Here is a 144,179-nt window from a genome sequence, read left to right as displayed (position 1 = left end):
AGAAGATCAAAGACTTGCCTTTCTCTTCATTAGTCACTAAGCACTGCACATGTTAATTACGCTTATCACATTGTTACCAACTCTTTACTAGGCACTAGAATATTCAATTAAACTCAACCTGTGCCATCTAGACCCTTAGACTCCCCTCTTTCAATTCTGGGAAGAAGGTACACTGCTAGCAGTTGGCAACCCTGTCTCTTAGCAGCAGACTTCATCCTTATTGAACCTGCCACTCAAGAACTCTTGATGCTTAACATAACAGCCTAACATAACAATAAGTTATATTCTCTCAAGCATACCTAGCATTCTGAGTCCCACAAGCCTGTAAGCCTACCAAATACATTTCTAATAAGACCACCTCTCAAACTCAGACATGCCTTCTTTCCAGACTGAAGCCTAGACACAGAGTGAAACACTTTTCCTCCTAGCTGCTCTTTTAAGCCTCTTTAGCTCAGAGGTGTGGCTAATTGCATGCAGAGCCTATCCTAGCAGCTCTTTTTCCCTCACTTGAGCCACATTTTGCAAATTTTTCTAACAGACATCTTTCTCACAAAACCACCTCTTACTACATCATAACTTAATTAGTGCTGTACAGTGCATAATATGGATTCAAAAGCAGCTTATCAGTACAATCAATTGAATCACATGCATTTACCTCAATTGGATTCTTTATGAATTGTTAATATCAACAAAAAAACTATAATGTCGAGCTTTCTATATGCTAACAACAAAAACAAAGTGACATTGAATTAATCATACATGACCTTAATCTCCAGTAAATAAATAATTTGTAAGACACATTTGTAAACTTCTACAACTTCTCAGTTCTGATTGTCTATAGAAGTGATGTTCTCCATTTTTACAAAAAAGTCACCAGATTGCTGCTTCACCTCCTTAATCCTGTTTAAGAGGTGACTGATACAGGGATATCTCTGCCCAGGACATGGAAAAACTAATTACATCGATGTCTATAATATCGACCTTCATATACAGAAAGAAAGCGTTGATCATATTACATCATTTACAGGGCTTTCTAAAGCGGCACCACTTTGGTGAATTTGTTAGATCTGTAAATAAATTTAATGGAAAGATGACTCCCCAGAGCTACAAGCTTAATTCCTGCTATTTTTAACACTGTTAGACTATCTTCTCCAACTTTTTCTGGGATGTGCTGTTAAAATGTCTAACTTTTTGCAAAACAGGGCTAAGCACATCAAAGGCCCTAGATGTGTTCAGCAGGACAGAGATCAGAATATTGGATTTGGAATTTTTCAAATTGATTTAGTCAGGTTCACATGTGAAAGGACAGTTTCTTTTTCACTGAAACATGAATATCTCCAGCAGCCATATCACCCTGCAACTCACAACTGGCAACCCACTGAAACTCAGCAGGTGTGAGCCTGGTCAGTACCTGGATAGGAGACCTCCTGGGAAAAACTAAGGTTGCTGCTGGAAGAGGTGTTAGTGGGGTCAGCAGGGGGTGCTCACCCTGCAGTTTATGTCGGTCCTAATACCCCTGTATAGTGAAGGGGACACTATACTGTAAAAAGGTGCCATCCTTTGGATGAGATATAAAACTAAGGTCTTGACTCTCTGTAGTCATTAAAAATCCCAGGGCGTTTCTCAAAAAGAGTAGGGGTCAGTGTCCTGGCCAAATTTCCCATTGGCCCTTACCAATCATGGCCTCCTAATAATTTATTTAATTGGCTTCATCACTCTTTTCTCTTCCCCTCTGATAGCTGGTGTGTGGTGAATGTTGTGGTACACCATGGCTGCTGTTGCATCATCCAGGTGAATGCTGCACATTGGTGGTGGTGGAGGGGATCCCCATTACCTGTAAAACGCTTTGAGTGGAGTGTCCAGAAAAGCGCTATATAAGTGTAACCAATTAATTCATCTTTTATTTATGGTGCACTGCTATTTTTTTAATTCTTAAACATTAGCAAGTTATTCTTCCTGACAGCTTGCTTTTATATAATTTCACTTGACTTGGAAGAAAACTAAATTTAACCCAAAACCCGAAACGTATTTTTAAAGACAGAGCTTTATTAGCAAAGCAGAAACACCTTGCCAAGTGAGACTTCCAATTACTATGTATCAGTTTTGCATCTGAAAATTGTTTTCTTTGTGCAAGGACATTCTACTTCTGTTGTAAAACACATTAATATGACAAGAAAGAGATATTGTTGCCTATAAATTACACAGAAAGCATCCTGCTAGTCTTGTTTCAATAAAGCTCCCACATGCTGTCTTTCACACTATATAACCTTGGAAATTAAATGGAAAAAATAGGGCTTTCATTTCTTCGAAGTCAGTGTATGAAATTATAATCAGAATTGCTTACCTTCTTGTTTTTATTTTCCATCAAATGGATTTTCAGAAACTGAATAATTAGCTGTATATTGCTTTTTGAAATCATACTTAAAGCCATCTTTTCTAGTTTGGAAACTAAATGAGTTTTGTTTCTTTGAGTTTTGGAATACACCATGAAGAATATCAAAGGCTGCTGAAGTTACTCTATGCTATTACCTTAGTTAAGTATTAATTTAAAAAGAAGCTATAGGGAATGAGCAGCTATTAACATGTTAAAAACAAAAGGTTACTTGTTTATTACTTTGTTACTTGAAAATGAGGGCTGAATCCATTGGTTTACGTGGCTGAAGAGTCTGGAAACTGAAGTAGACTTTTGTTTTCCCAGTGACTTTTGAGATTTCCCACTGTGACATCCGATTAAAAACTTGAACCCACTAGGTTTTAACGTAGTAGCTTTTAAATTATATGTTAAAATTTAGAAAATAAATCACATGGATGTTAATTTGTTATTACTGCTTCTAATCTTTCTGCATTCTAATATATTTTTTTATTCTTGAAATCACATACCTGACTTTGACAAAACCTTCAATTCATGTTGCAGAATTTTTAAACCTTTCTTCTTACATTTTGAGTAAAAATTATTTGTCAGATCTCTAATTAATATGCAGTTTTGACACCTCCCATATATCACAGTCTGTTTGGGGGATTAATGTGTAGACATTCCACTTTTGCAGTTAAACATTTTCAGGAAGTTAAATGCATAAACTCATGATAGATAGATACTTTATTGATCCCGTGAGGGAAATTGCAGTGCAACAGCAGCTTTACACAGACAACACAGCCACAGTGTAACGAATGATACAATAATAATAATAGTACAATACATACAATACAATCAGTACAGCGAGGGGTGCACTAAAAGAGTTACTCACAGTCCGGACACACAAAGAACAAACTAGAACAGAACAGTACGCAGAAAAATCGTATCACACATATGAATATAAATATAGATGTAAAGATAGATATAGCTATAAATATCTATCTTTTGGCATATATTGCACAAAAAATGGTTGTAAACGGGAAAAGAAAAGAAAGAGAACAGATGTAGCAATAGATGTGTAGATGCGTTCAGTCCAAAAACAGGTCACTGTCAATGTTGCCTCTGCCCAGAAGCAAGGTGGATGCGTTGTACAGTCTTATGGCAGAAGGCAAGAATGACCTCCTGTAGCGCTCCCTGTCGCACGGTGGATGAATCAGTCTATTGCTGAACATGCTCTTCATTTCTACAAGCCTGTCATAGAGGGGATGGGAGATGTTGTCCATGATGGCCTCTAGTTTGGACACCATTCTCCTCTCAGCCACTACCTCCAAGGGGTCCAGGTCAGACCCAATGACAGAGCTTGCTCTCCTGATGAGCTTGTTCGGCCTTTTAGAATCCACTGCTCTAATCCCAAGGCCCCAGCATACCACTGTGTAGAAAATGGCGCTTGCTACCACCGACTGATAGAACATATGTAGCATCTTACTACATACATTGAAGGACCTGAGCCTCCTCAAGAAGTAAAGTCGGCTCTGTCCCTTCTTATAGATGGCCTCGATGTTCTTAGACCATTCCAGTCTATCGTCGATGTGCACTCCCAGGTACTTGTACGAGTCCACCATCTCCACGCCACTCCCATGGATGTAGACAGGAGTAGGTTTGACCTTTTTCCTCCTGAAATCTACCACCAGTTCCTTTGTTTTTGTTACATTCAGTTCCAAGTGGTTCACCCCACACCACTCCACAAAGCTGCTGACCAGTCCTCTGTACTCCTCCTCCTGCTCACCCTTGATACATCCCACAATTGCAGAGTCATCTGAGAACTTCTGCAGGTGGCATGACTTGTACTTAAAGTCCGAAGTATAGAGGGTGAAGAGGAATGGAGAAAGAACGGTCCCTTGAGGTGCCCCTGTGTTACTCACTACATGTTCAGACACACAGTTCTGAGGTCTCACAGACTGTGGTCTGCCTGTCAGGTAGTCAGTGATCCACGAGGTCATGGAGGCATCGACTTGCATCTCCTCCAGCTTCCTCCTTAGAAGTAAGGGCTGGATGGTATTGAAGGCACTCATGACCTCTGTACTCACTCATGCTGTGGTTCATTTCGATTAGAGGTTTCTGCAGTGCCTAAGCTTTCAATATTGCCAGAGAAAGATCCTGTCACAGGAGCCGGTCCTGACTCCTGTGTAATGCGTAGTAAAGACCCTATGCGGGATGATATAATCCAGAAGTAACTGGAGAAGGACATTAGGGAAAACATGACGAGGAATGGACAGGTTGATGGACAGGAACGGTGTAGACAGTGATCCGCTCGGGGGAAACAACAGCAAACTAGCCCAAGAGGAAGTCCAAAAGGGGGAAATCAGGCGCAGTCCAGGGTCAAGGTACTGGGAGATCTATCCAAACATGGGGAACAAGAATCCAGGAACATAGAAGGTTAAAACCCTAACAGAGAAAGGTACTCCGAGTCCCGGGTACAGAGGTCAGGACGCCGTGATGAAGTCTATGCCCTCGAGCCACTCCTGTGCCTGGTGGGCTTTCGGGCTTCCAAAGCTGAGCCCTGAGCTGCGGAAGCACCGGGTTTAAATAATAAATAAGGAATAAGACACAGGTGAAACTAAGGAAGTAAGTAGGAACACAACGAAAAAGGTAGGAGCGCCCTCTAGAGGAGGGAAGACAACAGTTGCCAAAAATTCACCATGTAGAATTTTTCTCAGATTCAAATATAATGCAAAGTGTATCATTTTCCAGTCATCTACTAAATACACCACAGAATTTCAGATTTCATTTTTTCAATGATCATTTTTATTTAACATGGTTAAAAATCTTTAAAAATATGACACTTTCATTAAAGCCTGACAGGCTTTTATTAATATCAGAAAGGTCCTTAATACTTAATTTTTCTGTTTCTTGAAAGTACTGATTGTTGTTTCTAACACTTAGTAACACTTAAGTGATTTAAACAGAAGTAAAGAAAGAGCAGAGGTAAAACATATTTTTGCCCCAACACTTCACAAGCAAAATACTGGGTTCTACTTATTTTTCAATATGGAAATAACCTCTACTTCTTCATAACCAAACATATTCTATAATGCACATGAAAGTTGCAATTTTAATTTAGAAATGTTTGTGTGTTGTTATGTCATATGTATAGTAAAGGGACAATAAATAGAAATTTATAGTGAATTAAAATTGATTATAGTTTGATTCAGTGTACTAACAGAACATCAAAAGGTTACATTTTTATTTAAGGTTATATTAGTGGAAAGGATATATATTCAATCTTCAAACCCTGTCCTAATTTAGGACAGTTATCTATGCTTCAGTTTTCTAATTGCTGCTTCCAAATGAGGATCACAGGGCAGCCGCAGACTATCACAGCAAGCAATGGATGTATGGCAGGCCACACCCTGGATGGAATGCCAGTCCATCACAAAGCAGACACAGACATGCACACATTCACACCTATAGACACATTTTCCCATAACCAAATGGTATGTTTTTGAAGAAAGAAGGATACCAGAGCACCTGGAGGAAACTCACGTATAGCATCTCCAGTTCTGGAATTGATCCCAGGGCCCCAGCGCCTTAAAGCAGCAATGCTAATATCTGTGCCACTATGCCACACTATGCCAGTTATTTCTAATTTAAGTTTATTTCAGTTGTTTGGCCAAATTCTAATAATGACAAAATAAGCTGGTAAATGAAACTTGCCTGCTGAGGAGTTGACAGTGCCGGATGGAGAACAGTGCTGTCACATCTTCCCAGAGGAATCCCCAAAATACCTATTTTTGCAGTGTATGGGAAACGCACATGGTACAGTGATGGAACACATGTTAGTGAACATATGGAAGCACTAGAAGCTAGCAGCAGTAGCAGGACCAACTACTGTAGCTAGAATTGAAACTCTGAGGTGGGCAGCGGAAGATACTGCAATAAAGAGCTGTTCTTGCATAAGCAGGGAAGAGCTATTGCTAGAGATTCTATTGCTTCTATTGCTGAAGATTTGTAGAAGAAATGGAGGATAATGTGTTTGAGCAAAACCCTCAAAAGTAGAGGTAATATGTGGTTTGAGGGGGAAGAGTTTAGGGCCAAAAAACACCAGTTGGACACCATACAAGGTGGGGGTGGGTAAAAAAGTGAGGGATATCACCACTGTAGCAGGTACTGTGGTGAGGATATATGAGTGTATTCACGAGTGCTAAGGATAGCGTAAGCTGAACAAGGAGGCTGGGATCTGGTGCTTACTAATGCCATGTGTTTGCATTCCTACAGGGACAGCTTAAAGAAGCATAGAAGGAGGGGAGAGACGAAACAACAGATAAAGGCTAGAGTCATAGGAGTGGTGGGTTGAAAGCTTGACCAAAAATGAAGGGAAAAGGAGGAAGGGAGGAGAAAGGGGAATGAGAGATTAGATAGAGAGACAGGGAACTTCTTTCTCTTCATTAGTCTTCTTTCTTGTATCATCGACCACCTAATATGCTTAATCTTCTTGTTCACAGCTACCTTGACTGCCCTCAGCAATCATCCACATCAGACACTTTCCCCTGCAACAGAACTTGCTGTATCACCTGTAAATATATACCCAATATGATGCACATTCAATGATGCACATTGCAGAAAATGCCCAGCTATTTACATTGATGAGACAGGAAGGAGACTGGGAGATGGTTTTAGGGAACATGTCAGGGCTGTGAGGATCAAAGATCTCTCCAAGCCCATAGTTTCCCATTTCACCTCTAGTGGCCATGATCATAAAGATCTCTCCAAAAGGGGTTTCGGAACTCCTATTGCAGAGAGACATTCAAAATGAAAATTATCCTGAAATTAGGATCACACCTTCCCCTTTCACTTAATTTCCTTCTAATACTGTCTATTCATTTGTAGGTTTTGACTGCACACCACCTAAGTGCCCACTATGCTCCTCTCCTGCTCCCGCCTCCTCTCCACTCCCAGCTTTTGTTCTCCTATGCTTTACCAACTGCCGATTTCCCTCTCTCTCACCCAAAGAAGGCTCCACAGTCAAAACGTTGTGTTTCTTTTCTTTGCCGCATGGAATAAACCTTTACTTGTTCCTTTGCAGCCTGTGCATGCTGATGTAGCTACCTATGTGAAACACATTATTTATTAGTTTCAAATATCAATTCACAATTTTTATTCAGCTTTAGATAGTGCAGAGGAAAATGTGCTTCTCCGATAACATAAACAAAATCATTTGTTCCCTCCATTGCAAATAACAAAACAATAATAATTTTCTAAGGTAGCAATTTTCCTAATGACCTATAGGATAAGTACAACTTCCTATAATTAAGGAAAATCAAATATCTTATATTGGCATGTGGTTGTTGTTATTTAATAGCATTCATTTTTGTTCTTTCTTTTCTGAAGAATAGCCTATTGAAGGTTGTGTCTTGTATTTAATTTAAAGAAATTTAATTTATTTATCTATTAGAAATCAAATGTAAAAACTCTTGTTACCATTGTAACAAGTATATTATGTGTATATTACCATTGTAATGTACACTGTATGTGTGTAGCTATGTACAGTATAGCTACACACACAGGGCACAGCTGCCCATATATTTGTTGGTCTGTTTGAAGTACTGTTTTGGTTCAAGCATGGATGACTTTAATGGAATTCTAAAAATAATAAAACATCAGCATCTCCACTGTTTTTGAGATTCTAATAGTGTTATCTAATTGAGTAATAGATTTGCACTCTTGGTGCTGCTGGCATTTTTTGCAAAGCAGCTGAGTGAGTCCATAAATTGAGGGCTGGCAAAATGTGGGTTTATTAAACCATACATAGGTAAAACATAAATAGCTTTTACAATGTACAATTATATTTTATCTGGATTAAACAATTAATTTAATCTGGATTAAATATTTTGCTCTTCATAATAATAATAATAATAGATAGATAATACTTTATTAATCCCGTAGGGAAATTGATTAAATAATAATTCATCATAATTATTATAATAATATTTGCTTAATGATTTGCGTAGTGCTTTGGAGCATGATGTGGACTCCCCTCCACCACCAATGTGCTGCACCCACCTGGATTATACAACATCCAAAATGCACCCATACATTCCCATACAGTTGGGAGAACAGAGTAATGAAACCAATACATAGATGGGAATTATTAGGAGGCCATGATTCATAAAAGCCAGTGGGAAAATTTGTCCAGACACCGGGTTAACACCCCTGCTCTTTTCAAGAAATGCCCTGGAATTTTTAATGATCACAGAGAGTCAAGGCCTCGGTTTTATGTCTCAGTCTAAGGACAGCACCTTTTTTATGGTACGGTGTCCTCATCCCTATACCCTATACCACAGGGTGAGTGCCCCCTACTGGTTCCACTAACACCTCTTCCAGCAGCAACATTATTTTTTTCCAGGTACTGGCCAGGATCACACCTGCTTAGCTTCAATGTGCTGCCAGTTCTGCAGGGTGATATAGAGTAGCTGCTATCTGAAACACACATATAGCTAGAGTCACAAATTGGTATTAAAAACCTTTTCACTAACTTAAGAAAGCAATAGAAATTCTTGCAAGTCTATTATACATATGCTGCACTGCAAAAATTGAAGTGTACAACCTTCCAGTGTTGTGTGAGACAGATAAAATGGTAGAATACACAAACACATTCATTAAGCATGTCAAACTATACAAAAGCACTAAACACTGTATTGTATAATTAATTATATATGCATAAACACAGTGATAGATGGCAAGAAAATTATGGTACTGTGAAATATGCCTTTTAGTTCTTAATTTTATGAGTGTGGAGGAGTTTCAAATTACACACTGTATGTGACCAAACAATGTTAATATTGATAAATTGAAGGGTGTCTAGAAATTCTAATAGTAATTACTGAATTATCAGTACACAGCTTTGTGTTAGTAAAAGCTCCACTACTGTACATAAGACTTATTACAATATAAATACAAGGGGTTTGCAAAGATGTTTTGTTTATTATTGCAGGTTTTATTGAAAAATCTCTATGAGGACATCATATTGTAATTGCCCAGGCTCCTCTCTTTCATTCCCCTGTGTGGATTCTTTGCTCTTACGAGAAGGTTGCTTTTCCATGTAAACATGACTTAAGTTACAGATCAATAGCCTACGTTCAGTGAAAAAAATCAATGGAGAATTCCATCAGTGGCTTTTGGATCTTGTTTCCTGCATAGGTTACAAAAAAAAAATCAACACCATTCCCACTGCACACAAAGATATTGTCTTCCAATCCTGAAAAGGAGTGTGCTTACTGTGGTGTTAAAATAAAACTGTTCAGTAGTATTAAAAAAATAGTCTTCTCCGTCATGTTGCAATTTTTTTTACATTTCACTCATTCTAGGTCTTTTAATATTAATTGTCTCTGTTTTGACCAATTCAAAAATTTTCATAGGTTATTCGAGTCTGCCCATGTGCTGCTATATCTTGTTAAATTGTTAATAAAGATTTCCAAAGTTTGGTGTCATACAGTAACAGTTATGTAAACACATTGATTATGTGCTGCGCTTTTATAGCTTTTTTCTTCGTATTTCTGTCTTTTGTAGGGTTGTAGGGTTGAGTTCTGATGTGGGATGTCTCATACAGTAGCTCTTTCATCCCAGATCTGTGCAGATTCTTCACAGTCCAGCACAACAAAGATTGATCTTACAATTTCTCTAATTGGTTTACTACTATTATTTTTGTTTTATTTTATCTTTGTTTTATACTATTAAGATCCTAACATCTACGAGTGCTTCAGTCATTGTCATCAAAAAGTATAAGACAAAATCTGAAAGAAAAAAAGCATATTATCAGTAACTAGAAACGTTTAAATGCATTTAAAATAGCTGCATAGTAATATAATTCCCATAAACTGGCAACACTTACTCAGTTTATTCAGTGTAAATTGGCACTGACTGATACATAATGCTTGCTACAGGACAACAAGACCGAATATTAAATACAATTTTAACTGTTACATACTGTACTTATTGGGTAGATTAAACAATGAAATAATGTTCCAGTCGGCAAAATTAACCAATTAAAAGAAAATGCCACAAATAAAAACAGTCAATATATTAACCTGTGGTGATTTTTTGCATGGATATAACTTTTTAAACAGATTTTCACTATTTAGTAATTAGCATTTTTAGTAATTTTGTAATTTTTACATAAAGCACTAGTTATACAAGATGTATATCTGAAGGTACTATAAAATGAAATATGTCCTTGGAAATTTGTATTATTTGAATCATTATGTCTTTTGTGGTGGAAAGAGTAAAATGATATCCAGAAACTAAAACTGGAAGCTCAGACACAAGCTCGTTGGTATGGTGGGTCAAGGAAAGCTCTTCTGAAGCTCCTGCATCAATACTGCAAATGCAGGTTGTTTGTTCATCCCCTCAAATTCTTTCTTTAAAATGTTTGCATGCTGCATGTCCACACATACTGCTGTCAGTTCCTTTTTTAGAGGCAAGCATGGCAGACGAATCCAAACCAGAATAAATGAGGATAGTTCATTTTTTAATTAGTTTCTTTCAGTTTTGGATGGTTACTTTCCAGTTTTGGAAAGTAACCTGACCTTATATACTAGTCACGAATAACTGTCCCATGTCTCATAATTAAGGATTAAATTCTTTTAATCATCAGAACAATTAAATTATTGGAGAAAAAGTGTATTATAAAAAGTCACTAAGCAGCCTAGTTTACAGTGAATAGTTTCAGAGGACATTGATCTCAAAGATATTGATGTGACAATAAACAGATGTTTTATAATTAAGATCATTTGATTTTAATTACATTTCTCTTTTATATAATAATTTCAATTAGCATAACTGTCTAACTAAATACAGCTATGTAACATTGTTTGTACACCCTGTACAAAGAGTAATGAAAATGAAATGCAAGTTTTAAACTGAAAATCAGAAGGGATGACAAGCAAGCAACTTTCACCCATGCTGTTCCAAATAATAGCCATTCTCAACAAAACGTCTATAAAACCGTATGCACATACAGTACATGTAAGCAAATCCATAACTTCAACATTTATTCTTACACATTTCTCCTTCACTCCATCTGTAGCAGTGCAGCTATCCCTTAGTTAAATCTTTTCTCTATGGGGGTCCCAACAGGACTGTCCTATGTCCTACGGTACAGTCAAATCTCAGTATCCTTAAATGCTTAACATTGTCAAAAACATCTAATTTTGTTGTTTTTTCCTCTGAGATTCTACTTGTTACTAATTTTTGGGGAATAACTGATGCACATTAATTGTTAATGGAGAAACCCTAATCAAAAATGTGCATAATAAGATGGTGTATTTTAAAGTTTTAATCTATCCTCTGTACACACACATGCATCTACATTATAGTATTTATATAGATTATGGGAAATGTATGTATTAAAATTATAAATGTTTTTGTATTATGTCTAAACCTTTGTCACATCCATAAATCAAATAGAAAACTGCAATTTAAAATTTTGATCATATGTTAATTTTCTTAACATAAAAAAGTCTAAATTGTCTATTAATATAATACTGTATGCTGGAAATGCAGCAGAGTTTATTGTAATCATACTCTGAGGACAAGCATTTATATTTTTTCTAATTCCCTATAGTTCCTATTTCCATATTTTTAATTTTGCGAGTCACCACTTGATTTTCAAGATGTGGCTGCAATCTGCCTGATTTGTACAAGAACCTTTTTAATTTGGTTACTACTGCCATGCTACTGAAATTCTAATACAGTCCTTGTTGAGTGAAGCACCTATAAGAAGGTGAGTGCTCTAAATAAAGACCACTTAAAGATCAGAGGTTTCATACTTACCTGTTATTATTTCTTGCTAAGACAACCTTTGAAAATCCAGGGCAAATCTGCTAACAAAGAAACTCTTTTAATGTTTGATTAATGTTATCTTGTTGAATGCAGTAAAGGAGTGGAAGCTGTGAAAACCTGACACAAGGGATTCAGTTTTTCACATCTCTTTTGTAACTACTGTATATGACTCTACTAATGCAATTTTGTTTAGAATTCTGCATGATACCAAAAGCATGTAATGTGTTTTATATGACAAAAGTATTGGGGAGTTTGAAGCATTAAAGGGGAACTTCAACACTATTTTTATATTTCAGGGTTAATGTTACGTCCGTGTTTTTTTTCGCTTCCTGTATTCAGGTATCCCCCCCATTGGCCCATCATTACTCTATTGCTGCAGTCGTGATGTAATCATCTATCAGCTTCTCGACCAATCAGAACTGAACTTCTTCGGTATTTAACTTGGAGGTTTTCAGAATGAAGGGGCCTTTTCCCTCGACTTCAGTTCTGCTCGGCTCAGCTTCGGCTTCGATTTCACTTCGCTTAGTGTATCTTTCATTTTGCTTCGGCTTCATCTCCATCTCTCTTCGTTGTCGTTCGTTTCGCATCGTGTGTGTTTCCGTATGTTTGTTGGCTTGTGTTTGTCTTCTCCTTGTTCTTTCATTTGTTTGTATTATCCTTTATTTTTCCATTTCCTTGCCCAAGCGTGTTATATAAACCTCTGTGCCCTTTTGCACCCTATTCCTTGTGTCTACTCTCGTTTTCCCTTATTTGTATTCGTAGCTCACTTGTGTATTTGTGATCTGCTGCACATCCTGTACTTATTCACTCATACTCCACATTAGTCATTACAGTGACTAGTGAGCAGGAAGGGCCGCGTCATGTCACAATTCGTGAGAACTCTCTCTCGGCTGTGGAGAGACCATCTTTTTGTGACAAAATGGCGACTTACAGCACTTCCACAAAGTTAATTTTGTGCTTAATTTGAAATTACTAAAATTTATTGTAAAAATGGAATTGATTAATTATTTTGTTACCAAGATTTAATAACCAGTCAGAGAAATTGGGACTGCAGTTCCCTTTAAGAATATAAACCTCTCTCAGACATGGTTTGTGTCCTCAAGCAAGCTGAGAGCTGAGAATCCACTCCAGAGATTGCCTCTAGATAGACCTGCAGTATTTAGGACCATGTTTTATTTTCTGAACACATAATAGTAGAATGCATGAGATTACTTTTATTCTGAGACTGCATTGAAAGTCTCTCAATGAATTTCATTTCTTTACTGCATACTCCATATCTAAATGGTCCTCCACAGAGAGCCAGAAACCCTCCTATCTGGAAGATGAATACTCAAAGAAAAGATTGGCAGTGTGACTCATGACCTATTCTTCTGTAATAACCAATGATTTCTAGCTCCTGGGAAGTGGGAATCTGCTCTCTGCTCTCTGCTTAAGACTTAAAAATTGCTGCATGCTGAGTGTGGAAAAGCAAATGTACATTCCATTTCATTTTGAGAATCTAGCAACCAGTAACGTAACATTTCATCCTGTGTATGTTTTTTTTGCAAATTGAGTTGCAAAGAATGTTTTGCAATCTGGAATCTGTATTGAAGAGTAATTTTAGTATTTAAACAAAAATCATATTCCTGGCATTTCACAGCTCACATCTAAACAAATAGTCAGTATATTGTACATTTTTTCCTGTTTCATCTTGAGTTGAGCAAACCAGTCAGTTATCTGTTGTATTCCATAAGAAAAAAGAAGACTTTGCTGACACTATTGTTCCTGTATTGACAGATTTTTATTCTTTCAGTGCCACTTTTATAACAACTGCATAGACAACGCCTACAAGCAATGTCCAGCTCAATAATAGTCATAGTATACACACACACTGTATATTTTCTTGTGCAGTGTATAGCAGTGCAGACTTACATTAGTGGTAATCTGCACAATTACATGTACTGTAGCTTTCATGGCTTCAAATAACTAGGTGGTTGGTATTTCAGATTTGTCTCTTTCTTTTATCCAATTTATGTTTCATTGAATCACCCTGCCTGTTTAATGTTTGTTTTGTCTTCAGGTTATTCTTACTTTTAATGGATTAAAAACTCTGGTTATAATCTAATAAGGAGCAACAAAATTCCAGAAAGTCTGAGTCTGAATTTTTTGATTGTCTCATTCTTTCTCTGTCATTGGTTCTTTGCAGCAAGGCATTTCAGGGCCATCCTTCTTGTTTCTATGTAAGCTTGACAAGAGGTCTACAGACCCCTGCCTTATCATAAAATTGAGAAGTCTTCCAACATAATGATGTATATCAGCCAGTCTGAGTTATTGAATCCCATCCTTGTTTGTCCTGATTACAACCGTCTTGATATTTCCTATTTCCCTTGTGTTCTGGCCCCAGTAAAATGACCATATGGAAAAACACACAGGACTCAAGAATGGAATGTTGTTATAAACTTTGTGTATTAATGCATTTAGACATGTTTATGAAAATGTAAAAATTTAATGTTTCTGTTTCTAATGGAGCTGCAAAGCATTATGTTCATTTATCAATGAATTTACTAAACCTTATGAGAACACCTTACTGCATAATTGACAATATGGTTAATATAGCCATATTGTTCCATTTTCAAACACAGATTTACAGTAGAATGTTCATATATTCAATGATGTCATCACGGCTACATTTTCAGCAGGATTGAAAAAAATCTTAAATAAACTTGGAGAAGTATATTTATTCAAAATTTCTTACAAATTGTTGTGAGCCACATATTCTGTCTAAACAGAAAAAATACAAGTAAATCCTCAGGTGTTTATACACATGTTTAATTTTGTCATTTTGTTGTACAGTAGTTATTGCAGTACAGTATTATTGGGATTGGTACCAGAACAATTTCTGTTCCAACTGCATTTAAATTAATTTTGCTCTAACGTGGTCAGCTACATGTCAGAGAAAATAGCAATGCTTGAGCCAATAAATGCAATTCTGTCTTATTTTTCATTAACTGACACTACATTTGTTAGTAGATATTGCTTGCAAAACTTTATAGATGTCTTTGGTTTTATTGTGATATTGCAGCTTTCCTACCACATCATAGCAGATAGAAATTGTGTTGCATTTGAAAACAAGAAATACACTGTGCAACACAAATAATTATTTTTACATTCTGGTTATTACATTATATTTCATGAGGAAAAGAAAGATACCAGGCATTAGAACCATCTCTAATTTTGTCTTCTTTAATTTATGCAACTTCACAAAGTCTAGCAATATTAAGCTGAATGAAGGATAACCCATATAGCTATTATACAACACAATTATTATATAGTTATTATGTGGTTGTGTATTGTGTTAAGAAGATTATCTGGGTTGAGAAGGAGTTTGATTATACTAATATTTTTTTAACATAATCTCGAATATATGCTTTAAATATCTGTAGTACAGACTTTTGCTATCCTTTAATTTTCTGTTTTTTACCCATTGTACAGTATAGTATACACCAGTGGTTATCAAACTTTTTGGACCAAGTACCACCCCTGATCAAACCAAAGCATTCAAGTACCACCTACAAATCATCTTCTCATAGGAACCCCAGAAATTCTCAATGACCAACATGAGCGCGCGTGTGCGCACACACATATAATAAATATTATAATAATAAACTTTATTTGATATAGCTCCTTTAAAGGTGGCTTCTCAAAGCGCTTTACAGAAAAAAAAAACAGGAACACCACCAAATAAAAATAAACAATAAAAAAGCACCATTTAAGTGAGAGGGTGAGCCTGTTTAGTTGAGGAAAGCAGATGTGAATTCGTTTTTCGAGCCTTGATACAATTCACAACAGAGTCTAACACATTTTAAATTGTCAGGCATTTTCTTGACGGCAAAGGTCTCACGGTGGATGTTGCAATGCGTCCATTCATTTCTGGAGCAACCTCTCTGATTCGTGCAACTACACCGCTGTGTCGGCTTGTCATTGCTCTAGCACCGTCTGTACAAACGCATTTTATGCAGTCAATATCATTCTCTTCGATTAATTAATTCAGAAGCTGAAATATATGCTCTCCTGTAGCTCCTGTTGGTAGCGGTTTACAGAACAGAAAGTCCTCATGGGGCGTACCCTCAAAATCGTATCTAACGTAAACGAGCGAATTGGCCAAATCGACTACAGACTGATCTAATTGCAGTAAAAAGCATCTGCTCATCTTAATGCGCTCTACCAGCACCATTTCAATAATTCATGAGTGACTATGTCTTTCAGAGGGGGCAGCAGGTCGAGCTGCTTAGCAGCTTTTTCTCCACACATAATACGTGTCAGCTCTTTTGCCAACAGTAAATAAGGTTCTTCAAAAATAGTGTAGGGCTTACCTGCTTTAGCAATCCGCAAGCTTGCATTTTTCCCCGTTTCTGTTTCAGGAGTCTGTCTCAGAAGTTAAAAGTTTTTATTTCATGCGCATGGGAGTGAAACACAGAGACGCTCGGTGTATTTTTCTCAAATTAACCTAGAACAAGTTCTTAAATATTTTTCTGTTATCTATCACGCTTTCCTGTGCTCACAAGATTACCAGCATTACTAGCTCGCATTTCTATGCATTCCTGTGTTTACAACATTGGCATTGTTCCAAAATCACGCACATTCTCCTACCTCTCTATTTGCTGGAGATGAGTTTTTTAAATACAGTTGGTCACTTAGTTTGTATCATGCATTCCTATAGAGTGGTATAGAATTACATTGTAGCTCTGTGCCCATTCAAGTATTACCGCGCGCTGTACCGTAGTACGTAGGCTGCGTATTCGACACTTCTTAAATAGAAAATATGAAAACCCGTCCCAATTTTTCAGTACACACAACAAAGTTCCAGAGTCATATGGCGTACCAGCTGGCAGCGCTCCGCGTACCACTCCTGGTACGCGTACCACAGTTTGAGAACCACTGGTATACACCATTGTATTGTTGTAGCAGCAAGGCTATGATTATTATACTTAGAATTAAATGGTCAGTCAAGTGTACCTTGAATGGAAAATCAACTCAGAACTGCTTTACTCTGTTGAGTCAGTGAAATAGGACATGTATACAGTATAGGGTAGGGTAGCTGTGTCAGCGTAGGCTGCAAAGGAACGAGTTGCCATGTTAAACAAATAGGTTTATTTCTATACTAAAAAGAGAAGAAAGAAAACACAACATTTCGGCCCTGGAGGCTTCTTCAGGTGTGAGCAGATGTATATACAGATGCAGCCATTCAAACTGCACAATACAGACCTGTACTGCACCCAACTACCCAACAAGCCACTGCGGCATACCGCGGTACGTGATTGGCTGGCCAAAATGACCAACAGGGGCACTCGTGGTGCATTGGTCATTAGTGAAAAGATTTAATTATGTAATCTCTTTACTGTGCACATTTTAATCCACCTAGTATTGAATATTTATATGGAATTTTACAACTAAAGGGAAATTGTAGTAGCTGAACATAAGAGAAGAAGAAGAGAAACATAACGCATCTGATGGTCATAAACTATATTAATTTAGGAACATAAACATATTATGTAAACTGTATATGGCTGGCATTGGTATTTTAAAGAATTTCATTTTTCTCTAAACATTTTAAGCATCAAAGTCTTACATATGGTTATTTTGGAAACGTTTTTACATGCTCCTTCTGACCATATTAAGTTTATATACTTTGTGAGAATTGATAGTGTTTAAACCTTTTCTGTGAATTCACTTGTTATCGGCATAAACAAAAGCATACTTTTAGAATTTGATTAACAGGGAATATAATATGGAATTGCGTATCTAAACAAATTAATAACAATATAATTATATTCATATACTGTAGCACAAACAGTAGTATAAGACTTTCTATTGATATGTGTATGGCTGTTTCGCTGCTTTCCACGTGACTGCGTCTTTGGCGTGATGGCTTAAGCGTGTCTGCCTTGTATGTCTTGAGTGTCACGACCACTAACCGGCCCAGACCAGCTCCTAAGAGGTCTAATCAGTTCCAGCAGCAGGGTGATAATTACAAACGCCACCGCACGTGTTAATTTCTCATCAGACGCCTTACCGCGCGGCAGGCTGCATTATTTAAGCCTCCCTTACCCGCATTTCGCTGCTCGGTATTGAGTTCACTTCGTGTTGCTCTACCTAGCGTTTCTTTCCCTTTTGCCTTACTGGATTTTCTGACTTCACCTTTTGCCTTCGGACTTCGGTTCTCGTCTCGCCCCTTGGATTGTTTGCTACCTGTGACTATTTTCGGAATTGACCCTGCCGCTCTTGTTTCGACCACGAACCTGTCTCTCGTTCTGGATTGTTCGCCACCAGTGCCTTTATCAGATCTTGACCTACCTCACGCCTTCGGACTACGACTCAGCTCCTGGATTTGCTCTGTTCGCTTACTCACCTCCCAAGGTCTCCTGCATCTGCATCGGATCCTTTTCACCACAACCTAGCTGCGTTACATTGAGGTCTTCAGTTCAAGCTCTGCAGTCACCATGAGTTTTCTTTTAACAAATAAACATTTCTTTGAAAAACTAAAATAGCAAATATTATGGACACTATATTGACATTTTTTGTATTTCTAAATATCACAATGTTTGAAGCTAAGTCATTTATTAATAACAACAAATAATATCAAACTGCTACTGCTATTATTACTGGTAATAAATATTATCGACACTATATTGAATTTGTTGATATTTCTAAATATCACAAAACTCATTTTAAAGACCTCGACTTGTGAAAGTTTTCACAGCCTCTACATAAAACTATTAGTGAGATAATTATCATTTTGTAAACCTCAGGTTTTTCATTGATGCATAATTACGTACTAACTGAAACACTGGGGGACCGCTGTGTACACACATTCACAACACGAGAAATACTGCTCAATATAGCTTCATGTGATAAGAACCATAGGAAGCAGAACAGCACAGTCTCCAATTACCCAGACTGTAAGCACAGGAATAAAGCTTTGTTTGATTTCTGAAACCCTTTCTTTATTTCTTGTTTTCATTCAGCAGGAAAATTCATATTCTTTACTCAACAGCTTTTTAAAAACAGCACCCAATGATGTTCAAAGCATTATGTCAGTTTTTTTTTACACAGAAGACTGACACAGCTATTTTTGGCTAGTGTGTATTGTCTGTTTAGGGTTCTGTAGCGTTCCAGTTTATGTTGTGTTTGTACTTGCAAGAATAGCGATTACAAACATTAAATAACATACTTGCTTTATACTGTCCAACTGAGCAATCTTGCTTTTATAAAATATACTGACTTTTTCATGTTTAAAGTGTAAGATGCTGTAATACACTTTAAAATGATTAAAAGTCTAAACAGTATCAACTTGAATTCTTATCTCTGTTAAAATAACTATCAAGTGGTTAAATAAATACAAATTTTTAGTATAGATTACACTTTTCTAAAATTTATTTAAAAAATAAAAATGATTACAATCTAATCTTTCCACGTTTGATCCCAAGAGGAAGTATAATACGCTTCTGCTTTGTTTAACGATGGTATGAAAAATAAATCTAAATGGTGAGAAAGCTATGCTTAAAGTTAATTAAGATACTAAGAAGACAAAAATAATGATTTATGTTGCATTTTCAGATTGTGAATCAATAAAGGCATTTAATTAAACGTGTTTGCAATTCAAATCAAAATGGGGGTAATGGGGACTCTCTTATTATTTCTCTTTTATGATTAAAACTTGTTCAATTGTGGTTCTTTTGGAAACATTTTGACATGTTCCTTGTAACTGCACTGCTGTCAATATTATAGCAATAGACAAAATGAAACGCTTGGAGTTTGTAATGTAGGGATTTTTATATTTAGGTGGGTAGCTGCGTCAGCATGCGTAGGCTGCAAAGGAACAAGTAATAGGTTTATTCCATGCTGAAAAAAAGAAGAAAGAGAACACAACGTTTCGGCCGTGGAGCCTTCTTAAGGCTCCACGGCCGAAACGTTGTGTTCTCTTTCTTCTTTTTTTCAGCATGGAATAAACCTATCACTTGTTCCTTTGCATTTTTATATTTATGTCATTATCTAATGGTTTCATTAGTGACAAAGGCTAAGCCATGATCAGGTGTTTCGCAGACGTAGGCATAGTACATAATTTAGGCTTTATTAACTCTAATAATTAATACCCCTAATTAATTGAATCCCAGGTGTGAGTTCGTAAAGCCTGAATTACGTACTATGCCTACATCTGCGAAACACCTGATAATCTACTCTAAAGATCTCAGTGCTTTGTGTATATTCTAATCGTAGTGGGGGCAGGGTGTGTGGGGACAGATTTAGGCTGAAATTGAATTGGGGATCTGTATTCTTCACACCTGAAACATTTTCTCTAAAAGCGTTTTCTTCCCTGTTTAGCTGATTTTTTGCTGCCTACACATGCTTACACAGCTCCCTAGGTAAATTATGAAAAGTATGAGATATAATGATGTGTTCCAGATAGTCTTCTTAACACATGATGTGTTCCTGCTTAACTTAGACATTGCATGACTTTAAAAGCTATAAAAGCAGGTTTCGATAGTTAATAACCACTTTTTGTCTACGAAAAACGGGTGATTTTTTTTTCCCTTGTCATCAGATCTTTCTTGGAAAAATGTCTTTTATGTGTTGCAAAAAACTGACTAGCTTTAACAAAATATATTTACAAATCCTTTCACCTGGCAATCTACCTGAATGCCCAACTATCTGAGAAACCCTCTGTGAAACCATGTTCGCTGACAGAATTGCTGTTTTTTAAGCATGCTAATTTTCTTATTCCTCACTCTCTGCCAAATCTATTTCATGTTTGCATGTTCTTTTGCAACACACACCTTTCTGTGATTTTTTTGTATATCTAAGCAAGTGTTCCTGCATCCCTCTTCTGCACTATGTCTAGTCATGGCTTTTTCTGTTTGTTTATTTCAAAGTAACACCTGCTTCATTTCTAAAACTTTTTGCTCATGTGCATTTTTGTATTTTTTACACCTCTAGCACTTTAAAATCCTTAATTTGTATTTGCCTTAATTTGTAGACTGAATTTTAGTTTTAGCCTTAAAAAGCTTAAGTTTTCACTATCTTTTGTTTCTTGTCCTACAACTGTTATTATTGATCACCGAATTATTGTACTTGACATGACTTCTTTCATTCACCCTTTCCTGAACAGTTAACAGTGTAAACGTGATATTTTGTGCTCTCGTTGAATGATGTGTCACATAGTTTAAATCATTTTCATTCTAAGAAATTATGAAACACTCCCTTAAAAGCAAGGTAGAGTTTGTCTGTTATAGTGGACATAAAAATGAGAGTTTGCTGCGGCGTTACTACAGTGTGATAAGATCGCCCGCATTCTTGTAAATAGTTCCCTGGTTTCGCACCCCTGTTATACTTGTATCCAATTGCCACCCTATCACTGTGTAGCTACCCGAATAGACCCCAATGTGTTGCTCTCTCTCTGGCGCTTGCTAGTTCTCTCTCACTTTCGGTCTGTCTTTTTCTCTGCTGGTGCGCATCATTGATAGGGTGGCAATTGGATACAAGTATAACAGGGGTGCAAAACCAGGGAACTCTGTCAGCATATACAGTATATGAATATAATTATCGTTAATTATCGTTATTAATTTCTTTAGATATTCCTTATTAATCAAATTCTAAAAATGTCAATATAGTGTCCATAATATTTGCTATTTTAGTTTTTCAAAGAAGCCTTTCAAAGGCTTGAGGCATCTGTTAAATTGCCCCACTGGATAAATTGTTTGGAAATAAACTGGTTTTACAGCTCTTAAGCATAATGTAGTTTTGACCGCAGGCACTTTTCTTCCCCCTCTTCATTTTCAAAGTAGAATAGGCGAACCTTCCAATGAAAGACAGTCCCCCTTCCCCCCATTGACAGACTGACAAATGTTTTATTAGAAAAAGAGATTCACAATGCAAAGCTGTGTCAGTCTTCTGTGTAATAAATCGGTTTGAACATCATGGGTGCTGTTTTTAATAAGCTGCTGAATAAAGAATAGGAATTTTCCTGCTGTCAGCAGTATTGTGTATATACAGTAGTTTACCTTTACCTGAATGAAAACAGGACATAAATAAAGGGTTTCAGAAATCAAACAAAGCTTTATTACCGGGGTAAAGTTAGCTTGAAGTTCAAAAATGATTTTGTAGTGTTTTCACAAAACCCCCTAGAGTTGTGAGAACACTTGCTTTGTGTATAAAGTACATTGTGAATGTTTTCACAGCCTTCTCTTTGTTGTTTTTATGCCATTTTGTTACCATGCACGAATATTCTTATGTCCACATCTTCGCAAGAGAAACACAGAAAGCCTTCAAACCAAATGCATTTTAAAGACCACAACTTGTGAAAATTTTCACAACCCCTATATAAACATATCAGTGAGCTAATTATTTTTTTCTGACACTCGGGGAAACTCGGGGTATTGATTGATGCGCAATTACGCAGCACCTGTTGCATTGTCAGATTGTGAATCAATAAAGGCATTTAATTAAACACGCGTTTGCGATTTTAATCAAAATGGGGGTAATGGGGTTAGACCATTAGACATGCAATACACTTCCTCGTGATCATCTTAGAACCTTTGTGTAAGATTTAATTTTTTTTAACTTTTTAATTATACATTTTAAACACTTTAATTTTGTAAACGCAACACACATTCTGTACAAATACAGTACAATCACATTCTCCTGTCTTCCCGTGGTGTAAAACGAATTAGCAGGTGATTGAAATAACAATGCATTGCCCATTGAGTGGAATGTTCTTTTTTACAAGTGTAAAAAGAGGTGATACGTGTCTCCTCTATAACTCTTCAGTTTACATTGAAATTCCACCAGACCCTCACAGAATTGTCCAATAATACTCTTCTTGTGTCTAATTTTTAGTTTAGCAGGATTTGCGTGATAAGCACATTGTTTAATGGGGATGACATTACCAAAGTCACTGTACAACACTTGAGTCGGAGTGTCTGTTAATAAAACAGAGCACCTTGCAATACATATACTGTAACTACTTTTGGTGTGTAGCCACATCAGCCTGCATAGTCTGCAAAGGAACAAGTAATAGGTTTATTCCATGCTGAAAAGAGGAAAGAGAAAACGCAATGTTTCGGCTGTGAACCTTTCTTCAGGTGCGAGGGTCTTCAGTGCCTCACTGCCTTTCATATGAAAAGGAGGGACCTGGCCCATCAGGGTTGAAGGCAGATCTCACTGTAGCTTGACTGGCTGCTTCCCTGTTGAGTTAAGCTGGAGGCACAGATTCAATTCCCCAGCTGGTAGGGCGTGAGCCCTAAAGCACTACATTATTAATTCTATCTTCCATGTTGCGTTAACTAACTTTTCAGTTTATTCTGCCAGACTGTATATGAATATAAATATATAGTTATTAATTTGTTTAGATACGCGATTCCATATTATATTCCCTATTAATCAAATTCTAAAAGTATGCTTTTGTTTACGCCGATAACGAGTGAATTCACAGAAAAAGTTTAAACACTATCACTTTTCACAAAGTATATAAACTTAATATGGTCAGAAAGAGCACGTAAAAACATTTCCAAAATAACCACATGTAAGACTTTGATGCTTAAAATGTTTAGGGAGAAAGTGGAATACTGGTGTGTATTTTTTCTTTAAAATACCAATGCCAGCCATATACAGTTTACATAATATGTTTATGTTCCTGAATTAATATAGTTTATGAGCATGTGAGAGGCATGGTGAATCGGAGATTCTCAAAACTTACTTTGTATGATTGGAAATGAATACGTGATCGGATCAACGAAAAGCTGTGGTGTTACTTTTTGTCAATGAAAAAATACTCTTTTCATTTACAAAGACAGTTACAAAGAAAGTGGACCAGGGTAATACTTTGAGCTTACAGCTTGTCCAAGGTCATTCATTATTAATACTTTTAGTAATATCTTTGGTAAAGACTTTGATGCATAAAATATTTCTGCATAATTAAAATATTTATGATAAAGGTGGTAGGTTGTGTACTTTTGTCCAACTGAGCAATCTTGCTTTTATAAAATATACCAACTTTTTAATGTTTAATGATTAACATGCTGTAATACACAGTTTAAAATTAAAAGTCTAAAGAGTTTACAACTTAAATTCTTAATTAAATAAAGATTGTCCCTCAGCAGTGATCGGGATTCGAAACTGGGTGTTTTCTGGTGACAGCTCAAATGCTGTACATGAGAGGTTAAGCTTTTATAGCTCCACCTTGCGGTTTTACATGGTGATTCCGGCTACTATTAACATAATCTAATTTGCATGCGGTATAATATGGTATGACGTGATATGACGTGTTCTGATGTGACACGCCCACCGTGTTGTACCGCAGCATACCTCGCTCGTTTTGAATGGCTGCATCTGTATCTCACTTATTGTGAAGTGTTACTGGCATCTGTTAATTTAGCCTTCAACAAAGGTTATGCTAAGATGCCATAAAGCTGACTTGCTTTAGCACCCCCAGTGACTTAATGTTACATATCAAAGAACAGGACAGGCACTCAGATTGTGAAACAAACGTCTTTCTGACTGTACATAAGAGCTGGAAAACCCTTGCAGTTTGTCTGTTCCGTGGGGCAGATCCAGCACGTGTTGTTGTCATTATTGAGCTCAATAAAACTGAACTGCACAAGATTGTGTCCTCCTCCTCTGATGAAGAATTTCCCACAACAATCAGTTTCCTGGGGAGATGGGAAACTGACAATTAGGATCTGCTAACTCATTCACACACTTGAGGATGATCACTACATCTGGTTAGTTCATGACCAATCACTTAAAAAGGTAGCAACTTAAAAAGGTCTGAAAAGCAATCAAGGATGTTCCCAAGCTCTCGCTTTAACCTCTTTGAAACCTTGTCAACTTAACAGCTAGCTAATCATGTGACTGCAACTGATTTTGCAATCTCTGTGTAGCTGCAATGCTTTTTAATAAGTCAGAATTAAGTGTTGCTGTGCTTTCCTAAATCTGGCCCTGTCTCTATATCTCATCTCTGTGGCTACACAGAAGCTATTCATGCAGTTCTGATTTAATGTGTTTTTTCTCAGATAAGGAGCAGCTCCCAAATGGGGATGCGCCCAGCCATGCTTGGCTATCATGATCAATGGCCATTCCTGGTGCCTATCTGTCTGTGAGATTCTTGGGAACATCTGGATTGCGGTCCTAGATGTCAGAGGTCATTTGTTACTCATCTCTCACCTTGACCAACCAATCAGGAACCTGCAGGGCCTGGTAACCCCACGTTGGTCTTAAATGCCTGCTAACTTTCGACCAACCATCACCTGTCTTGGTTCTGGTTTAAAAGACACTGCACAGCTCAAAAACTTTGCTTCTCTGGCCATTTTCACACCCTCAAAGACAATCACGTGACGGCCAGTGTTGTCTGTATAGGGACTGGAACCTTGTTGCAGTAAAAGTGTAAGCGCAGGAAATGCCTGTATGTAAATTGCTAGCCAACGCCAACGTACGCTAGCTTGATCACCTGAGTATATGTTTGGAATCTCGTCAACAACCTACAGTAAATAAGCTTTTATTCAGCAGCAGTGCTACACAGGAAGCAAACCAAGTTTTTTCCTCCTAAAGAGTGACTTGCTCGGAGCCACAGTCACCCACTGTGCATAGAAACTTTCTACTAGTCAGCCGGACTACTAGTAGGTCCCTGAGAGAGAGACTGTCGGGCGCATCGCCACAGCAGAAATCTCTCCTCTTAATTCATCCGACTCCTAGCTGCACCCCAACTGGTAGGCCGGGAGCCAGAGGACTCTGGGACGATGCCTATTGAACACTGCAAAGATTGGATGCAGCTGCTAGCTGGTCTTTGGTGTCCCTGCTGGGAAATATGAATCCATATCTGGATAAGTAAACCCAATGTTCTACGTTGCATCTTGAGAATTCAATTGTTACCTCAACAAATTGATATTAATTCAATTCATATGAGTAATGTATTTACTTCTGAGTAGCTAATGTAGACTGATCAATGATAATATAGCTGAACAGTATACTGAAGCATGTTCTTTGTATCTTTGTGTTTTGCATATAAAAGAAGCATGTTCTTTGTATCTTTGTGTTTTGCATTCTATAAAAAAAATTGTTTGCCCAGCCACTATTGTTGTTATTGTTTTTATCCTGTAAAGCGCTTTGAGGAGCACAGCTTTTTCACCACTAAGATTACTTTTTGACACCATCCTTACACAAAGCAGAAACTGATTGTATTTTCCGATGACATACTGTACAAGTGCAAAGATTACAGATTTTAATCGTCTTTTTTCTGAACCAGGGAAAATCTGATCATGTTTCTCTATAACAATAATAAAAAACTTTATTTTACTGTATCACCTTTAAAAGTGGCATCTCAAAACAATACAGTAGATGTAAACCACAGATTACAAGGTAAATACCCAGACAAACGCAAACGCGTTTTTAATAAAATGCTTTCATTCATTCAACAGAGAGAGAGCGTAAAACCTGGGTGTAACAGCTGTTCCTTTTTCTGATCACTCGCTCTCTGAGATACATGAGAATCCAGGCTTTTTTATCAACACTTTCTTTTCTGTATACCAGATATTATGGAACCACTTCAGAAGAGTATCAGCCAGTCAGATTCCAGGAATCGGTACTTTAAAGGAAAAATACACACCGGTATTCCATTTCTACCTAAACATTTTAAGCATCGAAGTATTTAACTGACATGTGAAATAACTTAGTTTTTAAAATTAGTCAAGCAATATGAAGCATCTCCTTTTACTTTTAAGTCCCTTAAATACATTGAGCACAGCTTTCTCACCACTTAAGATTACTTTTTGATACCATCCTTACACAAAGCAGAAACTTTCCGATGACATACAGTACAAGTGGAAAGATTACAGATTTTAATCGTCTTTAATTTTGTTACGTTATACGTTTTAGGAACGTTTCATCTAAACAAACACCACAAAACTATTCTTGATTGTATTTCTGAATGTTACACCTACAGCAGTTCACTGCTTATATACATCGAATTAGGAAAGTAAGGTGTAGCACTTTAGATCTTTTCTTCTGAACCAGGGAAAATCTGATCATGTTTCTCTATAACAATAATTAAAAACTTTATTTTACATATCACCTTTAAAAGTGGCATCTCGAAGCAATACAGTAGATCGAAAAACAGTTAAAAGGGACCAAAGTAAATACCAGACAAACACAAGTGCGTTTTTAATAAAATGCTTTTATTCATTCAGCATTCAGATTTTCCCTGGTTCAGAAAAAAGACGATTAAAATCTGTAATCTTTCCACTTGTATGTCATCGGACATTAACGAGTACAACCCCCCTCTCTGCGGGAGTGCTGGCTGTGACGAATTAAACCGGTTTCACAGGTATTTTCAAAGTAGGAAGTACAGTACTTACTAGTTAAAAAGCTAGGCTCCTCAATGAAATCGCTTTAACATGCTAATGCGTTGGTGTAACAGTCCGGGCGTGGCAAGCTTCCAATGTCAACTCGACTCGATTGGAAGACAATGAACGTATTTTAGCCCTAAATGAATTAATAGCAAACATGGTTTACATAAAAGACATTTTTCCAAGAAAGTTTATAATAATACGATCTATAGTTGAAATCTGAGCCTAAATATAAAGGAAAAGCATTTTCAGAGAGCAATCACGCTGTGTTTATGTAGAAAAAGTGATTAGGTTTATGAGCAATCTAATTACCTATTCGCTTAAAACACTATATAAAATAAAGTTTATTTAAAGATGAATGATAAGTGTCGCAGTTTAAATAATTTTCGTAGTAGGGCTTGGACAGATTCCAAGTGCATTTTTGCAATTTACGTTGCATTGTCCAATGTGCTGTTATAATACAGTTTAGAATACAGTAAGTCTAAACTTTATCAGCTTTATTTATGGGTTGCAATTTAGAAAAAGTCAAAAACCGCACTCAAAATGCAATTTAGAGCTTTCTGGCAAGAGGGGACACCCAAATTATAATGTAACATGCCACTGTTTGTGCATGAACAAAGTTATACTGCAATTTTCCTTAGATAAATACATTTTTTGAATCCCCGGCAGAACACATTCCATAAGAATCAGCGCTTTTATACAGTATATCGCCTTTAAACACATATATTTAAACACGCGTTTACGATTTAAATCAAAACGCGATTCAAATCAATATAAATGTTTATTTTGTAACGCATAGGTGACTATTCATTGTTATTAAAAAGACTTAAATTCGATCATGTTGTGATATTTAGAAATATAAATTTGTTTGGTGCGAGTGAGGTTTTATTTAATCTCTGACCAAGGGAAACGTTTCATTTTTTCAAAGAAATGTTTGTTAAAAAATAAAGTCATAGTTCCATGGGATTCAATCATAGACCGTGTGACATGGGAGTCAGGAAACTAACACACAGCGCCACCAGCGCGGTCACATGCTGAGGGCTGAAAAAGCACTACAGAAACATTATCGACAGACAATGTACAGATTTGATAAAGCTATAAAATAATGTATTTAGGCACAGAACAAGTTTACAGCACAGTACAATAATAAATGCTGACTATGACTTTAGAAGCATAAATTACCTTACACTCAATTTAAACACAAGCTGTCTTTAGCCCTCTAAGCTGGTTCATACAGAAATGTAGAGAACCAGGCTCAGAACACACAGCTTCATTAGCGAATACATATGCAGGACAACTAGAGAAGACGTTTTACAGAGGATGGATTTTTAGAAACATCCCATCAGTGACATCACTGAAGTCAACTCCTACTGTAGGTAACTGTCGTGTGGATAGTTTCACAAGAATCAGACAAAGGTTTAAGCATCGCTTGTTCTAGATAAAACTGCAAAAAAAAACAACAACCCATAATGTACTTCTTTGCGGCTCTGTTTGCCCAAATCATATATTCACAAACTGAAATTAGAAAATAATATTACATAACCAAAATCCGCAATATGGAAACAGAACCTGTGTAATTGTTGACAGATGATGTTCTTGTAACATTTTTACAAGACGAACTACAACATTTAAAAAATGACTTGTATGTACTTGATATCTCTAATCAATCCACGGCGATATAGTTAAAGAAGTCCCCGCACAAAACGAAACTAAAACGCCCTGGGCATACCGTTTCGCGCTTCTTATCAGTTGCTCAAAAGTAATTTGACCGTATGAAATGCATAATATAAACCTAGAAACATATACAGTACGTGAGCAGTATTTACGTAGTATCGGTGTCAAGACATACCTCTCAAATACTGTAAATCAAGTTAAAAATATCTCAAGACCGATTCTGGTCATAATGAAACCATGTTTCGTGTATGTTTTCTTTAAAGTACCGAGACCAGCCATATACTGTATGTTTATGTTCCAAAATTAATATAGTTTATGGCCTTCACACGCGTTGCAGTATGCTCCTATTCTTTTTATGCTCAGGCACTAAGATTTCCCTTCAGTGGTAAAATTCCATATAAATATTCAATACTTAAACGGGCACAGTTAAGACATTAAATATACATATACATACTGTATACAGTACAGTTTGCATACGGTAATATGTTTATGTTCCTAAATCAATCTCTTTTATGAGCATGTGTAAGGCATGGTGAATCGATTCTCAAAAATTACTGTACTTTGCATGATTGGAAAAAAATGTGTGATTGCGAAATGCTGTGGTGTTACTTTTACAAAGACAGTCAATGAAAAAAATAATATGGACCAGGGCAATACTTTGAGTTTACAGCTTGTCCAAGGTCATTTATTATTAATACTATTAGTAATATCTTCGTTAAAGACTTTGATGGCTACAGCTCAAACATGAGAGGTTGAGCTTTATTAGCTCCACCTTGCGGAAATTCTGGATACTATTATTTTGCTAGCGGTATTTACCGGTAACTCTCGGTATTTACCGGTAACTCGCGGTAGACTGCGTACAGCGTACCGGAAAATAATGCGGTATCGCCCGCGCATTTTGAATGGCTGCATCTGTACCTTGCCTTTGTTTTCTGAACCTTCTCCTGATTTTTCTTGATACGAACCACGGAACTTGCCTTTGACCACGTCTCTCGCCTAGCCCTCTCCTGTATTGGAAGCCTGCTTGTTACTCTTTACGATATGAACCATGGAACTTGCCTCCGACCACGTTTCTCGTCTAGCCCTCGTTTACTTTGGAAGCTACCTTCTTGACCACCTAAGGTACTGCACAAGGTCCATCCTCCTGTTTGCACAGCGGGTCATTCGTGACAGAATACCGGGCGCAGATCATGCACCCTGCGGACCTATCCCCTATATCCTCCCTACTTAACCAGCACATTCAAACTTTGTCCCAGTTCCATCACTCCCTCCAGCTCCTCACGGATCAGGCCTCTTGGCTCTCGGCTCCCAACCGAGAATCAACGCCTGTCCCAGCAGCTGCCCCGCTCCCCGTCCGATGTCCCTTTCGGCTTTTATTGATTCAGGTGCCGCTGAAAACCTCCTAGACACCTCACTCGCCCGGAAATGGAAAATCCCCACGGTGCCCCTCTCTCCTCCTGTCTCTGTGCACTCCCTGGACGGTTCCCCCCTATCGCCTGGATTGATTGAATGGCAAACAGTTTCACTTACCCTCACCATCAGCGCCACCCATGTGGAACAAATCCAATTCCCCATCCTCGATTCTCCATCACACCCGCTCCTTCTAGGCTACCCCTGGCTTGTTAAACATGACCCCAACTTTTCTTGGTCACGAAACGAGATCCTTGCCTTGAGTCCCTGCTGCCTGTTGTCATGCTGCCGTCGTCCTATCAGCCCAACCTCCACAGGACAACTCGTCTCTCATTCCATCTCAATACGCTGACCTGCACTCAGCCTTCAGTAAACAAAAGGCTCTATCACTCCCACCGCACCGTCCCTACGACTGCGCGATTGATCTTCTTCCCAGAACCCTACCCCCCAGAGGGAGTATCTATCCTCTTTCGAGGGTGGAGTCTGAAGCCTTAGAGGAATACATCCGGGAATCCCTGCAGTCTGGTTTTATTCTTCCCTCCATGTCACCTGTGTGCGCTGGTTTCTTTTTTGTTAAGAAGAAGGATGGCTCCTTACACCCTTGTATTGACTACGAGACCTTAATAAAATCACTGTTAAGAACCGCTACCCCCTGCCCCTTATACCAGCAGCCTTAGAATCTCTACGTGGAGCCTCTATCTTTACCAAATTGGATCTCTGGGAAGCTTACAATCTGATTCAGATTAGAAAGGGGTATGAATGGAAGACTGCTTTTATGACCACCCACGGGCACTACGAGTACCTTGTGATGCCCTTTGGGCTCGTCAATGCCCCATCTGTCTTCCAGGTATTTATGAATGACATCTTCAGGGATCTCATCCACAAATCTGTTTTGATCTACTTAGATGACATTCTAATTTTTTCCTCTAATATTCAGGATCATATAGCACACGTCAGCGAGGTTCTCTCTCATCTTGAAAATAATCTTTATGCTAAGCTGGAAAAATGCTCCTTACGTGTGCCCAAGATCCATTTCCTTGGCTACGTCATCTCTTCCAGGGGTGTGGAGATAGATCCATCTAAGGTCTCTGCTATTCAGGACTGGCCCGCTCCTCGCAATCTAAAGCAGATTCAATGCTTTCTCGGCTTTGCTAAATTTTACAGGCATTTTATCAGGAACTTCTGTTCCATCGCAGCCCCCATTAATGCCATTACTTGCATGGGTTCCAACATTGCCAGATGGACCCCCAGAGGCCAACCAGGCTTTTTATAGACTCAAACACCTCTTTACCACAGCTCCCTTGTTGCGCCACCCGGATCCCTCTCTCCTGTTTGTAATAGTTCTCTCTCAATGTCATGGTGAAAAAAATCTTCCTCATCCCTGTGCTTTCTTTTCTAGGAAACTATCCCCTTCCAAGGTCAACTACGATGTGGGTAATCGAGAGCTCCTAACCATTAAATTGGCCCTAGAGGAGTGGAGACACTGGCTTGAGGGAGCTCAACACCCCTTTGTGATTATTACCGACCATAAGAATCTAGCATATATCCAGTCTGCTAAGCGCCTCAATCCTAGACAGGCAAAGTGGTCCCTGTTCTTTTCCAGATTTGATTTCGTCATCACATACACACCTGGCTCGAAGAACCTGAAGGCAGACGCACTCTCCTGCCTGCACGACCCTACAGACCATGTCAAGATTCTCGAACCCATCGTCCCTCCCAACAAGATCCTCGCTGTTGCCTAGAGCTCCTTTGATCATCAGGTCAGACATGCCCTCGCCAACACAACCGTTCCCCCATAATGTCCATCGGATAGGCTCTTTGTCCCCAATTCGTTGCGTTCCTCCGTCCTACAATGGGGCCACGATTCCCGCTCACCAGGCCACCCTGGTTCCAAACGAACCCTGGACCTTATCAGCCAAGAGTTCTGGAAGCCCTCTATGAAGCAGGACATCCCTGATTATATCAGGGCATGCCCTGTGTGCACGAGGTCCAAGATCCCACGATGTAAGAGGACCGGTTTCCTCCACCCCCTCCCCATTCCAGATCGTTCGTGGTCCCATTTGTAGGTGGTTTTCATTACTGACCTTCCCAAGAGTTGTAGTAACACCACCATCATGATCATGACAGATCGGTTCTCCAAGGCAGCACATTTCATCCCCTTACCTTACGGCCAATGTAATGGCAGACCTCTTTGTCCAGCATATCTTCCGCCTCCATGGTATACCTAGTGACATTGTTTCCAACAGGGGTCCGCAATTTGTCTCCAGATTCTGAAAGGCCTTTTGCAAGGCTTTAGGCACCTCCGTTTCTCTCACCTCTGGCGACCACCAACGGTCAAGCTGAAAGGACTAACCAAAGCCTCCTCACCTACTTAAGGTCCTACACCTCATCTGCTCATCTGCTCAGGATGACTGGTCGGCACTCCTCCCCTAGTCGGAATACACCCACAACTCGCTGCTTACTTCAGCCACCACAATGTCTCCTTTTTTCTGCTCCCTGTGATATCAACCCTTCTAATCCCTGAAACCACTCTGGCCACAGACATTCCTTCCATCCACCGCTACTTTTTATAGCTACAGCACATCTGGATATCTGCCAAGACTGCTCTCCAAAGGACCTCCCTACATCACGCGGGCACCGCCAACCGTCACCAGCGTCCGGCTCCCCGACTTAGGAGGGGTCAGTTTGTATGGCTCTCCACTAGGAATCTACATCTGCGTCAGTCTTCGAAGAAACTTAGTCCTCAGTTCATTGGTCCCTTCCGCATCCTCTCTCAAATCACTCCTGTTTCCTACCGCCTGGCTCTCCCCTCCTCTCTCAAGGTTCACCCCACTTTTCATATCTCCCTCTTCTGGCCTTTCTATTGTTCTCCTCTTTCTAGACTCCAACCTCGATCTCCCCCCCATTGTTTGATCGATGATCTTCCTGCCTACGCAGTCCACAGGATTCTAGACTCCCTTTGGTACAAGTGTTCACGGCAATACCTGGTTGAGTGGGAGGGTTATGAGAGATCTTGGGTTCCCGAGAAGGACATTCTTGATACGAACCACGGAACTTGTCTTTGACCACGTCTCTCGCCTAGCCCTCTCCTGGATTGGAAGCCTGCTCATTACTCTTTACGATATGAACCGGAACTTGCCGGTTCACCATGTCTCTTGTCTAGCCCTCGTTTACTTCGGAAGCTACCTTCTTGCCTCTTGACCACCTGAGGTACCACACAGGGTCCATTCTCCCGTTTGCACAGCGGGTCAATCGTGACAGTTATATGTTTATATGCACATTTTATGTATTAATAAATGTATCTCATGTATTGAATCCATGTGTGTGTGTCGCTGATTGATTTACTTTCTAATAGCCATAACGAATTAACATTAATAAATTGTCCCAGTAAATTCACAAAACCCCCACACCTGAATAAATGATCAATCATTTGTATCACAGCAGGTTGAACCACATTTTTTAACTCCTGTATTGGTTTCCTTTGCAGTTTTTATTAATGTATTAATAAAACTGAATATTGTAATATTGGAATCCACATGTATAGTATGTGTTGCTGTTGTTCTGATTGATTGATTTCTAGTAGCCATCTAATCTAATAACTAAAGTTTATTAAAACTAAAACTAAAGTTTACTGATCTTATTGATCCAATTTATATTTGTTACAAACACTGTTACAGTCTGTGAATAAGCTTTATAGAAATCAGCCTGTTGCATAACCATTAGTTTTAGAAGAATAAACACAATGTACTGTACACATGCTGTCGCACACTATATACAGTAGGTTACAACATCTGTCTGGCTCTTAAACTAATCTACTGTACATGAATCGCTGGAGCTCAGCAGTTCAAACTTCACAAAAAATGCACAGATTTATTCTGTGAACTACTTTATTTGTCTTTGTGGTGATCTGTTTTTCTGCTCTCTTTTAACATCCTATTGGAAGACATACAGTAATTTAAGTTTCTGAGATGACAATACAGTACTTTGTTATTTTTACTTTGTGAAAAAGGAATATAATCACTATGAGACTTGAAGGACCTAGGAGGATCATCTCTTGAAATACATACAGTACACATAGTACTGTATATCAATACATCTTAATTTATAAATTAAATTATTTTTTCCGGTTAATAGGGAAGAGCTGAATACTTAGAGTAAAACAAATAAAAACACAGGAAAATACAACTGGGCATGTCATATTGGGTCCCTGAGCAAATATCACCAGAAATAGCAATAAGACACAAAAATGTTTGATGTTTTTCATCCCCCTATTTCTGTTTTTCATATTTTAGTATGGATAATTTTGTTGGTGTATTATTTCACTAAATGTAAAAAAATTTACTTATAAATAAATGCTTTCAATTCCTTTTACTTCTTAACATATATAAACATCATTTATATTATCATAGAAATAAAAAAAATGTAAATTCTTTGTGAGTCCCACAGAGCTTTCTAGCTTTCTTTCTCTAAGTGTTCATATCATTGGTTTGAGTTAATTATTTCCTTAATTGGATGCAGTTTGCATTTTCTCAGGTTTTGACTGCTCATTATGTAAAGACAGGAAACATTTGGAGATTATTCAGGAATACAGACTTGTTTAAGATCTGAGAAAAAATGTGACATTTCTCTAGTGAATTAAATAGCTCACTCAATTAAAAAAATCAGATTTAGGTTAAAAGAAAACTCATAAGACCCCATAAGACTCCTTAACTAAAAACAAATGTGAAGGAAAGAATAATGATATTGTATACAGTATATATTGCTTTTGAAATTTTAACATGATGTTATGTATCAGAATGTTACCTATATTCTATACTCTCATCAAGAACATGAAACCTGAATGAGTGGTTAAATTGGAATGCAAGAGATGTACATGACAAATGTACTGTACATATAGTCCAAATGTACTGTACCATGAGTGTCAGAGTTAAATCTTTTAAATCTTTTCTCTATGGTGGATTTACATCAAATACACTCACCTTGAGAAAAACCCTCAATTACAATAAAAGATCTCAATAATGTAATTATACATTTAGGAACTCCTGCAATGTAGTGTTTTTGAAAAAAGCAGTTCCTAGAAGACTAGATCATAATGAGAAGAAAATATATTTGGGAGCAGAAATCTGGCACAGCAAATATACTGTATTTCAATAAGGGTGAAGCTTAGAACAAACAAAAGAAGGGATGGGACCCTTATTTTTTACTTGAACGTCTCATGAAACATCTAAGTAATAGGTTTATCTATTTGTTCATCTCATAAAAAAATCAATTGCCATGAATTCTACAGGGATATTCAGAATACTGCCTTTCCACACCAAACGGAGGTAAAAAATATGTATTTCTTTGATAATGAAAGAGAAAATACACTGGGGAACAGACATAATAAATATCTCTCACAGACAGAAACCCTGTGGAAAAGTTACTCTAGTAAAGAGCTGCCTTGCACTCAATTGTAATCTAATTGAAACTGATTAGTAAACAAGACTTCATAAAACAACACTGACTTAGTCATAGACTGTTATAAAAAATCACACCACACTATCATTGAAATCTTATTTCAAACAATAATTCTCAGCCTGAGGGCAAAGCAAGGGGAGTTATGAGTCGATGATTTTTTCCTGAACTAGCCTGAAATATTATTACTCCAAAGAAATCAATGGGCACCACATGTGCGTAGCAGAACAACCCACCCACCAAAAAACTATAGGGGAAAATAAATAAATTATACTGTAGGTTATATTCCTGCTGTTTATTTCACACATTTGAGTATTTTAAACTCACTGAAGTTTGGAAACCTTTGATGATATTGCAGTGTACATCCTATAATCACCAGAATGAGAGAAACCATGATGGTTGAATCTGAGATTACTTGTTTAGTACCTGACAGTAGATTTCAGCAGCTGCTTTGAGTCTCAAAGGATTCAATCAAATGGTCCCCTGTACAAAATTAGCCTCATAATAAATATGTAACTCATAATATTAACCTACATTGTTGCTGTTATGTATAATGAGAATGTCATTGCTTATGTACCATTCTTTAGAGTATGGAGATAGAAAGGCAATATAATGATATTTATTACAGGATAGTTTCTTGATCCTGCAGAATAACTGTACAGTATGTTAAATTCTGGGTGTATGCTTCTGGTGTAAAATAGGGTGTATGCTTGATTATAAAGGATACAAAAGTTAAGGACAAATTACTACCATCTAAACTGGAAATATCTTCTGATTTTTATATACAGTAGAAAGGGTGAGGGCCTTGTTTGTCTAATAACAGCTCACAGGCTGAAATCCAGCTAATGATATCACAGGTTTTGCATCATCTGAGTGTTTGAAGTTGACCAAGTTTTCAAAATGGAAAACTACATTCCTTTAAAACCATTGCACTGCTAGTGTGTAACAATTTGGAAAGGATATTACCGCTGATTTGTATGATCTCATGTAGATTTGATATGTATTAACTGATAATAGTGCAACAACAACACTCTTTAACAGTGTGTGCCCTATTATAAATTTCCTTTATCTGTAATACTTTGCATGCTATCCTATTGTCTGTAGTGGTACACTCTTCTTTATCTACACCCACTCAGCTTCCTTCTGCATGACCCAGTTTTAGGTCTCTGAGGAGTTTCCTTTTGGGATCACGTTACTCTATGGTGAGAAATTCATTTATTAGACTCCACCTGCTCCTTATGTTTCTCCTGTTGAATGTGAAGTTTATCTCCTGTTTGTGTTCTATCCATGAAAACACTGTGCTTTAGTCTATAAAAAACAACAAAAGGTCAAATGAAAACTATTAATAAAATAAGAATAATTGAAGGAAAAAGAAAACTGAACACAAAATAATCTTATGCACAAAATTATTCACTGAGTAAAATACATAATTATAAAACACAAGCACACATAAGCAAATACGAAATCAAAGTCCAATTAATAACAGCAAAATAATAATGAGAATGTACTGTATATGTTTTCGGATATATTTGCTGTGACTTCATACTGTATGTGAGATTTCCTACAGAGTACAGTACATTGCATAAGTTATGAAAACAACACTACTTTCTAAATCCTCAATATGTGCCTGCTGTTAATCTATTCTAAGGATGTCTACAGTATGGCCTGTGCCCCAACACAGTCACAAGCCACTTTCCATGCTGTGATATACATGGCACTTTTGGATGGAAGTTTGCACCAAGCAGATGAGTATTGCATCTCTTAGTCCATGCAATCTCACAGGTGCCCAACAAGTTCCACGGTCACTGTTGTGTTGCATATTGGCCAACTTCTGCTTGTAAACTCCTGGTCACAGCTGGGTGATCACAGTCCAAACTCAAAACAGTGTTGTTTGGACTGTAGGGCTCAAGCAGTACTGCAAGTACATAAATTGTTTAAGTGCACTTACACCTCTAAACCTACACTCATTAGAGTCTTGGAAGAGTGAAGGTTTCCATTTACATTAATAATTCATATACTGTCGCATTGTAGGGATACTAAGAGTCACAGCACAGTCCATTGAAGGTTTGAGATCAGTTTAATTGAAATGATCACTTCCGGGAAACACTGAAAGGGACAAGATATACAGTATTTCCCACAATGCACCAAACTGCATTGTTAATTAAATTGCAATAATTAATTGTCATCTACAATTCAAATTTCACAATTTTGGTGATAGCTATATCTTCCATTACTGATGACCATCACATCATCTTTGAGTGGAACTGTCAAATCTTATTAACCATATATTTTCTACATTCTTAGAAATAACTTCAAGAGCAGTATTATCACTTACCCCATTAATTCTTGAACTTGAATCCGGACTTGCAATATTGACCCGGCCATTCCATTATTTTAAAGTCCAAATTTTCATTCTCTAAAAGAAATTTCAAATATAAAAAAACATTTTACTTAAGCGCTTTTCAGGTGCTATTCACTGTCAATATACTGTAAAAATGCCATAATCTAGCTATCCTAGAGTATGCAATTTGTTTGTGCATCGTGACCTTGTCACAACATTCCCATTTACACTTATATATTTTCAAATTATTTTACATACATACTTTAAAAAACATTTTTAAGACAAAAATAATACAGTCCTTAAATTTGACATACAATACTCTGTAAACTTTGTCTGTCCATAGATATGATTCGCATCTGGCTTCATTTGTGTTAAAAAGTCCAAGGTGTACACCTTGCACTGTCCATGGTAAACTAAACTCAGTTGTAGTTGCACTGTCACCAATTCATTGGTAAGTTCCTTTTTCTATTAAGTTTGGTGATTGTTGATGATCTGTGTAAAGTGTCCATTCATTTGAATTAGTTGAAACTTGAATACAGTTTTATAGATCCCAGTTCTCTTTTTGACTTGAGGCCTAATGATGACAAATTATTTTTCTTACGCGCTGTGAATTATGCCGTCAGTCTTATTTCAAATTCTTTTTTTTGCCATTTGTTTTTTTTTCTTGTGCACATAAAGTATATTAGCAAAATACAAATTTTTATTTTTTCTAAATGTGCTTTACAGTCACGCCCCATGTTTATCTGTAAAATGTAACCATACAGTATTAATTCTCTGGATTTCTCCTTGTACAGTATCTGTTTCTGTAAAAACAAGAACAGCATGATTAGTGATATTGGTACAAAGCAGATAGTTCTGTTACTGGCTGTAAACTTGATGTTAAATCTCACTTAGAAACATTTCTGCATACATTATCTACACATTTGGTCATGTCAATCAATCATTGCACATTAGTGAGTTACTATCCTAAAACAACTCAACAATGGTACTAGTACAAGGTCTATTACAGTACCAAAATACAATAATTTGAGTTGTATTGTAACGCTCCAGGGTCCACATTGGTATGCGCCCTCACCGCTGCCGCCTCAGGTCAGCCCCCCACCACCAGGGACTCAAACCCGGGCCTCCGGTATCACTCAACAGGGACCCAGTCACTTGAGCCAAAGGGAAATCTCCCGTCAGCCCGGCGGCTGCGGTCCCTGCTATTCACAGGGAAGGGCGGTGATGTCACCGCTCTGGTAAGCCGGCTCGAACAACCTGCAATGGTGGCTGTATGCGTTGCAGTATTATAGTTTAGACTTAACATAGATCCTGTACTTCATAACCAGTTCAACTTCAAGGAAAATCATTCTGCATGTGAATTCACTCTTAGTGGATTCTTAAGGGAAGCTCAATAAAGTTGCCCCCTCCCCCCTCCCCTACAGACAGCACAAACAATGAAACCCACCTCGTTTGTTAGTGCTACATTTGTGCCGTTGAAAGTAGCATTTGTGCTGCTTTCGTTTCCGAGATATAGCGCCTTGTTTTTTCAAGGTCGTGATGTCACTCACCCCCCCACAACGTCGTTGGGGAAAAGGACCGGTCTCATTCGTTAGTGCTGCGTTTGTGCCATTGAAAGTAAATTCCCAGCTGCTTTCGTTCCGTTTTTTTTTGCAGGGGGTGACATCACTCGCAACTCCTACAACTCCCCAACGTTGTAGGGGAACCGGACCAGTCTCAATCATTAGTGCTGCGTTTGTGCCACGGTCTGCATGTGTGAGATGGTAGACTCTTGTTTCTCGGATGTGTTATGAACTGTGTAAACTTTGTACATGGTGCCCCTTTAAAAAAAAAGTCCTGGTTCCTTTTCACGTTGGCGATGTGCTTTGCATAAAAAAGAGCAACAATGGTTCAGAAAGTTGCAAATTCAAGTCTTTTAAAGTCTTTAGTCCCTTGGATTAGTACCAGTCCCCTTAAGAAGGCGTAGACCTTGCCAAAACAGTTAACCAATCACCTTACCTGTTCAGCACCACACCTCCAGCTTTACGGTATTTTAGGAACTTGTGGAACAACGCTCACTGCTCAGTATTGGGTTTTCCTATTCAGAGCTACCTCCTGCCATTCTGGTTTGTGTTCTCTACTTCAATTTTTCTGGCTTTTGACTTTGCATCTTTGAGTACAGTTTGTGGATTTCGGCTCCTGGTCTCAGCATCTGTGCAACTCACCTATTTTCGTTACTTGAACTCCTTGGTCTTGCTTTTGACTATGGTTTGTGGATTGCAGCTTTCCACCTTCGCTTTGGTAAAATCTCTAAATTTATCCAGTAATCTCTTTTTGGAACTCTGCCTAGGATCCTCTTAACTATAAACAACACACTCCCACAACAGAACGTAACAGTCTCTGAGCTTCTTACTTTAGTTTAAACCCATCTCTGGGAGTCATTTTTTTACTATAACCCAGGATGTGGTTAAAGATCTTATATTTCCTAAATCTTTTCCTCCAAAACCCTTTGAAGGTCTATAACTGTATTTCACTTGGCACCATGCTTAAGTTAAAATGGGAGAGAAAGCAGTCATAACGCCTCACTAATTTGTTCTTTTTCCATTTTCCCATTTGTTAATAATCCTACATACCCCAATTCTCTAGTTCCATTTACTTTATCAGTTTTACTAATATTAAATATCTATATACTCTTCAGAGTCATCAACATACTCTTTATCTTTTCATCTTATTTTCATATACTATACATAATCTTCCATTTCTCATTTCTTCAACTAATGATTCTGCCTTTACCTGTTTCACTTCACATAGTAATGTCCTTTCCTCTTCTGTCTTTGTCATCTTCACTTGCTGAGCTCTGTCCCTTTTTACATGCCATAAATTCAACGTTCTTTCAGTGTTCCTCAGTTCTGCAGGAGAACTGAACTTATTTAATCTTTTTCTGTGCATGGCTTTGTGTCTTTATAAACATGTTGTTACTGTTACCAGTATTCCTGATGTTATTCTAAGCTATGTGAAGTTGGCCCCCCTACTACAGCACAAACGATAAAACCTACCTCATTCGTTAGTGCTACATTTGTGCCGGTTTGTGTTTCATTGAAAGCGCCTTCTTTTTTAGGGGTGTGACGTCACTCAGCCTCCCTACAATGTCATAGGGGAACCGGACCGGTCTCATTCGTTAGTGCTGGTTTGTGCCGTTGAAAGTAGTGTTTGTGTTGCTTTCGTTCCCGAGATATAGAGTCTTGTTTTTCCTGTGATCACGTGACTGTGCACGGTGGTTTTGACCTCCAGTGATCCTGCCTGCCGAATTCAAGTGCTCTGTTACAGATGCAGCCATTCAAAATGCGCGGGCGATACCGCATTATTTTCCGGTACGCTGTACGCAGTCTACCGCAAGTTACTGTTAAATACCGCAAGTTACCGGTAAATACCGCTAGCAAAATAATAGTATCCGGAATTTCCGCAAGGTGGAGCTAATAAAGCTCAACCTCTCATGTTTGAGCTGTAGCCATCAAGGTCTTTAACGAAGATATTACTAATAGTATTAATAATAAATGACCTTGGACAAGCTGTAAACTCAAAGTATTGCCCTGGTCCACATTCTTTTTTTCATTGACTGTCTTTGTAAAAGTAACACCACAGCATTTCGCAATCACGCATTTTTTTCCAATCATGCAAAGTACAGTAATTTTTGAGAATCGATTCACCATGCCTTACACATGCTCATAAAAGAGATTGATTTAGGAACATAAACATATTACCATATGCAAACTGTACTGTATACAGTATGTATATGTATATTTAATGTCTTAACTGTGCCCGTTTAAGTATTGAATATTTATATGGAATTTTACCACTGAAGGGAAATCTTAGCGCCTGAGCATAAAAAGAATAGGAGCATACTGCAACGCGTGTGAAGGCCATAAACGATATTAATTTTGGAACATAAACATACAGTATATGGCTGGTCTCGGTACTTTAAAGAAAACATACACGAAACATGGTTTCATTATGACCAGAATCGGTCTTGAGATATTTTTAACTTGATTTACAGTATTTGAGAGGTATGTCTTGACTCCGATACTACGTAAGTACTGCTCACGTACTGTATATGTTTCTAGGTTTATATTATGCATTTCATACGGTCAAATTACTTTTGAGCAACTGATAAGAAGCGCGAAACGGTATGCCCAGGGCGTTTTAGTTTCGTTTTGTGCGGCGACTGCTTTAACTATATCGCCGTGGATTGATTAGAGATATCAAGTACATACAAGTCATTTTTTAAATGTTGTAGTTTGTCTTGTAAAAATGTTACGAGAACATCATCTGTCAACAATTACACAGGTTCTGTTTCCATATTGCGGATTTTGGTTACGTAATATTATTTTCTAATTTCACGTTGTGAATATATGATTTGGACAAACAGAGCCGCAAAGAAGTACATTATGGGTTGTTGTTTTTTTTTTGCAGTTTTATCTAGAACAAGTGATGCTTAAACCTTTGTCTGATTCTTGTGAAACTATCCACACGACAGTTACCCACAGTAGGAGTTGACTTCAGTGATGTCACTGATGGGACGTTTCTAAAAATCCATCCTCTGTAAAACGTCTTCTCTAGTTGTCCTGCATATGTATTCGCTAATGAAGCTGTGTGTTCTGAGCCTGAATCTCTACATTTCTGTATGAACCAGCTTAGAGGGCTAAAGACAGCTTGTGTTTAAATTGAGTGTAAGGTAATTTATGCTTCTAAAGTCATGGTCAGCATTTATTATTGTACTGTGCTGTAAGCTTGTTCTGTGCCTAGTCACATTATTTTATAGCGTTTTTATAGCGTTATCAAATCTGGTGGCGCTGTGTGTTAGTTTCCTGACTCCCATGTCACATGGTCTGTGATTGAATCCCATGGAACTACTGTACAGTATCACTTTATTTTTTAACAAACATTTCTTTGAAAAAATGAAACGTTTCCCTTGGTCAGAGATTAAATAAAACCTCACTCGCACCAAACAAATTTATATTTCTAAATATCACAACATGATCGAATTTAAGTCTTTTTAATAACAATGAATAGTCACCTATGCGTTACAAAATAAACATTTATATTGATTTGAATCGCGTTTTGATTTAAATCGTAAACGCGTGTTTAAATATATGTGTTTAAAGGCGATATACTGTATAAAAGCGCTGATCCTTATGGAGTGTGTTCCGCCGGGGATTCAAAAAATTTATTTTTTTTTAATCGCGTATCTAAGGAAAATTGCAGTATAACTTTGTTAATGCACAAACAGTGGCATGTTACATTATAATTTGGGTGTCTCCCCTTGCCAGAAAGCTCTAAATTGCTTTTTGAGTGCGGTTTTTGACTTTTTCTAAATTGCAACCCATAAATAAAGCTGATAAAGCTTAGACTAACTGTATTCTAAACTGTATTACAACGTAAATTGCAAAAATGCACTTGGAATCTGTCCAAGCCCTCCTACGAAAATTATTTAAACTGCGACACTTATCATTCATCTCTAAATAAACTTTATTTTATATAGCGTTTTAGGCGAATAGGTAATTAGATTGCTCATAAACCTAATCGCTTTTTCTACATAAACACAGCATGATTGCTCTCTGAAAATGCTTTTCCTTTATATTTAGGCTCAGATTTCAACTATAGATCGCATTATTATAAACTTTCTTGGAAAAATGTATTTTATGTAAACCATGTTTGCTATTAATTCATTTAGGGCTAAAATACGTTCATTGTCTTCCAATCGAGTCGAGTTGACATTAGAAGCTTGCCACTCCCGGACTGTTACACCAATGTATTAGCATGTTAAAGCGACTTAATTGAGGTGCCCAGCTACCAGTTAACACTGTACTTCCTACTTTAAAAATACTTGTGAAACCGGTTTAATTCGTCTCAGCCAGCACTCCTGCAGAGAGGGGGTTGTACTCGTAAAGTAGAAGCAGGCGAGATTTCCAGCGAAAGACAACTCCCCCCCTCAAAAACCCAGTAAGCAGCGAGGCTTTATGTTGAAAATTGAGGTGGATTTTGTTTATGATAAAGAGGAGAAACTGGGATGGGAGGAGGGTTTGGTTTTGCATAAGGGGCGGGATTATGATAATTGCAGGAATTTGCGAGAGTATAATGGTTTGATATATTTGATTTTGTATTGTGGTCGTTATCTATGTTTTTGGTTGGTATTATGTTTATATGGTTGTTTTTGTTGGTTGGTTGTTATTATGGTTATTAATAATACGATCTATAGTTGAAATCTGAGCCTAAATAAAAAGAAAAAGCAAGTGATTAGGTTTATGAGCAATCTAATTACTTATTCGTTTAAAACGCTATATAAAATAAAGTTTATTATTAATTTGCTGGACAGAGCGGTGAACATTATTATGCATAAGACAAAGATAACGATCCTGATCAGTTTAGAAATCTGTGTACGCTGTAAGGTTTTTACTTCTTAAACTTTTAAAATACACGTTTCGAATAGAAAGAAATCCTCTTCCTGGTACAGTCGCATGAAGAGAGGCGAAACAGCCCTACACAGCCCTGTCGCAGTACACGAATATAATCATATTGTAACGCAACGGGGGCTCCGGCGGGCGCCCTTGCCGCATCTGGTCGGCCCCATCCCGACTGAGGCTCGAACCCGGGACTTCCGCGTCTCTCTGCAGCGACCCAGCACCGTGAGCTAAAGAGAGATCTCTATCCAGCCCAGTAGCTGTAGTCCTGCTATCATAGGGAAGGGTGGTGACGTCACCTGCTCTGGTACGCCGGCTCTTACACAGTACCTGACGGCCGTAAGCGTTACACTCTCCCCCGCTTAAATCGCCGTCCCCGGCGAAGGGCTATCCCATCCCGCTTCTGACACCAATGTAACGCAACGGGGGCTCCGGCGGGCGCCCTTGCCGCATCTGGTCGGCCCCATCCCGACTGAGGCTCGAACCCGGGACTTCCGCGTCTCTCTGCAGCGACCCAGCACCGTGAGCTAAAGAGAGATCTCTATCCAGCCCAGTAGCTGTAGTCCTGCTATCATAGGGAAGGGTGGTGACGTCACCTGCTCTGGTACGCCGGCTCTTACACAGTACCTGACGGCCGTAAGCGTTACAATATCGTTATTAAATTCTTTAGATACGCGATTCCATATTATATTAGCAGAAAAGCTTAAACTACCACTTTTTCACACGCTATTTCACGTTAGTTAAATTTTATTTATTTATATATTATATATTTATATCTCTGACCAAGGGAAACGTCTCATTTTTTCAAAGAAATGTTTGTTCACAACGGCGACTGTCAGAAGATAGGACACAGCGGCTCAGGCACCCGCTGAATGGAAAAGGGGCACTTTAATGTTCTGTATGGCTAATACTAAAGCCAATACTAATATTCAATACTTTAATATCCTTTTCTGTATGTTTAACAATAGTGGGTACTGGCCTAATTCGTCCCTGCTCCCGTTGTTAGGTGTTAATGTGTTGTTAAGTGTGAATTTGTAGCTGTTTCCCTGTGGTCTGGCTTTTTTTCTGGAAAACCATAACTGGTCTTGTCCAGATTGACTGTCGGCGCCCAGGTCTGACAGTGCTGCTCCAGCAGTGCCAGGTTCTGGCGCAGCCTCTGTTCTGTGGGCGACAGCGGGACCAGGTCGTCTGCACAGAGCAGGAACTCGATTTCCATAATTAATGCAGATCAGTAAATCAAGGGACAAAACAATTATTGCGCCCGAGTCCTCAATGGGCTTTGACGTGCTAATGAGTTGGTTTAACAGTCCGGGTGTGGCAAGCCTCTAATGTCTCCCGACTTTGAAAACCAAGTAATAACTTAACTATATGTGCAAACGTTTCATATGTTGCTGTTGTGGATGCCTGTGGAGTGTATCTTATTTGCCGCGCGCTCTCCCCCCCTCTTTCCCTCAATTCAATTCAATTCAAGGTGTTTTATTAGCATGGCAGATGGGTTCAATCAGTGTTGGGTATTTACTTTGCTTTGAGATTCCACTTTTAAAGGTGATATATAAATTTTTGACTAAAATAAATTGATATCTTTGTCTTCTAAGCTCTCTGTGTACAGTGGAGCCTCCTGTCCAGCCAGCACATGTCCACAGACATTCACAACAGCGACATATCATAAAACGTTTGCACATATAGTGTGCAAAAATGCACTTTATTTACTAAAAATAAGACATAGATACTGTATCAATTTATGTTGCATTAGCCTGATTATGATTAAAAAAACACATATAATTAAACACGCGTTTGCGATTTAAATCAAAACACGATTTAAATCAATATAAATGTTTATATTGTATCGCATACTGTCCAGCCTCCATTTCTCTATAAAAAATTACTCTATTACACACACACACAATAGAAGCAGGAAGCAGAAGCAGGGACCGTTGTCAGAAGGGAAGAAGGTGACTATTCATTGTTATCAAAAATGACTTAGAATCGATCATGTTGCGATATTTTGAAATATAAAAGTCAATTGATTGTCCATAATATCGCTATTCTATTTTTTCGAAGAAATGTTTGTTAAAAGAAAAGTCCAGCACCAGCTGGATTTGAATACACAACCTGCAAGTTGTTAATCAGGCACATAGACCAGTAGGCTACAAGACAACTCGCATGAACAGGGAGGCGAAACAGCCCTACACAGCCCTGTCGCAGTACACGAATATAATCATATCGTTATTAAATTCTTTAGATACGCGATTCCATATTATATTAGCGGAAAAGCTTAAGACTACCACTTTTTCACACGCTATTTCACATGCTAGTTAAATACTTCGATGCTTGAAATGTTTAGGGAGAAATGGAATACCGGTGTGTATTTTTCCTTTAAAGTACCGATTCCTGGAATCTGACTGGCTGACACCCTTCTGAAGTGGTTCCATAAAATCTAGTATACGGAAAAGAAAGCATTGATAAAAAAAGCCTGGATTCTCATGTATCTCATACAAGTATCTTTTAATACAGTCTTTGCTGTGCTCTTGAGGATCCTTGTGATGTTTTGAGCTCTAGTGTCGCATTTTAAATCATTTTCGTAGTTAGAAATTATGAAACGCCCTGTTAAAAGCAAGGGAGTTTTTATGCCCGTTGAAGTAAAACAAAATGCCTGACAAAGTATGGCTTGGACAGATTCCAAGTGCTTGTACAAATGTGCTAAAGAAATTATACTTTGAGTATACAGCTTGTCCAAAGTCATTCATTATTAATACTATTAGTAATATCTTCGGTAAAGGCTTTGATGCATAAATATTTCTGATAAAGGTAGGTTGTGTACTTTTGTCCAGCTGAGCAATCTTGCTTTCATAAAATATATACGCGATTCAATATTATATTCCCTTTTAATCAAATTCTAAAAGTATGCCTGTTGACTCCGGTATCTCTTTAGTTAAAGACTTCGATGCTTAAAATGTTTAGGGAGAAATGGAATACTGGTGTGTATTTTTTCTTTAAAGTACCAAGACCAGCCATATACTGTATGTTTATGTTCCAAAATTAATATCGTTTATGGCCTTCACACGCGTTACAGTATGCTCCTATTCTTTTTATGCTCAGGCACTAAGATTTCCCTATAGTGGTAAAATTCAATATCTACAACGGGCACAGCAAAGACGTTTACTGTAAGTCTTTCTACGACAGACCAACGGACCACGAGTGCCCCTGTCGGTCAACCAATCACGTACTGCGGTGCCTCGCGTCATCTTGCGTCACAATGCGCGACGCCACCTGCAGTACGTGTCTGTAACGCGCACTTTGAATGGCTGCATCTGTACCTGTGTGAGAGTAACAATTCTGCAATTTTGTTTCTCTGTTTGCCTGGGTGGTGGCGGCGCTTGATTTTGCTTTAAATACCAGTATCTTCTGTGCGTTTGCGTGAACAGGAAAATGTTTCCTGGACCAAGGATGGTCCAGGAATACACAAATAAAAGGACTGTGACCTAATTGTGCTATGTTTGCATGTAAGAGCACTGTAAATATGCAGACATGGATAATGACTGATTTTAAGACCTTAGATATATGTTCAGTTAGTTTAAATTAAATTAAAATGGAAAATATAAATATTTTCCAATATTTCTGTGGTCTGTATGTGTGAGATGGTAGAGTTCCCAATGTTTTGCAGCTGAGTTATGAACTACCTGGGTTAATCGATTACTTTATCATGTTTTTAAAAAGGACACAGCTACGAAATATTGAGACGTGCTAGTTAAGGCCTCTTTGTGAGAACATGCAGTTGCTTGCTAATGTTCGCCTTTTAAGGCCACATCCGCAACTCTTCTGATTCGGGTATAATGTTGTTTTGCAGTTGTGTTATGAACTACCTGGGTCAACTTAGTGCATAGTGCCCCCTTTAAAAAATCCTGGTTCTGTTTCACATTTATGATTTTTTTACATAAGAAATATATAAAAACAATTGTCTTGTGATACAGGAAGTTGCTAATACTAACTTTTTTTAAATACGTGGCTCAAAAGACTGGTCGAATCTTTAAATAGCCCTTGATTTACATATTAATTTTAAAATGATACAATGAGAAAACCAATTCTACAGATTTTTAAAAAAGGGCACAGCTACGAAATATTGAGACGTGCTAGTTAAAGCCTCTTTGTAAGAACATGCAGTTGCTTGCTAATGTTTGCTTTATAAGGCCACATCCGCTTCTGATTAGGTGATAATTCAAATGTTCCTGTTCACACAAACGCACAGAAGATACTGGTATTAAAAACAAAATCAACCGCCATCCTCCCACCTGAGCAAACAGAGAAACAAAATTGAAGAATTGTTACTCTCGCACCAGTAACAGAGCGCTTGAATTTGGCAGATGGGGTCACTGGAGGTCAAAGTAACTGTGCATGGTCACGTGATCACTGGAAAAACAAGGCACTATAACTCGGGAACGAAAGCAGCACAAACGCTATTTTCAACGGCATAAACTGGCACAAACACAGCACTAACAAATGAGACTGGTTTGGTTCCCCTACGATGTTGTAGGGGGGTGAGCGATGTCACATCCCCAAACAAAAAGGTGCTATATCTCGGGGGAAAAAAAGAAGCTGGGAAGTTACTTTCAATGGCACAAACCAGCACAAACGTAGCACTAACAAATGAGACTGGTTTGGTTTCCCCACAATGTTGTAGGGGGGCTGAGTGACATCACAACCTTGAAAAAACAAGGCACTATATCTCGGAAAGCAAAGGAGCACAAATGCTACTTTCAATGGCAGAAAAGGAACACTAACGAATAAATTCATCGTTTGTGCTGTCTGTAGGGGGGGCCAACTTCACAGAGCTGTTATTCTATTTGTGTTTTGACATTTAATGTTATTCTTTCACACATGCATTTTCATATCATACCTATTTACCTATATAACTGTAGAATATATTATTAATCATATTATGTATTATTAATATTATGTTTCTTTTAATAATGTTTACTCTATATCCTTTTTATAACAAAGTTCATTGCCTACTTATTGCAATATCATTTCTAGCATTGCCTGACGCCTTCAATTTTTCAGAAAGGTCTTACTCAATTTTCCTTTCAAGGAACAGGCATTTTTTCAGCACTGGTGCCACGCCTTTGTTTGCACAAATTTTCCATGGAACGGACACTTTTGGCCCAGGGCTGTCTTGGCACCACCCTCCTATTGAAGGCTCCCCCTACTCTTCTTACTCCTTACTCTTACTTCTCACTCTTACTTCTCCCTTCACTAGTACCTTATCTTCCCTCGTCACTGAAGTACATGGCGACATAATTCCTGTAGCTCTTAGCATTAACCCTTACCAGCATTAATTCCAACCTCCACTGTTCCTATAAGAGGGTAGTAATTTATCTACAGTATGGATAAAATGTCTACCTACCATCCATACCAGCCTCAGATGGGTGTATCCTGTTCTTAATTGCAAAATGTAGAGATGCAAGGAGTCAAAGCGCAGTCCATTAAAGGTTTGAGATGAGTTTAATTGTAAAGAAAATGGCCACTTCCAGAGAGCACTGAAGGAGTCTCATACAAGGTGTATTTCTCACAGTTCCAACGAATTGCAACAGTGTTATAGAGGTTTTCATAGTCTGAGTCCAGCCATGTTATTACCATGAATGGGGGTTTAAGAGTCAACAAAATACATATGGTCCAGTGGCTATTTTTAATTATGCTATCCTGCCTTTCAGCTATTTCTGAGGGGTCACGTACAAAAAGTGTTTGTTGAAAATTCACTCAAGCCAGTTCAGGAGCAATGACCAAAGGCCAGATTCAGATTTCTACAAAATTCAATAAAATTGCCTGCAAAATGTGTTTATCAGGTCCACTGTTATTTATTTTATTAGTGGTGTGTTTAGGATGGTATGTGAAGATGTGTTGGTTGGATGTTGTTTATTATTGGCCTTATATTGTACATTTGCATTGTATATCTTTAAATTAAGATAACCAAACCAAATTCCATGCAACTAGCTGTAACAGCAATAAATTATTGAAGCTGAAATTGAGATTGATCATTTTTTTAAAATAATATTTTACTCTCCATTTGTTAAAAGTATAATTTTCATTAATCCCCACTATAGGAAAGAAATGCAATCCTATGATACACAACTACACTAGGCACAGCTTTTGCTTATAAAACTCAGCACTCTGAATGGGCTCTCTGGGCTAGCTTTGAGAAAGATATCTTCTCTGATATCATGACAAAGTGAGAAACATCAATCAAAGTGGTAATATTAAGATAAAAACATGAAAATAGCTTTTAGAATACAGGTTCAGTGATTATGATAACAGAAGGAACAGAGGAGAAATACAGTTAAGAATAGTACTATATTAAAGAGGCAATAATCATCTACAGCAGGTTAAATTGTGGACACCTAAAATTGTTCCCGATGTAACAGTCATAGTTCCATTGCAGTGGTAACATTTTTTGTGACTGTTTTGAGATTGTTTAATGCTTGTTTAATTGTTTTGTTTTCCAAAGTCCCAAAATAATGTTTGATATATCAATGGAATATCTGGTCTATAATATTTCATCTCAACCAGTATGACTGTGGTTGCTGAAGATTTTATTCATTTAGATTAATGAGCAAACAGCAAAAGGCAAAGCTGATTTCCAGAGAGGTGATTTATGCATATCCCTAGAGAAGTGAAAAACAGCAAATTCCACTTTAATCCTCATTTTCCTCAATTTAAAGGAATAAGTAGATCCAGGATAGCTATTAAACGTGTAGTATAATGAACTGGGAAAGGGAGAGGCTGAATTTTAGGTAGAGTTTAATAAGGTTAGATATCATTGGATACTTCAGATCTCCATCTCCTTCTCCTTATCCCCCAGTTCCTTCTCCTTCTTCTCTTCTTTCTTCTTATTTATCTTCTCTCCCTCTTATTCAGTTATGGTAATTCTGTAATAATAATGTTCAGTAAGTGCTGTCTCTGAAATTAAAGAAATTTTAATGGTCTACTTCTAACCTAGAGAATGTACTTTCAGTTTGCCCACTCATTAGTCGAAGGCCAATGAGATAACAGGAAGGTCCAATAGGTGAAATCATCTTTATATTTTCCTCACGGAAGCAGCATTTCAGGGAGAGAGCAGGCTGGTGATTTGGTGAGACAATTAAAGTGTCCATGCAAAGAGACTAACGAGGCAATCATCCTAAACCCCCTCGTTAAGTTTCCCCCATTATTTTATTAGTGGGAACTTATTTTGTAGCAAGTATAATAAGAGAGAATTATAAGCTGTGTAAAGGGATTTCAGAGAGTGACAATGTCACGCTTTTAAGCAGCAATTCTCAGATTAACAGAAGACACTGTGTTTATAGTAATTGTTTCTGCTATCTGGAACTTCCTGGAAAGATTGACTTGCTACCTGCCCTTTTGTGCATTCAGTTGTGATCATCTGTTTCACTGTTAGTTCCTACCGCTAAACAACTCTTACTCTGCATATATACTGTATAAATTAGAAATAATTTTTATTTTAAGTGTTTATTTTATATAAAACTGTTGTATGGTTTTGATGTCTTTTGAATTAACCAATTTAGCCATCAAGCTGTATTCTGCTCTTTCTGTGATTGAATTTTTCAATTAATAGCAACCTAGTATAAAGATTAGTCAATTTAATTACACACAGGTGGGCTTACAGTCTGAAAATTGAAACATTAAGGTACTGACAAACATGAATATGAATGAAAAAGAAGATAATTCCCTTTTTTTTTGTTATAGAAATTAATGGTGATCATCCAGGTGAATGCTGCACATTGGAGGTGGAGTCCCCATAACCTGTAAAGCACTTTAAGTGGAGTGTCCAGAAAAGCGCTATATAAGGGTTATTATTATAATTAATAATAGTTATAACAGTAATAGTAGTAATAATAATAATAATAATAATAATAATGATCACCTTTAAAAAGATGACTGTGAGAATCATTTGTGTTGTATAATGACACGTGGTGGATAAATGTTTTTGGACAGTGTGAGGAAACAGGATCACCCAAACATGGGGGAACATGCAGTACAAATTTAATGCAGATAACACTTCAGTTCCAGAAGCAATCCTACTGTAGGGCACCAGAGCTGAGTAATAGCAATGCTTAACACTTTGACACTGTGCCATCCCTAATTGATCACATCACTTCAAAATTAGTTAATTAATCCATCTTTCCAAACAGAACCCTATGAATTACATAATCAAGAAGTGTACATTTAAAAAGAGACTACAGGTATACGATATTTCTCTTGATTAGGCTATACAAGATCCAGCCATAAGGAATATGGATGTGCAAACTTCTTATACATCCAATGGTACAGAAAGAACTGGATTTACTTTCATCTGATTCATTTGGCTTGAAAGTGATAATTGTTCAAGGGATTTTGCCTGTCAGATACAGTTTTCTGTCTTTAAATACCCTGACACAGCCCCTGATGTTTATTGATCACAGAGGAGCAATATATTGGTTTGAAATCTCAATTACACTCAAATACATTACCCAGATTGTTGAGTTTGAATAGCAAAGTGAGCTAGGTGGATACTATGCAAGTACAGATGCAGTTTCCATAGTAACCCAGTGCCTTTGGGGTACTGAATAATGGGAAGGTATTTCAGCAAAATTCCCAATGGGAATTTTCCCTTCACAGTACAAGTTTATCCAAGCCATTGATGCAAATTTGAAACACTATTTATTGTAAAATGTTATGGTACACCATTTATCCATTTGTTCAAATTCTTTTAATGTTTTTTTTTTCTGGTAGGTTTTTGGTGATGTATGCCTGTATTACAACAGGCTTCTTTTTTACACAAAATGCATTTTAGTTTTCTATATGCGTAACTAAAAGTTGAAAAAATTAGTATGAAGTATCATTAACATTTTAATATGGATGTGATATCAAATTTACTTTAATAAATGTTACATTAATCTATGTTATTTCACTTATGTAAAATAATTGTCAGAATTATTGTATCTAACCCTAAGCTCATTAAACACCTACTTTATGTTTTCACAAAAAAATTAAAATTCAAATTAATTTATCAGTGTAAAGAATGGCAGTGACTTTATAAGCATGTAGCCTTTTTTCCAATTAGCATACAATCAGAACATAGTTAAGGTGTTAGAAGCATCATTTCACACAAATTGGTTATTGAACAAGAAAAGGCCTTAAAGACACAACTTAAGAAAGGACATTTCTATTCAGTAACCCCTAGACTCTTTGATGTTTGTGTATATTTTAAACACATTCTGGTTCTTTTCTCTTGCTGCATTTTCTATTTGATAGCAGTGTGACTCACGGTAAATCTTTTTTCATCATGCTCTAAAACAGGTAGTGGTAATTTATGCTCCTGATATAATTAAAAAGGGTAGCTCTGTATGTTTTCGTTTTACTGCTTCATCATCCACAGGCCCTGAAAACAGGATTGTAGAGAAGATATTTTTTGAAGGGTTAACTTCTACAACCATGCCCACTAAACTCCCAACTGTCTGGCGGTTTATCTGTTTCAGAGAAGGAGGCTACTTGTGAAATTAAATTCAAAATCAAAATAACATCTCTTGCAAAAAATTATAAATTAGACCTAACCTGAACACAACAGGTTTAAAATACTTTTTTTCACAATTTCTAAAACATTGTTTTTTGTACTCTGTACGCTAGTTTAATAAATCTTATCTGATTCTTTTGTTTTTCTCAATATGTACCCCCGGAGCTTTTGAAAATGAAGTGCTACACTTCAAGGGTTTCTCTTCCCCCCAGGTGAAATTGTTTTATGCAGTTAATTGGCCCAGATACTATTCCCATGCACTCTGATGAACACATGTTAAATAGAGTATCTCTCCAGGAGGGTGGAATGTGTGTGAACTGCACAAGTTCAGAAAAATCTGTGGTATCGACCGAACCATTACTATAACCACAGGGATCCTCTGACGATTTCAAAAGTTATTTTTACTTAAGAATTCTAGCTGTTTCTATATTTATCTATCTGGGTATGCAGTCTTCATTTAGTAGTTCATGGACCAATTCTTAACAAGCCAAGAAACCCCAAAGAGTAATAACTTCTTACATAGTGTTAAAAATCTGCATGCCTAAAAAAATTACTATATATCTACAATATTTAACATAGCCCTGTACTATGTTACTATTCTATACTATAGTCATTTATTTTGAGGTAAAGGTTCCGATAACTACTTATCAACCTACGCATGCTATTATATTTTGCAATATCGGGCTTATTAACAGAGATTTGTTTTCCCAGCCCATTTTAAGTTTCATTTACTTGTCTTCCAGCAACACCACTACAGCAATGCACAGACTGTCAGCAATGTTTGTGTGGCTACTGAAGAAGGGAAGGGTTATCCAAAAAGCCTTTTTCCACAATTTATTGTCTCTTAAATCTGGTAAAGAAGAGAACTCTAGAAGAGTCTACAGGCCTATGCAATTATGTTTTCAATCTAAAACTGATAACATCTGGAATCAGATTGTATCTTGTGATTCCACTTCAAAGAATAATTTATGTACTCTCTCCTTGCAGAGTTTCGTGCAGTCGTTCCTTGGTGGCTATCTGAAATTATCACTAAAATTATATCTACCATATATTCCTCAAGTCCCTTTACCCACTGCCCTGACAGAAGATTCATCTACTGATAAATCTGGGTTTTTATCCATTCTTGTCCTGCTGGACCTTTGTGATGCCTTTGATTCTATTAATCATACAATCTTGGTTTTTAGTATTACTGGAAATGCTTGTCTAATTTATAAAAAAATAATTTATTATAATCCACCATTGTTACAAATGTATTAATATTTTGCCACGCTGTTCCACATGATATTCTGCACAGCTCTGTTCTTGGTACAGTTCTTTTTACTATAGATATAACCCCTTTACCACACAGGGATAATGAATCCTGTGTGCATACTCTGAAGAAGTGCCAGTCTAAGATGTCACATGAGCTGCAAGCTCTGTAATGCCTTGCAAGATACTAGGTGCATCTTACAGTGATGACACTACAAATTCACAGGCACAAAGGGAAATACCAGGACTCACTGCTAGCTATCAGGTTAAGATTAACACTCAACCCAACCTTGGCAACACTCAGATACCCCCAACCAGTAACATCTAGACTATAGGACATAACATGAGTTTCTTTTAAGTGATCATAGCAATCTAAAGGAGGAGAGATGTACAGTACCCATGTCAGGATTATGAAAACCCCTAAACAAGCAAGAAATATTGATTTACACTCTTACTGAATGTATGCCCCTTACCTTAACCAGCATAATTCATTCTTACAAGGTCACTAATTAATGACACATTATTTATTAAATTTTATAAATAAGGTTTCCCAGCTGAGACATAGCACTCTCCATTTCATGAAACTATCATGGGAGGACATACCAGCAGTCACACTAATTACAGCATTTAACTGTCATACTCAAAAAGATCAATAAACCATCTATCCCCCTATGTTATTTAAACCTTAAAAAGTGATGCTTATCTAATAAAATGTTCTTCAGAACATTTGCTATAGAGACTAATCAAATAAGGACATCATCTATTCTTCAGAGGCTCTGTTGGTTCCATTATTCTGTCCCCTTATCTATGAAGGCATTTTATGTGTTTAATGTATTTATCTGTTTATTTAATTATTTTTGTATGTACTCAAAGATGAGTCACTCTTCCTTTTTTAACACAACAGATGTACTGATTAAGTCTGACCTACATATACAAGTGCCCAAATGCAATTTCTTATTATCCATTAGGTTGTCAACTATATTGAAACTACTTAAAATAAAGAAGATCAAAATCAGAACTCAAACAGTCAATAATAATCATTTTGTGTCTGCTTTATTAAACACTGTGTACTCTCCAGGGCATCTTTACAAATAAGAATTTATTCTCATCTTACTATAGTTATAGTTAAACAAAAAAATAATTACTAATTGCACTACATTTCTTTCTATTTATGCTTACAGTTTCTCCACTCTTTCTCTAAGGTGTACCTCTGCCCCTTCACTCTTCTTATGAAGTACTGTACATTCCTTCTCTAGTTTTACCCCTCTCTGGTAGAGTGATTTGCCTTCAAGTCATCATGCCTAATGACCTAAAACTACATGTTCCCTGACCACCTGCTAGTGTTTCCAAATAATACACTGAGGCAAGGAATCTGCAATGTCCTTGATCTGTTCCAGGATCAGTTATTACACTATATGAGCGTTAATGGAATTCCATTAATGCAAATACAGTATAGTGCAAGTCTGCGATTTGTTGCATTTTCTTAGGTTTATTATGATATTCATTCTGTTTAACCACTTGCTGCAAAGGTTGTTTGCAACAGTACTGTAAGTCTCATTGGATAAGGGCATCAATACTAATATTAATACTAATTAATTAAAATTGTTGGTCTCATTTTAAATAACAATTCTCTTCTAGATCTTCTGCAGTAAGAAATTACAAAGGATATAGCATTAGATTTAATATTTCTGCTAGCTTATGTGTAACAGCATGTAAGTAATTATGTGTTGCAATAGTTAAGAAGTACCTCTACGGTTTCTGGACTACATACTCCATGCCCTTAAAATGTACATCTCTGTTGTACTTTACTTTTTGATGAGTCATTGCTCTCACTAGAGCTGCATTGTAAATATTGGCCATTTGCACTTATCTGTTCCATTAATGGTATTCCATTATGATATCATAATGAACCAAAGAGAACACAACACAGTAAATTAAAAACATACACTATATGAGCATACAGTAAATAGTATTCCATTAATGCACATATAGCACAAGTTTGTGATTTGTTGTATTTTCTTAGCTTTATTATGATATGTATTTTTTTTACCCACTTGCTCAATGGTTGTATGCAACAGTAAGTCACACTGGATAATGGCATTTATACCAATACAAATACTCATACTCATACTCATGTTCACATTCATACTCATAAGCAGTTTCTTGCTGTTTGTTAAATGACAAAGGCATTTCAAGTCTTATACTGTAGGTCAACAGAGAGTTATTGTAGTCAGTCTGAGATTGAAGAGGTAACCAACGCAGGGAGACATTGCTTGATGCTTGATGTTTTTGTTAAATTTGTAGTTTAATTATGTAGTAGCAGTCACATCTTACCAGGATTGTAGTATTACCAGCTTATTTAGAATATGTTATCCTTCAAAAATTATTATGCCACAGATGCAGCCATTCAAAATGCACTGTAGAACCCTGTACTGCGCGAAATTACCCACAGTGCACCACAGTGTACTGCGGTACATGATTTGGCTGGCCAAAATGACCAACAGGGGCACTCGTGGTGCATTGGTTGTTAGTGAAACTATTTAATCATTTAATCTCTTTACTGTGCATGTTTTATCGCTTAGTATTGAATATTTATATGGAATTTTACAACTAAAGGGAAATTTTAGTAGCCGAGCATAAAAAGAAGAGTCTGAAGGTCATAAATGATATTAATTTATTACGAATTAGTAGTGAGGACCCTATGCAGAACACCAGGGCGATCTACAAAGGCATAGTTGATAGAACAATCCGAGGTCCGAGAGCCGAAGGTAGACAAGCTGGTGCAAAAGTACAAAACCAGAAGTGAAGCCGTAAGCCGTAAGGAAGCCGAGAGTCTAAACCAGAACAAGAATTAAAGTACCAAAGCCAAAAACCAGGAGACGTAGTCAAAAAACAAACCAGGATCGGGAATCCAAAAACCAAGTCGTAAGTAATCGTGAGAATTGAAGTAGCTCTAGCCAGGAAGAACCCTAATACTGAGCACAGTATCATGAGCATCAAAGTCTTTCATGCGGTTACATACTGTGGTTATTTTGGAAACGTTTTTACGAATAATTTTCTGCGAATAATTGTACTCGTTATCGCGGTAAAAAAATGCATACTTTTTAGAATTCTTTTAACAAATAAAAATTTCTTTGAAAAACTAAAATAGCAAATATTAGGGACACTATATTGACATTTGTTATATTTCTAAATATCACAACATGTTCGAAGCTAAGTGGTTTATTAATAACAACAAATAATTTCAAACTGCTACAGTACTGCCACTACTGTTGTTATTATTGATAATAAATATTATTGACACTATATAGAATTTGTTGGTATTTCTAAATATCACAAAACGTTCAAATCATGACGTTCTTCAGACATTAGCTCGTCAGTATAGTACACGTTTATCTGTACCATTTATCGTGACAGACAACTTACTGCACTATAGCTTTGGTAAGGAGACAGAGTATGGCCAAAATCAAGAAGACTCTCTCACACCAAATAATGAAGATAAAAAGAAACAGGAAGTCAACAAAAGACAGCTTGTTAAAACACGGTGAAAACTCCAGCTGAATCCCCAGATTTAAATCCAATAGAGATGGTATGGCATTCCCGACTCAAACAAGTGTTGTACAGTGATATAGACGTGGGTAATGTCATCCCCATTAAACAATGTGCTTATCGTGCAAATCCTGCTAAACTAAAAATTAGACACAAGAAGAGTATTATTGGAAAATTTCGTGAGGCTCTGTCAGAATTTCTCTGTAAACTGAAGAGTTATAGAGGAGACACGCTGTGTATCGCTTCTTTTTACACTTGTAAAAAAGAACATTCCAATGTTAATGTGACACTGAAGATATTATTAATAATGTAGTGCTTTAAGGCTCATGTGGGTATGCGCCCTACACCACCTGGGGATCGTCCATTGCTTGCTGGGATAGAATCCAAATCCTCTGTACTGGATAAAGAGATTAGAAAATGGATGGAAGGCACTGAGTGGATGGAACTATACACAGTGTTAGAAATCCGCGATGCATAGTTTGGAATCTCTGTGGTAAAATGTCCGTGCACCATCTAATGGCATGAATAATGAAATGTAAGAAAAAACGCCACCAAACAAAGTGGAATATTGAATATTGACTAATTTATTTTTACCTCAAGGGCCGGCTAAAACTGGCTGGCAGGCCGGATCTGGTGCCCTAGAGGGATATTGGGGAAAATCCTGATGAAAGTCCCGAATGAGGGTTGGGTCTAGGATGTCCTTTCCGAGCACCCAGGAGCATTCTTCTGGGCCGTAACCCTCCATATTGCGGGTAGAAAGCCACACCATTTGTCCTTGTCGGAAGCAGGGCGCTGCTCGACGAAGTCTATTAGCTGTACGAACTTGTTCTGAAGGTTGGAGATGTATTGATTGACAGGAGGAACCTGGGTTTCCAGATGTGAGTCTGAAAGTAAGGGTATTTTAGTAAGCATACTCAGCCCATGGAAGTAAGGAGGCCCAATTATCTTGTGCGGAAGAGATGTAAGCTTGAAGGCAGGTTTGTAAATCTTGATTAATACGTTCCATCTGGCTATTAGCTTGCAGGTGATATGCCAAAGTCAAAGAAACGGAGGCTCCGAGGGATTTGCAAATTGCCTTACAGAACCTTGAAATAAATTGTGGACCCCGGTCTGAGACAACGTCCTTAGGGATTCCATGAGGTCTCAAAACATGTTGGATAAAGAGGTCCTGCATGTTCTTGAGCCAAAGGAATTGAGGGGATAGGAATGAAATGAGCTGATTTAGAAAACCAATCTACGAAGACTAATATGGTAATATGTCCTTGACTCTCCGGAAGATTTGTAATAAAATTCACCGAGATATGGGACCATGGATGTTCAGGAATGGGTAAAGGTTGTAAAAGACCAGCTGTCTTCTAGCGAGGAGATTTGATTCAGGCACATATGGGGCATGCCCAGACATATTCTGTAGTATCTTCTTTTAAGGTGGGCCAACAGAAGTCTCGGTAAATGATTTAGAGGGTTCTTTGGATTCCAGGGTGTTCAGCAAAGCAGAAATCATGACCTCAATGGAGGACTGCAGATCTGACTGAACTGACAATGAAGAGTTTGTCGGGAAGACATTGTGGAGGAATCGGGTGGCCAGACAAAGCACGCCTGACCTCTTCTTCAATGTTCTTCAAGGTCTTTATGGTCTGTAAATATAAAAAAGGGTGCTAGTTTGATGGCAGAAGTTCCCAATTCCCTACATCATAATTAATTTCAGCTTGTGAAAGCTTTCTAGAAAAAAAGCCGCACGGATAAAGAATTGCCTTCTGACCGTGACGTTGAGAAAGTACAGCCCCCACTCCATAGGCTGATTTGTCTACCTCCACAACAAAAGGTAAAGAAGGATCAGGGAGTCGTTGCAGTGGAGGTGTTGTGAAAAGGTGTTTCAGTCGGATAAAGGCCGTTTCCACCTGGAGAGTCCATTTGACTTGTTTCAGGCCCTTGCAGGTGAAGAATCTAGAATAAATGCTTTTAACAATTTATCTCCTAAAGTTTAAGCTGCATATTCTTTGCCTGTCAGCAGGAAACGCATAGCAAGTGCTGTCCGTTCATGATTTCACATAACGTCTATGCGGAACTTGTAACATCCTGTTTTGTGAATGCTGAGTTCTGGTAAAGTGCCATATAAGGAGGTCTTTTCTGTTAGACCAGCATAAGAATGGAAAGGACTGAGTCAACAGTTAACAAGTCATATGATGATGTATGTACTAATACTTTGTTTGTTACACTGTATAGAAAGACTAACTTTAAAACCGTTCGAGGAGACTGGCTTTGGTAAGCTACTCTCCCGCTTGCAAGTGTAATAACCTAATAGGTGTATTATAAATTATAAGCTTATAAATGAATAAGTGTAATAATAAGTGCAGTAATGGGAGCGATGACCGAGCTGAAATCTTTAATGAACCATCTTTAAAAATTGGAAAACCCCAGAAACCGCTGGACTTTAAGATTATTTGGTAAAGGCCATTTTTTCATAGTGGCTATCTTGCTTGGATCCATTTCGATCCCTTGAGAAGAAAGAACATATCCTAGAAAATGAATCGTGGAAACATGAAAAATATACTTTTCCAGTTTAACATATAATTTGTTTTCGATGAGATGAAAAAGTACTTATCTAACATGAACTATGTGATCTTGAAGATTGTTGGAAAAAATTAGAATGTCATCTAAATAAACTAACACAAGTTTTTGTATGACATCTCGAAATATATTATTTATAAAATTTTGAGTGTTAACCAAGCCAAAAGGCATAACCAGATATTTATAGTGCCCATGGGATGTTATAAAAGCGATTTTCCATTTGTCTCCCTCGGTGATACAAATAAGATTGTATGCGCCACGTAAATCTAATTTAAAAAAGATAGTGGGACCATGTATAGATTTGAGAGCTGTTGTAATTAAAGGCAATGGGTATAAATTCCTAATAGTTATTTTCATTGAGACCGCGGTAATCAATGCAGTGCCTGAGTCCTCTGTCCTTCTTTCAACAGAAAAGAAGCTAGCGCAGGCAAAGCTAGTGCTAATAATGCCAGCTTTGAGTGATTCCTGAATGTAATCTTCCAAGGCATGTAACTCTGTATAAGACAGTGAATAGATTTTTCCCTTCGGAGGAAGAGTGCTGAGTAGGAGGTCTATTGGACAATCATAAGGGCGATTGGGGGGGGGGGTGGTAAGAACCTTTTGTTCACTGAAGGCCTCCAATAAATCTCTGTATTGAAAAGGAATTTTAGAGATTTCAGATTGTGACAGATCGGTGAAGGCTAGCTTTATAGGTAGACGGCAGCAATGAGATCGACATTGAGGTCCCCAGGCTAATAGTTCATTACGTGACCAGGAGTTGTGAGGATTGTGTTGGCGTAGCCAAGGGTACTCCAAAAGTAGGGGGTGTGAAGGGTGTGAAGGTGTCTCCAGAAGGAAAAATTGTATTTACTCGAGATAAGTGGCGCCGATCTGTAGAGTAAGCGGAATGGTCTGCCATGAAATTGGACCTGAAGGCATAGGGGAACCATCTAGAGTCATGGAGAGGTTGATTCACCGAAAGTAAAGGGACATTCCAAGAATTAGCGGGGGATGAGTTTCTGAAGTTCCCGGCCACTCCAGAGTTTATAAAGCAGAAAGAGGCAAATGATTATTATTCCAGGAGAGAGTAGCCGGACAATAAAGTGTGGTGGGGGGTTTTGTGACACATGAAGATACACTCACCCCTGACTGAGAGTTAGGCAGGGTATACTGCCTTCTCCATGGTCTGACAGGACATACAGCCTGAAAGTGACCCAGTTGACTGCAATAGAGGCAACGAACTTCCATTTAACGTCTGTTTTTCTCCTCTGGGGTGAGTCGAGAATGAGCTATTTCCATTGGCTGTTCAGGGAGAACATTAATAGTAGAAGTCGTTCGTGGGTGTACAAAATTCCGTGACCGTGATCTTTCTAGTCGCCTCTCACAGAGTCTGTTATCTAAGTCAATGACTTGAGTGATTACTTTTTCCAGGGTCTTACTGGTAGGAGGTAACAAAGTCAATTGATCCTTTAATTCCTCTGATAAGCCTTGTCAATATAGAAAAATAAGGGCTTCCTGATTCCATAAGGTTCTGCTGCTAGAATGTGAAATTTGATGGAGTAATCTTGAGCAATGCGTTTGCCCTGATGGAGTGACGAAAGTTGAGTGGTCGATAGCAGACCGGGGTCTGGTCGTTCAAAGACTGATCTTAGATGATCTTGGAAGAGGTCGAAGTCATTAACTCCGCAGGATCCATCTTTAGACTCAGTATTCTGTTACGAGGGCATGTTGTTTGAGGTAAGGGGGATCCTGGGCTGAGTTCAGAAAAGTGACTACCAGTGAAATGTTTAGGGTGTTTACCAAAGTAAAAGCCGAAAGCTGAAATCAAACCGTAGTCAAAGAACAAACTGAAGAGTTCAAGGAACGAAGGAGGTGAGTTTCACAGACACTGAAACCAGCAGCCAAAATCCACAAACTGTACAAATTGAAGACTGTTTCATAGACAATTCCTGACTGTTCCTTTCTTTTTTCATTTGCACTTTGCTTATTTATATTATTATAATTATTGACTGTGGATTCACACAATACACTTTTAAGTTTTTTTTTTACCTTTTATGTGTGCCTGGAGGGGGATAATTCTTGAACTGTATCTGGCACCCAGAAAAGAAAGATATTACATTTTTTAATTCCTTTTTTTTGCCTTGAAAATTCCCTATGAAAATTCAACTATGTAGTTGCCATTTTTCTTCAGATTCATAGATTTATGCTTGAAATCACAGCAATATTTAGATATGATTGCTGATGTAGAAATATTCTGTTCTCTGAATTTATATATATAATTTTATCATTGTGGTCCTTTTAAGGTAAAACTTCATATTATGTTTGACAACAGGAAAAAAAATCAAGTCTATATCATTTAAAGCTCCTTTTTTTCCTTGCTGAGCACGATTTGTGAATAAGTTAATAATTTCTTGAATCAATAGAATTAAGCTGAAGCTTAAACGTGCAAATATGTACAGTAAATAGTAGCATAAAGCGACACCTTTCATCAAACTTTTTGACAAGTGCCACGCCCCCTTTTTCAGCCAATGGTGCGTTGTTATGGTTGGATGTCCCGCCCCTCCCAAGCCAATGGTGCGTTGTTATGGGTCGGATGTCCCGCCTTCCCCCACTGAGCGGTCCTAAGCCTCAGGGTCCAAATGAGCCGCCACCGCATGCCCTGGATTTATAAATAAATGGATAAAGCGCATATTAGCGATGAGGGTTGGAAGGCGATCATGTCTGCTGTGGGGTTGAGCGCACTCTATTATAACCCTAGGGAATCAGGGAGTTACGGCGGCGTGGGGAGTCTGGTGAGGGCCGCGAGATCCCGGAGTGTTAGCGGCACCAGCCGCGGCCGGGTGGCTGAGTGATTGTCTGGCCAGCTCGCTTATACGCTGCACAAGCCGGCCCGTGTGTGCTTTAAGAGAAACAGGACGCTGGTACCCGAAATGGACTGGCAGTGGCAGGCCGACTTGGTGGACATGAGAGAGTACAGTGAGTTCAACGATGGTTTCTGTTACATCTTAGTTCCCGGGGGTGTGAGCGCCAGCCGCGGCTGGGTGACAGAGTGGTTGACCCTGACAGCATGTCACAAAAAAACATCAAGGGCGTGTAAGCACTCACACACACACACACACACACACACACACACTGACCGCGTAAAGTCCCACAGAAAGAACATACAGGACAAATAGCATGTGAAATGTGAATCACTTTATTTCATCAGTAGGTTTTCAAATACAGAAACATCCCAGTATACACTTTTGAACTTTTCATACACGTTACAGACTTCTGTTTGCAATCACCAATTGAATGTTGGTGCGGAAAATTAGTTTGGTACATGTAGCTATCACCCCAACATTGCTCAGAAAGTTTGCAGCATCTGAAAAAGCGTTCATAATGCCCTTTTGCTCGCCATGTTTATAACCGTGAGAACCGCACTGGGCGATTCTGTCTAACAGAGCAAAACAATTTGCCTGATTAATCAGAGGGACGGCGTTACCACAGGTTCTATGCAAAACACGTTGTATTTTGGAATACACACCGCTGAATCCGCCAGGCTTCCGTTTCTGATCTGAAAACAGAAGCGCAGTAATTTCACTCATGTTCTTGACATACACATCTATCTCTTTAACAAATTTAAGGACATTAGCATTCGACTCATTGAATTTCATATCAAGCTTTGCAGAAAGAAGAGTGTAAAGCACTCTTTGTAAGAATTCTGATGTATACATTCGAAATTCTTCATTCTTCGGACGATGGCACACCCGTGTCTGTAAAACATAGTGAAAGCTCTATTCACATTGTGAGTATTTCATAGCCCTGGTTTTACATAGATCTTTTTTCGCTTCTGTAAAAATAAGTATAATGTTTCTTTTGCAACGCATCAAAAGTCAAGTCTACTATTTTTTCATCTACACGTTCAAGTAAGGAGCGTACATACTCGTATGGCGATCGGTCGTCAATTATGTTTCTCAGCAAGTGCTTTATACTCCGCTCAGTATCATTTGTAATAGTATAGGCACCCAGGCCCCTGGCGATGTACAGAACAGCCAATAAAATCCGGGCTAAACTGAGAGACTTATCAATTTCTAATGCGGCAAATGACATCTTCATACCCATCCGCACACCCGACAACCAGGCATGTGTGACCCCGTTGACCTGGATGATCAATCAAACAGGCCGCGCATTCATCAACCAGAACCCCCTTTAAACAGTGGTTGAAGATGCAACAGACTACCGCCTTTACAATTTGGGCCATAACATCGGGTTCATTAGGGCCATCGTTAGCCAGACTAGGTTGAGCATCATCATTATTAACATTTTGGTGAACACACAAGCATAGACACGAAACATTCAAGCTCGATGGTCGTTTGAAGATTGATGCGTCGACCTCTTCTTTCTTCTAATAATGGAAAAAAGAAAAGGAAGGCTTAACAAAATAAATAGGCATGCTTTTTACCTAAAATATTTACCATTTTAACACCTCTGTGTGTTAGAGTTTTTCGTTTCCTCCGCACTCGCCGTGGTTTAATATTTACCATTTGTAGCGACTCTTCATCGTCAGTTGTTGACGGTTCACCAATACCTGATTCACTATCCGAGCTCACATGACAGCCACTGTCACACGCCGCAGAGGGTGGGGTCGGCTTTTGCTAAAAAGAAGACCAAGTGTTGAAAATGACATACACTAAGTGCAGATTGAAACAACAATTCCGCGATCAGAAAAAATATTTTAGCAGCCTACCTCTACACTTTGCAGAATCCGATGTTTCACCACTCAAAGAAGCCATCTTTGCTGCAGTCAATATCGTGGTCTGACAGCTCAAGTGACACGCTTCACCACCGTCAAGTCGGCGCATTTAAGAATATGCGCCAATATCGTAACTGCGCCTACATAGCTCAAGACATTTTTCAATTGGTTGTGATGTTTTAGAATGCCCCACTGTATCCCCCCGCCCCCAAAATCACACGTGTTTTATCGAGAGCGAAAAGTAATCACTTATCAGCTTATTTTTAATTACAAATTCTCAACAGCTTAAAGACACATTTAGCAGCGATAACTTTTAAGCACGAGTGGGGCGGGTCTTAAAGTTATAATAATAATTCAATAAGACACATTTAGCTTATTTTTAATGACACATTCTCGACAGCTTTTCAAAAGTTTGAAATGAATTTCCACGTACCGTGAACGTAAAGTCTTTAAACCTTAAAAGTATTAACATGCAACCCAAACCTCAAATGATGTGTGTTTGCACAGAAAATAAATTACATTGAATCAAAAATGTAAAACTTATTTTATCTTTTGAGAAGAGCAATGTGGTGATGGTCTTTATATTTTAGTGGATAAATCATAAAAGTTTTAAAAATAATTTAATAAGATACATTTACCAGCGATAACGTTTAAGCACGAGGGGGTGTGTCTAAAAATGATAAAATAATTTAATAAGACACATTTAGCAGCGATAACTTTTAAGCACGAACAAAAAAGAAATACTTATAACGCTTTCACAACACAGAGGCGGCTCTTTGTGAGTCATGAGGGGAGTGGAATCAGGAACTGGATCGGCCGTTAATGATTATGTGGTGTAGAGATACTGCATGTTAATCTTACAAACACATGTGTTTCTTAGAAAGTGGTTGTTTTTGACGAGACAAAGATGCTGTGGACTGTGGACAATTAGGCGCCCTGGGTCGGGGGGTCAACCGGATTACAAAAGTTATAAAAGTTATAAAAGGCCATAAAAGTTTTAAATTTTTAAGCACACACAATTAACAGTGATAATAAACTGCTGGTTATACTGGTTATATTTTTTTCTTTTGTTTTAAATGTTGTTTTGTATATACGTTTTACGTTTATATTAATGTAAAGTTTTCTAATTTATAATTCAATACATGTATTTTACGCTAAATGTAAATAATGTTCTTAACTCTGTATTGTGAAAAAATAAAACCCCAAAACATCAAGGATGCACAAACTAGACCGATAACAAGAAAAGGTTTGTGAACATGCCGATATAAAGAAAAGATACATTTTCTTTTAGCGATACCGTTAATAAAACACATTTTTCTTAATAATATTCATAGAGGTCTGATGTTGAATCAGTCACAAGCAGCAGTCCACATTTCGCCGCATTTTACCAGCGATGACATTTAGGCAGACGCAGATGTATAACTTACAATAATATAGATTTTAACATTATAACGGTCTTTTCTAAAACGTTTTCTAAAAATGTTTCTTTTTAAATAATTTCTGCATCCCAACACGGCCACACCCCAGTACCTAACATTAAAGGATATGGGGTGTAGAGAAATGTTTATCTTTGAATGTTTATCTTTGAATGATCTTTGAATTGCGCTTTGAGAAGCCACCTATATAGCACCAAGGCGCTATATAAAATAAAGTTTATTATTATTATTATTATTATCTTACAAACACGTGTTTCTTAGAAGTGGATGCTTATTGGGGGTCCAGATCAAAGTGTATAAGGACACGAAGCGTACTGTAGGTGGTGGCTAGTGCCTGAGTCTGTCAGTCTCGTGAGATCGACTAACTTGTCAGAAAAGGGGAGAAGAACGATTTCCAACATTTCTCAGGTATGTATATTTGACTTATTGTGAGATAAAATTACAATGTTACTAGCATGTGCTTGTCTCATGTAGCCATGTTGTTACCTATAGATGCAACATTGTATAATATTAGTATATTATACAATATTGAATTATTATAATGGAATTACAAGGGAGTTGTTCAGTAATGTTGCAGTGACTGCTTGTAACCATTCTTTTTCATTAGATGCACCGAAAACAATGACGTCACAGTCCGCAGGTTCGACAGCTGTCAAACAACCAGCTTCATCGGTACACACCAACACCGGTGAGTAATTATGACAATGTTCTGAATAACGCTTTACGACCATGTGAGTCTTAAAGATACCCGGTCGCTTTCTCCTTATCAACACTTGGGTGTGTCTATTAGCAGATGCTGGTGAAGTCGGTACACGTTTAAAAAACCTCGTTTGGGATTTTCAATACCTCCTCAAAATCTTGTGGAAACTTAGGCAGATGTCCACGTTAATCCTGGGGGTGAGGAGCATATTGCCAAAACGCCTGTGAGAAAAGGTTGGTATTAGTTAAGAGTTGTCTGTGCCATCTGTGCTTTAATGTGTATTATAAAACATTCTTTTAACATACACATTTAAAGGTGTCTATAACTAATTAATAAAAATTCTGACATTTTCTATTTTTGGTAATTTGTGGTGTTGAGATCTTTCTCTAATGTCATTTTCCCCCTCCGTGCAGAAGCCGAACCGACAAAAAATAAAGCAAAAAATAAAGCACCCGTTCGACGGCAAGTGACTTCAAAGACGTCATAAATCAACATCAGAAGGTTAATATAATTTAAGCGCTGTCAAGATGTGGTATGAACCACTTCTTGCAACAGTTACTTCTTTTGTTAGAATGTTAATTCATTGAAAGATCCTAGTTAACATAGTTTTCTGTTTTTGAGATATGGAGCATTGGCGGGGTATTAAAAAGTATTTTATTTTTATTCACACAGAAGCTGTATCAACGAGTGGAGAAAAAAATGTGGAAGAAACGCTGGGGCCTAAGGTGGTGACTGCGGCGAAGACTGCCATTAATACGCTGTCCAAATCCAAACGTGTCAAGCCTTTGGAAAGAAATAAGAATGCAATTAGAGACTTGGCGTTTGGTGATGCGTTAGATTCTGTAAGGTACATTGCACAGTTACTAGCTACGGTAAGCCCTAATGAGGTGGATAAAAAGAGAGATTTAGAGCACCTAAGAGCGGCTTTAGCAAGTGTACAATCCTTGTTTCCAAAACCGATCCAGGCTTTTGCTACTAACCTCTTAGACATAATTTCTACAGAGAATGCAGCTCTAAACTCAGGATTTCAAAACCTGATAATGCTATTTCATGGTTCATTGGCGAAGATCCCCAGTGATAAATGACTAAGCATGTGGTCTAAAAACTGGTTAAAAGACCGACCGCTTACTAACATCAAGCGTTTGTATGTTAATAAAAGAATTAAACTGGCAAAAGCAAGTTGTTGAGATGTAAAAGATTCAGAGAGAGGCATCAGATTTCCCAAGGTCAGCCCAAACCACACAATGAGAATGCATTGGTAGAAAATAACTTAATGGCCAGGGGTGTTGTAGCAGAACTGGATGACGATAACTTTGAAAACCGAGAACCAGTTGTGATGAACTATGTGAATCAGGTTGGTGGCGGTGGCGGTGCGAATAGACACCCCTTAGTTTTCCTGGAACGTATACATAGTTATAACAGGTCTTATAATAATTTTAGAGCAACAGAGCACTATGAAGAATTTTGTTTTGTTAATCTTGACAGAATAGAGTCATATGTACAGGCTATAGACGCTGTACATGGTGCAGTCCAGAGAATATTGGATGAACTTTCGCCAACCGTAGGACCGAATAATTTTGTTTAATAAGTTTGTCTTCAGGAGGGTTTAACAAACCCTTGTTCTCACTCAGAAGGCGCCCCGGAGAATTAAATGCTGCTGATTTTTTAAACCACATCTCAGACCTCTTACAGAGCCACACAGAAGTTCTCACCAATGACAGCCTCAGATTAGTAGTGACGATAGTTAGGAATATGCAGGGGGGTGCCCGATTTAAAGATTTAAATCCCTTCTGTACAGCAGGGTAATTGAACGGAAAAAAGCACACCTTATCGACTTACAATACATGGAAGGTAATTTGTTTCGCCGGTAGTGTGTACGGTTTGTTGAATGAAGGTTGTACCGATGGGGAAATGTTACAGGGTGCTAAACAAATGCACAAAGAGTTGGGTTTTTCAGAGAATCGGAAAATTAGTTTGTCAGACATTACAGCTTTTGAAAAACATTTAAAGGTAGTCATTAAAATTTTGTACCACGACCAGGGTAATTGGAAATATTTTACAATGGGGCCCACACCGCGAGATTCTAAAATTTTTGTTCTACTGCATGAAGATCATTCAACGGTTCCTTTTTTCACGGATATAGTGTTTGTTATTGTGAAAACGATTTTAATCCGCTGACAAATACTACTTTTGGTTGGTTGTACAGAAAGATGATGGTGAAAATTAATTTTCTCAAAATGAGAGGTTTTAACCTGCATGTTTTGTGGGAGCACGAGTTCAGAGACATGCTTGTTGAAAATGGAGACTTGAGGAAATTTCTCACAGCTGCTCAGTTACCAGAGCCTCTGCAACCGCGCAATTCGCTTTTTGGGGGGAAAACAAATGCCATTTGTTTACATTACACAGCGCAACCCGGTGAAAAAATTCATTACTATGATTTCACCAGTCTGTATCCGTTTGTGAACAAAACTAAAAAATACCCACTGGGTCATCCCAGAATAATTTATAACAACTTTGAAGATTTAAAATGGTATTTTGGTTTAGCGAAGGTGAAAGTTTACCCACCCAGACGTTTGTACTTTCCTGTTCTACCAACCAAAATTGACAAAAAAACATTTTTCACACTGTGTCATACGTGTACAGAAACAAAACAGACCACTCCCTGTGCGCACAGTGATGAAGATCGTGCTTTGACTGGGGTCTGGTGCACTCCGGAATTACAGAAGGCCTTAGATCTGGGGTATAGGGTGGGTAAAATTGACTAAATTTGGCATTTCGAGAAGTCCTCACACGATCTTTTTTCTGACTACATCAATCTGCATCTGAAAGGGAAACAGGAAGCTTTGGGGTTTCCAGAGTGGTGTACCGATGTCGCGAAACAACAAAGATATATCGCCGAATATTATGAAAAACATTAAAAAGAATCCGACCAAAAGACAGCTCTCAAAAATTGCCTTGAACAGTTTATGGGGCAAGTACGAGCAAAGACCCAATTTACCACAGACCACCATTGTGAGAAACCCTGATGAATTGTTCAGGTACTTATTTGTGCCTTATCATGAGGTGTCAGCTTGCAAGTTTATCAATGAAAACACAGGCTGTGTTACCTGGAAACACACTAAAGACCACTATACAGGCCATTCAAATTCAAATTCACTAACAACCGCCTATGCCCGCTTGGAGTTATACAGTACACGCTGCTAAATGCTTTGCCAGATCAATGTCTGTATCACGACACAGACTCAGTCATCTTTGTGAGTCGTGAGGGGGAGTGGAATCTGGAACTGGGTGACTACTTGGGATTAGCTGACCAACGAAATCGATGCTGGTCAACACCTCACCGAGTTTGTATCAACAGGGCCCAAGTTGTACGGGTACAAACTGTCTGGAGGGAAAGCCTGTTTAAAGGTGAAAGGTACGCTCAATGTGAACAATTGCGAAAAAGTTAACTTTGAGAGTCTGCGGGACTTGGTTTTTGACTAAGGCGTTAACCCTTATGATGAGTGCCGGGAATTTAAACAGATTTCTATTCAACATCTGATGATCGTGCATGTTAAAAAGGATTGGCGCATTGTGATCCGGACCTTAAAGAAAACCCAGAAAGTGGTGTACGACAAGCGGGTGCTGCAAGAAAATTTTACATCGTTGCCATACGGATATTAACATGATGGATGTCAGGTTAAAGCACCCTTTTTCATGCATTTTGTCTGGACCCTCGAATTGCGGTAAAAGTTATTTTATAAAACAACTCTTGGAGAACGGTGATACCGTTATGACTCATAAACCCGAAAATGTCGTCTGGTGTTACAGCTGCTGGCAACCTCTATACGTGGAGTTGTTTTGACATTTCCATACATTCAGTTTATAGAAGGTCTACCGATGTCATTTCCTGACAATCAGTTACTACCGCCTGAGAGAGTAAATTTGATTATAGTTGATGATTTGATGGAGTCTGCGTGTGAAAATAACGAGATAGAAAAAGCTTTTACCAAATACCTACACCACAGAAACCTTAGCATTATGTATATTGTCCAAAATGTGTTTTGTCAAGGCCGGAAAAGTAGAACCATCGCATTAAATACAAAGTACATGGTGTTGTTTAAAAACCCTCGAGATAAATTACAGATTACAACCCTGTCCCGGCAGATGTACCCCGGTAAAGCCAAATTTTTTTGGAAGCGTTCGATGATGCTACTAAAAAACCTTTCGGTTACTTGTTGGTGGATTTAAATGCCGCTTGCTAACAGGTCTTTTCCCACCAGATGTACCCGCGGCTTATGTATTTAAAAAATCTAAAAGTCGGTAATCTCGCAACCATAGACTCAGACGAAAAAACACATTAGGTCCGTCGACATGTCTTCACACGTTCGGAGAAACCTGACTCTCTTACATTTTCTGATAATAGCCTGCCCCAATCAGCGGAAAGCTATTCTCTGTGGGGCTTCAAATAAGCTTGTGCAAGCCATAGCTGAAATCGCCTTGAATACCTTGAAAGGGGACATACTGTTATCTGCTAAGCAGTTTGTGACCCAGAAGAAAAAGCGTAAGCTTATAAAGACTTTAAGTCGAAAGGGTCTTTCTCTTAAAAGAAAGAGACTCTTGGTGAACCAGTACGGTGGTTTTATCGGGACACTGTTGAGTATTGCAGTACCATTGATTACGGGGCTTCTACAATGCCGATAATGGAGCACTCTGAAAAAATGTACCTTGTACCTCAGAAACGGCTCGATCGACTCAGAGAGCGGTCTGGCAATGAAAGTGATGTGAGAAAAATAACAACCCGCAGGTTGGATGATGAAATGAGAGGCATTCTTCGGAACTCGCATCTGGCCGAATATGAAAAAGTAAAATTGTATAGTCAGGTGTTACAACGGTATTTGACATTAGTACACCAGGAGGCTTCTGAAAAGGGGACTTTAACTGTTGTACTACCCGAAAATGCACCTGCCGATCTATCACACACGCTACCACAACAGCCGTCATCGACTGCCGCTGACTTTGGGTATATTTTAGAAAGCATGTCTCAGCGGTTCTGTAGAAATGCCAAGATATAGTTAAAGACTATGGCACGCAATGAACCGTTAATGAACCGTTAATGAACCGTTAATAGCGTGGAATGAAAAAGGGGAATTTGTGTACAAGGGGTCACCCGTTGAGGGCTCTCACATGATTGATCTTGTCAGAGCTCTCACGCAGCAGCCAAAAGGTTGCGATGTATTTATGGAGGCTATGGCCGAAATCAACATACCGGGCACCTTGCTAGCCAACGCTGGTAACCTAGAGTTACTTGAAAAACTCAAGTCTGCCCCGCTGGGGTGTGCAGCGTCTGTCAAAACTTTAAAACCCCCTGTAGAGATGTCGACTGCTGACCTGGCCTCTAAGATAACTGCTGAAACTTGGATGCAATGTGTATTAAAAAAAGCTTGAGCAATATAACCTTATATAACCGTGAATGTATAATAAAAATATTGTATTGATTTAAATTCATATTTTGTGTTTTTTTTAAATAATAACCACACAGACAATGAAATGGTTCGAATTCATTTTTATTTTAGACGGATGATTAACATTTATGTCATGTTTTAAATTGTCATAAGCACACACATAATTGAACATTCGTATTTTCAAATGGCTTAAAAGGGTACAGGGGTCTCCGTCTCACATGTCGTCGGTTTTTCAGAAACATTTCAACCATGCGATCATTCTGAATTGCATTCGTAGAATAAAGTTCTAAAATGTTTCTAAAAGATAAGCCTTTACATCTATGGTATAGAAAAAAGACACAATGTAATCTGCAGGTCACTGCAAAAGTATCTTGCAATTGTCTGATGTTGTAAAATATGGAATTAGCATTTCTGTTTAACAAATCAATAATGTTCTTGGGAAAGAAAAAAGGATTCGGGTGAAAATCCGTAGGAGTCGAAAAGATCTGCTCCGTCATCATCTGGTAGGTAAATAGAGAGCCAGTGTTTGCCGGGGAGGTCGTGTGGGTGAGTATTAATTATTAAACTCAAAGGACGCCGCTCCAGTCTCTCGATCGGCAGTGCATCGCTGTGGAACACACCTAGAAAACTATCTCTGGTGTAGATGTCTCAGGTTAGAATGTCTTCCACCTGTTTGGTGTTTATCTTTATGTGTAGGTTGGGTGGCCCTGTTTTTTTAGCTGAAGTCGTAAATGACTTGATGTCTCATATCAAGTTTTATCACATTGTCGAACAGAGCGTACACAACCATGTTAACTGTAGTGGGTAGTGGTTGTGCGAAGCGTATTTCAGCTCTCAGATTACCCGTTTTGATAAGTGAATGACCTGTGCACTCATCGTCAGGGCTTAGGTTGAAAGCGAACAAAGTGTAACCGCGCGCATACTCCTCGCGGTCCGCCAGAAGAGGTTTGTCTTTCAGACGCTTCCCGGCTGTTTCCACCAGATTAAAATATTCATGGACGCAATGTCCATTCTGGAAGTCGGGTTGAAGTGGTTTAGTGGGGATTTGTTCAACGTCTGCGTAGAGAGCCAAAAAGTTAACGTTGTCATGTTTAAAATTGAAGGGGTTGTGTGTAAAACTGCCACGGAATGCTGCGTTGTCCACAAACCCCAAAATTACTACTTTAATTACTACTAAGAAAGAGGTTTTCTTGGTTACACACGTGGCTCCCTGCAGGCAGACTGAAGACTTTCATCTGTACGCGGTCTATGGGGTATTTAGCGTTGGCCGTCAGGAGTGCTTCGGCGTGTCCAAGTCTGACCCCTGGTGACATTCTGACTCTTTTCACAAACAAAGATGCCGAGAGTACACTCGGTTTGTGTTCTCCGACGTTGTTCATTAAGCAGAAAGCATCTCTGTTGCACGTGAGTTTTATTTTCAGGTCAGCGCCATTCAGTAGTAGTTTGTCCTGAAAAAACAGGTCTGCGTGAATGTGACCCAGGAGCTCCAGTTTTCAGCTTTGCGTCGTGTATGATGCTCATTTTCGGAACCCCAGATTGGGTCCATCCAAAACTGTGGACTCGTGTTGCTCGGCTGTGGCAACTACGTCTCCAGCGTCTCTTCGCTGTAGTTCAGGACAGACTCTATAAAGGCCCTGTAAGGATAGCAGTTGTTGCTCTGGCTGATCAGCCGGTCTCCCACGGTGATGTCAACCTGGCTGAAGATGGCAGCGATGGAGTAATTCACCAGACTCACACGGGCTGCCGCATCAATGTCCCTGCCGTCTGCTTCTGTTATTTTGCAGGTCAAATAGAGCAGCGTGTTGTTTAAATCTAAATAATCTTCCCCGTTGCCTGCGATGTAGAATTCCAGAGGTGCGTTTTCTGTTAGGGCCGTGAGGGGAGGAACTTCTATATAAAAGCTTTTCTCGATGCTTGTTTGGGTAGGCGCTAGTTGAAATATGTCCAGCTCCAACTTTGAGCATTCTTCAGACCCGCCGTGAACAAAAGCCATATTTAAAATATGTCTCGTTTCGTGTCTCGTTGATTGTGTCGTGTCACGGCCCTCTTCTTAGTCGACCTGAAGCTTTTATGAGTTGACTGTCTTCTCTTAGCCGTTCTTTTATCATGTTTCCGCGGACCCCGATGATAAAATGATGACGTCTGTCTTTTTCTCTTGACACCACTACGGATGTATGCTAGACCCGAACCTTCCTGCTTGTAACGTCATGTAAACATGACCGTGCTTGTAACGTTGCTAACCATGTCTTTGGCGATGTTTTTAGCTGCCGATGCCATGTGCGGCTTAGCTATTTCAAACCCTCATTTCAGAAAAGGCATGGTTTTTCTAAATAGTGCTCTGAAAATACCCCCTATACCAGCGCCTTACTGAACTAGTAGCCCCCAAAATCCTGGTAATCCGTAACCAGCCTGTTGTTTGTAGTAGTGTGTACAAAGAAGGATCCCCGTAGCTCTTGATGACCGTCATCCTTTTAGATGTTTGTTGCTTTCACAGGTCTGAAATGCAGCTTGACGATGACCTTACCAAATGCAAATGACACGTGTTCGTTTTGATCCGTCTTTATTTCAATAGTGATGGTGTTAAAATGGTCGATGCTCACTGGCACGTAATGGGGCTTGTCATACTATACTGTGAAGAATTCCCCATCCACGGCTTTGAAGGGAACACGATGCAAAAGCGGTGCGTAGACGTCGCCTATTAACTGGTGTTCTATGATATCTGTATGTATACTGTATACGTGGTGTTAAATCCACCAGTCATATCGACGGGGTACGGTGATTTTTACCTTCCGACACCCGATTTGAAACCCAACACCCTCGCCAGACGGTTATGCACGTGCATAACAAGCCTGTTATCACCAACAATCCTTACAGACCGGCTAATGGGGTTGTATTTAAAACTTACATTAGTTAACTTTTTCCGCAGCACGTTTCATTTCGTGCATGAGCTGCTCGATGTTGCTGTAGTACCCTCTAGGTAAGGTACATGTCCATATAGTCGCAAGCTCTTCGCTGACACACAGAAAATCTTCATCTTGATCAAACGTGTTTAGCGTATACGGATAGTGCAGCTCGACCAGACCCACTTCCCAGCTCCCGCCCAGGTCAATCGCCTTTGCTAGATACTCTGTGAAGTACGTGCTGGTGTTCTTTGGAAACATCTTTGGGGATGAATTACTGGCCAGCGTAACATAGAAGCCATTGGGGTTCATTTTTCACCACCTCTATACAGATGCAGCCATTCAAAGTGCGCGTTACAGACACGTACCACAGGTGGCGTCGCGCATTGTGACGCAAGATGACGCTCGGTACCGTGGTACGTGATTGGTTGACCGACAGGGGCACTCGTGGTCCGTTGGTCTGTCGTAGAAAGACTTACAGTAAACGTCTTTGCTATGCCCGTTGTAGATATTGAATTTTACCACTGAAGGGAAATCTTAGTAGCTGAGCATAAAAAGGAGCATACTGTAACGCGTGTGAAGGCCATAAACGATATTAATTTTGGAACATAAACATACAGTATATGGCTGGTCTTCGTACTTTAAAGAAAAAATACACACCAGTATTCCATTTCTCCCTAAACATTTTAAGCATCGAAGTCTTTAACTAAAGAGATACCGGAGTCAACAAGCATACTTTTAGAATTTGATTAAAAGGGAATATAATATGGAATCGCGTATCTAACGAAATTAATAACGATATAATTATATTCATGTACCGCAACACAAGAATAGTACACGCTGTACATTGTCTGTCGATAATGTTTCTGTAGAGCTTTTTCAGCACTCTGCATGTGACTGGGTTAGGTTCCTGACTTCCATGTCACACGGTCTGTGATCGAATCCCATGGAACTATGACTTTATTTTTAAACAAACATTTCTTTGAAAAAATGAAACGTTTCCCTTGGTCAGAGATTAAATAAAACCTCACTCGCACCAGACAAATTTATATTTCTAAATATCACAACATGATCGGATTTAAGTCTTTTTAATAACAATGAATAGTCACCTATGCGTTACAAAATAAACATTATATTGATTTGAATCGCGTTTTGATTTAAATCGTAAACGCGTGTTTAAATATATGTGTTTAAAGGCGATATATAAAAGCGCTGATTCTTATGGAATGTGTTCCGCTGGGGATTCAAAAAATTTATTTTTTTTAATCGCGTATCTAAGGAAAATAGCAGTATAACTTTGTTCATGCACATCATTATACAGTATCTCATTTTGTATTTCTATAAAAAAAATCGTTTGCCCAGCCACTATTGTTGTTATTGTTTTTATCCTGTAAAGCGCTTTGAGGAGCACAGCTTTCTCACCACCTAGATTACTTTTTGAAACCATCCTTACACAAAGCAGAAACTGATTGTATTTTCCGATGACATACTGTACAAGTGCAAAGATTACAGATTTTAATCGTCTTTTTCTGAACCAGGGAAAATCTGATCATGTTTCTCTATAACAATAATAAAAAACTTTATTTTACATATCACCTTTAAAAGTGGCATCTCAAAACAATACAGTAGATGTAAACCACAGATTACAAGGTAAATACCCTTAATCGTTTATTAAATTTAATCGTCTTTTTTCTGAACTGGTTTCACAGCGAAAGACACCTCCCCCCCCTCAAAAACCCAGTAAGTACAGTGCTAGTTAAGAAAGGCTAGGCTCCTCAATGAAATCGCTTTAACATGCTAATACGTTGGTGTAACAGTCCGGGCGTGGCAAGCTTCTAATTTCAACCCGACCACGGCGAAAGGAACCCTTCTTTCATTTGAAGACAATGAACATATTTTAGCCCTGAATGAATTAATAGCAAACATGGTTTACATAAAAGACATTTTTCCAAGAAAGTTTAGCCTTTGTCACTAATGAAACCACTAAATAAAGACATAAATATAAAAATCTTAAGATTTTTAAAATACATGACTTCGCTAAAATTTATTTGAAAATAAAAACGATTACAAACGCCAGGGGAGAGAGAGAACAGGGGAGGGATGTTGGTTTTGCATAAGGGGCGGGGCTATGGAAATAAGGTCTGTTTGGGAATGTGGAGTTACATGTTCTGGCTGTTTGTGAATTATCGTTGTTGAGTATGGAGTGTTGAGGTATTGATTTTGTGTAATGCTTTATGTTGAAAATTGAGGTGGATTTTGTTTATGATAAAGAGGATAAACTGGGATGGGAGGAGGGTTTGGTTTTGCATAAGGGGCGGGATTATGATAATTGGAGGAATTTGCGAGAGTATAATGGTTTGATATATTTGATTTTGTATTGTGGTTGTTATCTATGTTTTTGGTTGGTATTATGTTTATATGGTTGTTTTTGTTGGTTGGTTGTTATTATGGTTATTAATAATACGATCTATAGTTGAAATCTGAGCCTAAATAAAAAGAAAAAGCAAGTGATTAGGTTTATGAGCAATCTAATTACTTATTCGTTTAAAACGCTATATAAAATAAAGTTTATTATTAATTTGCTGGACAGAGCGGTGAACATTATTATGCATAAGACAAAGATAACGATCCTGATCAGTTAAGAAATCTGTGTACGCTGTAAGGCTTTTATTTCTTAAACTTTTAAAATACACGTTTCGAATAGAAAGAAATCCTCTTCCTGGTACAGTCGCATGAAGAGAGAGGCGAAACAGCCCTACACAGCCCTGTCGCAGTACACGAATATAATCATATCGTTATTAAATTCTTTAGATACGCGATTCCATATTATATTAGCAGAAAGCTTAAAACTACCACTTTTTCACACGCTATTTCACATGTTAGTTTAATACTTCGATGCTTAAAATGTTTAGGGAGAAATGGAATACCGGTGTGTATTTTTCCTTTAAAGTACCGATTCCTGGAATCTGACTGGCTGACACCCTTCTGAAGTGGTTCCATAAGATCTGGTATAGGGAAAAGAAAGCGTTGATAAAAAAAAGCCTGGATTCCCATGTATCTCAGAGAGCGAGTGATCAGAAAAAGGAACAGCTGTTACACCCAGGTTTTATGCTCTCTCTCTGTTGAATGAATGAAAGCATTTTATTAAAAACGCGTTTGCGTTTGTCTGGGTATTTACCTTGTAATCTGTGGTTTACATCTACTGTATTTTTTTGAGATGCCACTTTTAAAGGTGATATGTAAAATAAAGTTTTTTTATTATTGTTATAAAGAAACATGATCAGATTTTCCCTGGTTCAGAAAAAAGACGATTAAAATCTGTAATCTTTCCACTTGTATGTCATCGGACATTAACGAGTACAACCCCCTCTCTGCCGGAGTGCTGGCTGTGACGAATAAAACCGGTTTCACAGGTATTTTCAAAGTAGGAAGTACAGTGTTAACTAGTAGCTAGGCTCTTCAATGAAATCGCTTTAACATGCTAATGCGTTGGTGTAACAGTCCGGGCGTGGCAAGTTTCCAATGTCAACTCGACTCGATTGGAAGACAATGAACGTATTTTAGCCCTAAATGAATTAATAGCAAACATGGTTTACATAAAAGACATTTTTCCAAGAAAGTTTATAATAATACGATCTATAGTTGAAATCTGAGCCTAAATATAAAGGAAAAGCATTTTCAGAGAGCAATCACGCTGTGTTTATGTAGAAAAAGCGATTAGGTTTATGAGCAATCTAATTACCTATTCGCTTAAAACGCTATATAAAATAAAGTTTATTTAAAGATGAATGATAAGTGTCGCAGTTTAAATAATTTTCGTAGTAGGGCTTGGACAGATTCCAAGTGCATTTTTGCAATTTACGTTGCGTTGTCCAATGTGCTGTTGTAATACAGTTTAGAATACAGTAAGTCTAAACTGTATCAGCTTTATTTATGAGTTGCAATTTAGAAAAAGTCAAAAACCGCACTCAAAATGCAATTTAGAGTTTTCTGGCAAGAGGAGACACCCAAATTATAATGTAACATGCCACTGTTTGTGCATGAACAAAGTTATACTGCAATTTTCCTTAGATACGCGATTAAAAAAAATAAATTTTTTGAATCCCCGGCGGAACACATTCCATAAGAATCAGCGCTTTTATACAGTATATTGCCTTTAAACACATATATTTAAACACGCGTTTACGATTTAAATCAAAACGCAATTCAAATCAATATAAATGTTTATTTTGTAACGCATAGGTGACTATTCATTGTTATTAAAAAGACTTAAATTCGATCATGTTGTGATATTTAGAAATATAAATTTGTTTGGTGCGAGTGAGGTTTTATTTAATCTCTGACCAAGGGAAACTTTCATTTTTTCAAAGAAATGTTTGTTAAAAAATAAAGTCATTTAGCTGTCTTTAGCCCTCTAAGCTGGTTCATACAGAAATGTAGAGAACCAAGGCTCAGAACACACAGCTTCATTAGCGAATACATATGCAGGACAACTAGAGAAGACGTTTTACAGAGGATGGATTTTTAGAAACATCCCATCAGTGACATCACTGAAGTCAACTCCTACTGTGGGTAACTGTCGTGTGGATAGTTTCACAAGAATCAGACAAAGGTTTAAGCATCGCTTGTTCTAGATAAAACTGCAAAAAAAAACAACAACCCATAATGTACTTCTTTGCGGCTCTGTTTGTCCAAATCATATATTCACAACGTGAAATTAGAAAATAATATTACGTAACCAAAATCCGCAATATGGAAACAGAACCTGTGTAATTGTTGACAGATGATGTTCTCGTAACATTTTTACAAGACAAACTACAACATTTAAAAAATGACTTGTATGTACTTGATATCTCTAATCAATCCACGGCGATATAGTTAAAGCAGTCGCCGCACAAAACGAAACTAAAACGCCCTGGGCATACCGTTTCGCGCTTCTTATCAGTTGCTCAAAAGTAATTTGACCGTATGAAATGCATAATATAAACCTAGAAACATATACAGTACGTGAGCAGTACTTACGTAGTATCGGTGTCAAGACATACCTCTCAAATACTGTAAATCAAGTTAAAAATATCTCAAGACCGATTCTGGTCATAATGAAACCATGTTTCGTGTATGTTGTCTTTAAAGTACTGAGACCAGCCATATACTGTATGTTTATGTTCCAAAATTAATATAGTTTATGGCCTTCACACGCGTTGCAGTATGCTCCTATTCTTTTTATGCTCAGGCACTAAGATTTCCCTATAGTGGTAAAATTCCATATAAATATTCAATACTTAAACGGGCACAGTTAAGACATTAAATATACATATACATACTGTATACAGTACAGTTTGCATACGGTAATATGTTTATGTTCCTAAATCAATCTCTTTTATGAGCATGTGAAAGGCATGGTGAATTGATTCTCAAAAATTACTGTGCTTTGCATGATTGGAAAAAAATGCGTGATTGCGAAATGCTGTGGTGTTACTTTTACAAAGACGGTCAATGAAAAAAAGAATGTGGACCAGGGCAATACTTTGAGTTTACAGCTTGTCCAAGGTCATTTATTATTAATACTATTAGTAATATCTTCGTTAAAGACTTTGATGGCTACAGCTCAAACATGAGAGGTTGAGCTTTATTAGCTCCACCTTGCGGAAATTCCGGATACTATTATTTTGCTAGCGGTATTTACCGGTAACTTGCGGTATTTACCGGTAACTCGCGGTAGACTGCGTACAGCGTACCGGAAAATAATGCGGTATCGCCCGCGCATTTTGAATGGCTGCATCTGTATGTTACGGACCTCGGTAGCCTTTACCCAACTATTGAATTTATCGCTCTAGCTGCGCCACTTTACCAAAAGCTGTTTGTTTTTATCACGCCCCCTGGCTGCTAAAATCTTTTGGATGCGGTAGACGTTCTCAACATTGGGATTTATCTTCTGTAGCTCTTCTGTGTAGAAGGAGCCCTTAATGTCATCGCCTACGTAGTCCTGTAGTTTGTAATATGGTCTCAGAGCCGAGGTCCACTCTTTGACAATGAAAATTTCATCTGTGAAGGTGTGTTCATACCCCTTCTCAAACACTCCCTTTATTTTGGACACCCGCACATGATCACCCGCATTAAATGAAAACTTTGACAGTTTTCTCTTAAAGTGTTTGCCATAGACAGTTCTCCACACCTCAAGGGAGTTGTCGGTCGTAACAGAAGCCGGGGTTCGTTTAATAGTCATGTGGTAACTATGATTATAAGAGTAAATAAGATCAGATAGGACATCGATATAACAAAAGGTGTTTTTGTGTGTCAGGTACCGCCACATTTTTGTTTAAGAGTTCTGTTAAACCTCTCTACCACACTAGCCTTCACATCGCTGGCCATAACGAAATGTTCAATATTCTCACGTTTGAGAAACTTTGGAAGGTCCTGTTAAGAAATTCTTTTCCCTCGTCCGTTTGTAGCTTTTTAGGAGTACGACCCTCTTGAAGTATATTTCGGAAAGCGCTTGTCACGCCCCCTCCAGACTTGGTTTTCAGTGGCACGGCCCAGGCGTATTTAGACAACATGTCTATACTGTTGACGTAACAGAAACCATCGTTGAACTCGCTGTACTCCCTCATGTCCACCAAGTCGGCCTGCCACTGCCAGTCCATTTTGGTTACCAGCGTCCTGTTTCTCTTAAAGCGCACACGCGCTGGCTTGTGCAGCGTATAAGCGAGCTGGCGAGACAACCACTCAGCCACCCGGCCGCGGCTGGTGCCGCTCACACCCCGGGATCTCGCGGCCCTCACCAGACTCCCCACGCCGCCGTAACTCCCCGGGTTCCGGTAAATTCCCTAGGGTTATAATAGAGCGCGCTCAACCCCGCGGCAGACATGATCACCTTACAACCCTCGTCGCTAATATGCACTTTATCCACTTTTATAAATCGAGGGCATGCAGTGGCGGGGCATTTGGACCCTGAGGCTTAGGACCGCTCGGTGGGGGAAGGCGGGACATCCGACCCATAACGACGCACCATTGTCTCAGGAGGGGCTGGACATCTGACCATAACAACGCACCATTGGATGAAAAGGGGGCAGGACATCCGCACACTGCGGCCTCCCATTGGCTGAAAAAGGGGGCGTGTCACCTGTCAAAAAGTTTGACAAAAGGTGTCACTTTATACTACTCCCCATTCATACAAACTTATGTTTTTACTAAAAGTTTAATTCATTTTATTTTTATTATTTTATAATAATTTCGTTTTAATCTTATACCATTGCTCAACAAAATGTTTCAGTTTCCATTATCAGCTTCACAAAGCAAATTAAGCTTGCAGAAATATTTAAGAAGCTAACAATGGTTACCAGTGATAATTTTACATTAAATACAAAATATCCTTTTCTCGTTCATAAGAATGGAGACCACCAGAGTGCAGATAACAGAAACACATTTCAAACAAAAGTGTCATCAATTTACACTAAATTTTAGAGGGTCCTGTATTATGGACATTTTGATGAATCTGTTGGTCATTTCATTATTCCAGTTAAAGCCTATATTCATTTCAGGAATGGACATGACATATAGAAGCCCCTTTACAAGCCAATAAATAAACAGTTATTCTGCAGTTTAAACTGACAGGAGCTACTCTGAAGTGATGTTACAAGTCATAATTGCAGGCAGATTTGTAGTTTTCTATCTATTCGTCTATAACCATAATGTCAGACACAGCTACAAAGGGACAGTAGAGATATAGTGCACAAGTGGACATTGGCTTATTTTTCATGAAGAACTTCAGTGCAAAAGTGCAGCTTGTTTTCTCCTGGCCCTTTACCACACTGATAAACATGACTTCTACAATTGTGTGAATACATACAGTACATGCAACTACATTTGTTTTCATTAGCTAATGATTATGATATTTATAAATAGGGAAGCTAAATATTGGTAGCCTGGTAGTAAAATTGTGGAGGCCAGATTTGTTAGAAAAGTGTTGCATAAAGATCATAATAAAATTTCCTACCTCTCCAGTCTGCAAATACACACACTAGCACATAATGAAACCCAAGCTTTTAACTGAATAGAACAATTACCCTAATGCTTCAGTATGTATCAGCCTTTTAGTTCAGGGCATGCTTGGGAAGGCTGAGACCCCAAGTGAATTGAGCGGAAGGAAATCGTGTTGCAGGAAGGATGTCTGAAGTACATTAATGCATATATGAGCCCCTAATTAAATTAGAATGAGCTCTTAAAGTACAGCTTATTTGTCATTAGGACAGAAATCTGAGGGTGCATACATTTACAGTACGTGGTTTCCATATACTCATTGCTAACAGGTTTTCATGTACACTTAAATTCAGAATTTGTAGCAATAATAAAAATTAATATTGTTATTTTCAATAACAGTGATCTTTTAGATCTGCTGCAGTAAGAAATTACAAAGGAAACTGCATTAGATTGAACATTTCTGCAAGCTTATGTGTAACAGTATGTCTGTAATTAAGTGTTACATTATCCAATGCTCATTAATCACAAAGTCTAGAACACCTAAATAAGCATTAGTTGATGTATTTAGATTCATAAGACAGGTTTTAATGACATTCATTTGAATTTGGATACTGAGAATTAGTTGTGTAACTTCATAGCTGTTGAATAGCTGTCTTTCAATCTTTAGTATAAGATTAAGATAAGATTAAGCTACTCTACAGTATGTGCTTTCACAGTGCAACAAAAATAAAAAAATGCATATTTTTGGAAGAAGATAAAGTATTTATTACAGGGTGGAAACAGAATATGTCTCATAGATGTGCATGTACAATAGTGCAATCTATTGTATCATAAATGTTTTGAAAGAATAAAAATGAACCTCAAGTAAAAAAGTAACTGTCCAAGTCTGCATTTTATAAGGCATAAGGTACCTACTACTAAAGAAGACATAAGTAAAGGAAACTACTGTATACTAAAATATATTTGCCTAAAACCAAGAGACTACAAGTCAAAGTTATGCCTTAATGCCTATACAACCACAGCAGAACACTCAGAAAATAATTAGAATATGTAGAATATTGCAGCTGTATAGGACAGCTTTGTATGTCTACAAGTCATAATTAACTTTACCCTGTCTTTGGCAATGCCTGCATGAGGTAGTGTATGAATGCTCAGTGGGAGGAAATCTTGGAAAAAAAGGCATTACAAGCATACATGTCCTTGCTTGCTGACAGTCACAGCTTAAAGACAAAGAGTGGTGTTAGTCATTTGTGACACCCAGTGATAGCAGTCTCTCTTCACTGTGTTCTTACTCTGGGGTGAAATATGATCTAATTTTCTGCTCCTTTTCTTCAGTAACATTTAAAGCAATGCAAATTCAAGAAAACCATGAAATTATGGGGATAGACTACAGCTCCCCTGTGACCCCTCATTGTATAAAGTGGTTAGAAAATGGATGGTTGGATTTTAGTTTTACAAAGTTGAGAAAATCAATGTGCTGTCACTTACAGTATGTCCACCTAACTGTATGTCCTTGTTATAAACACAGTATTTGTGGTGCATCTAGAGCTATGTCCACCTTTGAATAATATAAAACAAACAATGTGCATTCACTGGCTAGCTTGTAATTATATTCCGATAAGTAATTAAAATGGGGCTATTAATCAACTCAAAACAACTAATTGAGATATCAGGAAGATTTATTCTAATTCTTGTAAACCAATGTTCTCAGTCCCTAAGTGGCCCTAATTCAAACATGTTATATAGTGCTTTCACTCCTGTGGCACCAAAGAGGATGTTGCTCATATTAATATGAGATCATTGCATTGCAGGGGAAGCAATTTGCTAAAGTTCCTAAAGCAGAGTATTACCATTTCTTTTCTCTTTCTCCATGGTGTATTCATCCTGCACAGCCGACACCTTAATAGAACCAATATAGTCTTTGTTACTGAAGGCTGTCACTGAACTATTTTGCAATTATATGCAGCTAACAGAAATGTTTGTGATGTTGTCATTGTTGGTGTTGTTGTTGTGTGCTGATGTGAGTTACAGAGACAATGGCAAAAATACAAATCCAGATGGAACAGTTAAAAAGAAAAAAGAGCCACCAGAAGCCTTTAACATTACTTTAGATCCAACCGCTAGGGCTTTGTGTCACATGTCTTTTTTCATCATTTGAAACACATTTATACATTATCTGCATTACCACTTCTGCCCAGCAAAACACCTCTAAGTTGTAGTTAAGAAACTAGCCTGAGTGCTATAGAGAACTGAGCTCATAATGCTATATTCTATAATATCACATTAAAGATGTATTCTGGCATATTTGACTTTTGCTGTAAAATTATTTGTTGACTGTTTTTTAACAACAAAAGAGCTGCTACAGCTCTTTCTGCCAATACCTTTACTTCTTTCAGTTTTACGACGTATTTTGTATGGCTTTAAAACCTCGTTTGATAATACTTGGGAACACAGCACACAGCGGCAGCGGCTCATTCTCAGTTCCCATTTTCTCTTTTTTAGTTTGGGTTTGGATTTTGGGTTATCGGTATTAGACACTGAAGCGGTTTCTTTGCTTGTAGATGGGCCTTCCTCTGTGTCCTTGTAAAAGAACCAAACGCAAGCCACTTATCCAAGACATGAAGCATAGTTAGTCAGTTATACTACATTCTGCATAAGCTTTCTTGTCATGTCACATATAATAGTGCTAAATGACACCATTGGATGAAAAGGGGGTGGGACATCCGCACACCGCACACAGCATGTTAAGCCATAATATATACATATGTTTATATTATGTTATTTATATTATATATAATGTTATATATTTACGACTGTTTTACAATTACAGCCAGGGCCGGCGCAACCCATACTTGGGCTCAGGTGCAAGTAAATACAAAAGCCCCTCCGGCTTCCTTCTTCCTCCGCCAGTGCACACAGAGGAAGAGGGCAGAATTCAAATGGGCTAACATACAGAACTAATACTTAGTAATGAGCTTTTTAAAAGTTTACAACTTGACTCATCGTGCTTTCGTCGCAACAAACTTAGCGATGATATCACTGAAATCCACCTGCCTTGTGGTGCTGTTCTCTATAGACAGCAAAGCCAGAGCTGACAGTCTGTCCTGTGTCATGGTGGACCTTAGATAAGTTCTGATCAATTTCAGTTTGCTAAACGAGTATTCAGCACTGGCTACAGCAACTGGAATTGTTAAAACACTTGACATGCTATCACTGTGTCTGGCAAGACGGATTTCATATCTTTATTGACCAAATACTGCAGTACTTCAAACAGAGTGTTGACTTCATTGGAGCGCAGATGAGACAGATACTTTAATTCGGAGACAAATCTCCGCCATGTCTCCTAAAAACAAGGCAAGTTTGTTGCAGCTTCAGTTGAATTATGTCCGGTATTTTTAATGTCAAACAAAATGCCAAAAAGACGGCTGAATTTGCTCAAGAAAGAAAAACGTCCTTCTTTCTCACTGATGACAGTGTCCAGTAAGCAATTGATGAAGTCCACTTTAAACTTTTCCTCTCTAATGGTCTTTTCTGTTCTTTGCGTTTCTCGCTGTCTGAGTTGCATTCCTGGATCGCTTTCATGTTGCACACTAACGAACATAGTGTAATGAATTCGGGTTCGGTGAGGACGAACACAGAGACTGAGACTTGTGGAGTTAAAAACGGCGCTTTATTTCTTTCTCCGTCACCACCTGCCAGCCAGCACTCCCGAGCGCCCAGCCGAGAGAGTGCTTCACTCTAGCACAAAACATCTAATCTAACAACTGGCCAGTGCTCAGACAGTCCTATGTTATACAGTAGATCTTCTTGTTTCCCAACCCTCACCCACACATGTCAGCTGACATTTGACATTTATGAGGATTTGAAATTGTTATTTGAACTCTTCAGTCACAATTAATATTGGTTGCCACATTCTCCATATTGTAATCCCTTTTCCTTTATTTTTTGGCAGTGGTTGGGTGAGGGGGTAATTTAAACCTTTAAACACTATATGTACCCACAGGAAAATCAACAGTAGAAGGGAAACATCCTTAGTCACACAGTAACACATTACAGTAACTGTTGGCTGCAATCAATACTGTACTTTGAAATGGGACTGGTGTACTGGTTGTTTTTGAAGAGGATTATGCACATGTGCAAGACAAAAATGCCTGCTCTTGCATATTTGTTCAAGAAAATATCTATGTTATTTCATGATAGATCCTTTCTTAAAAACTCTGTAATTACATCAATGAAAATAGAACATGCAGAACCCTTGACATTTTTAAGTGTCTCTAAACATGTCCAACATGGATAAGAAGGAAGCCTTTGGTGAATTTAGACATATTACAGCCTGATAGAGAAACCATTAGAGCTTTAAATCTTGTTTCAGGCTTTGACCTTTGAGTAATGACCATAAGGACAGTGCTCTTAAGGGGCCGAGGGAGTCTGAAGAGCAAAAAACAATCCAAATAACGACTACAACAGTTACATTTACTGCAAATTATTCCATCAATGATTCATGGTCTCATTTACAGCTCTAATCGAGCTAGCGATTTTTAGTTGTTCTTCAAAAGAATTAAAAACCTTTTCCTGGAAGCTTGTTTGAGCACAGCATTTGAAAAGACTCATTTGTCTCCATTTACTAACATAATGATCCTACTGTTTGAAATACTCATGCATGCATACACACAAAAGGCTGGTTTTACTCAAGGTTTGCTTTTCTTATTTGTTTATGCATTTATTTATTCAAATAGATTACTTTTGACATGCAAAATAACAACAAGAAGCCAGGATAGCTTGCGAATATCACTTTGGCATCAATAGTACGTAGTACTAGAGATTATATCAGGATTATGTTTTCATCTTTATTTTATTTCTAGAAGGCATCCCACTACCAATAGCTTTGGTAAAGGGTGCTGTTTGCAGTATCCTTATTTAGTCCTCATGGTACATATTTTTGTCTTTATGTAGCTGTCTTGTTGGGTTTTCTATAAATACCTTGAAGCAAGCATAGTGATTATGGCAATTAATAATGGTACAGTATATACAGTACAGTAAAAATGTATATACAGTACATACAGTATCATTATCTGCATAATGGCAAGTTACTTTCCACATGTTATTTCTATTGCAAAAAGGTTTCCTCATGCTTGTATAAAAAAATGGAATATTATGTGGCAGAAACAGAGATTTAGCCCAGATAGATTTATTTAAGTCTATTGAATTTGTTGAGATAATTCCCCCCTTGGTGTCAGCATTAATGGCAAAACTATGCATTTTTCTCTTCCATTTTTCCTACATTGTGCTACCATTTTTTATTCTGAATTTTGATGCATCATGCAATATCGATTCTGATGTCTGCACTCAGAGCCAGCAATAACATTTCCTGTGAAGGGTATGCAGTCTGGCTAGAAAACTGTCGGAAAATCTCCCAAGGCAGATGACATTGTAAATTAAGCTTTGTTTTTTGTCTAAACAGTGGATGAAATTTCCCAGCTGATTCTAGAAGTTCCCGTTTAACACGAGAGCTTTTTGAGACATAACTGTTCAGCACATTTCTCCTTATGAGAATTTGTGATGTTGGTAAATTCTAATTTCAGAGAGGGACTGATTTGTGCCTCCTTTCTTCAGACCTTCTTTCTTGTCAGTTTTTATGTGACCTGCCAATTGGTGTTTTGTGGAGCTTTTTCAGTTAATTGAATGCTGACTCTATCCTGCACAGACAGATAGAACATGATTCCATTCCAAGAGCTTTTGGTCTTCCAGAGGCTTGATGAACCATTCTTTTATGTATAAATTGCTGGATTTGAATTTGAAATGTGAAAATGTGAAAATATGAAAATGAGAAAATGTGTCTTTCTTTTCATGGCTTTTGCTGGAATAACATTTTTCTATGGTTTTATTTTAAAAAATAAAAAATGAAGTTATCTTTGAATTTCAATGTGTTGATATCTAGCACACAAATTTGCTAGCATCCTCTCTTCCAATTACAATCCCCAGTGTTTTCTCACACTGTAATAACTAATTCATTTGTTTTAGTCAATGTATTCACTATTCATTTTCTATGTGTATTGGTTAGATGTACCCAGTATAATGGAAAAAAACGTTTTTTGTTACATTAGAATAGCAAATATAACTTTTTGTAAAAACTGTGCAACTGTACTTTCAGATCAGCAGTTTCACTTTCCTCTTCTGTACAGTATTTTTTCATTTTTTATCTACTTATTTATAGGTACACCGCACTGCAACTTCTTCAACTAAAACAAAACTACCGTATTACTGGGATTTTACGACCGAGTCGCTACATCCATCGGAGTGTAGCGGAGTTAGTGTGGTGACGTCAGCGCCCTCACTGTGCGTATCAGGGTCCTCAGCTGCCTGGGCTGAGGGAGGTCTCCTTTAGCTCACGCGGTTGGTGCCCTGGTGCGTTACGCCAGAGACCCGGGTTCGCGCCCCAGGTGTGGGGGACGGAAAGGGTGGCGGGGGGCACGACCCTGCGCGGAACCGTGACTATCACGGAGCACAGGACACCGTTTCCTTCATTCGTCTGCCAGCGGAATCAATATACCTGCATTTTGGCGCACGACTGTAAGTCCATCCTGTACTGGTGCCGACCTCAAAAATCTTCCCTCACTACCGCACCTGGAGCGCACTCCGCTTCCCCCTGAATCCGCGAGACTGGCCAGATCAGTGCTACTCAATACCTGCTTCATAAACAACAAGGCTCTTCTTTTATGTGACATTATCAAAGAAAAAAAAATGGACCTTCTGTGCTTAACCGAAACCTGGCACAGACAAAACGATGGACTGCTGTTAACCAACTAGTTCCTCCTGGATATGGTTTGTTTGACCTTCCGTGTCTCTCAGGCAGAGGCGGGGGCATCATTGTTATTTACAACCTTTTTTACAATTTAAGTCCTATTTCTGTACCTCCTCCCTCTTCTTTTGAGTGCCTTTTTTTAAATGTCTCTATCCCCCAATCTACTATCATTGCCACAGTTTATAGACCACCCAAACCCAGCGAAGCCTTCTTAGGTGAGTTTCCTGATTTACTCTCATTTGTATGACTTAAGTTTAAAAGGATCCTTATTTTAGGGAACTTTAATATACACATTGACTCAAGGTCTTCTAGTCTGGCTAAAGAATTCCTTTCTCTATTGGGATGCTTTGATTTTACTTGGTTTGTTTGTACCCCTACACATAACAAAGGACACACCCTAGATTTAATCATTGCCAATGACTCTTTTGTCTCCCAATGCTCTCCCCCTGATCTAGGCCTCTCTGATCACTTAGCTATTCTTTTCAATCTGGAATTACCTGTTTCTAACACTTCCCCCTCACGCTCCGTAAATTTCTGCAACTGACGATCAATTGATCACCCAAGGTTTGCAAATTCTGTTCTGTCCTCCTTATCTTGTTTCTCTACCTCTGACCCTCTAGAGGACAAAATACAGTTACTTGACAGTGCTCTTATATCTGCCCTCGACAGCTTTGCTCCTTTAAAAACTCGAACCATCTCCTTCACACACTCTGCCCCCCGGTACAATGACCATCTGCGATCTATGAAGGCAGCCTCCCGCAAACTTGAGCGTAGGTGGCGTCTTTCTGGCCTAAATGTACATTATCAGGCTTGGAGAGATTACTTGTCTGAATATAAGGTTACAATAGAGTCTGCTAGATCCACCTACTTCTCTCACATCATTGAAAATCACCATAACAACCCCAGACATCTTTTCTCCATCATCAACAGCTTGCTAAAGCCAAACTGCCCCACCACATTACCTCCCTCATCGCAACTTTGCAACACATTCTTAGATTTCTTTAGCTCCAACATCGACAACATCTGGCATCACATTCTCTCCACTACGCATATCATTTCCATACCTTCTCCCTCCTTATCCAACTTTTCTGGTTCCCTTCTCTCCAGCTTCTCTCTTCTTGACTCATTGATCCTCAATAAACTAGTTAAACACATGAAACCCACCACATCTATTTTAGATCCCATTCCCACCGCTTTATTTCAGTCCTGTTTCTCTTCTCTCTGTCCCATTGTCATCAATATTATAAATGAATCCTTGAGCACTGGCATTGTACCAACGGTCCTCAAAACTGCTGCCGTTACCCCCGTGCCAAAAAAGCCTAACATGGCTCTCGACAATCTTAACAATTTTCGCCCCATCTCCAACTTACCCTTTCTTCCACAAATTCTAGAATGTGCTGTCACATTTCAGTTACATAACCACCTCATGGCAAATAACCTTTTCGAACCCCTCCAGTCTGGCTTCCGTCAACTTCACAGCACAGAAACTGCCCTGATCAAAGTCACTAACGATCTTCTTATAGCTTCCGATTCTGGTTCTCTTTCTATACTCATCCTTCTTGATTTCAGTACTGCTTTTGACACTGTTGACCATGACATCTTACTTTCTCGTCTTGAGACTGTGTTTGGAGTTTCTGACACTGCTCTCAAATGGTTCAAGTCTTACCTCACTGATCGCTGTCACTTTGTCTGTCTTAATGGGTATAGGTCTGAAATTGGTCTTGTTAAGTCTGGTGTTCCTCAGGGCTCAATACTGGGCCCCTTGCTCTTCAGCATTTTCATGTTTCCACTTGGTCAGCTTTTAAGATCACATGGCCTCAGCTATCATTTCTATGCTGATGATACTCAAATATACATCCATACCAAACCTGACACTGATGTGGCTGTCTCTATTCTATCTAATTGCATCTCTGACATAAAAACTTGGATGACTCAAAATTTCCTTCATCTAAACTGTGACAAGACTGAAGTCATGCTTATTGGCACCCTCCATTAACTTCGTATAGGTAATTCTGTAACCCTATCTGTAGATGGTTCTGTACCTGAGTTTCACTCTAAATTGAAAAACCTTGTGTTGATATTCGATTCTGGCTTAACATTTGACCCACATGTGCAGCATATTGTCAAACATCTTTTTTTCACCTCAGAAATATCGCTAGACTACGCCCTATGCTATCACTAACTGTGGCTGAAAAGCTAATCAACACATTTGTGTTCTCTCGTATTAACTACTGTAATGCTCTACTCACTGGGGTATCTAAATCTACTTTGAACAAACTGCAGTATGTCCAAGATTCAGCAGCCAGGATCCTGACCAGGTCTAGTGCAAGTGATCACATTACTCCTATCCTGGAGTCCTTGCACTGGCTTCCTGTCAAATTCCGTGTGGACTTTAAAATCTTCATGCTCACCTATAAGGCTCTGCAAGGCTTGGCACCTCCATACCTGTCTGAGCTATTATCGCCTTACTCCCCACCTCGCAACCTTCGCTCTTCTAATTCTGGTCTCCTAACTGTCCCCAAGCCCGTCTACATTGTATGGGTGACAGGGTCTTCTCCTGTTATGCCGCCAAGCTCTGGAACTCTCTGCCCAAGGATAACAGAGTCACCTTCTCTAAACTCCTTCAAATCCAGACTCAAAACCTTCTTTCTTAGAAGACCCTTTACTTAACTCGTTCCATTTTTCACCCCTCTGCTTTTCCTAGTACCACCATCCACGGTCTCCTCTGTTTATTGTAATTGTGTTTTATCTTGTGTTTTCTTTTTGTTTATTGTTGTTCTCATTCTGTAAAGCGCTTTGAGAAGCCACCTTTAAAGGCGGTATATAAAATAAAGTTTATTATTATTATTATATTTTTAAAATGACTGTTTTATACATAATCCAATAATGCTTTTCTGAATGGTTATAAAAATTCAAAGCAGTTTTTCTGTTGACAAACAGCTCTATTTTTTCATTTTTTTAAAAGGAGTGTAATACCAGAGATTGTTAATATTCCCATTCCTTTTCTATTATTACAGTGCTGGTTAAGAATTTTTTTTTCTTTGGCCCATAATGTGGTAATTTTTGCCACAAGCCCTTGGGTGGCACTATAAAACAGCCTCACAAATGTATAATGTTTTTTTTTGTTTGAAGAAGGATTTCTTTGAAATGAAAGTCTAGAGAAATGGCATATGACATCTATTTTAAGACTGGTTGTTTTCATTATCTGTCTTTAAGTGTAACAGAAAAAAAAATAATTTTATATTTTATAATATTTTTTTATAATATTTATGTTATATTATATTATAGCCAAGAGAGCCAGACATACTTGTATGAGGAAATAAAAAAGTGCACTGTTGTGTTATTGATGAGAATGAATTATTTGTGTGTGGCTAATTCATCATTTATGAGAGACATTTAATAAAAGAAAAAACCAAGATTGCATAACATAAGAATTTTAAAGCCTTAAAGGGAAAGCAAAGCAGAAACTCTATGCAGATGTCTGTCACTGTAATCTTGACCCTTTGTTTGTATACTCTACCTGAGTGAGAGTTTTACTATTCATGACTAACAAAAAAAAACGACGTTCATTAAATGTTGGATTAAAAATAAACTCCCCCTTTTGTCACTGACAGTTTCTTTCATTTGGCTGCTCTGTAAAAAACATCTGAATATCAAAGCTTTCTGGAACTTCTTGATCTCTTCCAGTTCACATCATTGTACTTTGTGCTATTCTACATAAAAGCTACTGCCATGTTCCAGATTGTTTGAATATTCTGTTCGGGCTCTGAACCTGCACCTTTCTGGCCAGGTCAGAAACTGGCATACTTGTACAGTATATTTAACCCATTCATACAATAATGTATAGAGCATTAAAAAAGTAGAACAATACTTATGGACATATTTTAATTTTGCTGGTAAAAAATAGATGTATGTTGCATCTCATTGGCTTCAAACTGGAAAATGTATTTAAATTGGTATAGAGTACTATACTGTTCTTTTCTGCCACCTCTAGCCAGCTTCTTCTAGGAAGCTCACAGAGGCCTGCAGGCATCTGGGAGAATTTTTTGATTTTTTTGCCTAGAGCCAAGACAGCTCTGGGTGACTAATCACAACCCCTACCACTGATGGCAATCTGCCAATTGAATGCCACTGTTGGAGGAATCCAAGTCACAGTCAGGTGGTAGTGTAAGACAGACAAACTTTAAACCTTGTTCCAGGATCTTGAAAAGTATTTTACATTAATTTAATCATCTCTTAAAAAAGAGATATGAGGACCAATTATTTTAAAATTAGTAAGAAATCAATAAAAAGTGAGAAGCAGGTTGAAAATATGTGGTGTCAAACAGAAGCATCTAAATAGTATGACCTAAGGAATTTTGCTTCACTTTGATCCACCCATGTTTCACATTGCATTCCTTCATGAAAGATGAAAATTAAATTGAAAGTGTGTACCAGTGAGTTTAAATGGCAATTTCACAGTTCTCCTATGGCTGTGTTGTATCTGTGTCATGCAATTGACTTTTCAACACGTCTCAGTATATATTTTTACAATGTATTAACTGTGCTGTACACTATTTTTACCATACTGTACAATACCACATAGAAGGGCTTTACGTGTTTACTTTTGAGGCTAAAAGTATGTGTTGAAAATCCATTGGCACTGTGAGGAAAAATTCAAAGTAACAGGTTTTGTCTGCAATTTCTATTAACTTGTGATTTGATTAGATCAGCTGTTATAGTGTCCTACTGATAATCAATAGCTTGTTCATGTTTTTGGAATCCAACAGCCTGTTTCCAGCTCCGGAAAGTAGATAAAAAATAGGCCTCATCAAACCTCAGCTTTCTTTTCTTAATTGATCAGAATTCAGCATTTCCTCATGATGTGCCTGATGTTCCCTAGAGCTGATAGCAGTGACATTCATCCACGTGGCACATCAGTTAGATTGAAAATCAATTCCTAGATTTCAACATCCAAACAAAGCATTCAATTTTTCAAAACAAAAGTTATCCTCAAGCACTTAATTGGACCAAATGATACTTGGTCAGTTATAATGACCCTATTTTCCTCAACAGCTAGCTCTTCCAGACAGCCCACAGCTTACTTACTGATTTATTGCCATGGTCCAATATGAAAGCAATTGCAGATACATAAACCAATTTCCAGGATTAATTAAAAAAAGTCAGTGACATGGTCATACTGTAATATTATGTAGTTTCTAGTGTCTTAAAGTAATTTTATTTTGTTGCTAAATGTCACGATCGCAAACCCCTCCTCTTAAGGGCGCTCCAGCCCTTCCTCGTTAGCCTCATTCCCCGCACCTGTTCCTTGTTTCTACCCTGTTTCAGTTCACCTTTAAAAGCCAGGCGCTCACTTCACTCGAGGCTCTGCTTCTGATCTCTGCATTGTGTGAGCCTGGGACCTGGTTGCGCCTGGCTCCATTATGTTTTTAGCTTCCTGCTCCTGTTCCCCCCGCCGGACCTGACCTGGAACCTGTTTTTAATCCCTGGTTTTTGGATGGATTACATGGCCATGGACCTTTGCTTTCGTTTTGGATTCTCCTTTTGGATTTCTTCTGGATAGTTTGCCTCGGCCACACCTCCCCCGGATCACTGGCGCACTTTGGACACGCCCCCCTGTTTTCATTCCCATATTCCTGCATGACTTTTTCCCTCGTGTTTCCTCACAATTCTGGATTGTGTCGTCCGCATAGGGTTCAGAAAGAACTGTTCGTTACCCTAAAAGTATAGAGGATAAAATGATGTGATACAATTTAATCTTCATGTATTCTGCATGAACTTTATCTTCATGCATACAGTAACTGTTCTTAATTTATACTGTACTATGTATTTAATTTAGTAGATTAACCAAATAGGCAAACTACAGTATATTCAAAAATTATTTTGATAGGAAGCTAATTTAAGGCTATATGTAGATATTATGTTTGGATATAGTTAAAACCATTTTTAAATTAATCTCCGTTCTTCAGTTGAATGGATTTTAAATAGCTCCTAACTTCAGAAACATTTTTCATCACACTGACATTTTAGCCTTTTCTGGAATTCTCCATCAAGAAGGGATGTTTCTCATTGCATTCCTTCATGAAAGATGAAAATTAAATTGAAAGTGTGTACCAGTGAGTTTAAATGGCAATTTCACAGTTCTCCTATGGCTGTGTTGTATCTGTGTCATGAATCTGACTTTTCAACACATCTCAGTTTATATTTTTACAATATATTAACTGTGCTGTACACTATTTTTACCATACTGTGCAATACCACATAGAAGGGCTTTAATTTTCTTTAATCTTGTCTGTATTCAGGAAAATGTACAAGCTTTTTACTTCTTAATAAAGGAAACTATTAAGAGGACTAGATAAAGCAAATACACTGTATTAAGCTTTCTGCAAGCAATGAGGTATTCATTTCTTAATGTAATCATTATTCATTTCTTAATGAATGGAGCAGATGATATTTGGTCAATTACTACAGTGACCATATTTTCTCCAATGACCCTAGGGAAATAGCAAACTGTCAGCCCTAATATTCTGACATAACGACTGTTTCAGATGTGATTGCTTATTAATTTATACTGTAGCTGCTATACTTTCCAATTCATCCAGTGTTAATGTGACAGTTTTGCTTATTAGTAGGCAACTGGATCTTACCATCCCTGATTTATTAAAAAATCTTGATGGAAGGATCAAACTTTAATTTCATATCTGAAAGAAAAATGATTTCAGTATTTCTTGTAAAACAAATATATAAAAACAGGTCACCAATCTGAGGGTATCATCTAAAATGAATGAATGGAATTTAGATGTAACATTTTAAATAAATAAACTGTTTATGGTGAGTAGTTTTCAAATGAAGTAGAGATTATATTTTTTTGGTATTTATGAAGGTTAACTTATTGAAGGATTGCCCCAGTCAAATTCTCCTTGTCAAATTGCTTTCTAAGATGTGTTCCTACCACCCATCTGATGTAAATTTTACAAATACAGTACTACTAATTTTATCTTCTATAGAAGCATCTTCTGTACAAAAAATATAAACATATTTCACTTTAGTTTATTGCCACTTTTGCATCGTTTTAGGTAATTAATGTGTGTCATAAGAATATATAGCATTATATGTGTCCCTTTAATAAGAATTGGAAAAGCCTTGTATCTTTGGGCATCATTGGGAATAAATTTGTATTTATACATAGGCCTTATGTTATGACCTTTGCTCTACTAAGGCCCTGGTTCACAGTTTCTTCAGTTTTTAGGCACTGGCCAATGTTCCATATACTTTTACTGTATCAGCCTTGCTCTGAGTACTGAGGTCTGTAACAATTTGTATGACTTTGAATTAGTATTGCAGAGGTTCAATTAAATATTTTTTTTCACCACATATGAAAAATCAAATTTTTGCAGACCCGGCTGTATTTTATGTGAAATGTGTTTTTTTAAAACTGACTTTGAAGTCATGAATCTAATACATTCAAGACTGTATACAGTTTGTTTCTGTATACAGTATGTGTTAAACAGATTCTGATTAATATGAGATCCAAAAGCAAATCTGACATAATCATTATCATAACTGGGTTTCTGCCTAATTACAGAAAAAGAAAAATATATCATGGTTTTTCTATTGCCTTTCTTTAAGATGATTTATAGAGAAACGTATTTTTATGTCCTCTAACCTTAATGTGGTTTAATAATGTATTCTGCTCTCTTTGCTACATACAGAATATCTCAGCATATTTTAGGGGTCCCATGTTCTGTGTAAAAAATTATAGGAAAGTAACTTGTGTATTATGATATTTAAAATATTTATTTCACAGACTATGGACAAAACAGTTGATCTATTTCTGTCGTAAAATCCAAATCAATCTATTGTTAAAAACAAAATTAATCATACTAAAAACAATTCTTTAACTATTATTCTGAATATTATTCTGTGTTTATTATTAATATCTTATTCTGTGTTTATTAATATTGTTCTGTGCTCCTGAGTCATGAAGCCACACAAAAATATGGGAAACAGATCGAATATGTGCCAGTTAAGATGTCAGATTTAGAAGATAGATACGCATGAATTAACAGTTAAAATATGAAATTCCAGACTAGACTTTCCTTACGAGTGAAGTCTGAATAAAAAGAGCATCTCCAAAAACCATTTATTCATTAAACAATAGATGCCGAATCAGACATGGAATAGAAGAAAACACATTTCTTCATTTAATCTGTCACGTATGGGTCTCTGGGCAGAAAAGTAGAACTGATACTATAAGATTTTCAGTAGGCACATAATCAGACTTTACTGCTTTGCTGTCAAAACATACCCATTTTTCACCTAATGGACTTCATGATTGAACATTCACATACAGTAATACTGTGAATCATAATATTCATGGTCTTCAACAAGTTTCTGTTTCTACCTCTGTGCTGTGCATATCGTTTAACCTTAAAAGGAATATTGTTCCGATCAGATTATAGAACTTAAAAAAACAAATGCCAAGCAAATTAATCAAATTTCATAGATTCTTCCATGCAGGTATAACGGACATCTTTTGTGCACGGTTAACAGCGCGTTAGTGTTGTTTTCTTATTCGGACGTCCGTTAGACTGACATGAAAAATGAACAACCGAACAACAATCTGGATGTGGCAGTTCTTTTATGAAGCCATCTGTATAATAACAAAAATAAACATGAAGCTGTAGACATGTAAAAAGCTGCTTCTTAAATGCAGGTCGTCAGTCCCCTGCAGTAAAAAGATCACACATGGGAAGACCCGTAGGAAGCTGATGTCTCACACAAAACTCACAAAGATGGTATTTCCTTGTAATATACCAGTGTAACGGAGTCACTTAATGAAACAACTAACCTCTTCTATTAGTTTTTACAGTATGTGTTCAAGTTCAAGTTTATTGTCATTATACTCATATACAGGTATATGGTATAACGAAATGCTATTTAGCTAGCTCTCGGACAAGAAGTAGTACAAAGAAAAAAACAACAATACAATTGTATAACAAAAGAAAGACAGAGACAACAGGCAGTGGGCAAAAACAACAACAGGCAATTTGCAAAAAACAACAACAGGCTGTAGCGGCGAGGCTTGTTAATAAGACAGAATTAAGTGTTGCTGTGCTTTCCCAAATGAGGCCCCATCTCGCTCTTCATCTCTGTGGTGCAGCCACAGAGAAGCTATTCATGCAGGCTGATTTAAAGATGTTTTCTTTTGATAAGGGACAGCTCCCAAATGGGGATGCACTTAGCTAAGCCTGGCTGTCATGATCAATGGTCATCTATTGGCGCCTATCTGTCTAGGGAGTGCCAGATGGACATCTGGACTGCATTCCTAAGTGTCAGGAGTAAGCGACTCATATCTCACCTTGATCAACCAATCAGGAACTGGTAGGGCTGAGTAACCCACGTGGGTCTCTGATGCCCATGAAACTTTCAGCCAATGAACGAGCTGAAGTTCCTCCAGGTAAAAACAGGCAACACAGAGAATTTCTAAGAACTATTCGAAGGAGAATTCCAGGGGTGCGAGACAATTCCAGGGCAGGACAGCCCAGGAGCAGAAGGCTCCCAAGGGCAGGACATTCTCGCAGTGCGCCTCCTGACCATCCTGAGACTCAGCCCGGACAACCACGTAACGGCCAGTGTGTCCGAGTGCCAGAACTTTGCTTTGTTCTAAGAGTCGGAGGTTGCCACGAGTAACCAAAGGATCCACCCGAGGTTAGCACCAGCAGCAAGCCTCGTGAACAGGTCGGAACTGTGGACAGCTGAATCACTATTCAGAACTAGCGCTTCATCAGGAACGAACCGGTCTTCTTCCTAACCTGCTGGGACCCACAGTCATCTTTTCTCCTGTGCACAAACTCTTGCTAGTTTCAGCCAAAACTAACTAGCCGGTCTTCAGAGAGCATCAGCAGTGCACCGTCGCAAGCCGCACAGCACAGCCTGGCACGGAGCCAGAGTGCGGATTGGACAGCAACAAGCCTGCAACTGTTTCTTTGTGCCTGCAGGAGATCTGAATCACCAGAGATTGGATGAGTATTCAACTTCACTGCATTACTGCTCGAGAATTCAATTGTTATCCTAACCAGTTGATATCAATTTAATTCCTAAGAGTTATGTACTTGTTTTGAGTATCTAATGTAGAAGTTGTAACCAAGTTCAATTACGAAACGGTCTAAATGAATGATATACCGAACGTATGTCCTCTTGATATGTGTAACTCTTCATAACTGATTGAATATATACCTTTTGTATTCTGATAACCCTCACGATAAGATCTGTTAGGTTTACATGCATATTTTATGTATTAATAAATGTATCCTCGTGTATTAGTACCTGTGTGTGTGCGTTGTTTGAGTTATATCGCATGGTTGGATTCTAAGGCCATTAAAAGAATCAATTTTGTGACTTACTGCTACAATTAATAATTGTCCCAGTAAATGCCCAAACCCCTACAGAACTGGTGCCTCGTGAGAGCACACTACAAGGCAATGTGCAAAACAACAACAGGCAATGTGCAAAACAACAAACGGTAACAGGTTATGTGCAAAAACATGCATCAACAGAATGAAATAAAGGGATAGAAATTATGGGGAGTGAGCTTTTGACATGTATGGTAGAGGTAGATTTTCAATATGTGTTTGAGTTTTTGGTAAGAAAGAAGGCACTGTGAAGTTCAGATCATTGGTGAGAGGTGAGGTGAGAGTGAGAGAGGCTGGGAGTTTGATAGTGCGGGGGTAAAAACGGGGGTCTCTGAGTCTGGTAGTCCGGGCCCGACTGCTCCGGTACTGTTTTCCAGATGGTAGCAGATCATACAGTCTGTAGCTGGGGTGTGTGGGGTCTTTGATGATGCTTAGAGCTTTCCTCAAGCACCATCTGTCATAAATGTCCTGTATAGATGGGAGGGCAACCCCAGTGATGGACTGGGCAGTTTTCACCACCCGCTGTAGGGCTTTGCGGTCAGCAGTACTGCAGTTGCCATACCACACTGTGATGCAGCCTGTCAGTGTGCTTTCTGTAGTGCATCTGTAAAAGTTAGTGAGGATCTGGGGACATATCTTAGCCTTCTTCAACCGTCTTAGGAAGTACAGGCGCTGTTGCACTTTCTTGATCAGACAGGTGGTATTGAGAGACCATGTGAGGTCCTCGGTGATATGGACGCCAAGGAATTTAAAGTTACTGACCCTTTCCACTTCAGTCCCGTTGATGTGGATAGGGGCATGTCCGTTTTGCAGTTTCCTGAAATCAACGATCAGCTCCTTGGTTTTGCTGACGTTGAGGGTGAGGTTGTTGTCATCACACCACGTTGTAAGGAGATTGACCTCCTCCCTGTAGGCCCTCTCATCACTGTCTGTGATCAGACCTACAACTGTAGTGTCATCGGCAAACTTGATGATGGAGTTGGTGTTGTGTTTGGCCTTACAGTCATGGGTATAGAGGGAGTAGAGCAATGGACTAAGCACACACCCCTGGGGGACCCCAGAGTTCAGAGTTAGTGTGCCGGAGGTGTGGTTTCCAAGCCTGACAGCCTGAGGTCTGCCTGTCAGAAAGTCCCGAATCCAGTTGCAGAGGGTAGTGTTGAGACCCAGTGCACTGAGTTTCTTGACTAGTTTCTCTGGGATGATAGTGTTAAAAGCTGAGCTGAAGTCGATGAAAAGTAGTCTTGCGTATGTGTTCTTTTTTTCCAGATGGGATAGGGCAGTGTGTATGGCAATGGAGATTGCGTCATCTGTGGATCTGTTGGGCCAGTAGGCAAACTGGTATGGGTCCAGTGTGTTTGGAATGGTATCCTTAATGTGCTTTATGACCAGCTGTGTGTCTCCAGGAGGTGGCTTTATCATGCAGTCTAAGAATAACCTCTCAAACATAAATTACATGCCTTTGAAAGGTAGGGTGAAAAAGGAGATCCCACTCATGAAAAAGCCCCTAGCCGAATTCAAACCCATTACCCTGGATGTATGACAACGGTGCTAGGCATCATAGCATAAATTTGAGATTAGAAATGGTCTCTATTTAGAGGATAGAGCAAAACAGTTAGAGAAAGGAGCAAAACATACTATATAATGGAGCAAAGTGGTCTCATAAGTTTTTTATTTAGCAAATTAAGCACGAAGAATGTTTAATGCCTTATAAATACTAAAACTTAGTATTAGAAGTCTTTCGTCACCAGAAAGCTGAAAAGACTATTAAACTGTTACTTTTTCAGTGGAATATTAATTCTGGAGACTGTCTCTATAAATAGTTTCACAGAGGATTTGCAAGCCTCATTTAGAGAAGACTTGTTCTATTCTTTTCACTCAATCTTTTCATAAAATATTGCAGTGTTTTCAATGTTTTTCATTCTGCATGCAAGAAAGTCAATTCAATGTTGACCTTTTACTGAAATATTAGTCAATTCGTTTTATACTAACAGTTAATCCGGTTACTGTAGACCTGTATTTTGTAGTACAAAACAGTCTTTAGCTTCATGTATGTGTTGAAATGATGTACAGTATGTTACTGAATAAGTCAATTCGATTTGATTAGTGAATGTGATGGATTAGGTATTACAGCACTTCATATTGGCTAGTCATATATAGTTTAATTCGGGTTGCTGTGATCACATTATTTAAGTTCTGATCAATAAAAATTAAGATCACTAAATGATAAACTTTACCAATTAAGAATTTAAGTTGTGTACTCTTTAGACATTTAAGAATTTTAAAGTGTGTATTACAACATGTTAATCATTAAACATTAAAAAGTCAGTATTTTTTATAAAAGCAAGATTGCTCAGTCAGCCGAAAGTACACAACCTTCCACCTTCATCATAAATATTTTAATTATGCAGAAATATTTTACACATCAAAGTCTTTATGGAAGATATTACCAATAGTACTAATAATGAATGGCCTTGGACAGGCTGTAAGCTCAAAGTACTACCGTGGTCCACTTTCTTTGTAACCGTCTGCATCAGTTTAACTGTTGCGATATGAAAATACTTTATTTTTTCATTAACAAAAAGTAACACCACTCTCTTGTTTAAACGGATTGTTTTGCTGCAGCACAGATTGTTAAACCAGAGGAAAAGAGCGCCTGTTTCTTCAAAGTATTTAGTTGATCCAATCATGTATTCGTTTCCAATCATTTTGAGAATCTCAGATCCTATTATGGTTTCCTGGAGATTGTTCATAAACGATATTAATTTAGGAACATAAACATATTATGTGACTTATTATGTAAACTGTATATAAGCATCAAAGTCTTTCATTTGCTTACATACTGTGGCTATTTTGGAATCGTTTTTACATGCTCCTTCGGACTGTATTAAGTTTACATACTTCATAAAAAGTTATAATGTTTTAACATTTCCTATTAATATTTGCGCTCGTTATCACAGTAAAAAACGCATACTTTTTAGAATTTTATTAATAGGGAATATAATATGGAATCGCGTAACTAAAGAAATTAGAAATTATCATAGTATTACACTTTCTTTGGAAATGTCTGCATCAGTTTAACTCATTCCTGTGTGTGGCGCAATTGCTTAGGCGTGTGCCTTGCATGCTTGAGGTTGGGGGTTCAAACCCAGCTGTCACCATGTATTTTCTTTTAACAAGTAAACATTTCTATGAAAAACTAGAATAGTTTTAGTTAATATTAATATCTGAATATTATGGACACTATATTGACATTTTTTTATATTTCTAAATATCACAACATGTTCAAAGCTAAGTGATTTATTAATAACAATGGATCAATTCAAACTGCTGCTGTACTGCCACTACAGTATAGCTTGTGGAAAATACATTTGTTTGACCTGCAGCAGAGTTGAACTCATTCAGAGTGCCCTACATTACAAACTTTCTTCATGAAATTCTTAAAGTTAAACAAATCAAGGAAGAAGGGTTATTTTTACAATTGGCACTCCGACATTCTGATTGATTTAATTCACCTCATTTATTGAAACGGATAAAGAAATCATGCAGTAGTTACAGTAAGGGAACAATAATAGGTTTATTCCATGCTCCATGCTTATTCCATTTAGGTTTATGTTCCTAAATTAATATCGTTTATGAGCTTCAGACGCGTTATACTCCTCTTCTTTTCATGCTCAGCTACTAAAATTTCCCTTTAGTTGTAAAATTCCATATAAATATTCAATACTAAGCAGAATAAAACATGCACAGTAACGAGATTAAATGATTAAATAGTTTCACTAACAACCAATGCACCACAAGTGCCTCTGCCGGTCATTTTGACCAGCCAAATCATGTACTGCGGTACAACGCCGTGAACTGTGGGTAACTTTGCGCGGTACGGGGTTGTACCATGCATTTTGAATGGCTACATCTGTATGTCCTGAATGGATGGAAGGGAGGCTCCAATGATGTTTTCTGCTGTATGACAATTCATTGTAGGGACTTGCGGTCTGAGACCTTACAATTCCCAAACCAAACAATGATACAGTTTGTCAAGATGCTCTCGATGGTACCTCTATAGAATGTGGATAGTATGGGGGGGGCAGCTAGGGAGGTGGTGTTGATGGTCCAAGTGAGGTCATCTGTGATATGCACACCAAGAAAGTTAGTACTTCTAGCTGTCTCCACAGGGGAGTCATTGATGTGTAGTGGGGAGTGATCAGCGAGGGCCCTCCTGACGTCAATTTTCAACTCTTTTGTCTTATCGATATTCAGGGACAGATTGTTGTTGAAGCACCAGTCCGCTAGTTCCTCCACCTTCTATCTGTATGGTGCCTCATCGTTGTTACCAATGAGGCCCATGGCTGTCGTATCGTCAGCAAACTTAATGATGTAATTTGCACTGTGCTTAGCAGTGCAGTCATGAGTCATCAGTGTGAACAGGAGTGGGCTGAGTACACAACCCTGGGGCTTCCGTGTTCAGTATTATAGTACTAGAGACATTGTTTCCAATCCGGACTGTCTGAGGTCTCTCGGTCAGAAAGGCCAGGATCCAGTTACAGAGGGAGGTGCTAAGGTTCAGCAAGCTCGGTTTTTCTGTCAGTTTCTGGGGGATGATTGTGTTTAATGCTGAACATGTCAATGAACAGCATTCTTACATAAGTGTCCCACTTATCCAGATGGGATAGGCCAAGGTGAAGGGCGAGGGATACAGCATCATTGGTAGACCGGTTGGGACTTTACGCAAACTGGAGTCTGGACTTAATGTGGCCCATGACTAGCCTTTCGAAGCACTTTATGACAATTGGTGTGATTGCCACGGGGCGATAGTCATTGAAACAGGACACAGAAGACTTCTTTGGCACTGGTAGAATCATGGTGGTCTTTAAACACCATGTCACCTGTTACGTCCCAGTGTGTGTTCTCTGTGTGTTTTTTCTGTTATGTCCACACTGCTGACCCTTGATTGTTCTCCCTTCCCCATTGGCCAACCATCACACCACTGTTTCAATATGATGTCATCATCAATCAGCCTCAGCCAATCAGAACTCATTTTATTCACTATATAACATGGAGGCTTTCAGGAAGAAAAGGCCTTTCGTTTGACTTCGGTCCCGTTTGGTTTTGGTTATCGCTTCGCTTCTGGTTATTGCTTCGGCTTCGTTTGTTGGTTTGTTTTGCTTTGTGTGTATAGCTTCGGCTTTGTTGTTTTGTTGGGTTTTTTTGTTAGTTTCTTTGTATTTTCGTTTGTTTGTGTGTTCATCCTTGTTTTGTCATTACCTTGCCCCAGTGTTACATGTTCAACTTTTGTGTTCTTTTGTACCCTGCTCCTGTTGATTACTCTTGTTTTCCCTTATTTGTATTCCTGGTTCACTTGTGTTTTTGTGTGAACTTTTGTATATAAGGTTAGTTTAGGTTGCTGGGTACACTTTACACACTTAGTTGATTTTGTATTAGTACACTAGTTTAGTACGGGTGAGTGCCGTTTGTCTTGTATGGTTTTGGGTAGTCAGTGCAGGTTAGCTAGGGTGTTGAAGACGCCGAAGACCGTGTGTTTCGGGTTTTCTTTTGTAGTCAGATTAGCTTTCCCTCACTGTCCTAGCCAGCTCCATTTTGTTTATTTTCTTTCCTTTGGTACCACTCTAGTTCCTTAGCCTTGTTATCACGCTTCCTAGTCCCTCACCAAAACCCCCCTGCTTCCAAAAGGATTATCCTAAATGTTACACCCCTTTACCCCTAGACACTTGGGGTCGTAACACACCCAAAATATACTGCAGTTTTAATAGACCATATTATTTTAACATGCCCAGAGGCATTAAAACACAATGAATTCAATTTGAATGCTACTGGTTCCAGTACTCATTGTGTTGTTAATGTCTTTCAGCATGGTAGAAAAGATTTATGGTCACTTTGAGTAAATTTTTATGACCATGGCATACATGTGTAATACAGTAACTCCTTATTAAATCCAAAAAGACTTCTGCACAATAGTGTATTACAGGATAACAAATTCTATTCTAAAAGGCATAATGTAACAGCCAAACAGGTATTTGTAATAGTATGTAACACGTATCACAGCACACATCAAAAGATATCTTAAAATTATGTCACGATTCTCACTAATCAAACACAAGCCCAGGCTACTTCTCACAAACGCAGATGCACAACCTAATTACCCAACCACGACAATCGTCCCGCACCTCGACTCCCGACAATCACTACTTAAGGGCTACTCACCTACACTCCTAAGCTATTTGGCTAACAGTATTGAGTTAACCCTCACCAATCTACCTTCGGTTCGACTTGTACGTCTGTGAAATCCTTCATCCTGTGCTACCCATGCTTGACCTCGACCACGAATATTGCCTACGTGTTTTGGATAAGTAAACCCCGCTCCGCTCACTAAAACCTGTTTCCTTTGTTCAATCTTCGGCTCGCACCGCATCAGATCCTACCACCTTTTTGCAAACAGCTACTGTATTGCTAACAGAATACTGAGCTGTACACATGGATCCTGCAGGCTACAATGCCATTCACTCCATTTTGGCACAACATTCAAACTCCCTGGTTCAACTTCACTCCACGCTCCAGCAACTCGCTGTCCATGTGTCCAGATCCTCTTCCGTTCCCCCTTCTTAGTTCGGTGTTTCCCCACCTCACGCTATCACCCAGAGGCTAATAGCCAGACGGAGAGAAACAAACAAAGACCTCCTGTAGTTCCTGAGGGCTTCTGTCTCTGCAACCCAAGACAACTGGGTTGCTTTGCCCCCTTTGGCTAAGTATGCACACAACTTCCTAAACACCTCCTCTACAGGTATGTCTCCCTTCTGTTGCTCCTTAGGATACCAACTCCCATTAATCCCGGACACCCTCCCAGATTCTGAGGTCCCATCCATCCAAGAGTACATCACCTTATTCCGGAAACTGTGGAAAACTGACAGACTCGCACTACAGAAAACAGCCCATTGGCAGAAGATCGCAGACGATCGCCACTGATGACCCTTTCCCAGACTCAGATGAGGACAGTTCTTCTGGCTGTTCACTACAAACCTACCCCTACGACAACCCTCACACAAGTTGGGACCTTGTTACATTGGCCCACTTCAGGTACTCACCCAGGTTACGCCTATTTCTTATCCCCTTGCTGTCCCTCCGACCCTTAAGATTCACCCCACTTTCCATGTCTCCCTCCTCAAACCCTTCAACAGATCCCCCCTCTCTAGACCACAACCACGTCCACCTCCTCCTCGGCTTGTTGACGGCATTCCAGCCATCACCGTCAATAAGATTCTGGATGCTCACTGGCACAGAGGCTCTATACAAAATCTTGTAGACTAGGAAGGATATGGTCCCGAGGAACGCTCCTGGGTTTCCAAAAAAGACATTCTGGATCCGAGTCTCATGCAGGACTTACATCGCTCTTTTCTGGATCACCCAGTTATGGCGTCAGGAGCCACCCATGAAGTGGGGGGGGGGGTACTGTCACAGATCTCACTAATCAGACACAAGCCCAGGCTACTTCTCACAAATGCAGACACACAACCTAATTACCCAACCACGACCCTTGTCCTGCACCTTGACTCTTGACAATCACTACTTAAGGGCTACTCACCTACACTCCCACGCTCAGTATTGAGTGAACCTTCACCGAGCTACCTTCGCCTCGACTTCTACGTCTTTGAAATCCTTCTTTCTGTGCTTCGGGCTTTTTGACTTAAGCTTGACCTCGACCACAACTATTGACTATGCATTTTGTATAAGTAAATCTGGCTCCATTCACTAAAACCTCAGTTTCCTCTGTTCAATCTTCGACTAGCACCGCATAGGATCCTACCACCTTTTCGCGATCAGCTATTGCTAACAAATTAAGGCTATGGCCACTGTGTGAGCTCGTATTATTAATTTATGTTTGGGTTAGGAATTATATTAGGGATAACGTTATGATTAGGATTATGAATGTTTACGTACCTAATATGTTTTCTGTAGCTTATATTATAAATATATTAATTACTCTCATGTAATGTAATCATGTAAGATTGCACTCAAAAAAATCATTACAGTTATGCTTTAACTGTGATTGCATTATTTGTTACATTAAGAGAGCTACTGTATATGCCCTGGTACTTTGTGAAAAGAGCTCTTACTTACAGTACTAATTAGACAGGTTCCAGTGTAATATTTTTTTAGGCAAACAGAATTCACCATTTTACTTCTGCTAAGATCTGGTTAATGTTAATTTACTGCATAGCAGCTTTATTATCCACTGTGTTGTTGAAGAGGGCTAGTTAATAGGAATATCATCTAGCACATTGTTTAAAAAGAGAAGAAGCACAATGAGGTTGTCAAATCTTACAGAAATGTAAAAAATGTAAAAAATCCCCCAATTTTTCCTCTAGCTTGTATACTCCTATATGTCCTAAAATAACATGAAAGCAAAAATTGGAATTTCTTTTTCACTCTTTGTTGTGCACTGTATAAAAGAGAGGCTTCTTCAACACTTTTGTCACAGGCTTAATATGCCAAAGGCACTAAGCCCGAGTGAGCTTCTCAGCTTTTTAACTTAGACAACTTCTTAATGCATCAATTGTCTGTTAACATTTTGGGATTCCTGGAAATCTTTATAGTACAATAATTTGTAGATATCACTCAACCACGTTAGAACAATACTCAAGTACATTAAAGTGATGGCTCTTGTCTGTAGTATTGAAATATGGTAAAACTCTCAGTTGCTTAATTCTGATAAGCATATGATTGATAGACCACTTTGACCACAATGTTTGATTAAGTAACATTCTGCCAATCAACTGTCTGAGTTACCTGAGATCCTAGAAATTTGATATTATGGATTCATACAGCAGATACGAACTGATGTTAGTGTTCAACACAAAATATCACATTTCTTTTGCTACACAATGGGATAGTTAGTATTTTAAAGAATAACAGTAAAAAAGATATTAGTAAAATTCATGCACAGGACTAAAAAGATCTCAGGGATAAATACTTTGTCCATTTCCAATTAAATGTTATATCTATAGGCTTCTAGTCATGGTGCATATGCAATAACATTTTTTTTTTGCTTTTCTGTGGGCACTTTCCCCTATATATACATATCTTGCATTTTAAACTTGCACTATTTGCATGTACATTTACCCACTGTGTCTTTACATGTGAACTCACTGCAATGATTCCTGAAGTGTACAATGTGTCTGACAAGCCCATTCATCTTTTGACAGTGCTTTACAGGAGATTTAGTGAAGACTAGAGGAGGAGCTCATTGACGTCACTGTAAGCTTGCTGACTGCTAGAAAGTCTGTGGGGTTGTTATTTTGCTATACAGTGCAATAGCTCAGAGTAACTATTACCAGCCCTATGTCTGGCAGTGCTGGTACTCAAGGAATCTAGGTCATAGTCTGGTGGGGACATAAACCATGCTCAAACCATAAACTATGCTTGAGCTCACTAACTAGTGAACAGGACAGTTTTTTTTATTCAAATTGCAAAAGTGGGAGTTTTGGAATGAGGGTAGGCTATGATTTAAAAGCAATATACCCACCTCATCTGAGAAATGTATTCAATAAATATTTTTAAAAAAGAAAGTATTTGACAGTGGCTTTGCCTTTCAATGGATGGTAAAAGATTTTCAGTTTGTCTTTTTGTTGACCTGTCTAATTTGAGGCCACAGCATAAATGAGGCAAAATTATTAACATGTCATTGACCCATTAAATCCCCTGTCCCACTCTATGTCCATTCCATCACTGCATATTTTGGAATTCACTGCACTCCAGTAATCCTTCTGTTTCATCTATTTGGTGACTAAACACTTTACTGGCCAGTCTCTAACAGCATCTGTGCTTGGTAGGCCTGGCAGTGTGATTGCACTATCCACATTGCAAATAACTTGCAGATTTGAGGATTTTATTCTTAGCTATGCTGACGTGAGGAGTAGTGTCAGTAATTCTTGGTTCAGAAAGCTCTGTGAAATCTCCTGGTCTGTATTCTACTCATTCTACATTGATTGAAAACATCAGATTTGATTTCTAAGGGATGAGAGATGGCTTATGTGGAGGCTTGGAAAGCAAGAATAAAACTCTTGATAGGTGGCTTGACAAATCACTGTAATGCAAGCAGCCCATCCATCAAAGCAATAATGGGTCAAAGTCTGTCCTAGCCGCTCAGAAGGCTCTGTCACAAGCATGTCTTTTTTTCATCTTCTAAAGCTCTTTAGAGAGGCAGGGCTTGAATTGAATAAAAACCATGCCTGTGGGCTCAATTTTGTTTCTGTTTAGTATGTACATTGTACAAGGCATTCATCCCATCAGATATTTTCTTCAAAATTGCAAAATATATACCGTTCTCATCAAACAGTTTCTTTTTTCTAGCCTTCCCTAGAAAACAGAAAACATTGACTGTTGTTTTATTATTATCGTACACACAGTAGTTAAGCCATATTGATTATATGCGCCATCATTTGAATCATGCTTCATTTGAAGCACTGACTTCAAAACACCACTCTGTACAAATCCATTTGTTTTTCTATTATCTTAATAGCAATGTTATTTAGATTAATCATACTATAATCTCAATCCATCGAACACACTTTTTTGTTTTATCCACAATACATAATTTTTCATGGCTCAATTAAATTATGAGGTACTTATACTGAAAAACCCCTTTAGAAAATTGTATATTTTTACCTATTGTATAATGTAATATACCCTGATCTGTTGCTCTGTTTGGTGGAGCTTAATATATAAATGGACTGATCTTCATCTTCACCATGCAGTTTGTTTTATGGCTTTTCATAGATTAAATGTTTTATCAGAAAAATCTATCTCCATCTGTTAATTCTGTTGTTGCTACTCTTAAACCTACCTGGACTAAACAAACTTTTATAATGTCCAGTGAAGGTGTGACATTGTTAGTCTCTGAAATTGTATAAGTTTTCTAGACTCTTACAGTATTCTCTAAATTATTATAATTTAACAATTTTACCATTTATCTTTTTAGAAAGGTGTGGGAGATGAAAGAGTTAAATTATAGTTTCTAACCTTGTTCACCTGCTTTTGACAGGCTTCAGAACATCTGGCTTGACAACCAATTAACATTAGTTGCTTTGACACCAACTCTATGTAGGTCATCTGCCTCTGCAACAACAAGTTTACTTACCACTTTCATGCCTTCAGAACAGGCTTTTATAGCTTCTTTGTGAAAAAAGTCTTGCATTACCAGGTTCCTCTGGAATTTATAACACACTTGGAGTCAATTTGTTATGGGTCTCAATGTATGGTGACAAAAAATGTACCAATTACAGAATTTTGAAAGCTATCCAGCCTTGGTTCTGTTATATACTGTGTGTCATACACATCTATAGCCAAGACGTTGTGGGTGTATTCTCAAAACTGACAAACCATGATGTGGAGTAAAAGAGATTTTTTATAAGATCTGTCAGTTAATGACTTGATGCAAATCTGACTTCATAAGAACAACAGTGATTGATGGACTATATGAGTTGAATGCCTTTTTTTATGTTCATATCTTTGCTTTTGTTTCTTAAGCTGGTGAACACATATAACACAGGATAGGTCTTTCTGGCACCTATATGCTATACATTTCATTTACTTATATTTGTCATAGCAGGAACCTCTCAAATATAATTGGAGAAGCGTGACTGTGACTACTATTTTTAACCTATTTTAGTAATGCATTATACTCGATGTGGCAGCCAAGTGACTGAGGTGGAAAGCTACATTTAAATCAAGCAAACCTCAAAGATAAGAAAATTATTGTATTGTCCTTTTTTTTCACTATGTGCCATAGTTTATAGACTTTACTGTCTTTTGCAAACATTTTAGAACAGTTCACCATGAGAGGTCAAGAGCTAGATTAAATGGTGCAATGGAAGCCTGGGATCTGCTCTCTGTTTAAGTGAGTTATCAGTTAAGAGCATTTTTAGTTACTGTATAATGTGTTCATTTCTTGTATTTTTGTATTAGCTCTTGCATATACTGTATGTTCCATGTTGTTTTTCAGTTTTTTTCTTTTTCACATAATGAACTATGAATCACAAAATAGCAAAATAAACCAAGAAAACAGAGTAAGCAGAACTTTTTAATTTCCTATACGTTTATACAATTATGAGGCATCACTTGAATAACATTTGTTCTAACCTGACATTTTATTCTCGGTGTGAAGAAAAATAACTTTATCTAAAGATTTATGTTTTTTTTTACTTAAGCAATAGAATGCCAAGCTGTTTTCTATTGCAAACACTCCAATGTCATAAATACGAACTGTGCTACAAATTACCTGTCAGTCAAGATGTCAATCAATTTGCTTAATCCTTCCATGTGTCATTATTTTTCATGCCCCCATCTGTCACACATCCTCCTTTTGCTTGAGGGATTTGTGTACTAATTAAAAAAGAATCTGCTGTACTTCCCAGTAAAAGATCTGGCCATTTGTAAAAACCAGTGATGCCACCATAAATAAAGCTGCCATAGTGAAGTTAGACTGTTAATGAAAATATTAAACTTTTTCATGTCTTGATGTCTTGGAATAATCTGACTACCTTCCTAATAACATGAGTGTTTTAGAATATGTACAGTACTACTTGTCAAATGCTTCTTCATGCCTTGAGCACAATATCTGCACATTCAGCTTTTTTACAATTGCTGCACAGCAAGATATTTCTAAGGTTAATTGTGACTGTGAAATAATCCACTGAACAAAGAAAAGAAAAAGGAAAAAAAATAAAGTAAATGTGAGTGGACACCAAAAGTCAAAATAATGTGATTTTGGGGTGATATTTGATTCAGGCTTAACATTCGACATGTGCAGAATATTGTCAAAACATCCTTCTTTCACCTCAGAAATATCATTAGACTACGCCCTGTGTTATCACTAACTGTGGCTGAAAAGCTGATCAACACATTTCTCTTCTCCTGAATTGACTATTGTAATGCTCTACTCGCTGGGGTATCCAAATCCACATTGAACAAACTCCAGTATGTCCAAAATTTGGCAGTCAGAATCCTGACCAGGTCTAGTGCATTACTCCTATCCTGGAGCCTTTGCACTGGCTTCCTGTCAAGTTTCGTGTCAACTTAATGCTCATCTATAAGGCTCTGCATGGCTTGACACCTCAGTACCTGTATGAGCACTACTCCCCACCTTGCAACCTTCACTCTTCTAATTCTGGTCTCCTATCTGTTATGGATTTTCTCCGAGGTCCGTTTCAGGTGTTACGTTAGACCCTATGCGAAGCGGTAAGGGCTGAAGGAAACAGGAGGTGTAGTTCGGGAAAAACACACAGGGGTTTAATAGTGCAACAAAGTAACTGACAGTTCGTGAAACAGTGAATAAGGAAACAAAGACTGGCACGTCTGAAGAAGGGTCAGGGCACAGTCCATGAGTCCAATACCATCCCCGGGAAGGAGAAAACACAAACACAATGAGATCCTGGGATCACGGGTTGAGGTCGTCTAGGCCCCGGGCTGAGAGGTCAGGTGATGTTGGGGATGAGGCCTATGCCCTTAGGCATCCAGCAGCCTGGTGATAGGCGGGCCTCGCAACATCCGAACCCTAATGCTGAGCCCTGAGCACTAGAGGCGCTGGGATTAAATAGAGGGAGTCAAAACAAGGCACACCTGGAGAACATACCAGCAATCACAGAGAACTAATGACAGGAGTAGTGGCTCTAAGCATTGCCCTCTAGGGGAGGGATGTCAACCATGACACTATCTGTCCCCCAAGCCCATCTACTCTCTCCTGTTATGCCCCAAAGCTCTGGACCTTCCTCTCCAAGGATATCAAAGAGTCACCTTCTATAAACTCCTCCAAATCCAGACTCAAAACCTTCTTCTTAAGAAGAGCCTTTACTTGGTTCTGTTCTTTACCCCTCTACTCCTACTGTATTTAGCAACACCATCTCTGTGTATTCTCATGGTGTTTATGTCACGGCCTCCACTAATCAGACACAACCCCCTGCTTCTTCCCACAGACGCTGACGCAAATCCGAATTATCCAACCATGTCCCTAGTCCTGCACCACACCTTCTGACTACCCACTACTTAAGGGCTCCTCACCTGCACCACCTCGCTCAGTATTAAGTTCATTCTTATAGAGTTCACCTTCTTAATTAACTCCTCGTCTGAGAGAACTATCGTCTTGTGAAAACCTAGCTTCCAGACCTACGCATCCTCCTGACCACGACTTTTGGCAATGCGACTTGACTAAGTACACCCAGCATCTGCTCTCCATAGAATTTCTTTGCATAACATCTTTAGCTAAGCACTGCATAGGGTCCAATCCCCTTGCTGAACCTTCTGGCACGTTACAGTTTATCTTGTGTATTTTTTTTATTTTTATTGTTGATGTCAGTCTGCAAAAAAGTTGAAAAGTTGAAGGGAAAAAGGTTTTATCGTTGTTGTACTTGTTTTCATTCTTGTTTATTTGAATATTAGGTCATGTGGAAGGTTTAAAATGGATCAGGAAAGCCTCAGCATTGCATGCATGCAGCATGATTAAAGCAGGAATGTGAATCTGAACTTCAATTTTCAATGATACCCATGAGAATGCATAAAATCTATTAGGCACATACTGTACCTATTCATCGTGTCATACAGGTACTGTTTGTAACTGAAAACTCTAATAAAACTAAATACTCAAAGCAGAAGAACTATTTTCTTTCTCTGACCATGAGCCCCATTGTCAATACTGTGTTCAGCTTTAATGCATCATGTAATATAATTTCCTCTTCTTTATACAAAAAATAGAAATGTTAAAACCCCTTGTCCAAAAACAGTAAATTATATACAGATTTGTGTCATACAGAATCATTGCAGATCTGAGCAATACATGTGACCCAAACCCCCAATATATATGTGCTGAATCTAAATAATGACATGTACTGTAAAACCTCTCTTCTTTATACTGTATGTCACATTTGGAGGATTGCAGGAAGACCTGACTTGCTCTAAGCTCTAAGCTTTGCACTAAGAAAACTGGGCAAGGAGTTTTGATTGGCAGATGAAGAATTCAGCCCTCTGGCAGCTGGTTGTTTGAGTGGAGCAGTAGTCACTGATGGAATAGAAGAGAAGCCAACCATAATACAGGCTCACTCAGGGAGCTCTTGCAATTTCTCTGTGACATTCGGAGCCCAGGATTGCCTCTGGTACACACTATTGACTGTTCTTTCTAACTGTAGCAGTCAGTCAGACAAAGATTTTTTCCTGTACCATTAACACTTTGCTATGTTCTTTCATACAACCTAGAAAATCTTAAGTAGGGTGGGATCTTGGGGTAAAGGTTTTGAAATACTCTTGGCTGTTTGGTGAACACACACACATTGAGAGTTTGAAAAACAGAAGATTTCTTCAAGATCAGTGTTGGATTAGGTACCAAGTCTATATTATTTCACATGTCTTTAACATATACAAATAATAGTAATAAATTGTAATCTTGCATTTCTGTTTACTCATCTGTAATTGCTTGAAGAATCCCCTATGTATGCAGTACATCTTTTCTACCACTCCTCCCTCCACCCCATCTTCATACTTGCAGCAGCCTCCCTGGTTCATTCTTTGGAAATGCTTCATTCTTCTGACTTTATGACCATGCCTCACCCAGGCGAGTTAATAGTGAAAATTAAAATAATAATAAGTCTCTATGCCTTTGTCTTGAAATTCAAATTTGCCTGAACTATTGAACATGCAATTTAAATTGCATTTTTATATGTTCATTTTATTTTGTGGGGAAAACAATCCAATGTACATTACAGAAAAAGAACAATTCAATTTTTTCTCATGTTTGCCCCTTACCAATTTAAAAACTTTCTTCATGGATACCCCCACGGCCCATAAACAACATAACAAAAAAACAGTTCCCTATTGTAACACTTCCTTTTCTACAGACTACATCTCACCACCTTCCCTAGAAGTCACCCCCTGTATTTGGTCTAAAATTTAATCCTCATGATTACTTAAAACCTATTCTGTAAAAACACTATGCAAAAATGTACATGATAAATAACTCTGGATAGAAATTTAACATTCACTGTCACAAGCACCTGGTGTTTATTGCTGTGAACATTTGTTTCTCAATTATCACTTCTCTATTTTTCAGATCTAAAATAAAAGCGTTTTGTGTCTTGTGTGAATCAGAAACAAAGACTAATAATTGGGAGAACTCTCTGACAAATCCTTCTTCTTTGAGTTGACAAGTCAGTGTTATTACATCTGTTCATTTATTCCATATATTATCAAGGTCTATACAATGCTACACAATGCTTTTTTCAAGAATTAACCTTGAGCTACAGCAATGGGTGGTAGTCCTTGATTTCTTTGACCTCTGTGTCTGTTTTAAAAATGAGAGAGCTTAGTCTGTCCAAATGTCTACCCTGTGAAAATAGGCAGTGATAGGCAGCTCACATTCAGCTTACAACCACAATTCATATGTAACACTAATCAATCATTTGCTCAGGTAACCAGGATCAGGTACTGTAAATATAAAGTCTTTAACAAGTCAACTGTTTTTGTAGGTTGCAAGTAAAGTACTGTATGTAGGTTACAAGTACAGTAGTAATCTAATGCTGTTCAAGAAATAAGAATGTAACATTGAAAGTGACTGTAAAACATATGTATGACTTTTATGGGTCATTACTTATTATGACACAGCACTTGTTGTGTTAAGTATCAAGTCTTGTGCTAATATTATCAACCCATTATTATTAGAATGTGTTGGTTTTATGTTACTGAGCCAACATACTTCTCATACTGTAAGACGCATAACATTGTTTTATAGATATAGGCGAATTGATGGCTACACTGAGTCAGTGTTGCTGCGACATGGTAATTCTGCCAATGATACATCACAGATGGCGCTACATAGAAAAAGCTCTAAAATAATCTAATGTGAAAAGGCTCAATTATACAATCTCAGCATTCTGCCACAAGGGCTTTCTGAATTTGCATTTCTAATTTTTTCCAGGATGAAATCCTATGGGTATAACACAATAAGGCCCTGGATCCAAAATATTAGAGATGATATCCTAGAGTTTGTGACACAGGGAATAATAATTATTAGCTACTTTATGAAGAGATATAAAAAGAATATTGTTATACGTGTTATTTTATTAACTATTTTTTTTCTGTGGGTGATTTAATTCTTTCTTTAATTAATGCAAATCTCTTGCTAGAGTCTTTTACCTGCTAAAGATTTATAGCTTAAAAATAATCCATGATTAAGTCTTGTATCTTAATTTTCTAACTTTGACAATAATTTTCACCTTGATATTTGTTCTTTTTTGCATATTTACTGTATTTTCTCAATTAAAATACTGAGTTCCTACATGATAATAAAACATATGTGACAGAAATTATAATACCACACTTTTCTTATAAGCTTATGCTATTAGCAGTGTTGCATTGATCTTTACATAACAAACTGATTTTGAATATTAACATGGAAATAATTTGTTCCAATACAACTAACCGTGCCATTTATCTTTACAAATTCATTCTTCAGTGCTCATCTTAAATGTTTTTTTTTGTGTAAAAAAACATTTTTTACAAGGCAGAGCAACCTTTCATCAAATGGGACTGGCTTGGCACTGATCCACTGATCTATCAAGAAATTCACTAATTTTATAATGAAACATTCAAATGGCATGCAGAAATAAATATAGCACTATATTCATTTAAGATAACATAATATAGATTTGTGTTCATTCAGTCTCGAACCATTGTAAATTAATTCTGTAATACCAAACCTTTTGATTTGTTATCTTATTGTTGCCTGGGAGGCAGGAAGGCAGCACACTAATAATGTTTGTTGTTTCTCATTTCTACTAGCAATGAAAAATTATACCGAGAACCTAGCAGATGGGCCCATCTGCAGTTGAATAAACCGTGCATTTGTTACAGTTATATCTATTAAATATATTCTAGTAGATGAAATGATCTCATTGGTTGCTGAAGAAAAATAAGTACCAATATCCATTTTAATGTTATACGTTGCAAACAAGTAAAGGTTTATTTCATGCTGAAAGGGCAAGAAAAGAGATACAACTTTCTGGCTGTGGAGCCTTCAGGAAACACCAGAAGAATGCTCTACAGCCGAAACTTTGTGTTTGCTTTGCAGGCTATGCATGCTGATGCAGCTACCTACTTGAGTTTGCAAACACATCTGTGGCTATGGATTAAGTGTGACAAAAAGACATTTTGTTTCCTGTTTTTTTAATTCAACTACATTGATATTTCTCGGAAGCATAAAAGAAACATCAAGCATAAATATTTTTTTTTCTTATTCACTTTGCTATTCATGTCACCACAATGCATTTCATGACCTAATGCTCTGTCTTCTGGAACACATACAGTATTGTAACCATTAAGCAATTCAAGTAAGTAGGGGGATATCCATGTTGGTTTGGCTTCGTTAATTACAAAACTCTGCTATTATTTCCTAATAATAGATTTGGACTTCGTCACAGCTCTTGGTTTTTGATGTCCTTTCACAATGTTTTTAAATACTTTGAGAGGAGGGGCATCTCGACTCAAATATTATAGACATGATAATGCTTGGTTGTTTGCTTAAGTAGCTTATTGATCCAAAAAATGAGATCAGCCCATTTCTTAAAGGATCTATGGAGTAAGTTTAAAAATGTTTAATTGTCTTCTACAATAAAAATACAATAATTTGTTAAATACAAACATTTTATCTACAGTACAAATCTGACAAGTTTATTAGCTGAGAATCAAAATCACTAGTGTGATTTGTGAAGAATTCCCTTGTTACTTGATTTTCTTTCCAGCGTAGGCTGCAAAGGAACAGGTAAAGGTTTATTCCATTCCAAGGACATTTAATAAATATAATTGATGTTGCCTGCTTTCTTAATGTTAACGTTTTTTTGATCATGGCATACTGAATTAGGAATGCAAACTCCTAATTTGAACTGAACTGCACAGGAATAACACTTGACACTAGATACTGTGGTCCTCTGATTTCTGAGGAACCTTTAGTAAAATTAATTAGATTATGATCACTAACAGACAAAATACATAACAAGTAAAAAAGTTTTACCCTTTTTACAGTATGTAGCCTATGAAGTAAAAGGATTGTAATTATTTGGAACTGACAATTATTCTAACTATGATCTATTGGATTATCTATTAAATATTAGAACCAAGAATATTTTATTTTACAAATTACTGTAAGTCTTGCTCTTCAGTGAAGCTATACCAATAATATGCCTTTCAATTTAAAAATAAAACCCTTAGTAATTATCTACCTTTAAATGCTGTAAATTCCTAAATTAATTAACAACCTTTATTTGACTGTTAAAATGATGGTGATAGTTTTTAAATGTAATATTTCATTACAGCCACAAATATACAGTACAGTGTGCAGTAATTGATACTGCTGGAATAAAAGAGATCAAAAATACAGATAGCACATAAAATATTTATGTTTTTTTTCACAGCAACAGCTGCTGTAAGAAAATGATATACAGTAAGTCAGTGGCATGTACTGTTAAAATAATTCCCTTTCAGTTACTGAGATTAGGTATTGATGCAAAACATAAATAACTGAAAAGGGTTTCTATATGGCTGCTTGGTACATAATATATCGAGAGGGACAAAAGTCCCACTACAGAGTTACAAAAAGGTGAAGAACTGCTTTCACCATGTATGCAGTGAAATCATAAATCTCCCCTAAACAGTCCTTGATTCAAACCTGTCAGTACCTCATTGCAACAAGCCTACCTTAGCTGCATTAAGACAGTTCTCACCATTTCCTTCCATGCTTATTCAATGTGAGCTGTTAAACCTCCTCAGTCACTTAAACTACGCACATTGTTCCTCAAAGTCTTATCTTCTAGAACTTGCTTCCTCTGTAACATTTCTGCGCTACTGTGTTAGTCTGCATGCTGTTGTAACAGAAAGAATAAGGTTCTGGATCCCGAGATGAAGTTAAACAGATGAGTTTATTGCATGCAAGGAACAATAAAGCCGAAGTCTTGTTTCCCGCAAGAAACAACAAAACCGAAGTACTGTTCCAAGTGCCGGTACAAACTTTAGGCTTATATAATATTTTCTTTTCTGCTTCTGACGTCACTCGGTTTTATGGTAAAGAGGGGGGTCATGGTATTTGGCCAGTTAAGAGATCCTGGCCAAATGGTCAGTTTAAGATTACACCCCAGGGGTTCCTAGCTTGCATATGGAATCCTTATCAGTTAACCCCCTTTCCTGCCATAAACTCCAGCTTGTTGTTTTGGAGTCTAATCTTCATGCAGAAAGGACTTAAAATTAACCCCATCTTCACATCTTACTTCAATGCCAAATGCACAGCAAATTAAGGCAGTGGCTTCTACTCTTGAAGAAGTGGCATGGCATCACTTTCTTTAATGGACACACTCTATCCCCTGGAAATCTCTAGCTTTTCAATGGTGCCACTCTCTGAATAGGCAATAGTGTCTTTACTCAGGAAAATAATTTGCAGCCATATGATTCTCTTGAAAACTTTTCTGTAGCATTTTGCAATCCTGTTGTCATTGCCATACTTCTTTGGGGTTTCACTTGGACACAACGTCTGTCCTCCAACTCAGGTGTATATCTTTATGTCCAGTTCTATACAGTATTTCTATCTGTAACCAGTTCTTAAAATGCACTACTTCATCAGAAATTCAGGACCACCAACACTAGTTCTATGCCTCCTGAGTAGTCATATTCCATTATTTCTTTCTGGATTCCTCTTCTTCTTCTTCAGATCACTTTTTTAGAGCATTGCACCTTGAACTTTCCACTCATTCATTGCTTCCCATCAGTATACAGTACAAACAATCCTTTCACACTTTCTAATTCTGCTACTAATTACATTAATCTTTGATAGCTTTCCCTTTCAACCCAGTATTCTTCAACAAATTGACCAGTGAATGACAATTTACTATGCCACTTCCTCTAAGTGCTAACTAAGCAGGCTTCAGCGCCGAACGCTTTTTTGGTCTTTCCTTGGATTGGCATAGCATCCTTCCCAGTTTATGGAGGAATCCTCCCAGCCATTGCATTTAATCTTTTGAGTGCTACTCCTCTGAAATTATGTAGTTTACTTCAAATCTGATTTTAAACTGCCTTAAGAATGCTTGCCATGTTTCGCAATTAAGGATTCTGCTTCAGTGTTCCAGGGTTACTCAATTGCTCCCTTTCTTCACCCTCACGCAAACACTATTTGTCACGGGAGCCAGGTCAGACTCCCATGAAATGCGTTGTTAAAGGCCCTACGTGAGACAGTATAATCCGGAAGTGACTTTTGTAGGACATCAGGGAAGACAGAGCAGGATCAGGTTGGGTAGATAAAAGGAGTGATGACGACAGTGATCTGGTGCATGGGGGGAGCACAGGTGAACGAGTCCAAAAGGAAGCCCAATGGGGGAAATCAGGGCGCAGACCAAGGTCCAGGTGCCGGGAGATCCACCTGAGAAGAACACAGGGAACAGGAAACTAGGAATACAAATAATTTAAGCATTGATGGGACAAGGCGCTCCGAGCCCCAGACTCTGTAGGTCAGGATGTCTGGGAATAAGACCTCACCCTCGCACTGCTCCTGAGCCCATTGGATAGGTGGGCCTTCAGATGTCTGTCTTCCAAAGCTGAGCCATGAACTACAGAGACACTGGGGATAAGACATAGCTGGGACAAATAAAACTGGGAACACAACGAAAAAGGTAGGAGCGCCCTCTAGAGGAGGGATGATGACCATGATACTATTCTCCAGAGCAGAGTCCCAGGATGTTTCTGTCTCTGATTGATTTGGATATACTTCTAATGCATCATTTGAACTTTCATTTCCCTCGTATGTATTCTAGTTTCTTATTTCTATTGTTATTCTCCTTAGTCTGGTGAGATATTCTATTAAGGCTCTTTATTCAAATCTTACCTTTAGAGTTTGACCCACTATTTGGTCAGGGACAGAGCTCTACTAGACTATAAAGAAGCTGGATACTATGTACGTTGTCTCATTCCTTACAGTGATGAGCAGGAATTAAAGATTTCAAAGCTAACACTTGCAGAGGAAGTTGACCTATTTGTGCTGGAAGACAAAAACAGCACGTATTTACTGTATGATAAAACATACCTTACTAATGGAAAAAAAAAAACTTTAAGTCATATTAACAAAAAATATACCACTGCACTATGCTAACACTTGTTTTTTCCTCATAGGGCAACGACACAAAAAACTTGGCAAGCAATACTTTCAGGAAATTACTAAAGTAACTAAGTTACTAAAACAGATTTATTGTTTTACATATCCTGTTCCATATATTTTAAATTCCATGTTTCTTTTGCAAAAAGAAACATTATGTTCCATGCCTCAATTTCACAAAATGTATAAATACAATGTGCAACTGAATTTGACATGTTAAGTGCAGCCAAGGATCTCCTGAAAATGCCAGTGGTTTATTTATACACTGCTGAGAATCTAGAATAGCTCTCAATTGATCAATGAAAGCCATTTTGAGCTAGAAACATGTATGCCAGCAATTCTTCTGGCAGCTCCATATATGGTGTAGCATACAGTGCAAAAATATTGTATACAGGTCTGGGTTAAGATACTGTTTCGTAGAACACTAGAAAGCTTTCTTTTCCTTCTCACAGTAGGTCATATGCTAAAGACTAATGCCTCAGGAAATGGATGCTGAAATAAACTAGAAGAAACTGTAAATGTTCAAAAGCCTGCTGGGAAAATGTCTGCGTACATCAGTACTATAATAATGTATAAGCTAGTCTTCTTCTGAGCAAAATTATTGCACCAAATGAGTTCAATTAAAAATACTGCCTAAAACATGGCTATGTTTTTGAGTAAAGTGTAATCTTTGCCTTTAAGATTACTATCTTCCTATTAATTGATCTACTATTTAAATTCAAATGCATATTTTAATTCAACATAGAACTACAGTACATCTGGATGTTCTTTTTTTCATTTGATTGTCCCATTTGTGTCTTCTATCCAGATTCTTAATGAGTGCAGGAGCAAGAGCACTAAATTATTTAATAAAATGAAAAGAATTTCCAATTTTTTACCTCCTTGATCTGAAAATAGTATTTCTTATAAATGGAACCTGGAATGAATATTTCATTTTCTAACTAAAATTTAGAACATTAATCTTTTAATCACACCTTGCACAGTATAGGTCATGTCTAATAAGCTCCTTGCTTTTATTTCCTCTTCTATTCTTAATAACATAATGTGCATGAATCAATACAAAAATGTTTTATTTCCTATGGACGCAGTTTGTGATACATTTGGATCAGATTCGTCCAATTTTTGATGTAACAAACAAAGAACTGTAGCCCAACAAAAACATGTACACCCAAATATCAGCCAACCCCTCCATCACACTACAGTACTGTATGTTCACTCTCTTCCTGAATGAAATCAGTCAGGTGTGACAGTACAGTAATCATAGTAGGTGTAAATAAAGTAGTTAAAATGTAACAAAGATTCGACAACAACAGCAGCAGCCTCCACTATCAATCCCACTAGCCTGCTTTCCATCTTTCTAAGTATTCTTGATGATATATGAGGCTGGTAGGGATGGAGTGAGAAATATGAAGACAATGAAAGAAAATCCACAACTTTAGAATGAGTGATCAAAATCAATGGGCTCCAATCAACCAATGCACCTTCTTAGATTGAAGATACATAAGTGAATATAGTCTATCCTGCAGAAAAGGAATATAGACCATTTTGTATTTAAAAACACATACTAATTTAACTGAGCTACCTCGATTTGGAAGACAGCATATTTCTCACCCTCGAGATAATGTTTTATCAAATTAAAATAAATAAAAATCCAACCTCCACTTAAATTTGGTTGATATTTTATGTGTACATTTCATGGAGCAAAATATTTCATGGCTGTATGACTCTTAATTATTTTTGCATATAGCATATAGTATATTTATTTTTTAATATTAAAATGTACAGTAAATGATTTCTGGTTTTGCATTTTGTGGAAGAAACAGGATCAGATGGAAAAAAAACACACTATCAATCAAAAACACTATTTGTCCATTTTAAATCCCTCTCTGTTTAGAGACATATTTACCAAACATGATTAATCATATTTTAGATTAATTCTAAGCACTAACAATTCTAAACAAATAAAGTGCATCTGCTCATCACATCTCAGGAACATTGTGTGTTTTCTTCCCCTTGCTTAAGCGATGATCCTAGACAGCAAAATTAAGCAGTGATTTTAATGGAACCTTGTTTATTTTCTATCACCATGATTTTATTTATGACACTCTTTTTGTAGGACATCCTTTATTCAGAATATATTCTCTGCTGGCAAAAAAGCAAACAATATGAACAAAGAAACAAATACTTAAAATTTCAGTACTTTATCTCTGTCCTATTTTCTTACATAAGCTACCCACTCTTTCAAACTCCTCTCACCTACAAAATTCTATAAATTTTGTATCTCAGTAATAAATAATGTATATGCTTAAAACCACTCTTGCAAAGTTTTGTTAATAAATGCTGGCTTATACCTATTGTAGGTATAAACTATATTGAGAAAAGTTTTAAAAATCCATTAGGATTATAAATTACTTCTGTAAGGGATTACATTTTTAATTTTTAAAATGTTGGGGGAAAAATCTAAAAAGTAATAAGTTGCAGTGAACTGTATAGTGTGTACAATTGCTTAGTAAAGCCTTGTTAATATAAAAAAAAACAATCCTTTACACAAGTAACATGGACTTGTAATTACTTTAAGAAAACTTAATTGAGTCAAGTAAATGTTTTTGCAGGACTAACCAAAAATGGTTTGTTTAACATTTGTATTTTGAAAACAGTGTAGAGTAAAAATCCACTGGAGACCTTTTTGCTGAGCAGAAGAGGTGTTTATTTTATATTTGGCCAAAGGGAAGCACCCTCCTTGCAATTAGGAAGATGGTTCCAACAAGAAAAGTTACAGCTGACCTTTTATACACTTACAGTACTCAATAAGGAATACAAAGAGCTTAAGTCTTAAAAGAAAAAAAACTTCAGTCTTAATTAATTTCTATTGGTTAGGGAGAATATTTCAATGTCTACTGTACGTAACTAAGCTATATCAGTGTTTTCTTCAGACAGGTAGTTATAATTGGCCTTCTACACAAATTAATTATTTGGGATTCTTAAAACAAGCATTCTTTGTGTCTGCAGGCTCCTAGTCTTATCAGCAGTGGATACTGAAATGATGCTGCCATTTTTGCTGAACAGAGAAAGAATTTTTAAACCTTCAGTATCATTCAAATCGTGCCTCCCTCCATTAATATCAGCCCACTTTCTATATCTCTGACCCATTCTATCAATATATACAGTAAATTGGGCAGCTTGTCAGGTTTCTGACACTCTGCATAATAGTGGACCAAGTACACACTCCACTCCCTATAGCTGTTTGGACCCGTCCTTTTAAGTCTGCATAACTATTTTCCCAAGCCGACACAGTCTGTGGTTGGTCCTCCCAGTTAATCCAATTAATCATTTGCTACTGCAAACTCAGACATTTAACTTCTGTCATCTGCTGACAGTCTTCCATACTTAGATTGAAATGTCTTGCTGCACTACACAACCTACTCCAAAAATCTGTATTTGGATCATTAGGTTTCAGATCTGGGAGATTAAGAAGTATTTGACCACTTTCTTGTGCTGTAAACAGTCTCTGTTGTCCCCTTTTTCAGTCCCCCCCCAGCACATTGCCAATTCCATCATGATTCAAAGTCACTGGAGCTAACGAGGTGCTTGATGGACCTGGGGGATTGGGGATCGGACCGATCAAAATGTCCTACCCTTCATGACCCCCATCCCAGTCTCTATTCCCTGTCTCATTATAGTGCGGCAGCCAGAACTATCTCCCTGTCTCGCCAGTCCCAAGCATCATCTCAGTCATCAGTTTTTAATTCATCCTTTGTCTTTTTTCCCATACTAACACCCATAACTTTTGCTATTTCTCTCTTAGCCTCTTTAACTGACATTGCATCGCATGTCATTTGCTGATACCCTTTCTCATCTACATGAATGTCTTCCATTGTTTTAATCCAGTGTGCGCATAAAACCAAAGCATATTTTCCTCTGACATTCTCTTTCTGACTCCCCCACCTCTCTATATGTGTCTTAACGGGCGGAGCGGTGGCTCTGTGGCTAAGGATCTGCGCCTGTGGCTGGAAGGTTGCTGGTTTAAATCCTGCAGCCAGCAGAGGAATCCTACTCCGTTGGGCCCCTGAGCAAGACCCTTAACCCCAGCTGCCCCAGGGGTGCTGTACAATGGCTGACCCTGCGCTCTGACCGAAAGCTTCTCTTCGTGTCTGTGTGTCTCATGGAGAGCAAGCTGGGGTATGCGAAAAGACGAATTCCTAATGCAAGAAATTGTATATGGCTAATAAAGTGATCTTAATTGTCATCTCTGGATGGCAACCTTTACTTTTCATTTTCTGTACTTCTTTCTGTGCCTCTTTTAATGCCTCTTGAGATATTATTGTACTGTCATGGTTAAGAAGGAGAAACGAATCCTTAAAATCTCTTAAATAACCATGCAGAGCCTTATAGGTGAGCATGAGGATTTTAAAGTCCACACGAAATTTGACAGGAAACCAGTGCAAGGACTCCAGGATAGGAGTAATGTGATCACTTGCACTAGACCTGGTCAGGATTCTGGCTGCTGAATTTTGGACATACTGCAGTTTGTTCAAATTAGATTTAGATACCCCAGTGAGTAGAGCATTACAGTAGTCAATACGAGAGAACACAACTGTGTTGATCAGCTTTTCAGCCACAGTTAGTGATAGCATAGGGCGTAGTCTAGCTATATTTCTGAGGTGAAAAAAAGATGTTTGACAATATGCTGCACATGTGGGTCAAATGTTAAGCCAGAATCGAATATCAACACAAGGTTTTTCAATTTAGAGTGAAACTCAGGTACAGAACCATCTACAGATAGGGTTACAGCATTACCTATACGAAGTTAATGGGGGGTGCCAATAAGCATGACTTCAGTCTTGTCACAGTTTAGATGAAGGAAATTTTGAGTCATCCAAGTTTTTATGTCAGAGATGCAATTAGATAGAATAGAGACAGCCACATCAGTGTCAGGTTTGGTATGGATGTATATTTGAGTATCATCAGCATAGAAATGATAGCTGAGGCCATGTGATCTTAAAAGCTGACCAAGTGGAAACATGTAAATGCTGAAGAGCAAGGGGCCCAGTATTGAGCCCTGAGGAACACCAGAATTAACAAGACCAATTTCAGACCTATACCCATTAAGACAGACAAAGTGACAGTGATCAGTGAGGTAAGACTTGAACCATTTGAGAGCAGTGTCAGAAACTCCAAACACAGTCTCAAGACGAGAAAGTAAGATGTCATGGTCAACAGTGTCAAAAGCAGTACTGAAATCAAGAAGGATGAGTATAGAAAGAGAACCAGAATCGGAAGCTATAAGAAGATCGTTAGTGACTTTGATCAGGGCAGTTTCTGTGCTGTGAAGTTGACGGAAGCCAGATTGGAGGGGTTCGAAAAGGTTATTTGCCATGAGGTGGTTATGTAACTGAAATGTGACAGCACATTCTAGAATTTGCGGAAGAAAGGGTAAGTTGGAGATGGGGCGAAAATTGTTAAGATTGTCGAGAGCCATGTTAGGCTTTTTTGGCATGGGGGTAATGGCGGCAATTTTGAGGACCGTTGGTACAATGCCAGTGCTCAAGGATTCATTTATAATATTGAGGACAATGGGACAGAGAGAAGAGAAACAGGACTGAAGTAAAGTGGTGGGAATGGGATCTAAAATAGATGTGGTGGGTTACATGTATCTAATGTAACTAGTTCATGTAACTAAGCTATATCAGTGTTTTCTTCAAGCAGGTAGTTATAATTGGCTTTCTACACAAAATAATTCTTTGGGAATCTTAAAACAAATATTCTTTGTGTCTGCAGGCCCCTAGTCAGCAGCAGATACTGAAATGTTGCAGCTGGCATTTTTGCTAAACAGAGAACGAATTTTTAACCTTTCAACAGAAAACTCTTTTACAGTTACATACTGTAGCAACTAAGTCAGAACAAGAAATAAGAATGATTTAGAGAAGGTACAGAGCAGCATTATGGGCTACACAAACAGGCATGTGTATACTTAATGTTGTTGAGTTAATGAGTTCTTTTGTTGATGGGTAGCTGTGAAAGAGATGTAAGTAAATTGCACTTGCCATTTTCACCTTAATAATTACAGTATTTGTGTAGAAATCCAGAGACTTGAAATGATGGATTTCTGTACTTTTATATTGCAGAGGTTACAGGCTCCAGGCTCTCTAGAGAAAACACTCTAACATTAAGTTGTTATCTCTGGTGCACTTTGCATTTTTTTCCTAAACAAAACATCCAGTTCTTTCTACATGATTCAGAGTCCACCCCCGTGTGCCCATATTTTCCAAATGTTATTCCAATGGATTTAGTAGTGACATATGCTACAAAGTGGTCAGTGGGTTTATAATCCAAAGGCATATAAAGTCAATTTGCAATTTTACACCCAGTTAATTCCAGTCATTCCTGGTTCAGTGCATTTCATCACAGAATGGTACCTGATAGCATGTGAGACATCTGCAATGTATTACAGTGACATTACTGTTCCTGTTGCCTACTGTTAGGGATTTTGTGTGGAACATAAAGACCATGGGACAGGCCAGCATGGAACCCAGACTAGGCTAGATGACAGTTACCCAAAAGTCAACCACCTATTATATATAAAGTGTAGTGTTATTATGTCTTTTGTCCCAATTCATTAGTTAATGAACTGTCTTGTTGAACTTCCTCAGGATGTTCTTAATCTCAGTTCTTTCTCCTTCCAAATTTAACACTGCAGGATAGTCAGTTTTCTTGTCACTAAAGCTGCCAACTGCCTCTCTATTCACATCTCAGCTTTCTTTGACAGTCTAATGAGACTACTGGTCTTCCTTCATACAGTATATAAGGGCACCAACCATGCTCTCCTGCCTAGAATGTTTCTAGAATGTTTCAGTTTATTTATGGACATCACATCCCTTTACACCATCATACCTCCTGACAATGGTCTCATAGCCCTCAAGATCACACTTATAAGATGAGAAGTCACCACCCTGAATGCATTTTCATTCAATAATCTTTTCCTCCACCAGGTCAGCAGAGCTCCCATCGATATCAGGATGGGACCTGGTTATGTGAACATCTTTTTCAGATAGGTAGAAAAATGCTTCTAATCCTCCCTTATCACTTTGTCCCTGACCTCTACAAGTGAAACTTCCATGACTGTGTTGGTGCTCCAACCTGCTCAGTTAGTATGCTACAGCAGTTCTTGCATCAATTTATCAATTTCCATCCATGTCTAAAAGTCCCTGTTAATATATCTTCCACTATTCATCCTTTTTCTGGACATAAGCCTCTCCTTCAAATACCCAGGACTATCAGCTTCTGTGTACTACAAATTCAAAAATTCACGTAGCAATCTCCTTTACAATTTCTTCCATCACAAACACACTAAGAAGTCTAAGAACCCGCTCCTCTTTCAATTCCTCAGATTTTGTAGGTTATGCCGTGATGATACAGACTTCCAAAATCAAACCCTTAAAATGTATTTTTTATTGGCAGGTCCTTCACCCAAACCAGCAACAGCCATGAGAACATTACCTGATGAACAGTTCTCAGACTCAGACCTAAATTACAATACTGCTTCTTTTTTAACCCAACACCCTTTCAAGATCATCAAAGAAAAGTACTCCAGTACTCCATTTACTCCAGCATAACAGCATGACAGATTTAACTCTCCCAACTTTTCCATCTCATACTGCTGACCACCTAATCTGCACAACCTTCTTGTTCACAGTTCCCTTAACCATCCATTCTAGGTACTTTTGTATGTAAGAGCAGCTTCTACACTTGCAAGTATGTATCCAGTATTGCATATATACTGTACATCTCAGGTCATTTCAAAATCACCCAAAGAACATGATCTGTATCTAGTAATGTTATTTACTGTACTTTACATTGACAAAACAGGAAGAAGACTGGCCTACCATTTCTGGGAAGATGTCAGAGTAGGGAGGATCAAAGATCTCTCCAAACTGATAGTTCTCCACTTCACCTCTCCTAGCCATGATTTCACGATTCCATGATTCTTTTTAGAACCTCTTTATTCATTTGCAGATTACATCTCTCCCCAGATATCCCTTTTTTTGGACAGTTTCTCACCTGGTCTGTGAGCTTTATATTCCAGCTACCTTCCTTTCTCTTTCTCCTAAAAACTGAAGAAGGCTCGACAGCTTAAATGTTGTGTTTTTTTCTTTTTACACTTCAGCTTGGAATTAACCTTTAGTTGAGTTCCCCACTCAAGCTTCATTTGGTTATATATATATAACTACTGAGCTATGGTAACTGTAACTATTCATGGAAAAATAATTGGACCAACAGTATGATGGCAGTTTAGTAGACATGCTTAGTAAGCTATCTGTATTTGAAAGATAAATTCAAAAATGTAAAAAAGCAAATACCATTTTGGTACTGTGGTCAGATCCTATAAAAAGTAAAATATACAGTAGAGAAAAAATGTACAGTATTAGAGGTTGTTTGGTGTAACTTGTCTTGCTGAGGGAATGGCAACCTAACTGTAAGAATGAGGCTGCCCAAAGCCAGTACTCCCTTTTTCTGAAGAATGAGCCTGCTGCAAGGCTGTAGATGGGGTGGCTGGGGTGTGAGAAAGACACACAGGGTGAGATATACAGTATATACAATACATGTACAAGAACTGAAATATGCAAGATAGGGATCTGACTTTCCTCACATATTTCTGTTAAAAAATCCAAATGGTGTTTGCATTTTCTGCATAAAAATATAAAAATATTTTGCAACAAAGTTCATGCAAGCACCAAACTTCATGAGTTTGGTAGTTGTGTTTAAGGTTACTGTGATCTTATACAGCAAAGTTATTTATTGAGTCTACATTACATTTGTCTACTTTTTTAAAACCACTTTAATTTGATCTGATCTTATCTGATACATGGTAGTATTTTAACTTAAACTTAATGCAGTCTTGAAACACAGGATATTTTTCTCTAATCATGTCTCCTTTTTGCTGATGGAAAATCTGACTCCAGAGATATCTATCGTACTGTATATAAAAACATTTAAGTCCTCTACAAAATTTATTGTCAAATGTGGGTACAGTATGTCATAAAAAAGTCTATCAATGCTTAATTCAGTTAATCTGTTGTAATAGAAAATTAAACATTCATAGACAGTGTGTCTGTAATATCAATTAGAAAAATGAAAAGGGAATCTGTCTGTTCAATTTAGTTCCGGTATTGAATAAATGTCTAGGAAACTGCATACTATAGAAGAAAGAAATGAATAAGATTTACACTTGCTGGCTTAAGGTTTAAGATAATGAAGTTTACATTTATGCTGACTGTGAATCTCATTAACGGCATTCATTCCAAGCCAATATTAAAGAAGAAGGCTGACTTAATTTTTGGCAGGCATTGTTTTCAATACTATTAAAACAGACAAATAATAGAAATACAGATACAAGCACAGCATACACAGCAGTTAATTAAAATACAGATATTTCAAGTTGACTACAGATCTCAGAGGAGGTACTACAACTCCCAGAAACCATCACTATGCTTTCAATCTCATGTTTGTTTAAGTTATTAAGTTTAAAACTGTTATTTCCTTGTAGCATAAGTTCAATTCATCTGACAGTCTTTTTTTAAAGCATTTATTTTTTAAAAGGCTATTTGAAATGAAAAGCTCACTTGAAGACTCACTTGCTATGACTAAACATGATGCATTGAAGAGATAGATGAGAAACTATCTTGAGAATGGAAAAAATAAAGCACTTTTGTAGAGGAATAGCAAACGATCATGAATGGTCTTCCTGCAGTATCTGCAATGCAGACTAATTCTATGGTCTTTGTCAAGACTTTAATGAGACCATTTATTTTCAGCGATGAATATCCTGTTCTTTTCGCAGTCACCTGTGTAGGGGTTTTGTGCATTTACTGGGACAATTATTAATTGTAGCAGTAAGTCACAAAATGATTCTTTGATGGCTATTAGAAAACCGACCTTGCGGGATAACTCAGCAACACACACACACACAGATACTAATACACGAGAATACATTTATTAATATATAAAATGTGCATATAAACATAACAGATCTTAAGAGTGAGGGTTAGCAGAATACAAATGTATACAGTATATTCAATCACGAAGAGTTAAAAAACCAAGAGGGACATACATTCAGTATACCATTCATTTATACCATTTATAACAATTGAATTATCGAGCTGTAATGCAGAATGTTGAATACTCTGGGTTTACTAGCGAGAGTTTGTGCACATGAAAAGTGACTGCAGGTCCAAGCAAGTCACACTATTTAGACGGGAAGAAGACCAGTTTGTTCCCGATGCAGCGCTAGTCCTGAATCCTGAGATTCAGCTATCCACAGTTCTGACCGTAGTTCACTCGTTGATCAGGTGAGCATTCGCGGTGGGTTCACGAGGCTTGCTGCTGGGCTAACCTCGGGCGGATCCTTTGGTTACGCATGGCGACCTCCATTTTCGACTCTTAGAACAAAGTAAAGTCCTGGCACTCGGACACACTGGCCGTTAAGTGATTGTCCGAGATGAGTCTGAGAATGTCCTGGAGGAGCCCCTTTCTGGGCCTTGTGCTGCCTGTTTTATCTGGAGGAACTACAGTCTTTCATTGGTTGAATGTTTTGCGGGCATTTGAGACCCCCGTTGGGTTACCCTGTCCTACCAGTTCCTGATTGGCTGATCGAGGCAGAGGATGAGTAACCATGCTCTCTGACATTAGGGTTGTAAACAACCTGCGATGAGACTCTCCCAAGGAATCTCCCAGACAGTAAGGCGCCAGAGGTGACCATTTATTAGGGTGGCTGGAGAATCTCAGCCTTGGGAGTTGTTCCTTATCAGGATACTCTATCAGCTAGAAAAACACCTTAAATGTGAACCAAATAGAATGGCCTCTCTGTATGCAGCACCACTGAGATGAGGAAGAGAGAGACTGGCAAGGGAGCAGCAAACTTAATTCCTGTATTTTTAATAAGCCTTGCTGCTACACCTGAAACCGAAGAACAATTAAGACAGAAATGACAATATGGTTGCATGTTGGGTGACCTTGAGTAGACTTGAAATCAAACCTACTGTATAAAAGTGATTTCAGGTTTTAACAATTCAGCATCTCACGAGGGAAGGAGACAGGTCTTTGATGACGGATTAATTAGGTAATTTACCAAGCAATCTGAAAGTGTATCAAGTGAGACATTAAGCCCCAAAGAAACTTTCAAATGAAAAACAAACCTAAATATTTACAGGATATTATAGTCAAGCCAAAAAACTAAAAGAAACAACATCACTTTTGTACCATACTGTATACTGTATATGAAAAGTTGTATATGTTAAATGTTATGATGATGTATGAAAATATTAAAACACTAATATCACTAGAATTACTTACAGTACTTGTTTTTAACTAGTTGAACCAGAAGACTGAGCAAACTTTAAAGTTTAAAACCACTAGAATTTCTGGGCCTGATTTCCTGTTTTTATCACATTGGTCAACCATTGATCGAAGTTCCTCTAATCTAGTGTTGTCAGTGGCATTCGAATTACTAAACAGCAAAAGACTTTCTTTGTATTTACTGTGAGCACAATTCTCTTTGGTTTTGCTTCTGATTTTGAAGATTGCCTTCTATGGCTTTCCCTTCAGCATTTCTGGGACTGAGGTTTGAATGCTGCGTGCCTCAAGCTGGTCAGTGGAGGTGTCGTGTAGTTCATGAAACAATATATATTGAAACAATTTCTGGCAGCTAAGGCCTATAGAAAATCATGCATCAGAATGATGAATGGCTTTCCTAGCTTGGTAATGATACTAGCTCTCTCTTTTTTTAGTTGCTGTTGTTATTCTTGCTGTTCCCTAAACCTTTCAAAGTGGTGAAGTACAGCACCCTCCAAGGATACTAATTTATTAGCTGACTGCATCAGTTACCGAATGTTTCATAATTGAATCTTGTATTACAACAGAGGTTTTGAAAAAAATGTCCCTCATGATTACTGACCTGGAATTCTACACATTGAGGGTTGAGAAATGGCCACTGGCAGGTAGAACTGTCTTTGACAGCTGATTATTTTTAGTTTTGCCTGGAAATACAGGTGCTCATGATGGTTTGAAATTGAAAAGAGATTCTTCTGATCACAAATGAGTGCTGGCCTGCTTCCTTATTTAATTTTAAGATGTGGTTATTCATCAAATGTTTGAATATACTGTGTATACTCAACGAATATCTACTGATGGGCAGAGAGAATGACATTATATATTGCTGATTTTTTAAAGTTTAATACATTTACCTGAGTGAAAAAAAAACATTTCAGCAGCAGATGGGAAATCTGTTGAAATCATATTACCAGATTAAGTGTCATATAGATAAAGTGGATCTTTTAAAGCTTTAGAATGAAATATCATAACTCTTAGTGCCCTGTATACCATATATTTGATTTCTGCATCTGTTAATTTTCAATTATTGAATATTGTCTTGTGAGTTAATTCCACTAAACTGTAGTTTAAAAATGTTGCTATGTTTTGTGAGAATTGCAGGGCTGAGACCAGTCCTGATTTAGTTAATAAACCACTAGTGTAAACTTGAAATCAATGTGCTTCAAAGTCACCAGACAAAACAAATTCACATGAATCCATAATAAATAGTGTAGCAGAAAAATCATAAACCCTCTTTTATTGTCTTCTGTGCCTTGTCTAAATAGGAGTATTTTTTCAAATGTGCTCAGGTTTTTAATTGTTTTGTGGTTATCCAGGTAGAAGACACCTTGAAATTCAACACTGAAGTGCTGTAGATACAAATAAGACACAACTAGGAGACAAACCCATTGAAATGCATTTAAGTCTCCCTTTTTTCTATTATGAAAATTAAATGTATTCAGTGATCAATGTTGTTATACCCCTTCCAGGGAACATTTGCATATTAAATGTGAAAAATGGTCCTTACTTCCTACCACAGAAGGTAATTTACCCAAAAATGAGCAATACGTGTGCATGATTATTTTCACATCTTTTTCAAAGTTTGAATATGTAAATGAGGCTTTATATTCAATAATGTTCCAATGGTTCTCCATATATACTGTTGGAGAAGCACTGCAATAACTTTTCCTACTGTGTGAGTTGTAAAACCCTGTCTTCATAAGTTTCTATAGGAACTGTATATTGTGAAGACATGTGGCTGTCTTGAAAGCACTGAAATATCAGCCTTTGTTTTCTATCTCTGGTCACCTCTTCTGAACAAACGTAATCTTCATATTACAGAAACTTTCATGTTTATTTGAAGTGGTAAGGGGATTTTAAGATAATTTGAAAACAAAATGTAGTCAAGACCGATGAGCGTGTAGCTGGATGAAATCAAATACGTCTGTCAATCAGTATGATAATTATGTGCTGACAGAATAGCTACTGTATATACTAATAGGTTCCCTAAAGGAGCCTGTCTACCACAGGTAGAATTCCCTGCCAGAGAAAAGACATTGCTGTCTACATCCTGTTTCTTTGTATTCTTTTCTTCGGCAAGTGGAGACCTAATTAAAACTGAACTGTGTCACAAACACAGTCCTCACAGACCAGCCTGACTTCTCAGCAGATTCTTGGCAACAAAGTGTTACAAGCCTGTAACAATTGCAGTTTTTAAGGGCTCTGGAGAAGTTGGAGAAGCAGCTGGTCCTTTGAATCTTAATTTTACTTGTAATGAGATTTTTATAAACACAAAAGAGCACTTTTATGTACAGAGCTAAGAATCAAATTAATTTGCGAAAATCTGCAGCTTCCAAATGCAGTTGTGAGGCACAGAAATAGACAGTCCTGGTTAATACATTTTATCTGGCTTTCGCTGACATTTCCTAATTTTTCTTCCTCCTTTTCTTACATATCAAGGTAACAAAGCCAAAGAAAACAATATTAGAATTCAAACATAGGTAAGCAATGTTCAAAGACAATTACATCTTTGCTAGTGAATCAGTAGTGTTGCAGTTAATGTCCCTGATTTCAGAATGAACCGGTTTGGCTTATTATTTGTGTCCTATTATTTGATCTTTATCCAGCTCCCCTATATTTCTTGTGTATGAATATGTTGACTGGTCTGTGTCAATAACGCTGTATAGAAAACTGGCTCACCTTCAAATTACAAATAACTCTGAGCATTTCACCTCTGTTTCAGACTTTATTAATCATTTGTTGTACTGTATACACAAAATTGTGTGGTTATAGATTTAAAAAGTACTGTATGTATAGCCTCATAACCTGAATTTGTTGTACAAGTAAAAAGAAACATCCCTCCCTAATCACAGATGGATGCTGAGGTGGGAAGACATTTTTCATGGCTATAAATGTCAAGGAGACAATGGAGAATAACTAATAGACACTTAAGCTGCATGTCTTTAGGAGAAAAAAAACACCAGAGTTCTTGGTGGAAATCCTTTAATGGACCTAGAACCTTTAAATGTAACAGGACCAGCCAAGAAGATTGTCCATCTTTAAAGGCCATTTAATTAATAAACTGCATGATTCTATCAAGAGGATAAATAAAAGGAGGTGTCTGCAGGCCTCACAGAATGGTGAGGTGCATGTTTTCATCCAAATGAACATTTGGAATAACCAGAAGGGGTAAACTTTCTGATAATATTTTTGGACTTCCTTTCTGGGCTCTGTTACTTAAGCTGAAATGCCAAGATTGTCTTGCTGGGAGGCCGTTCAAGCTTGGCATGGCGTAGTTCCATTCTGTGATTGGTTTGACCTTTACACGCAAAGCTGGGAACCTGCATGACACAATGAATGTTGCTCATATGGTACTCGGTGAGCTCCCGGAAGAAATAGTCGAGACACCATCAAAGTAGGAAAAAGAAAAGATTAAAAAAAGAAACAACATATGCTGCTTCAGAAATCCATTACCAATGCCTTCTGAGGTGTTGCTCAAGGGAAGTTAGTGCATAATGTGCTATAACACTTCGGAAAGGGATTGAGTAACAGCATCAAATCAAATCCAGAAAACATAACAGGGCTATCTGAAAACTAGAGGTCACAGTTTATTAAAAAATACTATATTAGAAACTATGTAGTAGATGGCACATTGAGTGTCAGCACTATAAAGCCAAATTTAATCAATGAACATGTTTTTTTAAAATTCTGTCTGAAAGTATTACATATGATTTAATCTTCAGCCTATGTTTAACAGCTTCTTTATGAAGGCCTCCGTATAATTCTTCCAAGACTTACTGTATTTGACTGTTTTACATTTTGCTCCTGCAAACTTACAGATTTCCCCTTACTGTACATCTTTTTTGGCAATTTGAAGTTTAAGTCAGATTTTTACTTGGTCTAACTGAGGAATTGTACTATATATGCTTTGAGATGTCAGTAAGTTCTCTTCATATCCATCTCACTTCAATTATTAAAGTGAGAAAAGCCACAGAAAACACTTGAAACCTGTACATGTAACATGTCCTCTTTCTAAACAATAAGTCTTCAAAACCAGGTACACATTCAACATCAACCCCTGACTGAAAATTCAAGGTTCACATACTTACAGTAATATAGTACAAGTCATACAGAACAAATAAGTAGTATCCCTTAGCTAGGTATCGAGCTAATCAACTTCCATGAAGGAACTAGACTGTCATTTCAACAGACTGAAGCAGGAATTAGTTCTTGTAAATGCCAGTGTGAATTGGTCTTCTTTTGGACCCCCCTCGAGGACCCTAGTCCTTCTATAGCATTCCCCTCTGATTTCCTTCCTTTTCAGAAACTTTCACTTGGCTGTACTCATGCACATCACTAGTATTTCTCCTTAACTGCACTGTCTTTTTTAATTGCCAGGCATTAAATTAGATTAACTGTCACCCAATTATAACTATCACTTCATCTCTTCACCAAGCACCAGATTTTCACCAACAGCCAGTAAGTCATCTTATCACTAAGTGGGCTTATCCCATTTGGCCATGTAGGCTTCTCTGTATCCAATACTTGGATCCCTGACACAGTAACAAGTTTATTGTCTGCCGATTATGGTCTTGGGAGTAGGGAGTATTTGACACTCAATCTGAACTATCTAGTTTTCTCTCACTCTCAGGGGTGGGAGGAAGATACAGTATAGTGCTCTCTTTCCAAATAATGCCTAAATTCTCAAGGTAACGATGTCTCCAGTCAGCCCAGGTTGGCTAACCCCATTTCTGACCAGTGCAGCCCTATTGAGCCTAGCAATCAAACTACCACACAGCCTGCTTGTCCAGCACCTGTGACAGTGCTCAGGACAACCTTAGCAGTATTTTCACAAGCATTCATAGTTCCCCGAGTCCCACAGCACTGTAAGCCACCCATTCTTAATAGGCATTTTCTCTCTGAGAAAACTCCCATTCACCTCCCATACTGGAGCTTGTAAGCAAACTGAGAGAAGACAATACTGATTTATTATAAATTTCATTGTATTTTATATTTGGCTTAGAATTTCAGAATTTAACAAAGCTTTATTAAAACCTACAGTGAAACAACATTAGTTATATACAGTGAGAAATAATGTAATGGTTGTGGTCTTTTAAAGATTTTAAAGATTCTATACATTATGGTTATGTACCATGTTATGTACTTGTAACAATTAAGATTTAAATGGCTTAATGATTTAAATTACTTTCTCTACCAAAGAAATGCATACTGTATAAATAAAAAAACAACTCTCTTTGCACATGTAATGTCACAGATGAGTTCAACAAATTTCTGATACATACACATATTTACCTTTCATCCATAATTCTGTAGGGGAAAAATCTGGCAGGAAAAGGTTTGTTCACTTGTATAGTCAATCATCGGAGGAATGATACATAACATATTAAATGCCTAAATTTGGTCATTTGCATGTGAATATTTTAATGTTAAATGGAAAGTAATTAAAATTTCAGGTAGCATTTCTTGGGTCTTACAAGAGTCTCTCTCATCCTAGCGTTAATCCTGCATCAGCAGGGTCCGCTTGTCGGCACTCCCATCTCCATTTGGTGGTTTGAACCAAATCTTTGAGCTGACGTTGCCATTAAATGCGACCGAGAATACTCCAACCGGCGCGTTGCTCCGCCTGCCGTCAGAGGAGTCAGAGAGCACATATACTGTATAATGCATATACAGTATGGTAGGTGTCTTTGTTGTTCCGATCTATCACATTTACATTTACATACAAATATTTATTCTTGTTTGATACTAACCCTTGATACCACAAATGCAAAATTTTCTAAATTTAATCTCAATAAAACAAAGGCTTTATTTAAATGTAATTAATCACAAATTAATTACATCACATCAGATGCAATACATTACATGAATTTCTCCCATTGATACTCAATGTGTTATGCTCCAGCTCCCCCAAGACTCTCTATTGGATAAAGCAATCAGATGGATAGATGGATGCTCTAAGCACCATTAAAACCACAGAGAAACTATTTCTCTAGATAATCTCTAGGTATTTCTCTTTGCCATCATGAACAACGCCTCTCATCCGCTTCATGGGACTGTTATTGGCACTTTTAGCAACAGACTGCTCCAGCTACGGTGTTCAAGAGAACGTTTCCGCAGGTTTTTCCTCCTGGCGGCTGTCAGGGTGTATAACGCCTCCCTAAGCTAGGACTGTTAGCCCTTCATTTGCTTGTCTATGGACAGCATGTTTCTCCATTGTACTTTTTTTGGACACTCAATCTGTATATACCTATGCACATTTTGCACATACTGTATTTGATTGTTTTTACAGTGACTATGATCATAATTTGCACACACCTATGTATTTATTTTTATTTATTTATTTTATTTTATATTTATTTTGTATTACTTTACGTATTCTAATTTTTAGTCTATTCTGACGTCTGTTTTTTTGCTTGTCTTGGGCTGGACTGCTGTAACACATCAATTTCCCTTCGCGATCAATAAAGTCTATCTATCTAATACTCCTTTTCCTGGTCACTTCATTGCCTTAATTTTTGCTTACTGTATTTATTTTTACTTTGAAACACTTACATCTTATTTTTCTAAATTCTACCAGACTTTCTTTTCTTCAGGTTTTTAGTTTTGTAACTTGAGTCTAGTAGGTACTTATTAATGGATATCACAGAATAGAGGTTTGATCTGTACTTAACTCCTTACAAGGCCCATAATGCCCAACTAATTTGGAATTGCCAGCTGTGATTTTATGTCTTCACTTGCAGCGATGATCTCAAAAGCTACATGGGCAGAATGAAGAGGGCGTGGACAGGCAACTATATTTAACACGTCAACCCGCTGAGCCATTTACATTTTTTCTCATTGCAAGCTTTATAGCTTTGTACAGGAAGCCTAACAGTGATTGGAGGAGTATTGTGTCCCTAAGTGATTTTATTGCAGGCATGTATACATTTAAGGAGTGTAGTGTGCTCTAACATTACACACTGCAGCACTGTGCCAGTGTTGTTAGGGCACATGGGAAATTCAGGTTACACGTCACAGATCCTATTTCAACTATTTATTTTTTAATGTTTTTCTTTCTTATTAAAGGTTAGCAACGAGAGGACATAAAATAAATTTTAATGGTAACAAATGCCTCAGATGACATTTATGGTCCATTACTGCTATGCAATTCAGTTGGAAAATTAGGTGTAAAGTTAATATTTATGGCCTGTTATATTCTTTTCAATGCGTAACAAAATCTGGGGCAACGTCATAGAAGGAGTGTCCTTTGGGCCTGGAGTTTTAAGAAGCCTCTACCCTCTTTGACTCTGTCTCTTTAAAAAAATGTAGTTTCCTCTGTGAAGGATAGGTAGAGAACTACACATCCCAAGATTCCATGGGGAGATGGCCTACTCATTTCCTGTCTAAAGAGTCTCAGCTGTGAGAGATTAGCTACCTTCTTTCTGGTTTAAAAAGGGCCTGGCAAGCATAAATTGGGGTAATTTGCTTGAAGAGATTCTCAGAATTTGACTGGTTTTTGTGGACTCTAGACATAGAAATACTGATGTTAAGTAGTTATCTTAAGTATTCTAATTACCTATGTTATTCCTCCTAAAATGAGGGAGTTTGGTTGTGTTTGTGGGTACTGTTTTTGTAAAAGACTTGAGGCCATGGTACTTTTTTTTTTGGTAAAAAAACATTGAGATTCTGGTCCGTTATGGCCCGAAAACGTCACAAATGCTTATGTTTTCCTTTGAAAGTATGACCTTGAAAGGTTGGTAACTTTTTAAAAGAATCATATTGAGGAGTTGGATTGCATGGAGTGTTTGGCATTAGTAACTGCAAATCAATACCAGGAACAAACGTTTCCTAGAACTACTTTTTGGCTTCTTTCACTCTGAACAAAAATGGAATCATTGTTAATGTTTATTTTCCTTTGACTTGTTACCTTTTTTTTCCTATTTCATCTTAATTGACCATTGCTGAATACAGTCAACATGTGGCTTTTAAGATTAAAGTGGGACTTTAAACAAAAGCTGAGGTCAAATTCTAATCTTACACCTCCACTCAGTGTGCAGACTCTGACTCCGAGTAAAAAATACTTGTGGAGTCGCAACTTTTTCTAGCTTTCCTCCTCCCATCCTCCACTGCACCTGTTCTTTTGCCTCGCTGGTTCCTTGTAAGTGAGAGGGAGTGTGATAGTTCCCACTCTGTCATTTTCTCAGTCAGGTGAGTTAATGCCAAAGCATTAAATCTGGTTATGTTTTTTGATTCATTTAATTGCAATTAGAATTTGACCAAATAAAATGAATGTTGCTGGAAAACCTGCAGCATGAGGTATTGTCATAATTAAGGGTATAGCTGCTTATTTTTTTCCTCAAACAAAATTTTACAAATAAAATGTTAAAACAAGATTTAAACATGGAAACTTAGATCATGTTGCTTTCAAAATGACATTCTCTGCCTTTTCAGATTTACA

The sequence above is a fragment of the Atractosteus spatula genome, chromosome 23, assembly GCF_055471065.1.
Source record: "Atractosteus spatula isolate fAtrSpa1 chromosome 23, fAtrSpa1.hap1, whole genome shotgun sequence".
NCBI lineage: Eukaryota > Metazoa > Chordata > Actinopteri > Semionotiformes > Lepisosteidae > Atractosteus > Atractosteus spatula.
Note: the sequence above shows the minus strand (reverse complement) of the source record.